Source organism: Pseudopipra pipra, chromosome 1, assembly GCF_036250125.1.
Source record: "Pseudopipra pipra isolate bDixPip1 chromosome 1, bDixPip1.hap1, whole genome shotgun sequence".
Taxonomy (NCBI): Eukaryota; Metazoa; Chordata; class Aves; order Passeriformes; family Pipridae; genus Pseudopipra; species Pseudopipra pipra.
In genome coordinates this window covers 143,801,935-143,946,113 of record NC_087549.1, presented here as the reverse complement: position 1 = coordinate 143,946,113, position 144,179 = coordinate 143,801,935, and the positions used below count along the sequence as shown (strand labels likewise).

Sequence of the window (144,179 nt, the reverse complement as noted above, 5' to 3'; positions counted from 1 at the left end):
AGACTTTCTCTCAATGGAGAGTCATGAAGTGTGGACTGGCTGTGAAATTCCCCAAGTCTCATTGTTAAGTCATGGCCAGAGATATTCCATTCACTGCCAGGAAACCCACTAATGAAATTCTGTGAATTAAATAAAAAGATCACCCCAGTCTGACACTGTCAGGCATGCAGTGTACAAACAATTGTCCATTTCATGAAATGGAAATGTAAACCAAAACAAAAACTGAGCTGGGCATTAAAAAACTTCTGCAAATTACTGCAAATTGAGGTGTCTAATTTGTAGGAAGGGTGGAGAGTATTTTCCAGCAGCTGGTTAGAGTAAAATGAAACCATTCAGTGCTACTCTGAACACAAAAAGTGAAAGCTGGGAATTGAACATCATGATTTTGCACAGTGAAAAATGAAGTCTATTAGGCAACTGGAACAATCTAAAGCACAAGAAATTAGAAAATTCAGTATAAAAAATATTTTAGCTATGTACGTATAGGAAGACTGCATATATCTGTGTCACACTACTGACACTGCTTTCAAATCCTATGGTAAATAGATTAAATATTTATTATACAGCCACAAGTTTTTTCTACTCAGAAGTGTTTAAAAAAAATGCTAACCTTTCAAGTTTGTTTGTTGATTTTCTTTTATCAACAAGGTATGACTTCACAATTTTTAAGGTCTCACTTTCCTCTGTAATTAAAAAAAAAAAAACAGTCACTATAAAAGTTTGGTTTAAAAAACTTCAACTACTGCCATTCTCAGATCTTCTGGAAAATTACTTATTTTTTTTTCTGTACAGTAAATGAATGCAATTAATATTTACACATCAGTTTAGAATATCTTGCAATTATATATTCACCATTGAAAATATCCTCCTGAATTCTGATAACATCAAGAATTAAAATAAACATATCACATTTTATCTTTGATTATGAGATGGGTAAATACGCTACTTTATGTTGTGAAATATTCTGGGACTTGTGAAAAATTGTATCTGTAGCTAACCATGAAAATCATAAAGCTTTAAAAATATCTAATAGTTAAATGTTATTTCAAATACCTCTTCTAAAAAACATGAACTCCTTTGTGTTCAAAAATTTAAACTAATTGAAAGCATGTTTCTTATACATTTCTATTTAGAAATAAAAGTTTCATACTTTCATGTTTCTAGGTTGTGTGAAAAGTTAGATATAGCTTTCTAAAACTAGACCTTATAAAATGTCTTTGCAATGATGATGTGTTTTCCTATAAGTACCCTGTTTAAAAAAAAAAAGAAATGAAGATTCAAACTTGTGTTTGTCACTGCAAGTCAGGACAGAGCTCCTTATTACTGAAAATCTAAATAATTGAGTGACTTATAAATATCTTCTAAATGTCCATTTCTGGGAACTGAAAAGAAAATGGCTTCATTCTCTTCACATGTTTTCTCCTCTTCCCACTCATTTTGCACTGAAGTTAAGCTTTACTAAAGTAAACTGCAAAGTGTGCAATATACGTAGCAATTTAAAAATTATCTTCTACAATTTGGCCATCTGAAAATAATTAAAAACATTAATGTTTATGAAATTTCTCATTAATTTAATTCAGGCCTTTTACAAAATCAATGGATTGAGGTAGTCCAAAACTCTACATTAACAATTCCAAAACTACCTTTGTCCATTTATCACAGTGTGAAGAAGCTGTTTTATTATACCAACGTACCTACCTTGTGTGCATCAATCCTTCATTTAAGCATACCTGCACAAGTGCTATAAGCCTAAAACATTTTTTTACAAATGAGGTTTGCACCCCCTGGATTATGAGGCTGCATTACATTAAGCAGATGAGAGTTCTGGTCTTAGGTCTCTTACAACAGATTGCAGGTTTATTTGCTGGACTTTACTTAAATATGGGTGACTTGCTATGAATTTTTAAAGAAATGAGTAGCCTTATGTTTTCCCAAAAAACAAAATGAAGACGCTTAGTCTCTGGAGACTTCCAATTACACCGTAGAACAGCAAAAATGAGGCATTTGTTTTTTTACCACACACTCAGCTACTTTGTCAAATTTTCAGATAAGAATGAAAAAATAAAGCAAAAGTCATTGAGAAACCATCTCAGATGTGTCCATACTCATGTTATATTTTTACAGACTTAAAAATCCTCATTTCTGGAGAGGTACTTGAGAACCAAGGACATTAAATTTTCACTGAAAAAAACCCTTCTCATTTTAGATTGTATTATTCATTCTTCCTGATTGACCCCCTCTCTTTTTAAATCCTAAAGTTTTACATGCAATAATTAGTAAGAAACTACCAGCTTCTGAAAGGCTGCAAGTCCTCTGATCATTTCTAATTTCATTCAGAAGTCATGTAATGAAATTTTCTTGCAGGTAGTTGGTGAAATCTTGTGAATAATGGAGTTTTTCCAAGTTATAGGCTAATGCATATTGACCATCTATTACAGTGCACATTACATATATATTTGGAAGGGGGGAAAAAGTAGCTATAACAGTAGGCAGTAATGGCTGCTCTATAGAAAGGATTATTTTGGAACAATTCCAAAAATAATTGAATTCATATTAGATTCCTGAATTATACACTTATGTTCAAAATTTCAGTTCTGAAAGCCTTAGAGATGCCTGAATTTAATAGAACTTCAGCTTTTTTAAGTCATTTATTCCATCCATGGAATGTTCTTCCCCTGTGCGCTACTGAGCCCAACCAGCACCTATCTCATGTTTAAGCATGGAGTGGATCCAGTGTCTGACAATCTGAAAGGAGCCATTCTGGTACTTTATGAAGACAAAATGAATCAGCTCTCTAGAGAGAAGTCGATGAAGTTTGCTTTTAAAGCATATCTGGGGAAGAACAGTAGTGCCTATTGCCCACTGTGTAATAAATGAAACTTATTCTTGGACTGGAAGGCTGTGGCAGCTCTCACATCGCCTGTACTGCCTTAGTAAGCAGTTGAGGAAGGCACAAGACTTAACCAAACATAGCAGATAACACAAGCTGGATGGCTATTATGTTCATCCCTTGTTGGTACAGGGTACCCTAATCTTCAGGTTATACTTTATTCTAAACTGAGGGACATCACCCACATTTCTGGCTGTTCCTCTGTAAATATACTTTTTTTTTTTGGAATAGAGATATCAAGTTAACACAATGGTCAGCAGTTCTACTTGGATGAGGGTGAGGTTCTGTTATAGCCTCTCCAACAGTTTATTCTAGGTTAATATCTGAGCATCTCTACTGTCTAACCAACACAGGTCCTGGGTTGACGTACTATGGGGTAATGTTTAGGAACACCAAGCCTTTCTAGCATTTGGAAAGGGAGCCCTTTGATGGAGGACACTGCCTTAGGTCTTCTAATCCATCAACTAACTCACATCCCACAGGGATATGTGATGGCCTAGAACACGATAACCCAGCACACCACCTGCCAACCCCATTGTCCTGTGCCCTACATACAATATGCCTCTGAAGGGCCTGTACTGCATGGGCACAGAGCATCTCATTCATAATAAAACTACAATGAATGAGATGTCAATTAACATGAACATGTCAGCCAGCCAGCACCCAAAACAAACAATTAATAAATCTTCACTCTCCTCTCCATGTGGACATGGTAGTCTCAGAAGATGTCCGTGACCAGCACCAGCAAGCACCAACACAATACCAGGGTACTGATGATGAGCAAGAGAAGACAAAAAAGACAAACAATGCCTGGCTGTGTAGGCCCTTTATGTTTTTATCCTACACTGTAAAGCAAAATAATTGCTCTTTCCCAAAACATTTGCCCCTGTATTCAATCACTCAATCATAGAGCAGTTGAGATTGGAAGGGAATCCCAGGAGGTCACCTGGTCAGTAAGCAGCAGACACTACCCATCTCAAAGAAGAACCAAAAAATTTCCTTTTCAGCTCAGTTTCTCAGTGGACTTATGTTTCAGATCTGTTTTATGGCATCTGACTTTTCCAGGTACCCTTTCTGGAACCTTTGTGCCCAGCTCAGGAGCCTAGACTCCACATTAGGAAATATGTAAAGATAATGAATATTATGAGGCTTAAGAAGTTTGCAGAGATTTGAAAATCGGTAGAGTTTTGCTATAATTACGTTTCCTTCTTATTTTATTTTATTTCTGTTTCTGTTACTTTATTGGCCTTTCTATTCTTTCATTAATGCTTTCCCAAAGCAGGAATTTCATCTGTCAATCACAAAACACAAGGTTTTCTGATGAGAATTTTTATACTCCTGTATGTCAGTAAAGGCTTTTTGTGCATCTTATCGTAACTGTCAGTCATTTATGCTTTCAGCATAGAAATACTTTGGTTTTAATTGCATTTACCTTTAATAAGTGAGAAATTATGCAACTGGATGGGAATTAAACAGTTAATTGATCAGGATCTTAATTTTAAATTTCGAATGATGAACTGTCACAATTTACCTAATAGCTGAACTGTATAGCTAATTAGCAGATTTTCCAGAAATATTTTTGTATTATTTTCTGACAGAGTTAATTAATAAAAATTAAATGCTAGCAAGACTTACATTCATGCGTATAGAAACAGTTTAACAAAAGATGCGAGGTTAATGCAAAGTATAAGATGTATGGCCATGATTTTTAAAATAATTGATTTTTTTTTATATATTTTGAATATTAATATCATGATTTTCAGAGACTGAGTGATCAGCACTTCCAGGAAGCCAGGCCTTTTGCTAGTGCCTTGGTCTGGATGCCAAAATAATGACAACTATAATGCTTCATATTACAATACTGGTAAAAGAGATTATGTAAACCACAAAGTTCTTCCAAACACAAACTCCGGAATAGTCAGCACATAGAGACTGGTCATTGCATTGCACATTGAAAACTGTACACTGAAAGAAATTAATGAGAATTCCAAAACAGATGTATAAATTTCAGGAATGGAAAGCAGTGATTATTAAATGCTATGGAAGGAAATGATACCAAAAGTGGCAATGATTAACTATTCTCAAATGACGTTCAGGCCCCATCAGAATGTTTAACCAGAATGTTTGTACAAGTATAATTATTTTAATTAGTGATGTGGTTGTGAGAACATCTGAAAAAGAGGTAGCTTTGTTTTACTGTCGTTTTCTGGCTTTTGGATCACAATTCAATCTAGCTGAGTTAATACTTTCTGAAGAATGTTTACTCTGGCTCACATCTTATGAAAAAAAATATGCAGAAACTTCTAAAATCATCACGTCCACCTTCCAGCACTGGCACACATTGGATTGCATTATACTTCTCATGAAGTTATAAAGGTTGTGTGTTAATACAAAATATAATTTAGCACTACTCCAATTAAAAAATTGTATCAGAATCTAAGAGGTTGGGAACTTTCCGAATGACAATTAAATATTGGTATGTTTCAAATGGTCCCTCTATAGTGGATTATCTCTCAAAACAGCTGTGCTAAGTATCCTGCAAGGCCTGGCCCTGGTGAAATCAGGAAGCCATCACTCCTCTGCACTACTTCTTGAAATGCAGGGAGGTTCCTTCAGCTTCCTACAAATATGAAAGCACAAGATCTTCGGGGTGACGTCTTCAGGCCATGTTGTCCATAATTGTCACTCTCCAAAACCTACCCCTACCACCTACTGATGCTACATACTCAGAGGTTCAGAACTCAAACAATACCTTTCGAAATAAAAAAAACCACATTGGTATGCAATCCAAATTTAATCATGTTTTCTTTTCTTCTAAAATGTAGCATGCTAAAATGAGAGAATACTGACAGTGAAATAAAAAGGAACTAAGACCCCATAATCATAATTTGATATTAAGTCACCATTGGTATTCTATCAATACCATTGGTATTTGATATTAAGTCACCATTGGTATTCTGTACTCTCCCATGTCTAATGTCCTAACAGTCACAAACACTACAACCTATTACAAAACTTCATTTAAATTAAGAAGTGAGACAATTAAATAGTGAAGGGTTTTTTAAGCAACCCAAATTTCTTACCCATGAAGCATCAGGTACCTACGCCAGTCACAAAATACTAGTATTCTCTCCCCTTTCTGGTAAATATTTTAGTTTTCGTTCTAAGCTATGATGAATTTGCAGGACAACTGCCTTGTGGAAACCAAAAAGAAAAATGTATATTGTGGAAACATGGTTTACATCATGCTGCAGCCTTCTCGACTAAGAATGGTGTGAATGGTTAAATTATGACAGGAAAGAGTGAAAGCAAATTTTTTTTTGAGAGCTATGATGCAATCATTTCATTTATAGGACTTTACCTTGAAATTTCAAGTAGTGAGGTTAGATGTTTAATTTCCAAGATTTTTGGATTCCTTTTCCTGAAGAGCAGGAAATTACTTTCTCTGAGACGTCACTTTCACTTTCTGCAGGTTTCTCATAGCCAGTCACACCTTTGCAAATAAAGCCAAAAAAAAAAGGGTGGGGTGGAGCAGAAACACCTCTCCCACACACAGACTCAAACAGAATGGGATCTTCTAGCACAAGGAATTTTTATAGTTCCATAAAAATACTGAAAGTATTCAATTACCTCATTTTGAGAAAATGGGCTGCTGTTCCTCAGTCAAACCAGAAGAAAGAGGCCAAAACACATTTCATTTTTTGTGTTTTTCTTCAAGAGAACATATTTGAATTCCTAACTCACACAAATTATTACAAAGACTAACAGAAGGGAACTGGAGGCTCTCAATATGGTTATTTGATCAGTCTTCTGAGAAAGAACCTCCACCAGCAAACACAAAATAAAGAAATCTTTTGAAAGCTGATGTGTTTTAGCTGCAGCCACACTGCACTCCTTCCCTGAATACACTCTCCGAAGTGGTCCAACAAAATTTTATCATAGATACAATAAAATTATTGAAAGAATACTTACAATTTAGTTACAAGACACTACCCTGTACTCTTGATCTCTCAAGAAGCCACACTGAGGAGAGGAAGAAATGAGAAGGTAAAGATAAGGAAGGTAGGCAACATTCATGCAACTCTTCTCCTCCCCCAAAATGCTTCTCTGAATTTTTCCTATTGAAAGTCCATTGATGATGTAGTATATAACACATATTTTATAATTTCGATGTCGAATCATGTAAATTTTCACTCAACACATCTGAATATATATATAAATCCCTGAGATGTAGATCCACATCTGTAGTATCAAGTTAGGTAGTCAGGTGGCTCACACTGAAAGGTGTGATCACAGTGAAATAGGCAATGAAGCCTGAAAATGTTCCAACTTCCAGCAAGGATGTCCACTTCGTCCTATTACTAGTGCCCTGTATTCAGTCCTGACACAGCATTATCCTAAGACAGCAGTACCTTCAATTTTACCCTGCCCTACTGTTTCATGTATTTTACAGTAAATATTCAAGTCCTGTATAAAGAATCTACTGCTGAAAAGATGTTCATGAGACATCTCCAATAAGGCCTGTTTTACCACACACACGTAACTACTTATTCGCAGACAAGTAGCAAAAATTGCCCTTAATTCCAGATGTTAAGTTTCTTATTACAATTCCTGAAGATTTATGAATGGCACATAGAGAATTATCATCCACTAGCATTAGTAAAGTAAAATTATTCAGGATGGGCAGGTGTTCATTAAAGGGGCAAACTGATAAAATGTTACAAATGAAAGATGCAAATATGATTTTAATGAGCTTTCCAAAAGCTGGATGTTGGGTATCTAAGGACTTTTAAAATTACAAGCCAATCCATATAAAAAGAGCTTTAAAAATGTGGTGCAAAACCCCTTCTGTCTGCAATGCAGTGCTTAACATTTGGCCAAACTATCACCGAGAAACTTTAGACAGTAAGATGAAGGAGCTCTGACAGGTATGAGATAACAAGAACAATACAGTTGGATAGTAGACCTACTTTGAGTGGTTTAAAATCCCCAGGGAGAAAACTTAATGAAAAGTTTTGATATTACTTGTGGAATTAAAATATGTGTCTATATACATGTGTGACGTACATATATGTGTGTTCATATGAGCTTGTGCTTTTACAATTGAAAGTAAATAAAATAATTATAGAACTATAAATTTAGAAGTTCACATAGAATGAGTACCATTAAACCTTACTGTTCAATATTACTTACACAAGTATAAATTACGTGAAGTTACATGAAATTCTACATTCATATTTTAAATACAGAAGACAATGCTGTTCATATTTAAAAACTGTGCTTTGTCACCTGCACCTGAATAGTTACAAAATGTTAACAATAAAGTTACACTAAAATCGAGTAAAATTAAAAAATAACATTTTGTTCTACAGACTTCAGCCATTTAGTTTTTATCTGTTTAAATAAAAACTTCAAAACATGAATATGACACCTATATCTAGCCTCTCTATTGCCTGGAAATCAACACACCTGAAAGGATGGAATACTGAAAGAAGTTAGTTTCATTCTGCATCATCTACTGAGAGGAGGTGGTCAAAGATTTTTAGAAGTGGAAGAAGAGTATTTAAAAGGGACTCAGCAGACAGAATGGTACCCCAGGAGTCCTACAGAAGTGCACAACCAGGAGCTGAGTACTGTCCACAAGGTAGGCTTCTTTGGTTTTCATTACTGATATTTCTAGATGAAATTAATTAACTCATTTCATTTTTTCCTTTTTGCTTTACTACTGTAACACAAAATGAGAAAACAAAATCTGACTAAAATACAACCTTACATTTAGGAGCAACTGCTTTAAATCATGTTACGAGTTATAGGTAACAAGGTTACAGGTTACTACACAGCAAACTCCTGGGGGAAAAAAATCTAACTTTAATTCATTATTAGTAGGCAATAGTTTACATTTAGTCAAATTTCCTACAGCAAATAATGCCAGTTTTCTGGACACTGTATATGTTTATCCATATAGAAACGTAAGAGAAAGTATTTCAGAAAAACAGAATAGGATTTTAAAAAAGAAAAACATACATGCAATCCTTTCCATATTATATGAATAATACAAAAAAGGTTTTCTTATAGAATTTTTTTCTCTTTATACATTGGATAAATGTATTCAATTTTTAAATGTCCCACCATAAAATCAGAACTCTTAGGCCTATCACAGTACATTAGTAAATACAGAGCGTAAGTTAACAAGCAGAAGCAAATGATCGGGTACCCTTGTGTGACTTAACAAAACTGTAAAACCATCCTGATTCTATTAAGCCTTCTGTCTTCTTCTTCTAGTTCCAGAACTAGACAATGTATTGCCCCAGGAGCTGCTTCTTCCTCTTAACTGTCTGCCTTATTGCTGCATCCCTTGGTAACCACCAACGCAACAGCCACCGACGGTGCTTCGAAAGTGTGCAGTGGAGTGAGCTTTTACAGGAGATTGAGGAGCTGGTAAGTCCAAGTGTAAAACACTGTCACAATCTATAGACGTCATTTTCCACCTTTCTTCAGTTTAGGTGTAAGGAATTCTCAAATGTGTAGTAACTGCCTGTTACTACCCCTGTGTACAGGGTTTTTTTACATAATTAAAAAGTTATGAGTCAGATGCCCCTTCTCTACAAAGCCCAAAATCTTAAATTTAGGCTTTTTAATTCACACTCATCCCATTGAATATATGACATTTGTGTGTCTTGCCAAGAAGAGCTCCATATCCTCCCCAGAGCACTCATATATTTTAGAGGACAGAGTCATCCGGGATTCCCACTAATTGGCACCATCTGAAACTATAACACTGTAATGTCCTTTACCGTAACATAATCCCATTGAAAGGAAAGGACATCCACAGTTTGGTACAAATACTCTCTGAAGGTGTTTTTGAAATCTGCTATATGGAAAGCATGTTTCCTTTCCCAATTTGGCTTCTTTTGGGGCCTGCTCTTTCCTCAGCACAGTACACACAGAGATCCCTGGAAAATTTGAGAAAAGGTAAAACAGGTAACAAGCAGCTATTTTTTTCCATTTTAGATAGACTTGGGAACATACAAGCAAATGAATCCTCTACACACAAACTCATGAGATACAGTGTCCTCTGTTGATGTAGTCACTTGAACATTGTTTGTTAAGAAGCCAATCGAAAAGTGACTCTAGTATGAATTGTTTCCATAGTAAACTTCACATGCTTAAAGTTTCTACACTGATGTTTTCTTTAAGAACAAGAGAGGTTTTTCTTTGGAGTGTGAGGAAGTGAGCAACGAGGATTTGTGTTTCCCCGAGCAGATGCTGAAAACAGTAAGTAGAAAAATATATGAAATTGGTAATATCTCATTGTAGCAGCTCTACCTCACACAGCCCATGCACCTTGTCATGAGATTTCTACACTAGAATTATGCCATACTATAGTACAGGTTTAAATGATAAATCTGACTGTCGACTTTTCAGTATAAGTTCTTTTCCCTGACAGGCTATTTATTGAAATCACCGTTTTTTATCTTTTCCTATTATTTAAGTCACGATGCCACTTTTACAAGAATAAAGGCTATGTGTTTTCTTGTTAGTCCTGCTGTTCAAAGGGGAAAATTAGTTGGAATCAGTCTGGTAGCCCGGGAACTACAAGAACAGCATAACAATCTCAGTTTCAGTCAGAAGCAGATGCCATAAAGGCAGGGCAGGGGTAATTTTATGTACTGCTCAGCACATACATGCACTTCGTGTGCACAGTTCACTTTCAGTCCAGGTCTGCAATGCCACAAAATAAGAAGGTACTCGTTGAGAGTGTGGTACTGCACCCCAGCAACTCATTTAGCTCGCTTCCAGCTCATCTCTTCAAGGGAGGTTCTAAAACGCACCCAGGGAACAGAAGGGACAGACGACAATATCGGCCTCTCTTGTACTTCCTCTTCTCTGAGGTAGAGGGAGCTCCCCTTCATCAGATATGGAGTGTGCTGGGAGGAAAGACTTGCACAGTCTCTTGTCCTGGCTCTGAATTCAAAAGATCTGCATTTGACTCTTGGCTTTTTATTGACTATTAGCTACACATTGCACATATCTAAGCATATAAATGCAGCCCAAAAATGAAAGATACATTTACATTACAAAATAAGGGTCCACCTAATGAAAGCAACTTGAAAAGTCTGGAATTGAAGCAATTTATGAGTTGCAACTGGAAATTGAACACACAATTCCCGATTTTCAAAGAAATACTGTCTTTGCAATGCATATTACTAGCTATAATTTTTTCTACTAAAAGAATTAGAAAAGCACAAAAACGTGGTGAAAATTGTCTAAGAACTTATGATAACCAGACTCAGGTAGCTGAAAAATTAACTGACATTTAAGCACAAACTTCAGAAACCAAATTTCTCTATACTTATTTTTGGTCATCACAGGTTAAATATGATACTGCAGCCATTGTTCATATAGTGCATGAAATTGCTGAGTTTTTCAAGAGAGCAGACACTCCTTTTCAAGATAAGAACACTTTTCTAAGAGGAATGTATGAGGCTTATGCTCAGCTCAAGACTTGTGTAAGTATAATTTTTTTTATTTACACTGTATGATATTCAAGTCAGATATTCATGGTGAATAAAACTGATAATATGTATGCTGAAAATGCAGTAGAAAACCTGAAAGACTACATTTTCAAATAGTGATACCTAAACATCTTTCTGCAAGTAATTACAGGCATCTTTCAGGACTTTTACTGACCTCTATGACACAGGCAATTTTAAATTCCCTCATTTTATTTATGAGCTTATTTTGAGAAGCGATGCCTAAAAAGCCAGTACTGAACTTGCTTCTTCCTAAAGATTGCACTAGTTCTACACAGAAATACTTATTCTCACTCAATATGAATTTCATGTGCTTTTCTTTAAGTACTTATGACTCCTGTCAAGACAAGTTAACATAAAGAATTACATGCAAACTGTAGGCAAAACATTTCAGGAAAATATTAGATTTGCATTCAGCCTATTTCAGCTGAGTAAACTACTTAAACATATGCACAAATAGTTAATTCAGTTGGGGTCAGCTTAAGAACTACTTACAGAGGACAAAGCCTCAGATTTACTGTAGCTTCCCTAATGCCTGTGCCAGGCACCAGATTTGCTAAGAAACCTGCAGGAGAACAAACTTGGATATATAAATGTAGAGCCTACTGTACCCTTCTGTGTTGCTGGGGAGGGAACCCGCTGCACTGTTCTATAGGGGAGGGAGTTTTCCATGACTGGACATTTGCCTGAGCAGGAGCATCATATAAGCACTGAACTAAAAAACCCACGCTGCTGCTTCTGACTAGGCCAGGCCCCAGGACTAGATATGTACAAGAGTGGGCAATAACTAGTTCTTAATATTTAAATATATATATATATACACATGACAGGTATATGCACATCAATAATTCTTTTTTTTTTACTGATTGAACATAATCCCATTGGTACACCCATAACATCTCATGTCAATGACCACCAGGTATTCTGAAATCCATTTCCTTCAAAGACAGCATACATAAACAAGACCAGTATTTGTCACAAAACAAAAAAATCCATAAACCCTTACCTTGCTTTGAACATTGATATATGCATTTCCTGATCTCTCTGTAAACACAGCAAGAGTGTGCTACACTACCTTTAGCATTAACACATTCAGCAGGATTGCATATGGCAGCATAATTACAATGCTCTCAGTCAAGGACTGTATCTATCACAGGGCAGTGTTTGAACTTCTATTTACTGTTCAAACTAACAGTTTCTTTTCCATTAAAATAACAGCTGAAGCCCAGACTTAACATTATCCACGAATCTATAGTGAAAGAGTGCTTCGAAAAAATGGATAAATTTGTGGCCAAGGTAAGTAGGCTGTTTCTTTACTTTCAGCTCAGTTTTAGGGATTTTAAAGATAAAGAGCAGCTTCTTATAGAAGCAGTCCCACTGCTGATCAGAGCTGTATGAATCCGTGAGATTGTGCCACATTACCTCACACTGCAGATTTTCACTCACACAAAATCTTTTGGTCCACATCCATTTCAGGGTCAATGTATCATTTAAAAAAAAAATAAATAAATCTAATTCAGCACCATAACCCTTTGGCATATAAAGTCTGTGCCTTTTTAGAAAAACTTAACCTCACATGGTTCAGGACTAGCCATGCATCTGATGATGGAAAAGCAATGATCATCACATATACCAAAGAACATTTGTATTTTAGCTAGACTTCCTAAAATTAATCTTTTTTCTTTAATTTAAATAAATTATTACATACTTGTTCTCAATTCACATTTTGTTTCCCATAATATTGGATGTTATTTTTTATGAAACAGTTAATAAACACCTCTTAATAACCTTTTCTTCAGTCAAATGACCACTGCGTTTGGCAAGAGATCCATGCACTGTCCAGAGAGATACTCCAAAGAATTGAAAACTACTCCTTCAAGAGAAGAGCAACACATTAGCAAAGTCAGTTTCCATCCCTTCAAGGATCTACTATCATGTCAAGATCTAAAAATTAAAGGAAGACGCAGACAGTTTGCATTTAGGACTATAAATAAGTTAATTTATTTTTGTCAAGATATTTTTCTAAACTACTATAAAAACTTAAGCCTTAATAAAAATGAAGCAAAAGAGTATGCCAATGTTTGTGTTTATTTGTTTTACAAAAAAAAAAGGAAACATTTTTCATAAAATAGGTATCATAGCTATGGCCCTCCAAATCTTGTTTTCGAGCTGAGTACATTCATCAAGTTATGGGAATACAAACCTCTGACAGTCTAATGCTTTTCCAATGTCCATCTCACACCACTCATTTGCACTCTTGCACTTTTACCACTGCAGCTACAAGGTTCCCTGGCCTTTCATGTGTGAAAAGTTATGCCCGTTTCCACAATTCCACACTGCCAGGCCTCCACGGCCATTCAGGAATTCCGAGTTTCAGTTTGGTCATCCAGATGTAAATATTATATATGCATATGTGTTTTTAAAAAAAAACCAACAAAACAAACAAACAAAAATCTCTACATCCTATGGTACAGACAAGACTCCAAACAGCAAAACACCTTTAAATGCTTACATGGTATCTAATAGGCACTGGCAGCACTGCATACTGGCACATTTTTCCAAACAGCTCACTGATTATCTGAAAGCCTGTAAAAGAAGATAACTTCTATGAAACTGACAGTTTTGAAGGAGAGAAACGAGGGATACAGCAAATGAACAGTGTTTTATAACATCTTTTAGTGGTCAGATAAGCCTTACTCCCATGGTTCTTGATTTCTAGGCACTGGTTTTCAACCTGTCTCTTCAGGGAAACACAGATGTTATAACAAATCTTTTGAAAAAGATTCTAATATTCATACTTAATTTAGATGGCTTAAGAATAAAAAGAGTAAAAATATTCGTAATACCATTCGTGTGTCAATTTCTTACCATTCTTGAACATTGGACATCAGTTTTGTTTGGGTTTTTTTTTAAATGTGGTTTGAGTCTTTACAGCCAGCCTAGCACCTCACTGCAGTATGACATTCCCAAATCCAAATGATTCCCTTAGCTCTCCTTTCAAAAAATGGCTTCGGGGAAAAAAAACCCAAACAAAACCTTTATGTTTTACAAAGAAAAATAAGAGTAACCACTTAACCAATATTAACCCTTTTAGTTCTATCCCTTTCTCACCACGTTTAACAACAAACACAGCTGTGTTGTTTCATGGCACATTCATTATACTGCCTCATTCATGCATCATCTGAATTGGAAACTGTTCACTCAGCTGAGACCTGATCAGTGTGCAGAGAGTGCAGACAGTCTTCCAGCTGTAAAAAATAATCCCTTGAAGTTGCACAGTAATCAGTACAATAATCAAAGATCTTCAATGAATAAATTCAACTAAGGCAAATGATAAATTAAAATAATGAACAGAATTCCCATGTCTTTGAACCAAGGAAGTGCTTTTGCACCCACTGCACTGCACTCTAAGGCAGATATTGGTATATATTAGTGCAGTTTGGATATGGATCTGACCTTTCTATCATAACCAGTACAGTGCCAGTTTATCTATACTGATAGCATTAAATATCTAAAAAGAAAATAATAATTAAAAAGGTAATTACCATTGCCTTTCCAATGTGTTCCCTTGAATATAGTTCCATTTAAAATATATGCATATTTATTCCTTAACATGTAGACATCTGTAAACTGAGTTTTGGTAGGATTATTATGCTAATACATCTGTCTAAGTATTTATTTTAATAATAGTTGTAACCTATTTTAATCAGATTGGAAAGTACACCAATTATTTAAAGTATTCAATGCAGAAAATATAAGCAGACAAAAACAACTTTGCAAAAATAAAGGAGTGAAGAGATGCACTGGACTTTCAAGCGACAGCTAGTGACTCATTTGATGAATGCATCATTTTTACAGTGTCTATCCCAACCTCTTGCCATAGAGGAAGACTGAATAGTACTAGGAAGTTTTTAAGTGTCTAGCAGTGATACTGTGCATTTCAAATAGAAGCCAAGGACAGAAATTTTAATTCCTGCTGGAAAACTTGGCAACCTTCTTATATGTTCAATGAATAAAACAATCTGTGCTCTCTTCACAGGAATATATTTTTCTGTGTATTCACAGATATGTGGGCAAAGCAATATTAAAGAAAAATATATTACACTGAGACATCTCTTATCTTCTGTCTGGGGGATAACAATCACAAATCATGGCCACAATCCACTCTGTATGCCAGACAGCAACAAAAAATTTGGACTAGCAGGTATAAGGCCTCCGTTAGGGACCATTCCAAGGACATCTCTCTCCAGCACAGGGTAGTACAAAAATACCTTAGCAAGGTTTAAAACACTTGGCTATAACATGATAAAAACTGAGGCCAGAGCTCATAGTATCAGTTCTTGACTTAGGCTGTGAAGCAGCCTTGATTTTATACAAGAAAAATGCAACATGAGTCAAAAAATACCAGTGCATACATAGCTCACTATCATGAGCAGTTTATTCAAATTTTTTTTTTCCTGAAAAACTGTATTAGAATTGCTAAAAGTCTCTATGCTTTGGGAAAAAAGGACAGAGGTTATTCAGCATCTTCTAAAACACTAGTTGTTTATTGAGAAGAAAAGAGGAAGGCTGGAAGGGAATTATTTTTAAAAGCACGAGAAATAAAAACATGAAAAAAATGTTGATGTTAAACACCCTACACTTTTTCTCAGAAAGTTGTAGATACATGATTAAATATACATTGTCTTATTTATCATATTTTTGGGAAGTATTTCAACATGAAAGTTGAAATACACTATGAAACAGAACCTTTTGGAATAGATTTATTTCTTTCCTCCATTTGAAGTCACTAGGATGCACAAGTTGAAAAATACAACTATTTTAGTCCAGCAAATATGACTTTATCTGCCAAGAGGAATTTGTAATAACAAAATTTAAGAGTAGTTTCTTGTACCAGTTGAGTATTCGTACAGAAAATTTCACCTTAAAATTATCTGTGTAAAACCTCATTCCTGAGCAGTAGCCTTGATAATTACAAGATGTGTGTATATCCTCAGATGTAGCAAATACAATCTTTTAATTAAAGACCATTTTTCAAGGGACAATACTGTCATACCACATTGTATTAAATACCATTTTTACTGAGACCAGATTTATTAATGAGTCTCTAATTCCAAGCTGTGGAAGAGACAAGAGAGTGGTCACTCTTTCCAACATACATGCAGATCCATGATGACTTTGGAGGTTTGCATGACTGCATTCTTATTTCCATAGGCTTTTCCTAATATTACACAATGTAATTTGATTTTAAAATCTTCCCCAGTCTGTATCAGATAACTAATACCACATTAAAAGTCTGGTGGTACCCTCCTTATAGCCTGAACTAATTAATTTAATGAAGCACATAACATAACTTGGCTTGTGGCTCAGATTCAGTGCATATATGTTAGTGTATCCAATATGGTAAGTGCCTGTAGCTGTCCTTGACCCAGCTATTACTCAGGATAAAAGAACCTGGTGGCAAGCACATGTGAAAATGGAGATATTTATGTTATTAGCATACGACAAACCAAATATACACTAGTCATTTAAAGTCTGAAGTTTCAAAACATTCCATTTGCACAGAGGTATCTCAACAGGGACACGGAAGAGCAGCATGATACAAAGTCGTGAATGGGAGAATTCTGCTTACTGGTGATTTTATCCATCTATGGCAACTGAGCTGTTCAGGCAACACAGGAAAATAGTAGTGCATCAGCTTAACATGAACTTACAGCCGAAAACAAGAAGAAATGAGTGCCACAAATCAGCTTCTAGACTTTAATGAGAATACATGGCTTTCAGTTTAATCAGAGCTAACCACAACATAGGAAGAAAGCAGCCCCACATTGACATTTTATGTGATCTTCACTCTGAGACATAAGAGAAAAAACCTTGCTACAGCAAGGCCTGTTGCACGCTGGGGAAGCTATTTGTAGCTAATAAGAAAAAAATACCTGCCCTGAATTATACTCCAGAGAATTCTCTTTCTTCTCTGATCATAATAGAGAGCTTTCCACTTAGCTTAAGCCTGTATGAGTCAAGAGTCCACACTGAGTATAAAAACCCTAACACTTTATGGTGCTTTGATGAAGGGATAATTTTGTATTGTTTTATTGGACTTTGTCAACAACACAGTCTTCATGTGACAACCTTATTGCTGTAATCATCCTAAGCCTAGATGTTTAGTTTGATTTAGACAATTCTAAAATATTTATAGAAAAAGATGTTAAGGATTTTATAACAGCCATGTTGCTTCTTCCAATTTACTTTTACTACTTCATCCACTGTGATGATACAACATTACTAAATTTCCACTTCTTGAAAGTCCAGTATAAGTTAATAGCCCCATTGTCTGTAGCTCCTTTCGAATATCAAAATGTTTCTTTCTAATAGAAATTGTTCACAGACAACACTCTTTTTGACAAATGGAACAGCAGTTCTGCAATAAAGAGGTTGCACTTTATGATAAAAGCTCTTTTTCTTTCCTATTGCGTTTTTATATTGTTTTTATATCCTCTCCATCTTACTTCCTGCTTCACACACATTTTCCCTGCACGTGCTACAACTGAACATTAGAAAAACCCAGAAATGTCTTGCTGAGATACCAAATCCTTTCCGAAGTAAGGCTTTCCTTGCAGCATGAAGGCCTGAAAATATTTCTGTCATCAATGATCTGAGTTTATAAGACACTGACCAGTTTACCTGCAACCCCAGCTTTCTCCTCTAGAGGGGCAGGTCTAACACAGATCATCATGTTTGACTTTTGTCCAGCACAGCGGATTCACGATTGCCATGGACACTTGGCTCCCAGTGTCTCTACTGATAAAATTACACAGACAAGACTTCAAAAACTGTCTGGACACAAAATCCTGTGCAAAGTGCTCTAGGATGACCCTGCTTGAGCAGAGAGGCTGGACCAGATGACCCCACAGGTGGTCCCTTCCAATGTTACCCATTCTGTGATTCTGTGACTTCCCTCTCTTGTCACAGAGCTCTTAATGTTGTTGGATAGAGCAAATTATTACCTCAGATACTGCTCTTGATATCTAAGCACAGTCCATCTTTTTGTTTTGTGGATCACTTCTGCCTCTTAAGAAACAATGTAGATAATCCAGGTAAAACTGCCAGTGAATATTATACATTGCAGATAAATAATGAAAATACTAATTATTTACATTCCTAATATAAGCAATAGACTGTTCTAAGTTTCTAGTAAGTTAAAATTCAAATATGGCCCTGTGAATGTGAAGAGAGGGAGAAGTTTAATTGTGTTCAATGTATTTATTTTTTAAATGGCTAGATCTAGCTCCAAAACATGAATTATTAATAAAACCAAAACACTATACCACTTCAACTAAACTGTCATATGGTACTTTCTTACAAGTGAATTCTTTATTTCTTGTCAAAGAAATTTTCTTATTAAACTCTCCTGTCCTAGAGAAAACTAAATGAAACCTTTATTTTTAAGTACAATATCTATGTGGAAAAATTATTCAAAGTTATTTTGAAAACTACTTCAAGACTGCCTCATATCTGATATCTCATGCAAATGAAGTTTAACTTGAAGGCGTAACCCACAGCAGAGCGGAAACTGTGCTGCAAACATGACCATGTGAACTCATCACAAGGCTGGGAAGGTTGTAAAACTGAATTAGTTCCATGATAAAGGGACAGAACACAAATCTCCTCCCACATGCCCTTTTAATGGGATCCTTGTGCTGGACACGTGCTTGGCAGCCTTTCCCTCCAACGCCCATAATACATCTTTCCTGTTAAGTACAGTTATCACTATTTCTCCACGTGTTTGCCAACTGACTGACAGCTGCTTGAGGGTGCCAAGGAAGGGACTGCTGCTCCAGACTTGGCTCCATAGCACCAGACCTACTCTACAAGTTATATTCAGTTTCATTTTCAGTACTGCCCTAACTCCATAGCAAAATCCTACCCCTCGGTGACATCATCTACAGCAGCATGGACTGTGGCCTCCTGCACAGATTTCAGGAGCATTCTGGCCCTGAAAACTGCAAAGGAAATGCCTGCAATATCAGTTATTTTGGCCTCTTCATGTATCTAACAATTCTTCTATCTAAACAACTAGGTACCCCCTTGTGTTTGACTCTCTGCAAGCTATGAACTGTTTCCTGCCTGCTCATTAATCACAATCCTGCACTGACTCATGCTGCTCACCCTGACAGCCACACAGTGAAGATTTCCTCTCAGGATTCCAAGTTCCTAAAACTACACTGGTTCTTTCTTAAAACAAAATTATTTTCAGAGCAGCTGTAACCAGGTTGGTAGGGTAGCCATGCTTGTAACCTCTGCCAGATGTTTTGAGCCTGTTACAGTGTTCCCTTCCATGGGATTCTATACCATACTCCAAAGAACAGTCACATCCTACACTGGGGCACAGGGGAAGAGGTCAGTCACATGGATCTTCTGATTCCCTGAGGGAAAAAAGTTGAAGAGAACTTTACTGTAACACTTGTGAAAGCAATGTGAGACCTGTGCCAACCTTCCTTGGCACTTAGACACAAAGAATTTTGGAAACAAGAAGAAAACAATTGTTTACCGGCCCAAATAAAAGAAAAATTGTTCTGAAATGTATGCCTTCAATCATCTGCTTATTTGCAACTGCACTTAGAGATAAATACTTGCCTTCTAATCCATTCAGCTAAGAAGTTATTACACACATTCATCCCCAGTAATTTACAAAATTGAGTAATAGTTACAGAATCATAGCATAATTTATGTTGAAAGGGACCTCACAAGATCTAAATTCAACCTCCTGCTCAAAGAAGGGTAAACACTGAATCCCAGGCTTTGTCCAGTCAGGTCTTGCAAACTGCCACAGTAGAACTTGTAAGAAAAGCAAATATTCTTCATATCAGTTCACATTCTTTTGTGATTCCTGACAAATTGCTTTTATTGGTGGCAATATGAAGGTTAAGAAGGCATTAAAATGTTCTTCCTAGCAGACATTTTCTCTGCTATATCTGTTCCTGTCTTACTTATCCTTATGTGATTGGTTTTATTCTGTGTTCTGCTTATTTAACTTTCAGTTATCCACCCTAGTCTGGTCCTACATATTGGAAGGGATCAGAGTTTCCTGAGGTAATAACTTGCTTGATTTATATGGTACACGTGTGACCCTCAAGGACTTGTGGATCCCAAGCTAAGGACAGTAACATTGCAGCAGAATTCTTTCAGGAATGGGATGGGAATTCCTTTCCTGCTCAGCTACCTAGCAAAATGGAAGCACTTTGCCACAGGTGTCTGATTGGGTTTGGTGAACACAACCTTGTGCCACTAAAATGGAATGAAGCTTCACAGGAGCAGACCATCAACCTGGAATTCAGCTGATCCCTTTCTTGCCCAACAAAAATTATTTCCCAAACTCCCAATGACCCCTCCTATTCCTGTCTACTCCTTTAGAATCCACTCCAGCATGTCACAAAACTGAGCTGTTGCTGTAAGCTAACTTGTCCTTTTGGTTTGGAGAGTAAAATTTAATTTGATTGAGTTCTGAACTCAAAAAAGCAATAATGAATAGTAAATATCCTGACAGATAACCTCTTGTATCATGTTAATTAAGGAGTTAATTTTTCATCTATCTAGAATATTCATTTTCCTTTGCAGTAAGAAGGATTTTCTTTTTAATTACTCCACTCAGTTGCAGTTATTGTACCTGCTCTTTCAGCAGTTGTTTAGTTGTTTGTTTTTTTTAAAGTGCAACTATTTAATACACAATATTGAGATTCTACAGACAAGATACTGTGTGGGGCATTTGGTCTCAGCAGCAAATAGAAGCATTCAAGGTCAAGGAAACACTGCCTTTCTGGAAGGGAAATGATAAGCCTAAGATCATTGACTGTAAATATTAAACATTAAACATGCTCCAACTATGCTTGATCCCAACAATCACCTTTCAATTTACTCACAATATCCTGATTATTTTCACATAATGATCTTAATGGTATTACTTAAAAAGGATTTTGGTCACTTGCAAAAACAATCAAAGAAAATTTTTCTTCATTAGAATTCTAAGAAGTTCCAAGGAATTATAATGCAAGTAAAGAAAAAGCAAGAAGCCATATATTTAATATAGTCTTGGCACTAGTTCAAACTCTTAAATTTTATACTCCATAGAAGTTTACAACATCATTAATTTCATAAATAAAAACAAAACTAACCTGTTTTGGATTTTTTCCTCAGCTCTATTTCATAGTTTAAATATGTTTCTTAAATTCTCAGCTGTGCCTGTCAAAGTATCTCTAAACTGTAGGTTCTGGCATATGCAGCATGGGGTTTTTTGCTTGACTTTCTTTGTTTTGTTTTGAGGGGTTTTTGTGCTACAGAATGAGAGATTAGACTTTTTCCGGTGTCACTCTGTGCATCGGATGCATACATGTGCATTTTCCCCAGAAATCAATATTAAATACATCTTTGCTAACTAATTAAATTTCACTGACAAGGAGAAACGAGATATTAGTAATTCCCCTTCCAGAAAGAAAAGAGACCACATTGCATAAGGCATCCAGACTGGCTTCTTGCAAATTAAAATTACTCCAACAGTCATTAAAGGTTATTTTTTTAATTCCATAAATAGAAACATTACATATTTTTCATTATCAGTTACGATACCAAATCAGTGTCATATAAATATTGAGAAGCAAGAATATGAAAATTGTACCAGTTAACTACTATACTAAAACTAACAAGAGTGAAAAAACTCCTGACACTCTTATCTTCAGTGTTAGGAAGAAAGAGGTGGGAAGGACGTTGAAAGTAGTGAAAGCAAGGAGGAGAAAAGGAAAATAGATGATAGGAAAACACATGAAAGAAAGAAAAGTAAGGTTGGAGTGGGGAGGAGAGAAGAAAGCAAGCAAGCAGATGCTAGGAAATGAGGTACTGACCTACCAGGGTGCAGTATAAGTAAAAATAAATACGTCCTCTTAAAGAAAAAACTTTGCTCTTATACATTATTCATGACACTGTAACAGAATAAAACAACACACATATACACAAAAAAAAGTAAAGACTGCTTCTTGAAGTGCAAATTATTTAGACCAAATACCTAACTTTATTGCTTTCTCTAAGTACTTGCAATCTCTCATAGCCTGATGGATGCTAACACAGAAGTTTAACAATTACCCCACAATCTGCTCTATTACCAAAATGGCATATCTAGTCTCATCAGTCCTTCAAAGAACTTTGTGGCACTGTACTCCTCAGACAGTTTGTGGAAGAGATGAAGATGTCCTGTATACATTCCATTTAGAGTAGTTATGCTCTCCCTTCACCTCACAATCCCCCAAATCAATGTCTCCATTAGATTCAGGCAATTTTGAATCCTCTTTCAGCCAAAAGACACCACACTGAATAACAAGAGCCTCTGAAGGACTGGGGTCACAGTAGGCACAATAAAAAGTGCAGTCATATATCACTCTGTCCACCTGAGCAGTCTATCACTAATGGCTGCCTGAGGTCTCCACAACCACGCAGATTATTTTAAGAGTTGCTGGAGCTTCCATTTCCAGGCAAGCCACAAAGCTGCCAAGAAAGCATGCACAATCTCTATTGCCAAGAGTGAAATCTATCCTCAAAGGGAAAAGAATCCCAGGAGAAATATATATCAAATTCATTGCTTAGTAGTACAAATAAAAGCAACATAAATTCTATAACTTATGCAAAACCATTTGGTAAGTAGGAAGCTGAGTATTTACACTGCAATGCAGAGCAAGTCCATCTATTTAACTCATGTGTATTAAAAATATATAAAGATTGCAAATCATAAACCACAGTTTCAATCAGTTTAATTTAAGAAAAACTAAAATTCTCCAGTATCACGAGATCTGTTGCATATCTAGGGGAATTCCTGCATATTTAGGGGAACTGCTGCACATATAAATATTTGGGAAACTGCATTTTTAATTCATCATATCAATAATCATGTAACTACGTTTATATTACCTTAACTATAATGCCGTGTTAATTCTGGATTATAAAATTCTAGTCTTCATGGAAGGGAATGACCATTGTGATGTTTGCAGAAAATCAGAGCTTGCATTTAGAAATGAAGTTACACTTACCAAACCAATTGAATTAGATCAGATCATTACTAAAGTTACCATTTTTTAAAATGTAGTTAAGAGTACATAAATATAAGCAGAAAAACATTTCTGTAATTTTCTGGTTGTTTTTCTTTTCCACATAAAAATTATTTCCAAAGTCATAAAACAGGGGAAGAGACTACTGGTTCCTTAAGGAGCCCTAAGTCACACAAATCATACACATTCTTTATCTCTCCTAATTCTTTCAGAATTTTCTCCCTTCCAGTTACCTCCATCAGTTCTGCTGAAGGAAGAAAATAGACAAAGCTTCAGGTCAAATTGTCCATTTGGCCCCAATCCACATAAGCACTTAGTTGATGTGTCCTGTATTCATGCCTTTTTGGAAACAAATGGCTAAACACTATTCCAATCATACTCAGCTGAGGAATATGATATCACAAATCTTCAGAGAACTTCTTAGTATCACCCACGCTTCAACAGAAATGACCTCCATGTAAAATTCCACAGTGCATATCTTTTATATACATAGCCAAACAATGACAGCACATGACTAGAAAGACATGACACACGTGACTCTATGAGGTAAGTTTTGCCCATGTGCAGTGAAACTTTCCTCCACAATGTGTCCCATCAGTCATGAGGACATTTTTCTGGACCAGGACACTCCAACACTCCTGCTGAAGCTATTGCAAGGATTCACTAAAACAGAAGTACCGTACAAAGGATAGTATCATCTATAATCAATTAGTTAGGGCACTCATCTACAAGTTTTGCATTCTAGACAATGTTCTAAGATTATTTTTCATATTTTTACACTAAGCACTAAACAAACATAATTCACATCCCATAAATAGTACCGATTCTCCTTGATATCCTAAAATCATTTACACTACTGAAGAGAAAGCTGCAGAAGTGCCACTTTCTGAGAATGCCATCAGTAGCCTATATCCTTTTAATACAGATTATGAACACCTATACATGGCCCTACCCATTTCCCAACGAGACATACACCTTTTGGCTCGCTTGTATGGTGCGATGGTTTTGGCTGGGGTAGAACTAATTTTCTTCACAGTGCCCAGTATAGGGCTGTGTTTTGGACTTGAGCTGAACACAGGGTTGATAATACAGAGATGTTTTTGTTATTGCTGAGCAGGGCTTATACAGAGCCAAGGCGTTTTCTGCTTTTCGTACAGCCACACCGGGGATGAAGTTGGGGGTGCATGGGAGGTTGGGAGGAGACACAGCCAGGACAGGTGACCACAGCTGACCAAAGGGATATTCCAGACCATATGGCATCATGCTTCATATATAAAGCTGGGGGAAGGAGGAGGAAGGGAAGGTTTGGAGTGATGGTGTTTGTCTTTCCAAGTCACTGTTCCCTGCTCTTCTGGGGATGCCTGAACACCTGCCTGCCAGTGGGAAGCAGTGAATGAATTCCTTGTTTTGCTTTGCTTGTGTGTGCAGTTTTTTGCTTTCCCTATTAAACTGCCTTTATCTCAACCCACGAGTTTCCCAGCTTTTATGCTTCCAGTTCTCTCTCTGATCCTACTGGTGGGGGAGTGAGTGAGAGGCTGTGTGGGCCTTGGTTCTGGCTGCCGACAGTCTCAAGCTCACAAATTGTCCTGTGGTACCAAACAATGGCTCACTGTGGAAGTTTTCTAGGTGAGAAAGGCTTATGTATTCTTCTCCCCCAAACCAGGAGAAGTACTTTAGTCAATTGTATGACTCATTAATCATTTAATTAGCATGTTTCCTTTAATCAAATCATTAGTCAGGGTTTTTTCCTGTTTCTGAGGGATTTTTTCAAACCTCTGAGCAATTATGATGACATGTATGACTAGCATGGCTCAATTTTTCCAAAGAGAGTATATCTGACATGACATATCTTTTATAGTAACATACATCCTTTTTGATCTGCAATAATTTTGGGTGGTGTTTAGCTCAGTCATGAATTTTTCTACTCAATAAAACATGAAGAGCACACTTTTAAATTAAGAAGTGGATTCCATGTCACATCAAATAACAGTAAGATGCATATTAAGGAGCTTAGAACTTGGTTTTTTTTTTTCCCAAGAATAAAAGTTTGAAAGTTAGAGACCCTAGAAACACACAGCATGTTAGTAGTATTTGTTTGATGGTAGCACTGAGCAGTGAATTTAGCAGCTGGCAGCAGGAAGAAATAAAAACAATGCCACATAATGACCCCGCTGAGCACAAATTTAAAATTTTAGTATGTGTCATTTAAGAAATCATACATGAATTTACCAGAGAAGAAATAACTATCAAGCCTAAAGACCACAGGACATATTTTCCATATAATTACTTATTGAACATTTTCCATAAAACCCCGGAGGCTTCAAAGCTACTGTGAGCTGAACAATAGCTTTTGGTTTTGAAGCTATGTTACAACATTCCCATTCAAAATGTTTTGGCTAGGAATTAATTTCCTACTGATTTATTATATTTTACATTTAGATTCTAAGATAAAAACACAATGGAGGAAATAACTTCTAGAAAAATACTGCTAAATCATTGCATTTTTAAATTTTAATTAGGAACAATAATAGTTAAGTAAACATAGCAATTACATTTGTGCTTTTCAATTACAGAAGGCCATTCAAGTACCATTAAAAAATCTTGTAATTTTATTTCAGTGGGAATTTACTCAATGCCTTAGATTTGTACCTAAACTGTCAACTGCAGAGTCAGGTACAGCAAATTCAAAGCAACAGCCGTTTGACGTTCAAGAAAAGGTTGTACTTCATGTTCAATATATGATTTTCCTTCATGATGAATATAGTGATGTTTTATCAACCCTCACTGAAAAAAAGACAAAACATCCTCTCTAGATGACATGTACAGCCAGGGAATATTGTAGCACGAGGAGTATGGGAGCATTATGGAAGAAAGCAGTCAGCTCTCTTAAAGAAATCACTGTCACCATCTGCCCAGAAATGATAGCTCAATGACTTACTCGTTCCTTCTTTTCATGCTGATCTGTGCATTCTATAACTAACCTGTTAAATTTTAAAATGCCAGGATTTCTGTAAATCCTTCCATCTCAATTTTTGTTCTCTGCCTGGTTTTTAATAATATTAAAAAGTTGAATATACAGAAGTTATTTGTTGTTATGATTCACAAGTGTCATGAAAAAAACAACAGCTGGGCAGAAGAGACAGTTCCTCTAAGTGCCTCAGACAAACCTGGAAGTGTGGGCTTATGTATCACCAGATGCCAGAGAATCCACACATGTAAGAAAGGTCTAGCTGTAGAAAATAGCTAATTTCAGTTGGCTGGAAATTCATTCATTCAGCCCTATTATTCCTGCAATAATCTCATTTTCTTTGGGCATAACTTGTTCTTCCCAGTTTAACCTAATTTCAATGGAAAATGCTGTGCCAAATGTAGTAGTGGTATTACAGTTTCACAGTTCAAAGGCAGCACAGTGGCACAGTAAGTGGAGGTGGGTAGCAATCCAAAGTATTTTAAAGGGTCAATCAGGATTTTTTAGTTAGTGATAAGATTCAAAGATAGGCAGATAGGCTTTATCTATATGGCACAGGGAACAAACAGGCAATGGGAAAAGGATACATCAGAGCACCTGCAATGGGCAGTATCAGAGAATAGTCAAAACACATGGGTCCCCTCCCTACTCCATGTAAACCGATTCTATTTAGTGTTACAGTAATGGGACAATTATAGCACCTAATGTAGCATGCAAATTACCTGCTGAGGTTTTATTCAGATACACAGTTTCTTTTTATCAGTTTGCATATCTCGAAAGAGCCTATTCTCTTAGTGTCAGCATGATTTATACATGTGTACCTAGCTCCATTGCAAGGATAACCCACAAGGCAAAGTAAGAATGTTTTCCCCAACAATCTTCAACACTTAAGCCAGGCAGTCACTCCTTTTAAGATTATAGGCAATTGTATTGCTGCTAGATATTTATGTATGTTAAGACAGCCTCAGGAACAAGCAGTTCCATATCCTTTCCTCTCCTCCCACCTCTTCTTTAATGACCTGACACAGCCAAAACACAATTATTCCCCAAGAGCTCTGCTGAAGAACAAGGAGCAGCTATAATAAATGATGAAGACAGTGAAATCAGAGGCAGATTCCTAGTTATACAACAGTGATAAAATACATCACTTTTAAGTTTATGATGTACCATTAAGCAATTGGAGAAAAAAAATACTTTTGGAAAATAAGCATGAAGGTTGTATTTGGAAGCAAGAGGGACAAGTCTACTTCCAGATAAAGTGTGAATGCTTTGGCTGATGCAAATAGCCAACTTTAAAAAATGGTGAAATATCTGCACCAAACCAAACAGAAGAAATAAAAATCTTCCTCCAAGTGCTGCTGAGATGACAATGGTCATTGGTCAATGACCTTAAAGTAGTCATAATAGTTTCTATTAGCAAAAGACATTCCTATTGATTTACAGGTTTGGATCAAGTCCCAGATCACCCAAAGGCCTTAATTTAGCTTTTGTAGACTTACTCTCCAAGAAACTAACATGACTCCAACTCAAACAAGAACCCTTAGAACACAGTGTGACTCCGTGGATATTTACATACTTCTATAACAAAAGTTCACCTTCCTTATAATCTGTGACTCAGAGCTCTCTTCGGATTCAGGAAAGGTTACAGTAAATTCCCTGTAAAATCACTATTGTTCGTGATATGCAAATGATTTGGCAATAGGTCTTTTCTGTTGTCAAATCACACTCATTTTAGCCTCTGTAGATTTGCAAACGTGAGCTGCCCACACTTTAGGTATAGACGTCAATTTGTAGATATGGCTTCTTCAAACATTTATTGAGTAATTTTGACTCAAAGTACTCAAATGACTGTACTACCACGTTGGTCTGTGGGAAAGACGACAGGATGAGCACGTGTATTTTTACAATGTAAGTTGTCTATGATGTGATGAAGATGTTGAATAAAACCAATAATTATTACAGCAATTAAAATATAAAACTTGAGTCAGCATTTTGATGCAGTTCCAGACTCTCTCCCTAAACTGCTTTATAATTTTGGGCAAGTAACTTAGCCCGATTCTGCAAATACTTTTACTTACGCTAAGTGCCACAAAGAACTGTATACAGGATAAGGTAGCTTTATTTGCTTAAATTACCAAAACTGGGAGCTTAAACTGTTTCTCTGACCATACACACTGCTATGATCAACAGAATTATTCTGTTGTACCCTAGTGAGGTGCTGCAATACAGTGAGTTTAAGAGAACACTGTTCTAGGAGTATTAAGCACTTCCCAAGAAATGCAACCAGTGTCTAATGGGAGAACAAGGAAGGCAGAAAGACTGGGATTCCTACTTAGAGTAATTTCTCCCAAGTGCTTTGCCTGTTGCTCTCTTAGCCTCAATCTCTAAGCTGTAAATACTCACTGAAATAAATTCCTTTTCATACTGGCTCCTGAACTTCTATTACGGCAGAAGTGAGATGCCTCAGCAGGGAGACACACCTGAGGAGGGATGAGAAATAAAAAGAGAATGAGCAGAGCTCCGGACCAGTGAGTTTCCCTGCCTGCCGAGGGCCGGGCCCTGTGATACGGCCCCTTGCCAGACGCCAGCAGGATCGACTCTGCCTATTGTGCATTCCCAGTGGGAGCCGCGCTCCGTGCTCCCCGCCGGAGGCTTCCGAGCAGGCGTGCGGAGGAGGCAGAGCCGCCTCAGAGGCTTCAGGCGTCGAGGAGCCGACACGCTGGAGGCGGATTTCCCCCTGGAACCTGCGCTGACGGCAGCCCCAGCACGGCCGCGACCGCCAGGGCGCTCCCGCCGAAGGGGCTGCCCAGGGTTCCCGCGGGCGCGGCGGGGACACACGGCGCTCCTCAGCCGCTACTGCGGGCGGGATGAGCCAACTCCGGCCGAAACAGCTCCCTCCCCCGCGCTGCAGCCCTGCTGAGGCGCCAGCCACGTTCCCGCATCGCCCCCACCTGAGGCGCCGGGGGGCAGGGAAGGGGGAGAGCAGGAGGGAGGGAAGGCGGCGCTGCCACCCCCGCCTCGCTGAGGCGCCGCCGCCGCCCCCTCCCACCTGCCCGCGCCCTCCGAACGCCACCGCCCCGCCCCGCCGCGCTCGAGGCCGCAGCTCGGCCGCTCATTGGCCGCCGGGCCTGTCAATCACCGCGCTCGCTCAGGGCCGGCGGAGGGCGGGGCTGCGCGGCGCTGTCAGCGGCGCGCGGGGAGGGAGCGGCGCCGGGGCACAGGCGGGGGGCGGTGGCGGCGTGAGGAGCTGCCGGGCTGTTGATCCGCTCCAAGCTCTGCTCGGCTTTTTCTTTTTTTTTTTTTTTTTTTTTTTTTTTCCCCCCGAGCATTTTTACACAGCCGCTCGCTCACCGCAGTTCTTCTGCGGAGGTACACTTATCGGTAGCTGCACACCTAGCACGGGCTGCTCGGTCTCTTTCCCCGCAGAGCCCGAGCGCCCGGTCCAGCGGAGCGCGGCCAGACCCCCGCGGCCAGGGGCTCCCTCAGCCACCGCGCTCTGCCTCGCCCGCCCCTGCAGCGCCATGGATCACCAGCCCAAGTTCTTCGAGAACCTCTCGGGCACCGGGAAGGCCATCGGGGTGCTGACCAGCGGCGGCGATGCCCAAGGTAGCGGCTCACACCGTTCGCTCCGGGAGCAGGGGGAGGATGAGGGGAAGGAGAACGCGGGGGAGCTGCGGGCATGGCGGGGAGTGGGGCAGTGGAAGGAGAGGATGAGGAGCCCCTCGGGGGCGGTGTGAGAGGGACAGGAGGGAAGGAAGGGCCTCCCCGGCTGGCAGGACGCCCATGCGGGAGGCCGGGGGTGCCGTCGCAGCGTGGGCTGCCCCGGGGCTGGCGGCGGGAACCCACAGTGCAGCACATGGAGTGGAGAGAGGGCTCCGGGAGGGCGCCACGCGGGATTGCCGTGCTTCTCGGCTTCCTCTTACCCTGCTGGCCTTCGAGCCGGCTCTCCTACTAAGAGCATTTAAAAGATAAATAATAATTCTGTGCGGCCTGGGTGCCTGAGCTGCAAACATCCCCTCAACCATTCCTCCTCCCTTGCTGTCTCGTCACGTTTCCTCTCAGCCAGCCTAGGCAGGGGAGAGGGTAGAAACACTGCAGTAACTTTTACCACCAAGATGTCTCGTCCCCTCGGGAGGTGGTGGGGAGAGGAGGGTGAGGAGGGATGGCTGATGCGAGCGGGGGAGGAGGAGGTCGTGCCGCTCTGCACGGCGGGTGGGAGGGAGGCTGCGCTGCTGGGGCTCTGCCAGCCCTCGCCTCATCTGCTTTTCGCTTCCTTCTGGCACCGGGAACACGTCTATGTGCCTACCCGTGGTTTAGAACGCTCAGATGGCAGTTTACTCTGCCCCTCTCAGGAGTACGTAAGGAGTCTCACCTCCTTAAATCTCTTCAGCGTAGAGGGAGTCGTAGCTACTACAGGACAGGGCGAACAAAAGACCTACAGACATTGAGAGGGAAGGGGAAGAAAACAGGCTTCATCGCAATATACCTAGTCAAAAATTTAGGTTTTTCTACACTTTCGTTTCCCCTTTTCTACCAGAAAACCTCCTTAATAGTTCGAAGTTTCAGTTAATTAAAGTTTCAAACGGGAAATGCGCCGTGCGATTCCAGAGGACTCTTGCTTGCGTGTGCCAGGAGAATTGTTCAGTGATGATTGTTTTTAGCTCCTTCCCTAAAATTATGGTTATTTTACTTTTTTTTTTCCCCCGGGAGTATCTCGAAACTACTTTCTCTTAAGAGAAAAAGCGGCACTCATCTGCATTTGTGAAGAGAATGGTGGGTGGGGGTCTCCTTTCTGCTTGGGCTTGGTGGTCTAGTGACCAGTCTCTCGCCAGCTTTTACACGAGCTGTCGGGACCAGCCCGCAGCCCCGGCCAGGGAATCCTGCTCGGCTGCCCCGGCGGCAGCAGCAGCCTCTCCTCTCGTCTCCTCTCCTTTTCCCCTCGCTCCACGGTGCGTCCATGTGGCAGTAGCTCGCATGGACCAGTGTCTCCGCGCTCCCTCCCACCGCCGGTGTGTACGTGATCCGCTGCGAGTCGCTGCAGATTCCGCCTCTTTGCGTCATCTGGGCTGGGAGAAGCATCCTCCCTCCCCCTGCCCGCAGAATAACGGGGAGCCCCCGGGTTTACCTGGGATTATCCGAAACTCTAATCGGGATGAAAGGGATTTGGTGCCATCGGAGAGGAGAACGTTGCAGTTCTGGAGGAAAAGCAAATTGATGCGTTTAAAAGGCTTCTTTTTTGCCCCTGGGTGGGGTTACACTTGTTCAAGTTTTATGCACGGTTTGCTCTCAGTGACATCACTTACGCTGCTAAATGATTCTAGGAGGGACTGGGAATCGGGGCATCTCTGTCTTAATGATCTGGTCACCAAATCGCCATTTTAATTTAAAAGTGTGGCAGGGCACTGCCTCAAGCAGCAGTAGCATGTTCAGCAAGAGGCTGAGCCCTTCAACTTGCTTCCGCGTGGCTGGAGATTATATAATGCAGCAGCAGATGCATCTCCTTTTATAAAGTACTAATCTGCACTTGCCACTATGTGAATTAAGGCATTTAAAGGACTCGCACAATCCACATCTAGACTTTATTATCTGGCAGATTGCCACTGAAGCATATTTACAGGGAGAGTTCCAAAGTAACAGGCTGGGAAAGTTGCTGTCTGAGGAGTGGGGTTGTCACAAAGACCAAACAAAGTACACTGGGTGCCTTCCAAGCTGGTTTGTCGGCAGCATTGTTGTCCTAACTTAGAAGAACAAGGAAATAAAAACCCTAACATTTTAGAACTTGATAATTTCTGCTGAATCACACAGCACAGTTGAGGACCATAACCCTATGTAACCTACCTATCTTGGTAACAGCATAGATGTCTAAAACATGCAACCTCAAGTCAGTTTGCAGACTAGATTAGGAGTTAAACAAGGGACAGAATGAGTCATGCCCTGTCAAGGTCATTTGTCCTCTGTAGGACAGAGTGTAAACCTGTGAGAGAGGTTAAGTCCTGAAGTATAACGCAGAAGGAAATATGCTGCTATTACTGATGTTTCAAAATAGTATGTTCAAGCAAAATGTAGGTGAAGCAAAGCTACTAACTCTGAAGTAGGCAAAAAAGTTTTAATATTAAAAACGAGTTCCAGTCTCCTGTTTTGTTTTGGATTTGTTAGACACTAGAAATCAGAGTATCTAATCCAAACTAAACTCACAAACAGTTGAGTGGAAAAAACACCCATTATTGTTGCAGTAAACACATAATCTTCATATCAATAGGTGCCATGATTTAGATTGGGCTGTAAATCTTAGTGCAGATTAAAATATACATGAAATTATTTTAAAATAGAAGTTACTGCCTTTGCTGTTATTGTACTTCTTAATTTAGAAGTAGCATTATGTAAATTACACAAGCCATTCTATTTGTAGGGCTTGTTAAGTTTTCAATTACTTCCCCCCATTTGTGCTATTTTCTTGAAAGTTTTTTTTTTTCCCTTTTCTACCTGTAGAATGTTAAAGACTATAGAATGTATACGTGTTATACCGGGACTCTTATGGTTTAGTCATTATTCTTTTGTTTGGTGGAGTTAATTTATCAGTGAAAAAAGACTGGTATTTTGTACACCTAATGTGTATAAGTACTAAACTTGATAGTCCATCACTTTAGCTTGCTAGCTGTTAAATTGTGAACTAAAATACTTCCCACCATAATTATGAGTGCCTTGAGAGGCAAAGAAGTTTTGACAATTGATTCTCTATAAATATTGGGTTGGTTTTCTGGACTATTTCTAAATTGTAGTGGTTGCAGCTCAGAAAAGTGGTTTAGTAGATGGGTTTTAAGTCACGCTTTTGTTTTCCCTTTGTGGGATTTTCTGGCCATGGTCTGCTTCAGGTCATGAAGTACACTGCTTGTACTTCATGTGGGTTACCAGTGGCTGCCACAGACAATTTTGGCCACCGTAGGTCACTTATGTTCCACAACCTCCAAACAGGTGCTTATTCTGGGACTGTGGTAGGTACAGCTTCACAACAGGAAGAGTCATCTGGGAGCTGCTGGATAAAGGTGATTGTGCACTGCTGGGGAAGGATGTGTGTGTGGCTGCTGAGCTGCTGCCCAGTTTACTGGCTCTGGATTATTGTCTTTGAATATGACCATGTTATTTTTGAGATAAGCTCAAAAGATTCAGTGTTGTGGAAGACAGCATAAGTGAGGGACATAATGGTCGGGAATATCATAGCCCATCCTGCTGAAGTAACGTTTGAGGCATTACAGGGTTCCCAACATTTCAAGGCATATTTAGTATAGTGGTGTAGGTGTATGGCTCTTGTCCTGGTAACTTAGATTGGAAGAAGAAATCTTACCACTGAAAAAATAAAAAAGCTCAACTCACTCAGCAAATACTGGGTTTAGAAAAGCTTAAAAAGAACCCTATAGCCTCTTGGATTCTGGACTTTTGGAGTACCATAGACCATGACTGTGGAAGCAAAGACCTACGTATTTCTGCTCTTGAAGCATTACAGGCTTCCGAGGAACATGATGAGACATATTTAACGTGGTAGCACAGATGTACTGATCTTATCCCGGTGGCAAAATGTCTTTTTTCATCATAGGCCACTGAACTAGTACAATAAAATAAATAAGTTTTTGGGTTTTTTTAAGGCAGAAACAAACAAACCCAAACAAACAACCCACACTCCTCTTATGTTGTCCAAATTACAGAGTTTTATTTATTAACACTTAGGTGATTTGAACATATTCACAAGGAATTTTTGAATTCTGGCCCCCCCCAAAGGCACCCAGCTAAGAATAGTGCATACATATAGACATATGTATGAAATCCATTTGTATGTGTCCATAGATACAATATTACAAATAGTATTTGTGTGTAAAATTAGAAATGTAGTTATTAATGAATGAGTGTAACTATTTCAATGTATTTAATATTTCTGAGGAACTGCTACTATAATTAGTGGATTCTGTGATTGAAACTGGTCTCTTAAGATTTTTATTTTAGTTTTTAAGAAGGAAATAAATATGTGTTGTCTAGATGTTTTGCTGTTGTATGTGTTTGTGCACTAGAATGTTCTGATCTAATACAGCATTACTGTTCAGAAAAATTGTATAGTATTTTCTTCAGGTATCTAGAATAATTACTGTGATTATATGCAATAAAATCTGTGATGTCATGTCATTATATGCAATAAAATCTGTGATGTAATTAAAAGTAAATAGAACAAACCCAAATTGTTTTCTTCAAGCTTTGTTCAGTTCTTGTACTTGACTGATTTTCTTTTGATGATTATAGGCTCTTACATGCTTACTGACATAGCCATTTACATATTTGAATAAAGCCTTTTTTTTTGATAATGTTTAGACATTTTCCTTGGTGTTTTTTGCTATATAGTCTTGTAAGTCTGAATCTTTATTCAGTGCTTAATAAACATATGTGCTAAGTCATTAAGCCTGTGTTAAAGCCAATGTTTATCTTTAAAATTGGTGGTACTTAAGTATTTTTTGATGCTTGTCCAAGATGCATAGTTTTGATTTTTCTTTTGTATGGTTTGTATTACAGTTATTTATTTAAAGGCATGTCTAGCTGACTAAAGTGGGGCAAGCTGGGCTTAAACACAAAACAGTGCAGAACCTCCTCTGTTGTAGTGGTGCATATGTACGTGGAGCAGGATGTAGGCACAGGAGAGGAATGCTCTTTTGGAGGCAGAGATAATTTAAGGACTTCTGCAGTACTGTTTGTAACCCTGCTATGAAAACTAACTCTTCTTTTTTTTTAAAGACAATTGAATAGGCAATATCAAAGACAGTAAATTATCAATTTTTAAGTTATTCAGATGTTATGTAAAGCCCTGTAAGTAGTTACAGTTTACTTAATCTTTGCTGAGTCCAAAAGAGCAAAATGAATCTTTTCGTCTTTCCAAGGCTTCAATGCACAAACAAGTGGTAATTCAGAAAGATTTTAAATAATTCTTATGTTATAAAAAAACCATACTGGTTTTACTCGTGGCTTTCTTTTGAGGCTGCTATTCTAATCCTGTATGTTTATCAGGCTGCATTTATTATTCAGGACTAAATCCATGGTTAACTCAGTAAATCTCTTTTTGAGTAATAAACATATAATTACATTTCATAGTTATTATGGTAATTCATAAATACTGTTGTAAGACTCCACAAATTATCAAATATGGCAACGTTTTATTAGACAAGTTCTGCAGAGGCTTTATGAAATTTTGTGTATTTGCAGACTTCAATTACTGCAACCAGTGTATTTAGATTTAGGCAGCCAAACTGTAGCAAGCTAAAGCTTCAATGTGTTAACTGTATTTTGTAGGTATCAAATTATGACATGCTTTAGTCTTCAGCCATTCTGAAATCTAAGCCACTTGCTTAGGAGCCTACCAGGAGACACCCAAGTCCTTTTTCTGTATAAGGAGATAAAATACAGATCACCAAATAATAATAAAATGTATGTTGTATAAACTTAAAATGTTACAGTGGTGGTACTGGGAAGATGCTTTCTGTCAGTAATCTGTGGGGCTTTTTTTTCCTGGGCTTTTGCCCTTTCTTGCAGCAGGTAAATTGTGAATTTTACCCATTTTTCATTCAAGAAACATGGAAACTGGAAGGTATTCACTAAGAAAGTATGTGGCTGTATTATGAATATATATGTAGCAAATACATATAGGTACATATATAAAAATATATAATATATATATATATATAAACCCTCCATAAACAAACCAAACCAAACAACAGCAACCCTCCTCCAAAAAAAAACCCCAAAAAGCCAAACTCCAAAAAAAATTTCCCTGCCAAGCAATGACAACAAAAAAGCCTCCCACACAACATGTGCACTAATAGAAGCAAGCTGTGGCTTTGGTGAAAGGAGTACTTTGTGCTGACGTCTTCCCTGTTTGTGGAAAATGGCAGTGCTGTGGTGGACTGTCGGTTTGGTCAAGTTAAAGGTCTTTGTCTCCATTTTTCAGGGGACATGGTGTGTGAAGGGGGTGGGGGTATTAATTTTGTTATGAAAACTGTTTCCCTGAGGAGATAACTCTGCCCTGTGTAGTGATATGTTTCATCTGAGATTTAGCATGCTAACTTTCTTTTCAGTACAGGCTGTCAGATGAGATTCTCTGCTTTTCTTTGGCATCATCCAGTTCTTCGTCTAAAGCTGTGCTTTTAGCTGTCTTGGCATTTGAGAACTTTTTCCAGCTCTGCCGCAAGGCTGACTCTGGCTGAAAGAATTCTTGCTGCTATTTCCTAATACAGAATTGATTTAAAAACACTGTTACTTGTTGCTCTTATCTTACGTTGAAGTGACATTACAGAAACAGCAAAAGCAACTTTTTGATTTTGGCAAAGTTAATGTTTTTAGTTTCACATTGGTTACCTTCAGGGACTTCCCCGTGTGTTCTTAAGGAATTAATCTTAGGGAAAACCTCTGCCTCATTCTTTATTTAGACAGGCTGACTATTACAGCTCAGTATTTTTTCTACTAATGGTAGATACTATAGGATACTTTGTGGCTTGCTGTGTTGTGGGTTTATATATTCTAGGTACCGGCTTTTTTATTTCCAGAGAAGTGAACACTTAACGTCTATATGAAACATCAGAGCTGACCTGCTGCTTTGCTATTTTGTTATATTTAGTGCATCAGATTTGGAGAATTGGTGCCCAGTGCTTTGGATTGTCATGTGTCTTGAATCCCTTTTCAACTGATGTGCCAAGGCTGTTTCTTTGTCTTCATGCTTTGCATAATCTCTTGTGTCTGTTATAGTTGTATGGAAGCAATTAGTGTATTACTTTTCAAAAGTTCCTGAATAATGGGTAAGGTAATGCAGTATCTGAAGGGATGAGTCATAACAGAAATTCATTTCACCCATGCAGGGACACCAGTGGAACTTCCAGTGTTACTCGTGAGGTTGTGTTTGACCATGGGACTTTAATGGAAGATTTACAGGAGTAGAATTGTCAGATGTCTGTGAGCAGGGAATTACAACTTTAGCTTGCAATTCTGGAAGCAAAGTAGCATTTAGACACTTTCTATCAAATGAGCCTATGTTGCATTTTTTATGTTAATTTACTGCTATTTCTGTCTTTTTAAATGAGCATCTGTCCAGGTCAACTTTGACTCTGTTCCCAGCAAAATATTGTATGTATATAACACCTGTGTTACTTTGGAAATCTCAGAAAAAAGAACTGTTACAGTATAATTTCTCATTTCAAGAAGCTAAGTTTTAACTAGCTGAATGTTTTGCATTTCAGATAGAAAACTAATCATTATTGTGAAATTAATTTGCCTTCTTATTTAGTAGCTGTTACTTTTACAATGCTGTTTTACAGTCAGCAGCAATTTAATCTCTGATTAACACACATACTGGCATCCACATAATTATTGTAACAAAGACTAGGTCTGAACCCTTCGTGCTCATGGGCTGATTGCACTGTCATTAGGCAAATTTCTGTTTTAATAGATGCTGGTCATTTTCTCTAGGAAAGAATTAATGTTGCCTTTGTTTTTAAGACAATATTTGTAGCATACAGAAAATATTGGATGACCTATAACAATGTTTTTGCTTTTTCTTCCCAGGTATGAATGCTGCTGTGCGCGCAGTAGTACGCATGGGAATCTATGTAAAAGCCAAAGTCTATTTTGTTTATGAGGTTAGTTTTTTGATTTATTCATTCTGTATTTTGTCCTCTGACTGCACTTGAGTTTTTGTGGAAACGTCATGGAGATTAGTTTAAATTTAAAAAAATCTAGATGCCATTCCCTTTCATCATATGTTTTATTTAGTATTTTTTATTTTTGTGGAAATTTACTTTTCACAAGGTGTTCTGAAAATATGTAATTTAAAAGTAATTTTTTAAATGTATGGAATTCTTCATGTGCTACCAGAAGCTTGAAAATACTGAGAAAACCAGAGATGGTTGTCACCCAGCAGTGAGCTGTGTATCTGTGCACTTGTTAGATGTTTGACTCCATTTATTGTACTTTATAAATACTTCCCTAAACCCGTTTGAACTACTGATTTTTAACCTTTGCCTTTCCTCAGTCTATTTTCCCAGTGTATGATAAGGATGTGTCATCACCCTCATTTCACAGACTGTACAACTTGGTTTTGATCAAGAGTACTGTCAGGCTGATGCCATCTGTCCTGGCTAATAGGTGGAAAGTTGTTACTAAAAAAAGTCAACCAACAAAAAACCAACCAAACGAAAAAACCATCAAAAACCTGACCATTAGTGGTGTGTCCAGACATCAGAATTTTTTGGTTGAAGCTTGTGACTATGTGTGTGTAAAGATTGTTACTTCTGTAACAATTATGTGATACGAAAAAATCATGAGACAAGTTTAATGTAAATGTGTAGGTAATACTTATGTGTATGTTTTACTGGAAGACTATGTTAGAGTTCTGTATAAAGGATACTTTCAGTTTTTATATAATTTGCTGTAAATATATTTAGTAAGAAGTCATTCTGTTCCCACTGGAATTCCTGTACAAATCCTTAGTAGTTTGAGATTATTACAAATCATAATAAAAAGTTGATATGGGGGAAAACTTGATAGACAATATTCCCAGTAAACTGTAATTTTAATGTTTAATATAAAAATAAGGAGTACCAGAATTCATAGAAGTGCTAGGAAAATACTTTGGTTTTAGTTTTGTGCGTGCCAGATATACAATTTATCTTTTAAAAGTAGCTACTTGCCCATTTTTTTCCATGTCTGCTTATTCCTATGGCTCATTTACTAATGAGATGCAAAGCATATTGAAATGCAAATAAGCAGAGGACTGTGCTCCAAAATTCTTTTGTACTACAGTGCTACACTAAGTTGCTCTGAACATTTAGTGTGTGCTAATTACATGGCCAATCTCTGGAATTCCCTCAGTGTTCAGCTGTTTTGCATCTGAAGTGGGTCAGATACTTGTCTGGAAGTAAGGAGGGGTTTTTGGCCATCTGTAGGCCAGAACTTGGATTTGAATTTATTTTAAATTAGGTTTGACTCAAGAATTACCACCTCTTTTCAACTTTTAAAAATTTTTTTGTATCACAGAGTGTATTCAATGATAAATTTCTAGAGAAATTTGAATATTTGTTTTTTCTGAACTTAGCAAAATAGTTATCATGTTCCTCTCTGAAGTGTTAGAGCTTGCCAGAGTGAAGTCACAGATATTTCTGAATGAAAAGCAATTGTAAAAATCAGGTCAGTGTTGGGAGTTTTGAGTTACCATTATATATTGTCATTCCATCTTCAATGTAACAGTGTGGTCTGGGACAAAAATGCACATTTCACTGTAAGTATGGGCTCTGAAAAAGATCTTTGCTTTTAGATTAGTCCATTCAGTTCTACATTTTGGGAAGTACCCAATGCTAAGCTTTATTCTTCTCTGACTTTGTGGTAATTGAAATATGAAGTCAGTTTTCTTTCACAATACATCCAAGTACTTCAGAGAAACACAGCTACAAGCTTGGAAATGAAACAGCTATTTAATTTCACACGGTTGAAATAGGAAACAGATGAAGGTGACAAGTGTAGTAGAAGGTAAAAATCTTAGGGTGAGACTTGTCACTAATGTTCCCTGTTATAAGCCTTTGAATGATGTATACAGAGATGTATTTTTGTGTATACTTGAAGTTATGTCATACTTTCGTTAAGGTGTTTCTTCTAAATTACAGTTTATCGAATGCAGACGAGTGTGTTAAGCAAAGAGAATAGTATATTTTTGGCCTACATTTTGAGTACACATTTTAACTAAGCACACTTAGGTCAGGGGAAAGTGATAGTTGTATTGAAGTTGCTCTGAAAAAGTGAAGGAAAACCTGAAGTGACAATATCCAAAAGGAGAAAAAAGTTTTCTTATTTAGATCCAGAAATTCAGTTAAAGGTCTCAGACTTTTCAAGCTTACTTTGCTGTAGTCGTCATACACTCTGTAAAACCGTCTTCTACAGGTGTGGCCAAAACTAGCTCCTTATTCTAAGTAAAACAGTAACTTTGTTTTCCTTCAGTTTCCTAATTCCATTTTGCTTCATTTCATGATGAGACAGTACCAAGATAAATAAAATTGATAATGATTTAGGTATGTCATTTGGTAGCCTTTTTTAAGTTGGTTTTACTAAAACCTAAAGAAAGAAACATTACGTATTGGAATTCATGGGCTATTTGGACATACTTCAATTCCCAAAAGAAAAAAAAAACCAAACCAACTTACGTGAAAATTAAGACTATAAAATAATTTATATAAAAATATAATTTGTTGTATACCATTTATATAATTAATATAAAACCCTGTAAATTTATAGCTATAAAATACAGTGAATTAAGGTGTTTTTTAAAAAATCTTAATTAATTAAAATTAACACATTTCAAAATTTTGCTGTTAATTTGTGGAAGAAATGCTTACTCTATCCAGTTGCCATACTTTTATGTGTTATACATATTATCATCTTAAAGTATTTAATTTTAGTATATAAACAGTTTGTAGTCACTCTTCTTGACTAGCATCACATTGTTTCTAAAATCTGCCCCAGTCTGAAGTAAAATTTGAATACTCATGGTTTAATTTCACTCATGCTATGAAAATCTTGGAGATGGAAGTATGTGTAGAGTTCCAGGCTGCTCTAGGAGGCTAGTTGACTTTTTTTTTTCACTAATCAAAAACTATTAAAGTCAGTTTGGGGGTTTTTTGTTGTTGTTGTTTTTAATTGAGAATGGGAAGAAAAAATGATACCTCTCATTTCTGGCAACTCGTTTTAGAAACTGAGGTCTTAAATATTTTTACAAATAACCTGCCCTTTTTCCAGGATTGAAGCACATAGTTCCCACTGGATGCGTGCTCTTACTACTAAGCTATGGAGCTTTTAGATTCTTCATCTTGATTAAGAGTCTTTTTCTCCAGAGGCCAGCATTGGAAATGCAATGGTACGGCAGTCACGGATTTCTGTGAGGAAAACTTCATGTCTTTTATGTGGTGGTCTGTGCACTCAGTGACACTGGTATTTTACGTTGTCAAGCAGTAGCTTAAAAATCTCAGTAAGTAAACTCAAATAACTTAAAGCCCCAAATGTCTCACATGTAATGTATCAGAAGGTGGCTTGTTGTTTTTCAAAAGCTCTTGTCTTGAGAGCGTAGACTGGAAGCAAGGTTTGCTGTCCCTGCTACTCTCTCCAGGAGTTGCAGTGTGTATGTATGTACCTGGTGAACATTTGACCCACAGAGATTTCCTCATGTTCATCTCTGAATGTTCAGATTTTGGATAAAGGAAGGACAAAACATAAAATGGGGCACATCTTCAGATACTGCTTTCTGTACTTTTGACAATTTATTTTTTCCATTCTTGCCCCCTAGTTTAGTATCTTAGTACCCAAGCTGCTATTTTTAGCATCTAGGTAAGGATTTATTATTTTTTTTTAGTGTAAATTGACAGATTCCCACCCTCTTTTTATTAAGGTCTGTATTCACATCTGCCAGTAACTTTCAGTAACCGTACAACTGTAACAGTGTTGAACTATTTCTTAACCTAATGCAAGTTAAATTCCACCTTTAAAATGGATTGTCCAGCCCACCAGTGTTGTAATAACTAAGGTGATAAATGGAATCATGATCATTATTAATACTTCAACTATAATTAGTCATCCTTTTTTTTTCTCTTTAGATTTTCTTGAAAGCTGTTTTAATTCTATAGGTTAATAGCATGGAAAACAACATGGAAATTCTAACTACATTGTTAGAGGTAGCTTACAGATACTCCTCAGCAAACAACTGAATTAGGAAAAGCTAATATAACAGTTCAAATAGATCAGGATTCCAAAGGCTCCCCATCCTTACCTTGTAAGGGGAGGAATTGTTAATGCATCCCCAGTTCTCAGTTGTGTACACAGATATGGATTCCTGATCAAAATGCATGAATTCTTTCTACTTTAAATATGCATGTTACAGGAATTGGTCATAGCTCCTCCTTAGCCTAGCTATAAGATGTTTCAAATCTTACAGGCAGTTTCCAATAGTAGTTCACCCATTGGCTTTTTTCTGTTTTAGATTCAGTAATATGTGAATTGAGGATTTTAATCCATGAGTCTCATGATATGCATTATATTGCAGTTTCTGGGGTGCATGTCTTTTGTTTTTCCTCTCAAGTTAGCTTGTTCAGCTTAGTTCAGCTTACTAGAGTCAGTGTTACGAACTGAGTTAAGGTACACCACCACACTACTCTTTCAGGTTTTGTTGCTTATGGATCTTTGTGTTGTTGTAGTTGTCAATAGCAATAAAATTGGAAAAGCTTTCACTCTATTAATGAATGATATAAGGAACGTTGGATTCTTTGCTTTTAAAAAAGGGAAACTAGCAAAACTGTGATGAGTGAACTCTAGGAATTTATGAGCCTTCATCAAGCTCAGTGGAGCCACTGTAATGTTTCTTCTCTGTGGTGACCAGTGACAGAACCCGAGGGAATGGCATGAAGTCGTGTCAGGGGAGGTTTAGATTGGGTATTACAAAGAGCTTCTTCACCCAGAGGGTAGTTGGGTGCTGCAACAGGCTCCCCAGGGAAGCAGCCGCAGCACTAAGCCTGACAGGGTTCAAGAAGCGTTTTAGCAATACCCTCAGGGACACGGTGTGACTCTTGGTCCTGTGCAGGGCCAGGAATCAGACTCAATGATCCTAGTGAGTCCCTTCCAACTCAGCATGTTCTGTAATTCTTTCTGAAGATCTTTGCACTTTATCTGAGAAAGAATTTTTTTTAAGTTGATGTGTAAATTAAGCATTATTCCTTTTCCAACTTGCCCTAATTTTGAAGAAATTGTGTTGATGATGTCTTAGCTTCAAGTCACTATGTGTATACCTGAGCATCCAGGACAGTATGTCCTGTATGTAGGGGCCTACAAGGAAGCTGGAGAGAGATGCTTCATCAAGAGCCATAGTGATAGAAAAAGGAGTAATACGTGCAAACTGAAAGTGAGGAAATTTAGGTTAGATATAGGAAAAAATTCTTTGCTGTCAGAGTGGTGAGTCACTGCCACAGGTTGCCCAGGGAAGCTGTGGATGCCTCATCCCTGGAAGTGTTCAAGGCCAGGTTGGATGGGCCACTGAGCATTGTAACAAGATGATTTTTAAGGTCCCTTCCAACCCAAGCCATCCAATGTTTATGCATTAGATACATGTCAAAGTTAGCTGGAGAGAGTACATAATACTGAAAAGGTCTGTTGGATGATAGAAATTAGAGACAGGTAGTTTTCCATCTGGATGTTTCCTTGCTCTTACTTGATCATCTTATATGTAAGTTAATCAGTCAAGTCTCACTGAGCAGTAACTTTTCTGCTTTCTGCTTGGAATCTGTACTAGAATCCTCGAAAGCTTGAGTAACTTGTACTTTTACTATGCCCAGGTTATCTTTATGTTTTTATCCTCTCCTGATAGTAAGGACTCAAAGTTTGACATAGTATTCATATAACGTATATGGCTTTTTAAGCCTCTGTAGGCTTAGTACATTTCACAGCTTACTGAATAAAATCTGCATATACTCTAAATCATGCCAAAGTAAATGTCTCTAATTTATAATGTCAGCTTTGCTGTCTTCTGAACTCCCTTCTTTTTCTAGTTCTACCTGATTTTTTTTTTGAGAACCCTAAAGGTAAATATGTACAGTTTTGCAAAAACTGCATATTAAAAAAATGGTAACTAGTTGTTCCTTGGCATGGGGAATATCTACGTGTGATCTAAAAGTGGAGACATAAACATTGTCATGGTTATTTTTGTTTAGTGGTTTTTTGTTTCTTTCTTTAACCTAGAGTATTTTCCCCCTTGGATTTAAATAAATGTTAGAAGCTGAATGGTAATTTCAGTTTTATTCTGGTGTCTCTGTCAATTAGGATTTTCCAGGTTAGAACTTTGCTGTGTTTTCTTATTTTTTTTTTCTAAATCAGTGTTCACAATATCACCTAATGGAAAAGACTCTACAATTGTCATTCTGCTAGTATTTATGTAGACAGGTATGACAAAACCCTTCAGCTGCACATTGGATAGGTTTCCTTCTTTCTAATAAGTGTAGTTCTTTCCATAGTACAGCATGCAGTGGTTTCTGAAGACCATTTAAGTTAAGATATTAAGAATTTCTTAAATGTATCACTAAAAATTGTAATTTCTTCTATTAAATTTCTTTATTTATTATGGAACTGCCTCAAAAAAAAAGATTATGTGACTTGATTTCTTTTATGAAAAAATTTTGGTTATTACTCTTTATTTTGTTTTGCTTATACCAACTTGGGGGGAAAAATATACAATGTGTTACAAAGGTAGATTCCTAAGATCACAACCTCAGGCTGAGGTTCTGTTTTTAAGAAACGTATTTTATAATGTGTTTCAAAATTATTTGTGTGTTTTTTTTAAAGTTACTATTTATTCCTAAGAAAGGAGTAACACATTGACATTCTAGTTTAATAGCTGTTTAATCTGTGTAAAGTATTACCTTATCTTCAAGTTGTCTTTGGAACTGGTCTTTTAGGAAAAGCTTTGCCTTTTTCCCCCATTAAAAAAAGCAGTGATACCTGCTTGAATGTTGTTTCATTTAAATTGAGTATTTTTTTTATTCAGTGTTTTTAATTACTTTAAGTTGCATTGAAATTCACAAGGTGAGTATTACTGCAGTGGAAATTTTATGCCGTTTTTAAGTCAGATTTCTGAAATCCTTCTCTTTCAGGGTTACCAGGGAATGGTTGATGGAGGTGATAATATTGTAGAAGTTTCATGGGAAAGCGTTTCAAGTATCCTGCAAGTGGTAAGTGTTAAGGGGTGGGAGTGGGACACAAACCCTCTTTATTTAAACAAAAGAATCAAAATTTTAGACCCAGCCAGCCACTGTAATTATGTATTTAAACTCTGATGACTGAGTGGCCAGCATGTACCACTTTCAGTAGAGCCTGATTTCTACAGTATGGATGTCTGATACTCTAAAGATCTCGGTGTGGTCTTGTATTTGGTGCACAGAAATAATCTTGAAAACCTTTGTCCTAGATTTTCAACATCACATGTCATTAGCCTCCTAAAGCCATATTGAGAAGTCTATATTTAATAAAAAAGGCATTATAGGGCCAAAACATGAAACAACTGTGTTTTGTAAGGCAAATATTTTCTTACGAAACCCTGTTGGCTTTCTGTGTAAGTGGATTTGGAATTACAGTAATGGATGTAATTACAGTGCAGTTCTGCAGAGCTCAGGTAATACCAGTGACTTTGTACATTTTTATTACAACGTTTCTGCAGTGTGGCCTTTTGGATCTCCTCAGCTTTTGCTCAGCATGGTAATGTTGTTACCTCTTCCAGAGCAGGTGCTATGTTTGGCGAAGAGGCCTTACTGCTTGCCAGGCTTTCTGAAAACTACCTCCAGGTGAAGCGTGGGTTTCTTTGGAGCTTTCTGTAAAGCTAATAAACATAAAAGAGTTAGCAGAGACTTTTTTTTTTTTTTTAAACCAGTGCCCTGGAATACTGTGAGATATTTTGTCCACTGTATTTTTTCCTTTTTTTTTTTTTTCCCCATGTCTGTCTTGCAGAATCTGTAAATATCAAGTTGAAAGGGACCCATAAGGGTCATTGAGTCCTAAATCTGAACAATATGACCAAGAGCATCTTCCAGGTGCATCTTATGGTTAAGAGAAAATTGAGTTACCCTGGCTGAGCCACACTGGAGTATATGCAGGAGCAGGATTTAGGCATATCCTGTACATGTATATAGGATAGATAGTATTAACAAAAACATCTGAGCTTGGTGGCTAGTAATTCAACAGACCAGCAGTGAAGCTGAGGATGTACCTTACAGAATGTGTTTAGTTGTTTTGACTGGAAAGGTTTATCAGCCCAACATATATTTCTGTTTAATCAGAACAAGTAGTACATCGTTTCAAATATATAATTTCTTTTCCACTTAGACCTATGTTTTTTCTAAGTTTGAAAATACCTAGTTTAGATGTGTTTTTTAGTCCTGATTTCTTTTTAAGAACATCTTCATTTTGTATACATCTAATTTTTTGTCTGGAGGAAGCTGAACTGCTTCTATTCCATTTTTTTTTCTCCCACTGGCAGCTGTGCAACATAGATGGCAAATTAGTGCCTAAGACTGGCTTGAAAGCTGAATCATATATTGATAGGGCAGATCATATCAGTACAATGTCTGCAGATTTGAAGCTCAAATTTAGATTGGCATGACTGATTTATTATAAGTTAAAGTGAAGGAAATGTTTATGCAAAAGTGAGCTAACCATCTCCGGATTTGTTTGCAGGAAAGAAAAAGTTTTTGCAGTCTTAATTGATATTACTTTTTAGTGTGACAATAAATAAGGCAAAAATTAAACTTCTTGAGTGACTGAACAACATAAACACAGAAGATGTGTAAACAGTGTGTTTTCAGCAAGATGCCCAGGAATTTTGTGAAGTGACAGGGCACTTCAGTCATTTTTGAAAATAATAACTAGCATTTCTGAAGGAAGTTCTTTGAATCATATTAATAAACGCAGCAGATAATTATAAATCAGAAAATTTAGCATTAGTCTGATCTATAAGGCATTAAAGGCAGTTCTTTCTGTAATTCAGTGGAATGACGATAAATGCTAATTTTGAATTTTAGGAATGTATTTTTTCTCTTACTGTAATATATTTCATGATATTGGGGGGAAAATGTCACACTAAGGCAAATTCATCTAAATACTTAGCTACTTAGTATATTACTCTCACTAATGTCATTACATATAAGTAACAATTACCCTATTTATTGTAATGCTACTGAAATTAATCCCAAATCATTTAACATTTTCCTTCTGGAGTAGGTGTTTATCAGTAATTTTTTAGTGTTTTTTTCATTTTTCCCCTGTGTATCTGTTCTCGAGAACATAAATTCCCGCAGGTTTGTTAATTCTTTGTTCATCATCACTTTTTACTCAGAATTAAAGATGGATGTTATGCCCCAACATTCGTCGTTAATCCATCTTAAAAATATACAGTAATATACTGGACTATAAACTAAAGCTGCTGTACTTCCTTTTCCTAGGGAGGTACAGTTATTGGCAGTGCACGCTGCAAGTCCTTCCGTACCCATGAGGGCCGCCTGCAGGCAGCCTACAACCTGGTGCAGAGGGGCATCACTAATCTCTGTGTGATCGGGGGGGACGGCAGCTTAACCGGCGCCAACCTGTTCCGGGAGGAGTGGAGTGGACTTCTGGAAGAACTGGCACAGAACGGTAAGTTTGCCTTTAAGACCCTTTAGGCTTCCAGTCCGACCTGCAGGGAAGTTATGCACCCTAAACTATAAATCCAGAAACTGTATCCAGAGAGTACTTCTAAAGTTCAAAAGTCAAATACATTCATTCTAGGAAACTGTATGATATTCTTCATAAAATAAGTTTTTGATTTCCGTACATCCTCTCATGCATATCATAAAGGTTCGAAAAAGACAAATAAGTTACTGGGCAAGAGTCTGTGTGCCTTTTTTCCTCTATTATGAGTCATTTTCAGGATCTGAGCTTTGAACCTTCTGCTTGAAAAGCCGTATGCCCTCATATCCAAACTGGGATGGTAATTCCTTTCCTGCAACAAGCTACACGTTTGGCTGTTATAAAATTATAATGTCACTATTTTTTTAAGATCAGAACATTATGTGGCTGTTGATGAAAGTACATCCAGCCCAGTAGTTGTCTTTGACAGCATCTAAGAGAATGCATAGGGAAGAGTAAAAGAGTAAAATAATGCTGTGTTGATATTACATGTTATTCATAATATGTAAATACTCTGATAGGTTCCATCCATTTCAGCCTTCAGGACTTCCTGAACCAGATGCTATTAGCAGTCCTTAATGAATTTCTCTTCCATAAATGTATACAGTCTACTTGAAAGCATACAGAGTTTTGCCAAAAGCATTGTGTAGCAAGGAGTTCTACAGCTTCACTGAATAATGAAGATTGGGAAGAATCTTCTTCTGTTTATTTTGATCCTGCTGGCTTCTAGTATCGTTTGATGGCCTGTAATTTTTGTATTAGAGCAAACAGTGAACGATCAATCCTTCTTCCTCTCTGCATGCCACTTGAGATTTTACAGCTGTCTTATTTTCCCTTCATCATCTCTTTTTCTAGATGGAAGAGTCCTAGTTTGCTTATTTGTTCCCTGTATGTAAGTTCTATACCTTTGATCATCTTTGTTGCCCTTCTCTGAACCTTTTCCAGTTCTACCATGTTTTGAGGTGTGGAGGACCACAACTGCACCCAGTATTCAAGATGAGGGCAAACCATGGATCTGCACAGTAGTATAATGATCTTTGTTTTGTTCTCTATTCTCTTCCTAATATTTTCTAATATTTTGATTTTTTTTTGACTGCTATTGAGCATTGAAGCTGATTTATTAATGAAAACAGCATTATTATATTATGCTGGAAATAGCATTATTTTGTTTGAAATGTTAGGGTACATTTTTCATGTGTCTTAGTTTACATTTATCTGTAATGAATTCCATCTGATACTTTACTGCACATTGTGTCTTGCTAGTCTTCTTCATTCCTTCTCAGACACTCCATACTTTTAGAACCCAAATGATTCAGTTTAATCAGTAAACTTTGGCACCTTGCTGCTCATTCCCTTTTCTAGGTTATTGCTGAGTGTGTTGAACAGTGCAGATCCCTGTAGAACTCCATTGGTTACCTTGCTCAGATACAAGAACTTGCATTTACCATGGCCCTCTCTCTCTTATTTTTTCCCCTCTGTTTCACATTATTTACTCGATGAGAATACTTCTCTCTTATATGGTGACTATTTAGTTTCCTCAAAATCCTTTGGCAAAAGACCTTGTCAATGGCTTTTTGGAAATCTGAGTACAATGTATAAACCATATAGCCCTTATTCATGTATTAAGTCACCTTTGGAACTCTAGAAAAGGTTTGTAATGCATGGTATACATTCATAAAATACATTTTGATGCTTCTTCACAATGCTGTGTTTATCTTCATGGACATTAGTTATATTTTTCATTATGGTTTCTACTGTTTTTCTCTAATATAGACATTAAACACACTGATACATAGTTTATGAATCCTATATTAAAAATTTGGTATTATATTTACTACCATCCCATCCACAGATACTAAGGTAGTTTTACGTGCTTAAGCAGCTAAGGTACTTCATCCTTGAGATCCTTTAGAACTCGTGGATGATGCAGCATTTTCACTGGTGTCTTGGGAGACACAGCTAAGACTTAGAAGCTTTTCTGTTCTGTTTGCTTATTAATAATGAAATCAAGAGCCTTTCAGTGTTGCAGAAGAGAAATCTTCAAAAGTTTGATGCTGGTTTTTAATTGTTTACATATGCCCATAATCACATCCACTTTGCATCCTTTTACTTCTTCATTGCATATTATACACTGAGACCACAATTTGAATAATACTGTGTAAAGTCAAAACCATCAATTTTAAGGTTAGTTACAAAACTTGATAATTTGCTAACGCTTTGAGATGGACTGAAAAGCTCTTATTTCCTTCCTTACTGTAAGGAGTTCTGTGCAGGATTGTTTTGTTTGGATGTTTGATTGGCTTTTGTTTGTAGTTTCGACTAACCTTGTTACCTAAAATATCTAAACATAATTTAATGTTTGGATATGTTTAATTTACAAAAGTAGAGCACCCAAGCAATATGTCTAATGAATTTTTTTTAATAGTTTTACAGCTCTTTCTCTGGATACTTCTTTACAGGAAAGATTGATGCAGAGGCTGTTAAGAAATATGCTTACCTTAACATTGTGGGAATGGTTGGATCCATAGACAATGATTTCTGTGGCACTGATATGACCATAGGTACTGACTCAGCTTTGCACAGAATAATTGAAGTTGTTGATGCCATCATGACCACTGCTCAAAGGTAAATTGTGCATATTATAGAGATTGATAACAAATATACAGTTGTTCATGCTTCAAATCAAAGTTTGCTATTGCTGTACAATAGTGAAGGATTTAAGTTAATTTTAAAGAGAGATTAGGTAAGTGGGATTTGTGAGAATAAAAGTTCTTCTTGACTTCATCTTTCAAATGTCTTGGTTTCTCTCTGTCTTTGTTTTTTCATCATTGCTGTTGCGGCAGCACTTTAAGCATGTGACTGTAGAGACTACATCAGCTTTAGTGTCACACTTTGGTTTTTAGTATGTTTCTAGTCTTTCATAGTCTATTAGAAAAGATCCAGGCACACTTTGAATAGTACAAAATAGCATGTTTGTATATAAGCTTTGTTTCAGTAAAATTAAAGCAATTAAATTAGTAATTTTTTTTAATACAGGTATATCATTGCAGTTCTTAACTATGGATCTTCATCATTTACATTTTCAGTAAATGTTCACATCTCCTAGCTGCCCATACATGTTTTTGAAAAAAGTAGTAGTGAAAAGAAATAATGCATTGGAAGATACGTAATTTTAAATACATTGTTAGTGTGACCTTCTGTTTTGCTAATGAATTCTGTGTTTGGTTAGCATGGTAAACACAGGCTGTTTCTTGATATCAGGTTCAGTTAATTTGCTTTCTTATTTTTACAGCCATCAGAGGACATTTGTTCTGGAGGTTATGGGAAGACACTGTGGGTATGTGTTGTCTTCAGCATTTTGTGTCTTGTACAGGTATAATTATGAAAGGTCGAGAAATATGAACCATAAATATCTAATCATTTGTTCTGTTTATTAGGTATCTAGCTCTGGTTAGTGCCTTAGCCTGTGGTGCAGATTGGGTATTTATTCCTGAATACCCACCAGAAGAAGGCTGGGAAGATACAATGTGTGTTAAGCTTTCAGAGGTAATCAATTAATATGTTCGAGATTCCCTGATGACTTTGCAGATGTTTATTTGAAAGTAGTGATTAAAAAATATGATCAGGACTTTCAGGAAGTCTTCATTTTTTGTGTCGTGCAAAGTTCTCCATGATCTTGAACATAAGAACTGCATTCTGCAATTTTTTGGAGGAAATATATGACCTGCTCTGGGGATTACATAAAACTTCCTATGTAAGCACTGTGTGTACCTTTCCTCAGTAATTTGATGTAAAATATTTGAACTTCATCAGTAAAAAAACCTGTATGAAAATAAAATGTATGAGAACACTTCAAATATTAATGGTCAAATATAAGAAGTATTTCCTCGAATCCTAGAAGCTTAATGTAAAGCAATTGATTATAAAATTGTGCTGTAAATCCTTTTTTTGTTTTTTTTTTTTTCTTTTAATTACATGGTTGTGCTTTTATTATAGAATCGTGCACGAAAGAAAAGGCTGAATATTATTATTGTAGCTGAAGGAGCTATTGATTGCCACAACAAACCTATAACATCAGAGAAGGTTAAGGATGTAAGTGTCAGCATCCCTATGATACACACTTCTGTTCTGTTCATAAGATGGAGCTTGCTGTTAACAATAACATTTCCATAAAGTAAATCTGTTCCTGTAAGGTAGCTCATTACACAGTTGTATTTTTATATTTGTGCTTTGTATTCTGAATCCAAGTCCTCTTAAAGAGAGTCTTTTTTAGAGGCTATTAATTAGAAACTTTTCTCCTTGTAATGTAACATAGCAGTTCAAAAGCACCTGATTCATGGGTGCCTTAATTGATAGAGAATTGGAATTCAGCTCAAATCAGTCTTGTAAATCCTATTTCACTCTGTATGTCTTGTAAAAGTATAATACTGGTCTGTCTCACAGTGAAGTTATACTATGTGCTTTGGACAAAGTCTTATCACTTCTAAATGGTTGCTTTGCTAAAAATCTCATTTGTGTCTAGAAAAAACTTTAAAGCTGAAGTTATTCTGCTCTTTTTATGAAGGGTCCCTTAAGAATTTGTAAAATAGTCATTGGCAGAAAGGAGCTGTGACACTTTGGGTTTACCTGGGGTTTATCTGTCCTGTGAATATGAAGTTTTGTTTTCCATAGCTGTCAGTTTGGGACAAATCTTTGACTTCATTCAGAATTGCTGTTTTATGAATTAAAATTTAGCACCAAGTGGTGTTAAATGTACATAGCAGCAGATTACTGTGCATTTATAGAAGAAACATTACTTTCTTGCTACAAATTTCAACCAGTTAATACATTAAAAAACTACGAATACCAGGAATAGAAGATTGTGTAACTTGCAAAATTTTTTTCTACTTTATACTATTCTGTGCTTATCCCTAACCTTACATGCTCACTAAAGATATATTAATAAAGCATATCTTTTGCTGACTTTAGCTTTGATATGTAACAGAGAAAATGGAACAAAAGTGACTGAAAGAAATAGTTTTATTATCATACCTTTTACTGTCAGATAAGGTTAAAAGTCATCCTCACTGAACTTTTACTCAGAATCTTTTGGGACATGTAATCTTGCACATAAATTCACATGAAGTGAATAGAACACTGCAATTGAACTTACTTCAAGTATTAGAATATTTAGACCTTTTGTAACTGTGCAGAATGAAGCCATTGTAACTGTAGTTAAATCATTACATCTAAGCCACTGTTTTGCCATTATAAAATGTTCCTTTAAATTAGGAACCTGGAGTTTAGGTTAGGAATAAACTAAAAAAATTCCTGTAATATTTTCATTATTGTTGACATACTAATGTATAGTATATGTATAATTTTATTATTGCAATGGCACATTGTGTGTAAAATAATGATGGTGATAAACCCACTGTATTTTGAAATTCTTTGCAGCTCGTGGTTCAGCGGCTTGGTTTTGACACCCGAGTTACTATCTTGGGTCACGTGCAAAGAGGCGGAACCCCTTCAGCTTTTGACAGAATTCTGGTGAGTGTTCCTAAAGTGACTACTCATGGCACCACATAGTACAATGACATTTTGATTATTTATTTGGGATGTGGTGGTTCTTTACCTGATAAACTTCACACCTCCAATTATTATCTCACAGTAACTGTCTGAATAGCTCAAATTTACAGTACTGAATCACTTTGTGTAGAGGAATCTATATTAGGATTAAAATGCAAAGCTGTAAAAACAATCATCCGTACTAAATGGTACTGAACAGCCCACAACATTCTCATCTTGCCAAGGAGTAACTGGTTTCAGCTCGATTCAATGAGAAATCAGGACCATTTCTGTGACTGGAAGCCTTGTGCTTTTTGCTTGCTTGAACACTCAAACATTATCTGTTTCCAGGCAAGTCGTATGGGTGTGGAAGCTGTGCTTGCCCTCCTAGAAGCTACTCCAGCTACCCCTGCCTGTGTCGTGTCCCTGTCTGGAAACCAGGCTGTCCGTCTGCCTCTGATGGAGTGTGTGCAGATGGTGAGTTTATGGTGGCAAAAAGCCAATTTATAGTTGTTCATTTACTACAGCAGACTCCTGTGTACAATAATTGTCTGTTTCGTTAGGACACTAATGGGAATGTGTGCAGCACTTTTCTGCATTTGGGAATAAGTAATGAAGGTCACGTATGTTCTCTGTGTGTTATTACTTATTTCCAAACTACTAAGGAACAAAAAATAAATTTTGTTTCAGATCTTCTCATTATATTGGTATAACAAATTCTTCAGATGCTTGCATTGATTTACGCGTCATACCCAAGTCATGTTTCTGCACTAAAACTGCTCAGCTTAAACTGAAAAAAAGAAAATGCAAAACAGATACATTGATTTTTTTTTTTTTTTTTTTTTTTTTGTCCCAGGAAGGCTTTAGGTGTTTCTTTCTACTTTCTTCTTTTCCTGTACACTGTAATTTTTGCTGCAATAGAAAGTAGCTCATAAATTGGGGAAATATCAGTATTTTTTCACTATGGAAATATATTAATATATGGGAATATATTAAATAATCAACTTCTTGTGTTTTTTAAACATACTGATTAATCAACTTGTTTTTCCAAGACTCAAGAAGTCCAGAAAGCCATGGATGAGGGAAGATTTCTTGAGGCTGTGAGGCTTCGTGGAAAGTATGGCGAATGGCTTATATCAATTTATTTGCTTTAGAAAAGCTAAACTGCTTTGCTGTTCTGCTGGAATGTGCCATTTTATTTTAAATATTTTACTATCAATATGATTTTATGTGTTTTGAGAATAAGAGAGGAGACAGAAGAAGAGTTGCCTAAATAGAATAATTGAAATTTTTGTTTACATATAAATGTGCAAAACAAAGAAAACTGTAGTTCACTGCTGTATCAGACTAGTGACTGATAGTAGGCTGACTAGTCACAAAGTAAAGAGCTTCTGTGCTGTATGAGCTGACTGGTAGCAACCACACGTTTGTTTATTCGAGGTTTTGAGGCCAATCCTATGAGCTTGTTTGTAAGTAGCTGGTAGTTTTCCATCAGTGATGTTAGAGGGAGGTGTTCTTCACTCCTGTCAGGAGAGCGCTTTCTGTTTCAAGTAATTTGATAGCAAAATGCTTTATCCCCAATCCAGAAAACTAATTTGCTAGCTATGTAGTTATTTTATATTTTATTGCTGTTATCTTACAGGATTGAGTATTTTTCTGTGTTCTCTCATTTCCACTTTTTACTGTGCTTTGCATTTGTAATAACAGTGGTATTAATATTTCACCAAGTGTTTCTTTAAAAGAACTATGAGTTGAAAATTTTACTATTTCATTTGCTTATCTTACTTACTAATTTATTTAGGAGCTTTGAAAACAACCTAAACACTTACAAATTACTGGCGCACAAAATACCAGATGCCGAGCTTCCAAAGGTAAGGGAGGTTTTTTGAGTGTGCAATGCATGTCTGCTTTTGGGGTATCCTAACAATTAGTGGTTTTTTTCTGCTCTGCCCCTCATCCTACCTTAATACTCCCTTTAGTTTATAAAATTAGTTAAATATTATAGAATAAAGTTGTGTGTTGCAAGCATCTTTCTCTCTAATAATAAGTATCATTTTTTCAAAGTGAAATACCACTGTAAGTAGAAAATTTCTGTGTAGACAGTTTCTTTCTGTCTTGTATGTTGGGCCCCAATTGTTACAGTGTCTGGTCCTGATAGTTACTGTTTTGCCCTCTGTTCCTCACCATGGAGAGAAGGAAGGGAGATGTAATCATGATTAAGACTCTAAAAATCCTGAGATAAAGGAAGATTCAATATTAAAAGAATTCTAACCTAACCCTTCCTTTTGAAGGGCAAAATCACTTGAGCAAGGGCAAGTCCAGGAATTCATGGGATAGAATATTGAAGACAGATGAATCACCTTTATCTGATCTAATAAGTCACTGTGCATAATACAGTAGTGGACATTTAGTTCTTTTCTTTTTAGCTCCTAAGTTTTGTGTAAGAATAAATTTCAATTTACTAGGAAGCAGACACTAAATTTTGTGTGCAAACAAATTTTAGATGGGATTTTTTTTTTCATTAAACGTTTATTGAATAATTCTGGGTTTGATCATTGTTGGTGACTGTGTTACCTCACTGGTTAATTCCTCTTTTAGTTGTGTTTTGTGACCATTTGTTACTTTATTTTTGTAATTATGTTGCTGTTACATTTTTTAGATTTTTTTCCAATTAAATAATTGAGTAATGATTACTAATATCTTCTCAATATTATTAAGGATAAAAATGGCATTGAAAATATAATAATGACCTAAGACTGACCTTCAAAAGATCAAGGAATTGAGGATTTTTTTGGTGGATATTTAACATTTTCTTTGCCAGATCAGGTGTTTGAATGGTGATTTTTTTTGATTTACCAATGCAAATTCAGGACTATTAGCTTTCGGGGTTTTTATTTTGTTTTAAAATACTTTGGCCATACCTTCTTGTGATGTAGGCTCATGTAATTATTAACTACTTGGATCTGACCACACTAAGCAAATTTGTGCTTCAGTAAAAGAGGTTGAATGAGAATTAAAAAGCAGATGAAATGTGCATGTCACAGGAATTGAGGAAAAAGCTGAACTGATGTGATCAGTAGAGCCAGCTGAATGCTCTGCTTCAGCAGCGCTTCTGCACGAGTTTGGCTGCTTCTGTTTCCTTTGCATTTTTCGATTATTCTTTGATTGTACCAGAACTAAAAAAGAAACCATGTATATTTTGTTTTGGGTCTCTTTTTCTGTCGGTTTGTTTGGGGGTGACAAGGGAGTGGTGTTAGTTTTTTATTTGCTTGTTTTGGTTTTTATCAGGAGAAATTCCCTGATCATTACTTGACACCTATTCTGTTATTTTTGTTTTGTATTCCCATCTTCCAGGATAGAGCTAATTAACTTCTAGCTCTGCCAAAGCACCAAATTACTACGGTTTTGTCATATCAATAGTTGTAAATGATTTAGGGCCGTCCTTCTGATCTAAACCATGATGGATTTTAATATATTATGTGCAGGTTGTCAAGTTTTCTTGCATTTTGCTTACATGGTTTGTTGTCATTTAAATTCTCTTTGCTAAATTTATGCAGAGTGGTTAAACTTTCCCAAAGTTCAGGCATGTAGAGTTTTAATTCTTTACTTTTATTTTGCTCTTGGTATTAATTTCAAAGGTGTAAAGATTAAACAAAACTAATAAGTAGCAGTCCTTCATTATTTGGTTATGGATTATATCTGTTGTAAATCAACACTTCCTGAAGTCAGTGAAACTGTATTGATTTATACTGCTGACAGTTTCTTAATCAAAGAGAGTGGCCTGTGATTTATCTGAAAATGAGAATTCCGTTTCAAGGAATGTATGATATACAGAAGATCTACATTTCATGCTTTGCAGTTAAAATTTAATCCACAGATGCTGATTAGCATTTTACACCCAGTTGCACTCTGGCTTTATGTACCAAAATATTTATTATTTCATGTTACATTTTAAATAGAACTTTCTCTCTTACGCTGCTTTTGGTTTAAATTGCAACTGTATTTTTTTTTGATTTTTCAGACTTTTCAGTTCAAGTAGCTGCTTACCTGGGATACTCATTAAACTTGGGGGGGCACTATATAAGCAGTTATTTTGAGTCATTATAAAATACTTTACAGATTGCCATCATCTGAGAATGTATGGTACTGTGAAAGATGCTGAGTGCTCCTGTTTCCTACTAAATTATCAGCTGCTTGAAAAACCTGGCTAATAGCTTAATTTGAAAAGTTGTCTGTTCTGCTCTGCATGTTACTGATGATTCACATAAATGGTGTGGTGCTGGAATCAGCTCCTACTCTTTTTTTTTTTTTTTTTTTTTTTTTGGTGTTCAGGGCTTTTTCCTAAAAAAAAATATTACTGCTTTAATAACTTGAAGCTGGTTGAATAACACTGGCCACGCTGGATGGAACTCTGAGTGACTTGGTGTAGTGAAAGGTGCCCGTGGCAGGGTGGTTGGAACTGGATGATCTTTATGGTCCTTCCAACCCGAACCATTCTACGATCCTGTTTCTTGAACATAGCTGAGCTAGAATATAAAAACCTGAATAACTTGCAAACAAAATGAAAACACGATAAAGCCTTACTTAAGAACAAATATTCTTTTCTTTTAGAACTGTTTGTCTCTGATATTCTACAAGTGGGGAAATACATGTCTGTATCTTCTAGTTAACTTTAATCTTCAATGGGTTTAGGGGCTTTGAAATTTCCTTTTCTGCATTCCAGTATTTGGCAACTGTGTATGATGTACAAATTAACCATGATGTAGAAATTAAAAGTGCTTATTAAGTATTATTTTTATCTTTCAGACTAATTTTAATGTGGCAGTTTTAAATGTTGGTGCCCCTGCAGCTGGAATGAATGCCGCAGTGAGGGCTGCAGTGAGAGTTGGCATAACTGAAGGCCACAAAATGTTTGCTGTCATTGATGGATTTGAAGGTTTTGCTAAAGGAAAGGTCAGTATCACATGTGCATTAGCTAGTTATGTGTACCACATCCCACATCATCACCTTTGTTTGTTCTTAGGAGGCATGTTCTGTCATAAGTGCTGTGAGAACTGCTTCTGTAGGTTCTTTAATTTCATAAAGATATATAAGACCCAAATTGTAACTATATTTCTCAACTATTCGAGTCTATAGTCATTTATGCTGAATATTACTAATCACATGCTGCAGAGGTACAAAATTAGTTCAGATGAATCCTGTGTTCAAATTTTGGTCAATGTCGAGCATATTGTAGGATTTCCACAGAATAATTTCTGATTCTGAACAGTGAGTTGTTTTATCTGTGTTCCTTTACTATAAGAAACTTTGCAATGGAGCTTGTTGAGGGAGGAGGCTTCCCCCCCGCCCCCAGATGAGTTAGATTCTTCTATTCTTGTTTTAAATGTTAAGCATCAGTTGGTATACTGAAGAGAAACTGAATACAAGGCTAATGATGTCTATGCCTAGCTGGAGCCACAGATCCCAAAACTAACTTCAAACACCTAGTTTTAGGGTTTTGTGTTTCACATTCAATAGGAGAGGATGTGAAAATAAGATCAAGATATCAAACAAGGAGGCAGAGTTCACCATAGTCTGAAGGAAGAAAGAACAAATTGAATGGAAAGGGGTTCAAGAGAAATTAAGTTAACCTCTTGATGCTGTTTTCTTTCTTTGCTGCTCAGTTTTAGTGATGTCTGTGCCAAAAAACTTGTTCCAGCAGTCTTACAAGAAGTAGTACCTGGTGTTGGCTGCAGATCAAGAGAAGTAACTGGATAATTACTTAACAGAATCTCCTTTGTTATTTCTATTCAAAGATAAAGGAAATCAGCTGGGGAGATGTTGGAGGCTGGACTGGTCAAGGAGGATCAATTCTTGGTACAAAACGGTAACAAAAATATTTTTCCAATTGATATGATGAACTCTAGTGTTTTGGGGAATTTTAGAATCATTGTATTCCAGCTTGGGTATCTTTATGGTACTGAACCAACTCTGAAGAGAATGAAAATGGGAGTTGGAACCTCAACTTAAAACTTTCCTGGGGTCCTTACACTTTAAAGGATTGTAAACCTAGAATTTCTTTACAGCTGACATGATTCCTTAGTGGTTGTCTGGAAGAGTTATTTGTATGAATAAATATTTTAAAAAAAAAATATTGTGTTGCCTGCTCAGTTTATGATTTCAGCTTAATAATTAGTTCATATTGCTGCAGAGTCTGTAAATTTTTATTTTTCTTTTGGTTTGATGATTTTTAGTACTCTTCCGGCAAAATATTTGGAGAAGATTGCTGAGCAGATGCGCACGAACAGCATTAATGCCCTTATGGTTATTGGTGGATTTGAGGTACACTGAAATATCTTATTATGTCTAAGTAGAGTAGAACTCCTGCCAAAATGAATAGACTGTTTCAGTTTTTACCCAGTCCTCATGTAAAATGCATTTGGTTACAACTGTAATTGATATACAACATAAATAGTGTTTAGGATCAGAAGTATTGTGAATCAGTGATTCTTTGGAAAGCTGACAGTCGAAACAGTGACTAGAACTGCTAAATGCATAAATAAGGTGAGCTTGCATTATATTATTTGTGCATTAAAATACAATAAACCAGTGACTTCTATAGTGCAAGTTCCAGTCTGTATTGTATCAATACGTGGAACATACTTGCAGAAGTTCTTGACTTTTAGTAGTAATTGCACTATGGTTCCTTATTTAGCCACTCTTCTCACATAGTGCATTTCAAAATCTGTAATTGATCTAGAGAAGTATGTTCTCTTTTTTTTTTCTGTATTTTGTGTTTGCTTTGTTTTACAAACATAGTGAATTTTTGAAATCTTGATTCAGGAAAGTATTTTGCCAACTCTTAGCAGAGAAGAACATGCTCATTGCTTCTAGATAAGGAATGAATCATCATTTTTGTCCAAGCTGTTAGCCATGACCCTCACTCAGGAATATTAAAATTTTTAAATGAGGAGGAACAGTAACTGTGCAAATGAGGCGTAACAGTAACTGAAGCTTGGGGAACTAGTTTGTGTTGTAAACTAGTTACATGTAAACTTTGTTACATGTAAGTTATATATTCTCTTGAAGATGAATATTTATTGTTTGTTTTCAAATGTATACCCATTTTTAATGCTCTCTTTTTTGTGTCTGTGTTAGATTTTAGTAGTTCCTTAGTGCTCTGACTTGCTGAAGTGTGCTGTGGTAGAAATGGCTCCCTGTGTGGCCCTTCCCATTTTGTCACTCCAACTCTGCCCTTTATTCACCCTAATTTTTCACCCAATGCCTGTACCCAACAGGCTTACCTCGGACTTCTGGAATTGTCAGCTGCCCGGGAGAAATATGATGAATTCTGTGTTCCAATGATTATGGTTCCTGCAACTGTATCCAACAATGTACCGGGTTCAGATTTCAGCATTGGTGCAGATACTGCTCTGAACACTATAACTGATGTAAGTCTGCTCTGGTGTGTGCACTACTAACAAAGCAGTTCTGTTTAAAACTGATTCAATTGGCTAGAACTGGATATTTTTGTAGACCAGAACTTTGGAAATGTAATCTGGAAAATTACAGTTAGTTGATACAGCCACATTCATGACACCTGTTTAAAAAAGAGGAAGTCCAGGATCCCAAATACTTCTGTTAGATTTCCCTGAAACTACAATGACCTGTAAATTTTTGAACTACAAAATAAGATAACATCTGCCTGTTGTGTACTAAAGCTGAGACTTGATGATTTGGTGCACTGTAGAGGGGAAAATATCCCCACCCATTGTACATAAGAGTGTCAGTATACCCAGCTGCAACAAACACTGAGGGAATATTGCTCTGTTCAGAAAGAGATCCTTAGTTATGTAATGTCTTTATTCCTCAAAGAGAATATGTAAGGTCCATATTTCTCTAAAAATAGGAATTACATTTATTCTACTAATAGTAGATGTAATAAAAATGTGTTATCAAGTACCTTTTAAAAAATCAAATCCAGTAATACAATATAAATTAAAAATTGCATTATTAATCTATTATGAAGGAAAACTTCTTTACTTTGAATGTGACAGAGTGCTGGAGAAATCTTCATAGAGAGGATGTGGAGTCTCCTTCTCTGGAGATATTGTCAACCCACCTGTGTAATCTGCTTTAGCAGTGGGGTTGGACTAGATGATCTCCAGAGGTTCCTTCCAACCCCAGCCATTCTGTGGTTCTCTGGTTCTCTAATACTGAACTCAGTTGGGCAGAAAGCATAGTCAGCTGGACAAAAAGAGTTTCAAGTTGCTTTTGAAAATTAAATGACAATTCTTCTATCATTTAGCTGTATTTGAAAATTTTAATCATGATGGTATTTCCAGAAATTTGAAGGATTCTTCAAATCCTGCCGACTTCAAAAGCATTACCATAATTTTGACTGTTTTGTTTTTTTTTTACTATGCCAACATAAATAATTATATCTTTAGCAAAAGAAACCTTTCAATTAGGAAATACCAGTTTCCTTAACTGTTGACTTAAGATTGTAAGCTAACCAAAATTTATTGAACATATTCTTTATAGACAACTTAGGTTAGAAATGTTGATGTTGTTTCCAGTTCTGGTAAATAAAAATATCTCTCCAAAATGACTGATCACAGACTAAGGTGAGTAAAATGATTGTGCAAAACATCTGCTTTCCTTCTTCTCTTACCTTCATAAGCTTTGTTAACTTAACTGATTTCTTTTTATAGGTTATTTCATGTAGAGGGGTATATTGTACTCAGTCTCTCTCTCTTTGTTACTTTAGTTTGCTTTATATTTAGGTTTCTAGATATCATTTGCCTTCATTAGATAAAATGTCATTATTTCCATATTTTCAATGCAGTAGTTGAAAACTTTTCATAATTATATTTTTTTGCTAATAGCTTCAGTCTTGGTTTTTTTGCATTTTATTTTGCTTAGATTTTTCTCAGAAATAAATACAAAAAATACTGGTTCTGCAAGATTTAGATTCAGTGGAGTGGAAAATTAAATTATTAAATTTGGGTGTTTTTGTGGGAAGTAGCAGACTTTTGCATTGGGGAAACATTTCTGCTTGGTATCTTTGCAGCTCCGATTGTTTGAACGTGGTTCACTGAAACTGCCAATGAGAAAAATCTATTCAGTAATTCCTGTGTCATGCTCAGATCAGGTTCAGTAGGAACTGAGCCCCGTGTTAAATGCGACCGATAGGCTCGATACACATCACACAATTGACTGTGGTAAACCAAAGTAGGAGATGGATAATTGACATTAGATCTAGTTTGTATATAGTTTTTTATTCTTATTACCACTGTTAGGTCAATAAATGCATCATAGTTTTTGATGTTCTCAGAGTAGTAGTACTCCTTCTGAACACCAAAATGTCATCACACTTAACTTTTCTGTGGTACTGTTCGTTCTTGTAAGATCTTGACAACTTGTAGTTAAGGTAAGTACAGTTGTAGTGGGTAATAAGGGCTTGTTGGTGTTTGGCATTATTAGACACCTGTCAGCTGTTTATAACTTGTCAAGGCATATAAATGGTACCTCAAGGCTTGTATGTATATATTTAGGCATACCAGATAAATTTTTGAGGATGGCAGAATAAGAACACGAACTTTGAGTTTTCTGTGAAATGGGGTATCACTAAAATAACTACCACAATAAAAATACCTATATTTTCAACTTTATGTTACTAATTCAGTGAAATGAGTAGAATATTGTTTCAGATAGCAGACCTCAGGAATGTGACAACCAAGAAATGTTAGGTTTTTTCTTACAGAACTGCGAAAGATGGAAATTTCTTGTCAGATGCAAGTTGGATTACTTAATAGCGATCAAAAAGAGACCTTAGCAATACATTTTGCAGGTGGAACTGAAAAGCACCAACCTAGTCTGTAATTAATTAAGCAGAATGAATTAAAAGTTAGACTCTTGCAGCAAGTGACCATGGAAAGGATAAAAATTTAATTTGAAAACAAAACCTACTGATAGGCTAGAGGAAATTGATGGAAAAAGGGATAAACCACAACAAGGTATGGAATAAAATTCATTTGATTTAGAAGATGTAGAAATAAATGGGGGAATGAAAAAGGTATTTGCTAGAGAAAAATGGAACCTGAAAAAAGAAGAGGCTAAAACTTTATGTGTTTCTTTGACAACCTGTCTTTTCCTGTCATCAAAGGGAAGGGGGTACAGACTGATGAATTGCTTTTGTGGAAAAAAAAATAGCAAACAGCCCCTGAGGAGCAATGAAAGCTACAGTTAGATTGCCTTAAGGTGGTCTCCACACGTTTCCCTTGGAAAGCACAGACTCCTGTGTCCTCCCAGTATATGTGGCTCCACATTACTCTGAACTAGGAAGCTGAAGATGAGCCTGCCCAAGCTAGTTACTTTTTCATCTGTTTCAGCTGTTCAAACAAGCTGATGAAACAAGCAACAGCTGATGAGGAGCAAGGGCAGTAACTCCAGTCCCTTCCAGGGCGGTTTGCATTTAGATACAGTCAGCAAACCAAAGTCCTTGCTTGACTGCACATATTTTTATAAAAGCATCCTTGGTTACAACAATAACCTTTTAGTAACATAAATTTAATAAAAGAGTGGGAAATGATTAAACCACTTTATTAATATTATCCCTCTATGATCTTACTGTAGTAATTCTGTACAAAAAATAGTTATCTAGGAGTTATTAAAACCATTGATCACTTGCTTACCCTTTATAATTAAGTGACCCTACATTGAAAGCATTTTCATATTTTGCTGCAGTGATGTTGTTGCATACAGTCATCTAATGCTCATGCTTGGTGAAGGTACAGTCTTTGGATATGTTGGCTGAAATCACTTGCATCAAATAAAATGTCAGTATTTAATGCAAGTAAAACATATCTTAACTGCATCTTAACATATCATAAATTCAGACTAACCAATTATGTTAGCTATTCCCCCAAAGCTCCCTTCGACTTGGTTTTCCAGAAGTCTCAGTATAACACCTTCTAGAGAAACTCATGTTTTGCAGATCTACATGCGGTTTTACCAAATCACTGTGAGTTTATTTTTTTGGTAGAAATGAAAATTCACAGCAGCCTGACTGAGTTGAGTTGGACCAGGCAGTTACAGAAAAGTCATCAGTGAGGTCTCATCTACTCAAAAAACCAAAATCCCCACATTTGTTGTTGCTGTGACTATATGGCTTCTCAGCTCTATGGGTCTGAAAGTTCAATATTTTAGGCTGTGTTTCTGCCTTAAACTGGAGGTACATCCTAGCACTGAGCTTCACTGAAAGTTGCATTTACAAGACATGCAAGAAGAGATAGATTTCAGGAAGTCAGTTAGCACTTATGCACCAACAGCCAAACATAACCTTTCCTCTCACTGAACAGGATCTGCTCTATCTATGACAAAAGCCTAGAGAGCAGAACTCTCATAGGTGAATTTTTTTCCCATTATTTTCTTCTAAGTTATTGCTTAAATCAGTCACTGTATAGATATGCCTGGACATACCTTGATAGTTAGCTAATTTTGATCTGCAATAGTTTGCTTCTCTGAACTGATTTGAGAAATTGAGAAAATGAGACTTCTGTGAACATTGGTCCTTTCAGGGAGAAAGATGAAGAGAAAGTAGTGTACTATGTAATCAGGCTTTCTTGTGGAGAGTCATTACATAGTCAGTTTGAAAAACTGTCACACATCATGAGATGCTGATTAGATTAGAAATAATTGGAATAATTTAACTAAAAAAAATTTATTTACTGACTTAAAACAGCTGCAAAATCTTAACCTTTATTTTGACATGATTATTTAGTTTGTAGAGTCTTTCAAAGGACCTACAGCTACTTTTCAAAGAATCCTTGAACTATACTTGCAAACTTTATTAACTCATCCATGTGCACATGTTTCTGGATTTTTCTGGGCCTATATCCAGTTTATGTGCATAAAGGCAGATGTGTGATGTTGATAGAATCCTTGAAGACATGGGCAAACTTTTTTCCTTTTTTCTTGGTGGAAATAGATGTGTGTCTTGATAGGATAACATAGTTTTTTAAAAAAGCATCTTTCTTTAAGCATTTCTTTCAAATGGCAAGGGTTTTTACTGGTTAATTTTTCTGAGCTCCTTAACACGTATCAAACGTGGTTCTTCATGTGCTTTTTTGTGGAATTGTTTCCAGTCTGGCCTTATGCCATCCTTTTCTGCCCAGCTGCTTCAGACCTCTCTGCAGTGCACACTTCACGTTCAGTCTGTGCTAACTTGTACTAATCCTCTGCGTTTCTTGAAAGAGCATTGTGCCAATGCAACCCCAGTGCACTGTTGTGGTATGAACAGGATATTTTCCCCCTCCCCAAATAATCTCACCAATTGTATTTGCTCGGGCCAATGGACAGCCACGTTTACCATCACATGCCAGGAGTCATTAGCAGAGCAATCCAAAGACAAAGAATGTGTCACTCACACTTGTACCACTGCTTCAGGCCTATGAAAGTTGTCTGCAGCTCCAGGAGGCACGTTCCCGCTTTGAGGAGTTTAGCGTTCCTATCTGTGTGTTGCCTGCTACTATTAGCAACAATGTGCCCGGCACAGACTTTAGCATTGGTGCCGACACTGCCTTGAATGCTATTGTGGAGGTAAGACTGCATATCTTTTGAAAGTTATGATGATAAAAATGCATAAGAGGAGGGTACTTAAAGACCTTGAAATGTCTAGTTTTCTAAAGTAACTCAGTAACAGTATTTTTTTATGGTTTATATTTAAGAGGTTTTCCAAGACTGATTAAAGATTAACCTTATAAGAAGTATTATATTGTGTATTTAACTTTTGGGTACTCTATTCTGTTCTTCAAGACTGCTGCATTAGTGCTTAGGGTATTTGCTTTTACTGAGAATAAAATATTTTGCTTGCTTTGAATTCATTTTTATCTTATGTATTACTTAGGTAAAAAAAGAGAGCACATTTTATAAATAAACATCCCATTTATTGCATGAACTACTGACCAAGCTCAGTGCAGTAGAGCATTTTAAGTACATGATTAACACTAAACACATGAATAATCCCATAGACTCCATCAGGCTTAACATATATAAGTGCATGTAAATGCATGCATAGCCTAAGCAGTTAAGTCTGTCACTGATGTTTGACTAAACAGTGAAAGGCCAGAACTTGCTATGAGTGAGTTTTTCATTTCAGTCAAAACAATCAGTTTTCTGGTTTTAGCTTTTTCCCTTGGGTACAACCAACTGCTCTATGAGCTCTCTCAGTTGTTCACTTATCCTGTTGACTCTGCTGGTGACACAGCAAAGGGAACTGAGTTGAGGTCTAATTCAAGCAAATGAGTAAATCTGTGAACAACTCTGGATTTTATCAAACCCCTCATTAGCAATCTGTATAACTAATTATGAAGTAATTGGCCAAGAAAGTCAGTCTAGAGATTCCAGGGGGTTGAGAAATGCAGGTTTGTTTTCCTCCGCTAATGCAGTGTTGCTTCTTTATGTACAGTGAAAAAAGTCCAGTAGATAACTGGAGGAGCTATGTCAGAATACAGGATGGCCTGGTCCTTGGGAGCTGCAGGACAGCATCCCTGGGGTGAAGTTGTCCTAAGGTGTAGTGAGGGCACATCGTAGCAATACATCTGTAGGCAGGACATAGGTATTTTTACTTCTCCATTAGCTGCTCTCCCTTAGCCTGACATTTATAGAAGTAGGTAAGTCTGCTAATAGTGACTTCTAATAGTGATGCACCTTTAAAAGTGAAAGCATTAAAACACAGTGGGGCAACAAATGATTCCATATAATGCTGCTTCCTCTTATTGAATTTTTTATTATTAATTGCAATTTGTACAGCTTTCAATAAAGCTCTCAGTAAAAAAAAAAAGGTGTCTAATTTTATTGTGGTTAGTTTATTATTCGTTATAGTAACAACGGAACACTGTTGGTGAAGTTTTGAATATCAGGATTTTTCATTAAGCTGGATCAGTTCATATGAAAGCTCAACTAACAATGGAATTCCAAAGAGTGCTCCAAAAAGAGTCCACTTTCCTTCATGTTTAAGATGTCTGAAACCTGCACCAAGCACTTGAGGTTTGGCCTTTCCAGCCTGTAGAGTAGTATATGAATTAATGGTTTGTTAAAATCCATCTGTGCCATTTTTGTATTTGGGTGTTTCTATCACAGTCATTCTGAGAAAGCAGGAATAGTAGAAAGTTTCTACTCTGTCTTTTGTACAGTCAAGAATAAAAACCCTTCTAAGTAGATTTCAAGTGGTTAGTCCCATAAGCAACTAATGATTTACATCCTTGCTTAGAACCTGGAGATTCTCAAAAGGCAGAAAATTACACTCTACTACCAGCAGCTGGAAAACTTTTTTAGAAATGTTAGGGTTATGTTTTAAGTCTTAAGACTTTAAATGCTTTAAGTCTCTCAAAATGGTGGAAATCTTCACAAGTTTTTATTTACTTAGGGTCTGAAGCCAAGATTTCTTTTTTTTTATAACATAAGCTAAACATGCAGTACCTATCCAGTTTCTGGCAGCTTTTTAAAAGTGAGTTAACACTGGTTCAATTTTGCAGTATTCTGCAAAAATTCTCGTGAAGCAGTATCTGGAATGGGAAAGTAAAGTGCCTGAGCACATTGTAAAATCCTAGACAGGTAAAAAAAAGTGTTGTTTTGAAAAACTGATAGTAGGCTTCTGTGACATAGTTTGTTATGGAGATACTTTCTGCTTAGGATAACAGAATAACAATTTGTATTCTCAATAAATTCATGTGAATTCTGCATCTGTGTGCATCTATGCAAATATAAAAATGAAATATGTATAAATGAAATTACATGTGTATCTTTTGCTAGGTGGACCTAAATAAAGACATACACTGGTCTTAGGCTTTCAGTGCATTAAACTGTATTATGTTAGAAGTTCTAGGGTTTGTTTATTGTTTTAAATTTTCTCAAGTATCAATCAATTATGTGTTCTGTGGTCTGTTAGGTATGTTTTTAAAGATCATATTGCTCACAATCTGAATTTCAGCTTGAAGTGGTATTTTCAGTTAGCTGAATGGATGCCCTGGTTTTAAAACTGAGAAACAAATACCTCAAATCTTACAGCATCTACAGTTACTCATTCAGAAAATCAGTAAGGCATGGGGATTTTTAAACGTTACCGTAATTCAAGTTTCAAGATGACAAACTTCCCAGGTACTTCTGTTTCCATGTTTTACTAAACAGAACTGGTGTTGGGGCAGTACATCAGTTTCACAAAATCCTTCCTGTCACAAAGCATGGTACATCCTATTTATTTATTTCTAAGACAAGGAAATAGGATATTTTTATTTCTCTCACTTGCTTTTTGAAAGGAGGATACATTAATTGACAACTTTAAAATTACTTGGAATGACAGAAAAATTCATTACAGGAGGTGATTTTGTCAAATAGATTTTTGAATATTATTAAAACCTAGAGGTGTATCATAACCTATTTCCTAGTTTCTGCATTTTCATAAGTTTCCTAGGTCTTGCCACACCGGAGATTGTTACTTTCCAAGTCTCTTAGGCAGCTCTAATAAATATTGGTTTTAATTGGTTTCATGTAAGCAACTGATCTTGTAGAGAACATTCCTTATGCTGGTCAGAGTAAGGTGCAAATGGAGATTGCAGTCTTCTTATAGTATGTACCTATTAGTAAAAAAGCAAAAACATTTTAAAACATGCACCAGTAGTGCTTGAAATAAAGATACTTGTGTGGATATTGTTACTGAAAAGTAACAATGCTCAGGACTTACAAAGTTGTAGCTGTTCGGTATGGTTGGGAATGCAATGAATTTTAACATAAAAGAAATAAACTTCAGTGCTGAATAGAGTTAAAGAAGAGAAATTTAGTCATACCAGAATTTATTAAAAAGCTCCATTATATCTATTTGTATCTGTGTTAAAAAACAGATACACAACTGTTAATTCTATTTACAAGCCAAAATGAGTTCTTGTTTTAGTATTTGCAGGAAGAAAATAAATGAGAGTTGATAGTAAAGAAACATTTTATTTTGACACTGGTGTTCAGGGTATGGTTTATAAGAAAGACTTTATTTGGTAATTATTATAGTTAAATGAGTTACGCTGTTTTGGAATTTTTAAATATTTTTTTTCTAAATGCTTTAATTATTTTTTTTCCCAGTAAGTGACGCAAAGTTGCATGACATACAAACGCATTAAAAAATCAAGCTTTTTTTTAATGTATACTTAGAATATCTTGTCTCTGAGCAGACGTGTGACCGGATCAAACAGTCGGCCAGTGGCACCAAGCGCCGCGTGTTCATCATCGAGACCATGGGTGGTTATTGCGGTTACCTGGCCAACATGGGGGCCCTGGCAGCAGGAGCTGATGCTGCTTATATCTTTGAAGAACAGTTTGATATTCGAGAGCTCCAGGTATACAGCAAAAAAAAAAATTTTGCTCATTTTTAAGTATATCCTAAAGTTGTTGTACATCATAATATGTGTTCGTGAAGTAAACGGCTCGTTTAAGGAAAAAAACAGTTTATATTGTGTCTAAAAGCTGTGCTTGTCATGCCGGTTCTTATGCCATAACATAAAGGAACATAGTATTGACACCAAGTTCAGTAAGGACAAAAATAATTGTGTCAGCCATTGAACTCTGCTAGATGAATTGTTTCATTTTTACTCTTTTGATTGGAATGCAGATGAAATGAACAGACTTAGGTAGTTTTAAAATAAAACCAAAAATAGAGCTAAAATAAAAAAAATATATTCTTTCATTATGGTAGAATTGTGTTAGAAGGCTGTTCAGGTCAGGAACTGACCAGTTTGTCAGGTTTGTTAGGTACTGACTGTTACCACAGCTATTCAGAGCATGTCTGGAAGTGTTACTAAAATAAAGACCTCAGGCTTTAAGGATTACAGATTAGGGTGTGTTACATACACAAGCTGACATGGAACTTATCTCCTGTGAGGACTTCAGACTTGTGCAGTAGTTGGTGAGAGCTGTGGTCATGGACAAATTCAAAGGTAAACCAATAGAAATTTCCTGAAAGGCACAGACATGTGAAATGAACCATAATTATCCCCACTCATTTTTTCAGTGGCATGTACTCATCATATCCTATAGGGGAATACCAGCACAGCAGGGTATCCATAACAGGACTGTTGGCAGGACTGGGAGTAAGGCCCCAGCTATGGTCTTCTGTGACAGTTTCTGTATTTTTACATATATCAAGCTTGATGCTGTACCAGTATAGCATATAAAACCACCTTTTTTATTAAAATCAGTTACTTGTTGTATAGAGGAAGATGTTAGTTCTAGCCCAAGATGAATAGTCATATACAGCATGTTATCCTGGATCTCCAAAATTTTCGATTATTTGAATTTACACATAATGCTTTATGTGAAATACTCGACAGAAGTTCTCAAGAAACGTAGGCTCATAAAAGTTGTTTAAAAGTTCTGTATGGCTCTTTGAAAATACTTTTGTTGGTTTTAGGCTAATGTGGAACACTTGACTGAAAAAATGAAAACCAGTATCCAGCGTGGTCTAGTGCTGAGGTAGGTAAAAGTAATTGTAATAGATGGCATCAGTGATGCTGAGCATTTCCAGAGAGGTTGGCTGCTTGGCCACTTGGAATAACACTCCCAAGTTTGTACTCTTTGGTTATTCCTTTAGCATGTGATTTTTACTAAAGCTGTTGCTCCAGAAGGCAACTGTGGAAGCTTAAGTCCAAAACTTACTTCTTTCTGTGTAAATATATTTGCTCTGTAGTCTAATTAATTTTATCCTGTTTCCAGTCTGTTTTCTCATCGGGTTTGTCTTTTATTCTAGATTCTTTCTTGCTACAGGTAGTGTGTACTGTAAATGTGTACACATAAAATATGGCTTTTACTGTAAAAATGCTGCTTAGATTTTAAGAGATAATGTAGAATAAAATACCTTTCAGAAATGAAAATATTTAAAACATATTATCATGTTTTAAAATCCTACCTCTGTAGGCAGCCTGTAGCTTCTCTTCCTTGAGCATTTATTTTCAGTTTGCCAAATAGTGGAGGGATAAAAATTAATACCACCATAACCTGTATGAGAGTACCATTATATTTGTTCAGGTTCTACTAGTTAAATGATTGGGGTGAAAAGTATCCTACATTTACAATATTAGTAAGGAATAGCCTAAAGGTGCTATTCATTATCCATGTTTTGATAAAGGGCAAAATGATGACACTGGATGTTGATGACTTTTAGTGCAGTTTTTCCTCTGTGTAATGAATTTGTCAGACTTAAAACAGTTATTTTTCACTGCTGGATTCCAAGTGACCTGCCAGTGATGTAAGTGCAGTAACAGTAATGCAGACTGCAAAATTATGAGCAAGTTACAGGGAAGTGAGCATGGAATACTTCCTTGGTCACCTTCCTAGTTCCTTCCTGGTTACAAACTGGTTTCCAGGAAGGCCTAGACTGAAACCATCACACAGGATTACTCATATCAAGAAAATGGGAAAAACGCTTGTCATTCAATAGCTGTAGAAGCATCCAGTACTTCATAGTAAATTTGCTAAGTGTACGTGGCCTTAATTGTTACAGAAATGAGAACTGCAATGAGAACTACACAACTGACTTCATTTATCAGCTGTATTCTGAGGAAGGAAAAGGAGTGTTTGACTGTCGAAAAAATGTATTGGGCCACATGCAGCAGGTAAGTATAATCTTAAAGTTGCACACAAGACTAACTTTGTATGGACAAAGAACATACACTGTTCAAGCATTTCAAAGAAGTCTGACTCAGGATTAAAGAAAAAAAGCGTGGATTTCTGTTTGTAGGTAACTCAGAAGTACTGGGGGTTTTTTTAGCATTAGATTTTATTGCAATCCCTGTTTAAAAATCTAGGGAAAATATGCATAAGATTCTTAATGATTTTCATATTTATTCCTTAAGTAACAACTCCATTTTTTTTTTTATTATTGTAATACATTCTTGTATAACACACTTATCTGCCCATGCATAATGTATCTGCCTTCTGAGCCCTGGAAGAGATGGGATTTCATTAGGGAAATCTGTGCAGATGGATATTATTGTGGAAGAGAGTAGTGGGGCACTCCTTTGGCCTCTGTACTACATTTCTTTATCTCACAGTGCAGCTTGTTATTGGGAAGAAAGGGAGTTTCTGATTTGGCTACACTTACCACCAAGGCTGAGGTGGAGGAAGGGGCCAACAGTGCCCTCCATTCATCTGAGATGTAGCACTGATTCCATGAGAATTCTACAGGTGCTGAACACAAATTTTTTTAAATGCCCTAAATTGATTTCTGTGCTGGGGTTTTTGACTTACTTGTTTTGCTAAGTGGGGGAAATGAAAATAAGAGACAGAACAGGTCATTAGCAGAGACGACTGATAAAACAGACACAGATCCTGCTTTGATAACTAACCCTCACTTAAACTTTCACACAGGGTGGAGCACCTTCGCCGTTTGATAGAAATTTTGGGACAAAAATTTCAGCAAAAGCTATGCAGTGGATCTCCAAAAAACTGAAAGAAACCTACCGGAAAGGTGCAGAAATGTTTGGTGCAATCCCTTTGTTACTGTATTTGATTGTCTGTCAGTATATAAGACTACTCCACTATGCAAACAGACTAATGTTTATTAGTCAACATATTTCTTGCCCTCTTGATGTTTTTATTATTCAGTAGTGCCTTGCTGTGCTTCCTGCTGTACGAAGATTTCCACCTGAGTGAGGTCAATAATTCAGATAGCTATTATATCATCTTTCTTAAAAAAATGCTAGTGTGATTGCAGGTTTTCATGAGTGAAGGAACTGATGCTTATATAGTTACATGTGTTCTTCCTTTTTGTTTCATGCTGCCTTTATGGGAGACAGAACCAGGTAATGTGCCTTCTTTGGGAGTTTTTGTAAAGCACTATTTCCTACAATCTAAAACTGGATGCTAAAAATCAGTCTTATTGTTGCTTAATTGCACTGTGATTTTGTTGGTAATTACCAAAGCTAAGCTAAAAAAGTGAAAATCTAACCCTATTAAAGCACTAATTGATGATCATTCTATTAAGTAATCAGTAGCTGAAATAAAGCTACTGTAAGCTTCTGATTCAGTTTAATTACAGAAAAATGGTATTTGCCCTTGTACATGTGAGAAAGATCCTGAATTACTTCATTCCTTTTAGGAAAAGTATTTGCCAATACCGAGGACTCAGTGTGTTTGCTGGGAATGCGCAGACGCAACCTTGTGTTCCAGCCCGTGGCTGAGCTCAAGAGTGAAACAGACTTTGTGTATGTATACCCTGCTTACATGTTAAACACCTTGGCACAGCCTTCCCTTCTCCACTGCAAACAAACACTCCCCTGCAGTGCTCACAGTTTGCCCCGCCTCTCACTGCTTGGGCTTGGGCTTGTCTTTGGCCACCGATTCACTCTGATTTGTTCTCTGGTCTTTTCCCTTCATGCTTTCTCCTCATCCTCCTTATACTTGCAAGTCTCTCATTGTGAATTCTGGGACTCTGCTGCCTTTTTAAACAACTTTAACAACTTTTTTGTAATTGCTCTAATGCCTGGAATTACTTCTGGTTCAGTTCAGTGCAGCAGCATTTTTGTGCCAAATTCAGTATTCTGACCTTGATTCTCCTTATTTTGGGTCAGTGTTTACATCCCACCATAAAGGTCAATGTCTGATCCTGTTTATAAGGAAGGTGTTTGCCTTACCCCCCGAGTATATCAATCAGTGACCTCCCTGTTTTCCCCACCAGGCACAGGATTCCCAAGGAGCAGTGGTGGCTGAAGCTGCGACCACTGATGAAGATCCTGGCCAAGTACAAGACTAGTTATGATGTGTCAGACTCAGGCCAGCTGGAGCATGTGGCCATGCTCCCCAAGGAAGCAGTGCCCGCACCCATCTAAACACATCACATTTAGATCGTTGTCATAGATCCACATTGTGAGTAACAATGCTTTAGAATCGTTACAGCTTTGTTTTGTAACATTTAAATTATTGTTCCAGCACTTTATGTGAAACAAGACGTTCAGCTGTCACACAGATTTTGTCCTGTATGTGTGTTATGTTTGAGACGAACCCTTGCATCTAATGGAAGAGCACCAGTTACTGATACTGCCCCTTAACAAAGCAAGTGCAACACCGTTCTATGCACTCTGTAAGTTACTCATCTACTGCACTTTGTTTCAGAGTACTTACACCCCAAAACTAAGTGTAGATGGCTAGCTTTGTGTTGAGTTACAGGATGTGCTTAATGTTCCTGAAGTGAAATAAAGTACTGTTGCAAACATCACGTGTGATGTGTCACAAATTGTGTTCACCTGCTTTTAAACAGGGAATGACACTTGGTGGAGGATTCTCTATACACACCAGTGAAGGAAAAAAAACCCTGCCCTTTTTGCTTGCACAGGAATGATAAAGCTATGTCTTGGGGATGGGAGCAGGGAGAAGAAGCTCTAACAACTTGAAGCAAGGTTACACCCTTCTGAATCTCATATTTTGTTTTCTCAGAGCTTCCTCAAGACTAGTAAAAAAACCCACCAATAATGATCAAAAAGAGTAATGTGATTTTTGAAATTAGGCTGCCAAACAGCCAAAACTGTTTCCTCATGCCAGCTTATATTAACTGGACCTTGACAAGAAGTTAAATACTAAACCATGTCATACCAAAATGACTGAATGCTGCCCAAATTTGCAAACTAAATAGACTGTCCCTTGATTCATTAGGGATTCGCCCACAGCACTGCAGTTCACCCACACTCAGCTCAACAAAAGGTGGAATGTACTGTCACAGACTCCTTTGGCTGTAGGTGGCTTATGCAAAGGAAGCTGGAATTACCACACAACAGAATGAAATCTGTCAGTATGAGAGACAGTTCTTTATATATCCAACAGCAGACATGATTTCAAACACCATTTAAAACTAGAGTTTTACATATACAAAAATATTTCCTTTATATATAGTATTCATATGCAATTGGAGGAGTGAGGCTTCAGTAAAAGATTAAGGTCTGTCTTTGCCATGCAGAGCATGTAATTCTTACTCTTAAATACTGTATGGTTAGAAAAATTTTCACATCGTTATTTCAAGGGCAGCTTCTAACTGGTTTGGTGAACACTTAAAAACAGCAATGAACCTTTCAGTGTTACCATAGCACTATTAAAAGTTACTAAAAAAACCCCTAATGATGTAGTCACACAGATTGACTTGTTTTGTGTTAGCAGGGATATTCAGCAGCAAGTCATCGTTTGACCCATGAGGGATCTTTGGTGATATCCGCATTCTCTGGGCCCAGTACAGCTTGACCACGAGTGCTCTTCCCAGCTGCGAGATACCTGCAAAAAAACCCCATAAACAAGTGAGAAGCTGGTGCATTCAGTTATCCATAGCTCTGCTCTCCAAGTTAAAAATATTTTCATCTCAGGAAAAAGTCTTCTTTGATGTGTACGACTTGTTAGTGTTTACTCTACTCTGCAGTAGTGGAATTCTTATGTCTACAGTGCAATTCAGAAGTCAGATACAAAATGCTACAACTTGAGTAGAACCAGCTCATATAGTGAGTGTACTAACACTCCAGTTAGTTTCTGGACCTCTCAAAAGAAAAACAATCTCCCACAAATTCAGAATGTAGGAGGGAGTTACATCTGCTACAGTGCAGAATATAAAAAGCAGGATATAATTAACATGTCTCTTTCTAGGTTACAAAAGAAAATAGTGAAAGTAGTATGAAGGGCCAAGGGGAGAAATCCAATATGTTAAGTATGACAACTTTCACAGACTTCTTAGAAATCAGGTTTTTGTTCTATTTTTCAAGTAAACATCTTCCTAAATTGAGCACAGGCTTACTTGTTTGATACATCAACCAGGTTATCACTGTTGACAGCAAAGAGTTGTTCTCTGTGTGACTGCTTCATTTCATCTGAAATCCCATACAAGAATTGACCCATTCCTAGGGAAAAGAAAACAAAACCCCACATTGCACTGTAATCTCAGTCACAGCCAAGTGCAGGAATGAGTGCAAACTACAACAGTAACACGTGCTGGAAAGGAACAGAGACTACTATCAGGCCATTATTCTGAGACAGTATCTAACTGAGTCAAGAATCAAAGGTTAGAATTGGGCTGAGGTAGTAAGAGTTTCCTATTTAGTAAAAAAAAAAAATAAAAAAAAATTCATAATCTATTCTGGCAAGTGATTTGTCAAAAATCTGAACATAATGGTGGTCTAGCAAAGTTCGGGCAATTCATTATGAAGTGTCTTGGTACTTTCTGAGTAGCTGCAAGCTGCATTTCATAAAGCTGCTATTTTTAGAACTCTTAAAATTTGCAATCAATTGTGATATATGTGCAACATGAAGGTCTGATCACCTTTTTGTACTACACACAGAAATCTGCATACAAATGTTTTAATGCTCTTGTTGGAATACTTGCCTACAGTATTTAAATATAAATACTATGGCTCCTTGAACAACAAGAGAACTCCAAAATAATCACAGAAAAGCTTTCTGTCAGGCAAATAAGCATAGGGGGAAGGTGGCTTGGAAGGACTTCTGTCAACAATTCCAAGCTCCTGCCCAAGGCAGGGCTGACTTCCCAGCCAGGTAAGGTTGTTCAAGTCCTTGTGCAGGGCCCGGTGACTGAAATGAAGTAACAGCATGAAGGGACACTCATTCTCTCTGCATCAGTTCCCAGGCCTATGGAACAGAGCTCTCCATTCAGTGTTCACTGAGTTTGCCATCGCTCTGTTAAGATCTGTGTTCAAATGCCAAAGAATGTTCGTCATCCCTCACTAACACCAACACCCAATGTGCAGGCACTGCACTCGTGTGCACCTAACACTGGTTGATTGCCCAGACCAAAACCAGATTCTGTCAGATAAAAGTCAGCTTCACTGGAACTTTTCTTGTTTAGTAAGTTAGTATTATTAATACGAGCATATTTTAAAATAATACTAATCTTAACCCTGTATACTCTTTACGTATAATAGGAAAGGAATGTATTCTAACTTGGCAAGTTTTGGATTGAAATTCAGATGAGAATGCAGGAGGGAGGGAAAAGTAAGGAAAGTAAAGCAACATGTCAGTAAGCTGAAAAGATGTCAAGATATTACCAAGGCATCATGAGTGTGTAAATATATAAAGAAGATAACATCCTCTACCCCAGCAGACAGATATGCTTTAACTTCTTCAGAAAACATGCACAAAGGGCTAGTGACAGTCACGGTCAATATGCCTGCCTGTGTCACAAAAATAATCCTTCAGCTTTCCTTGAATCAGAGGACAGCATTTCTTTTTATTCGTTTGCATTTCATGTCCTTTCCAAACCTAAAGTTGTTTTCCTCAATCTCCCTCCACCTCCAGCTGTATGCACCTGACATCAAGGAGCAGTAGGAATGAAAAGTTCAGCAGAGAGCCTGCATGCATGTGGTATGTCTGAAAAGAAGCAACAGAAACTGTCTGCTTCATTGAAACTGCAGTTAGCTTACATCTCCCAAGTACAAATTTTATCATCTGACACAGTTTAGCAAACTAAGTATTTTCTTCCCCTTAAACTTAAAAAAATAAATATACACTGGCAGCACTGGGAGGCTGGTGAGAATATACCTTTATCCGAAGGAGCTATCGGTGCATCCACAGCAGCAAACACTGCCAGCTTAGCTTCATCAATGTCTTGTTGTGTGAATTCTCCAGATTTGGCCCATTCGACTGCTTTTTCAAATGTTTTCAAAGTGGCTAACGAATTTGGATCTCTAAGAAGAAAAAGAAAACTTAAAATCAATTACTTCAGTCTTACAAAATGAAAAACCAAAATGGCTGTGTTCTCATTCATAATTTACTATGCATCACACACAGGGGAAAAATAAATTATAAACTTCCTTTTTATATACAAGAGCGGTTTTGGGGTTACTTGGGTTTTGATTTTTTCCCCAGAAGGAACTAGTGTTATAAACCAGGCAGATTTAGAGTTTGAGATACATGGGTGCAGTTAAGTTGCCTAAAAGTTCCAAGACAGTGTGCAGAGAACTGCTCTAATAACAGAGGGTCAGCTAAGCCAGCACTGTTCACAGGGCACTATCAATTTGCTGCAGCAGCTCAGAAAGCACATCTGCCATTACTACCCACACCAGTAATATTTACGATATGCCGTATCTTCTCTAAGCTGCTTTTCCTGCTACACCTGTTTTTGCTCTCTGTAAAACAGGTGCCACAGGTTAACAACTACTGGCAAGTAAAGGACTACTGCCAGGACAAGTCCTACCACGCTGAAGCTTCACAGAGAGGCAAAGCTGCTCAAACTTCAGTTAGGAATCCTGACCAAGCACTGTGCTAGGCTGCCTTTAGGCCAGGAAAACTATTTAAGCCCGGACTCCAGCCACGTGACATTTCTAGTGGGGTTTACAACTACTTTTTAACACTTCCAGTTCAAATTCCATCTGAAAGTGCTTTGGTGAGCCCAATGCAAGGTAATTGCTCTGGACTGACAAAAAAGAGAAGAAAAGGAGAAGGCAGTTCTAGCTCATCACCAGCAATGCCTCCTGCTAAACCTCCAGTGATTCCAGCCAGTCACTGAGGGATACTGCATAACCTTATGGAACATGATCATCCTACTTCTTGGTCTCAAATTTAGAATAGTCTTAAATTCCCCTTTTTAGGGCCTCCTCCACCCAGGACGAAACAAGGAAAAGCCAGTTTTACATAAATCTGGTACCAAGACAGTAAATATCAAAGTACAGAGACTCAACAGTGGTTGCTACCAGCAGAGGTAAATTAGGCTTTCCCAAGGACACCAACCACTGAAAGCAAGGAAGAGTTTATTAAGCAATTAATCTAACTTCATCAGCACTGAATCACTTCCTTGTTATTTCATTCCTTTTATTTCACTTCATCTTGAAAGAGAGCTACAATTAAGTTGAAAATAAGATACAGCCAAGTGCAGTCAGTGGTCCCCTCAGCCATGAACAGGAAAGAACAAACCCACTGTTACCTGTAGGAGTAGAAAGTGAATATGCCATTGTGACTAAGTTTAGCACCTCCACCATAAGCCCCCCCTTTCTCTCTGATTTCCGTGTGTAGGAATTTAGCTGTCATCAACCGAGCGAGGATTCGAAGGCTGGAATAAGAGAAAGAGCAACAGCAAAGATGTTCAGTGAATTGGACAACAGTAATATCCTCAACTTCCTCTAAAGCTCACCAGGATTCCCATTTGCAATTCACTGCTTCTTGTAATTTGCAACAGTAACAACAGCAATACTCAATATCTAATAATAGCTGAATAATGTGACATCACTGTAAGAGTGGCACTGCTTTGGATCATTCCTTAACTATTTCTATTTATTTCACTTTAATGAAATATGAGAGTAGCATTCTAAGCTTTATTACGTGCCATAGGATTGTCAACTTAGAACACATCCAAGTAGGCAGGGCTGTTTATTCCAAGTTAGCAGACAGCACCTCCCAATACTTTACCTCAGCATTTATAGGGCATCTCCAACCCAGCCATGCATCAGTTGCTTCGTACAGATTTTGTAACAAATGCACTGCCAATCATTTTCTATCAACGCTCCTTTTTCTGCAGTCAGCCCAACACTTTCCATTTGGCTTTGTACTATGCAGCACACAGAGAAGTTCCCTGATGTTCTGCTTCCCACCTTGCATAGTCTGGAGCCGTGTAGGGAACTGTCCGAACACATTCCCCAATGTAGTTCACTGGGAAGGGAAGTACAAAATGGGTCTTCATCTGGCATGGTTTGAAAGTAGGATCCTAAGAGAAGGATGGATTATTGTCACCGTTAGCAGATGATGCAATTTATATAATTTATATAATGTAACTAATTGAGAACTGTGGCAAAATTTCCCTAGTTCTCAAAAAAGTCAAACATACAGACACACAAATGCTAAAGCTGCCATTTATCTCACAGTGCAACCAGTGACATTTCGCTTGTGCCCATATCCAGTACACAGAATTGCCTTGGGAAACTGAAGTACAGGGACACCATCCACCAGCTACCCATCCTCACACCCCAGCTTCTCAGTTCTGCAGATCTTCTGTCTCTGCCAAGGAGTTCGGACTTGGCCATGGATTTACTTCTATTGAAAGAAGTGTTCATAACTCTCCACTTCTATGTCATGTATGTACATAATCACAACATCGTATTTCAATCCATCTAATAAATTCTAGACATTGAAAACAGGTTCTGAAACTGTAACCCACAAAAACCTCCCTACTATTTATGACAGCAGCTGCAATATGAACTTCTACTCAAACACCCCCTGCAATAAATTCAATTCTTCCTTACCACCCCACTTCAAAAATTCCAGTCCTCTCCATGTCTCCAGGTGTCTGTAAAATTTGCTTCTTTCCCTCTTTCACAGATACACTTGTTGGTATACTCACTTGAGCATGAATAGACCCTCACACATCTCCAGTAGTTTTAATCCAACCATTTCATTATTCCCCCACCCTTTCTTAACTTCAGAGACCCCATTCCCAGCCCCTCACACAACTCTGGCTGGCTGGCCAAGCAGAGCAGTGTATTTACAGCACTGGTCAGCAGGCAAAACCGTGGGCTGAGCTCTCCCTGCCCCCTTCTCAAAGGAGAGCTCAGGGTATGCCAAGCTGCTTTTCTGTCCTGTAGCCAAATACAGATTTTCATTTTCACTTAATAGTCACTAATGCTCTTCTGTCAGGTGTCATTCACATTCAGAATCATTTAGGGAGGAGACAAAGGAAAGGAAGGGACTAATTGGATGTGATTAAGAAGTCTGATGGCTAGTTTAAGGGAACAATCCAGTCAGAGGACTGTGGAACTGAGGGGCACATTGTGTTTCAGTGCTGTGCCTCTGTAACAGCTTAAGATGGACCATAAGTATCAGTAACAGCCCGGTAATACCAATATCCCCAAGTAGTAATGTACTTACATTAACTAATTTCCTTGTCATCTGCAAACCAGTAACCATTTCACTTCCCACAGGTTTCACTTCTGAAGATTTCTACAAAAGACCCAGTCCTCATATTAAAAGATAATTTAACGATTTATACCAAAAATACAACAAATGCAATCCCTTCCACTCAAACCTCTTTAAAACAATCATCAAACTGTGCCTTCACAAACATAAGCAAGATACTCAATTACTTCTTCGTATTTTCTAAGCAAAAGCCAAATGAATTTCCTTCCAAGAGTAATTTGGCACTGAGAGATACCAAGACAGAGATTAAATGAGGCCCATAAAGTTTCAGACTATCATTTCACTCATGGGTAGGGAACTTATTCCAGTCTCATCAGAAATTAAGACAAATCTGCATATTGACAGAGCAGATCCTTTGTCAACTCTACTGAATCAAGCACTTTTTGTGCCAACTGTCCTGAACACCCTGATAACGAAACAAATTCCTATGCAACTGAGGAACTGCACATCATGCCCTATTTGCTTTTGGCCAACACTTCTAGTAAAGCTCAGCTAAAAAAGAAATTAGTTTTATGCAACAGGGAAAGGAAGAAATTCTTTTTCCACATCCCACGCCAAGGCAGTAACCTCAGGGTAAGGCTTAACAGCTGATCTACAGGATTTCTATTGTCTACTTTATTGCAGTGAAGACAGTCTGTGTGGCAAAACACAGAGCAGCTGATCACAGAGCTGACTCTTGCAACTTTCTTCAGACATCTTTGTATGGACTTAGTATCTGAGTTAAAACAATCTTCTCCTGATTGCACAGTGGTCATGACGCGATCAAGTGAACTGTATTTGATGCCTTAGTCACACATGATGTAATTTCTCACCTCAATCACATGGGGACGAACAGGTTTTCTCTCTTTTTTACTCCTAGCTATGCCCTTTAAAAATTTCTCTACTTCTTTAGATGCTTCTGGTATCTGCTGAGGTGCTGCATTCACTGAACATCTGTCAATAATACATATCAAGTTTTTAAATATGGTTTTGTGTTTTCAGACAGTCTTTTATTATTTTACCACCTTGTCTTTCTAAACATTTTCTATCATATCATCATAATGTTAGATCAGTGCTCTCTGGTAATCTTAACACAGAAAAAGGCAAAATATGCATAATCCAGCATCTGATGTAGAAAAGAAAAAAAGTCACAGTCCAATTGTTTTTCTTTTGCTTGACCTAAAACACCTTTAGAACCAAAGTTGAGCAGTAGCAGTAAAACCACTTCTGTGCACAAGACAGGACTACCTCAGTTTTGCAAATATAAATGTCTCTGAAAGAAATTAATGCCCTCTGTATCTTATCTTTACAGGCAGCCCTACCATGGTTTTGAACAGTATAGATATTTATATAATTTCACTTAGCATTTCATGCTTTCCAAAACAAAACTCTGCAACTTAGGTCACTTCAAACAGACCCAATTTTGGAACTAATGCATCTGACACTAAACACCATAGCGTGTTCACTTTTTACTAATGTCTTTACATTTTCCAACATATGTATAAAGCAGATTTCAGAATGTCACTACTTTCTTTTCAGGAGAAAAAAAAATCCAAACCATACTGTATTAAACTGTTCCAATACAATATAACAGTATTTGTATAATGAGCACCTTTAAGGGGAAAACAAAAAGGCAGAATTTTGAGTATTTCTGTAAAATCCCACAGGCCACTTACAAACTCTGGGTACAACAGTTACATATGAAAAATTGCATAAAATGAGCTACCATAGCTACTATAGTTGCCATTCTGTAAGCAGGGAGAATTTAAATTAACAACATTCTTATAGTTTTTCCACAGACCTTGTTTCAAAGTACGCAATGAGAGGCACTGAGAAATGCACATTCACAGACCATGGCCTCTCTTAACCAAAATGCCCCTTTTCTTTTTTGCTGGAGCTCACCTGATGTTGTCACTATTTAACAAATACTTCTTAATGCGTGGTAGTTTGCGCAGTATTGGTTTAATATCGGACATTTCTGCAATTCTCTTCATCAACTTCACCTGTGTGGGAAGGGAAGGCAGAAATATTACAGATTAAGTCAAAGAAAGAATTAGCAAAACCCCAGCACTGCAATTCCAGAGTTGAGGATTTGGGCCTCACTGAAGGATATTATCAACTTTTCACCTGATCCATCCCACTGAACATTTCCTGCAGTTCTCCAGAAGGGGTAAGGTTTTTGCTGGCTCTAATAGAAGCATATAAATGCCCACAATCTGGAATGCCATTTGACAGCTCCTGGGCAGTCTTCTTAACTAGCACTCTGAAATGTTCTTCCTCGTCAAATCTTGGGCTGAAAAAGAATAGAAGCAGGTCTCATGCAAAAGGACACCAATGGAATTTCTTATACTGAATAATTCATCATCCCAAGTTCAACAAAGAGCTTTTAAACTGTTGGTTGTCCATTTAATTCACTCTATAGTCATGCACTTGATGCAATACTTAGGTTTAGAAAGACACTAAAGATTTAGTTATGAAAGAAATCCCAAAGTAGGATCTCTAAGAAGAGGAGAATGGTTGGGGGAAGAGTGTAAAAGAGAACCCCAAAACACATGCAAACCCACAAACAAACAAAACCCAATGTACTGTACTTGTTAAATATTTCACTCCATAAATGCATCATGTCTGGCAGATTTCTATCCAAGCACAGAGATGAAAAGAGCACACCCTGAAGGAAAAAATAAAAAACAAAACACACAAAAAACCCTTCACACAAGACAACCAAAGCAATGGCCTGAGAAATACACAATAACATTTTATGAAAGTGATGTAATGATGCCAACCTAATGCTAACATCACAAAATCACTCTAATGCAGGCTGTGCTACTAAATTAGAGCAAACATGAAATATGACTGTTGTTCTCACAAAGCAAGCCTCTCAGCTCCTGCTCCTACACTCCTCAATTCCTCCTTCTTAACAGTCAGCAGCAGTTCAGAAAAAAAATTTCTCTTTTTTTTTGCATAAAGAACAAGTAAAACTGTTCTGGGGTGCACCTTCCAGCAAAGGAGTCCCCCTAATTCAACTCCAGGTTCCATGGGGAACAGACCACAGAGCAGATCCCCTGCAAGTTTGAAAGAATCTTAAGATATATTGCTAGAACTGTTATACCCACCACAGGCTCTAATGATCCTGCAAACATTGACATGTTAACAGCACCCTCTGTGTACAACACTACACCATTCTGTCCTCTACCCTCTGCTTCCAAAATGTTTTGCAGCACTCGAAAACATGGCAACAGATGCTAGTGAAGCACTGCCTTAGACAGGATACCCACGTCAAGCACTCCCCTTCAGACAAAATACTGCTACTGTAACTGTCTGATTTATATCTTATACAAAAAGGCACAAGTCCTTTTATACACTAAGTTTTCAGTGCACATCAGCTGACCCTCTACCTGGAAGCCCTGACTGACCCTTACCTACCCAGCTGTTATTGCAAGTGTAACACCTGCAGGTTTATGATTAATTTACCTGTTCATACACATCTAGGTGTGAATCATCTGGAATGATGTGTGGGCTGACAGACATCCCACCTGTTTTCAGTTCTATTTGCTGGGCCTGTTCCCTGTAATCAAGGGCTCCACATCCCATCCTGTGAAAAACGAGAGACATTTGTTTCATTTTCAGTGTATGCCAAAACAAGGATCCATACAGCATTTGCAAAGTACTGTTTAGGACAACACTAATTTAGCAACTAAACAATCTGGGGCATTATCAAGCAAACATAGTACTTCACGCCTTACAAAAGCTTCACATCCAGCTTTTCAATGAAAGCATCCTGTTAATTTAAAATGGTGTATTAAAAAGTGTGCTTTATGTGCAGGCTTCCATATGGAACTACATTAATAATATCACATAAGCTGTTATCACCAAAAAAAGAACATATTCCTCCCAGACCAGGTCACTTGTTCTGCTCTGTGGTCCTCTTTCCCTTGTGGGTCACTGTTCCTGTGGCCACATAGTGAAATCAGACCAGAAGTCTACTCAAGCGAAAACTTCAATTTCTGCTACGCTATTTTTCATTTACAAGGATTTTCCAAGCATTCAGGGAATGCTTGTGTTGACACTGGGCAACAAGGCAATGCAGAGAGTGATGGAAAAGGGAAAATGAGTTGGCAGCTCTTTGGAGAAAAGACCACTTTCAGCAGGAAACCAACTTATCAGTATTTCCCTTCTACAGTAAGAACAGATGCTGAAATTATTAAAGGCAGTATTATTTTGGCAAGCTGTATTACAGCCTGTTGCTTCAGCTTCTAAGGAAGTAAGCCTCTCACTTAGTAATGACGTTGCAGAAGAGGGGCACGTAAGGTTTGAGCTCCTCGGGAAGTGTGTTCAAGCTGGAAACAGCTCGGAAATAAACCACCCCGTTGGTGGGCTGAGCACAGTACTGGACAGGAACTTCATCAGCTAGGGATAAAAAAAAAAACCAAAAGCAAAGAATATCAACAGCTTCCTACTATAAACACACAAAAGCAAAACAATTTCTTACAAGAACTTCCCATTAAGGATAATTTTCTGTTGGCATTTCAGAGCCACCACTGGTTTAAATTTTGCACATTATACTGAACACTGGACTGAAAGATTTTATTGTGTCTGTCCATGGTACATTAGAATTTTTGCCAAATCAGGTCTTTTTTAGCATCAAAATTATACAGTCTTGACACTTGGTCATTTGTGCAGGAAAGTGTCTGTCAGAAATATACTACAGAACAGTATTTACCTCCAAGATGCTGATAGAACTGTAACAATATTGAGATATACCATTTTCTATCATTCCATGGGGTAAGCATTGGCAAAGTAAGGAGGCACTTTCACTGAAGTTATGCAGAATGACAATTATGTCTTTTTTCCAATGGCTCCTGTATGTCACATTCTGTAAATAACGGAGCAGGGAGGGAGTGCAACAAGGAAGGCTCAATGCACCAGCTGCCAATAGTGCTGCACCCTGGGTAAGTCTTTGGAAAGTCAGAAGATTGCTCAAGAGCACTGAACATGCCACTCAGAGATTCCTCTGATTGCAGGGCAACTGGGGAGTACACCCAGAGCAAGGAGCTGGCATCAGGAGCACTCCCACCAGATCCTGGGAAGGGCAGGAGGCTGTTCCAGTCAAGAACAGCCCCACATTGCCCCTCAGAGGCCATGGCCACACTGCAGATCCACTGCAATCTGTCTGATCAGAGGTGGAAGGGAAAGGACCATAACTGTGGACAGCAAAGTGAGTCCCTCTGCTTTGCAAGGAGCAACAGCTGGGCAAGCAGGCAGGTAACAACCCAACAGTGCTGCTCTTTTGAGCACGAAATAATGGTGACACCAACCTGTGAGTGTTGTCTCCAGCACAGTAAATGGGATTTTGGGCTCGATGTCAGACACTTTTAAAGCTGGGAGACAAGAGGTATCCTGAGGTTTGCTTTGAAGAGCAATTAATTCCAAACCTAGTAAGGAGAGAGTATCAGCTTGTCATTCTCAGCTTTTAGTGAAAGTGCTGTCAAAGCTTAAAACCTACTGAGGTGATAAAGATCAGAAAAATGGAACTCTGAAGTTTGGAATCTTCTATCTGCAATTCTTTCAAATATTTTACTGAAACAAATTCTGCAATTATCATGTAACAACAGCAAGCAGAACACTCTTTGTAAATTATCTTTCCAATTCCCTCTCCATATCCTGTTTACAGCAACATGCAATTTAATCCCTGAAGAAGAGACACCTGCCAGTCTGCCCTGTCACCCAACTCTAAACTCTGACCCAGACCTGGCAGGTAAGAAGCTTCTTTCTAACCCATTCCCCCCAGTTCTTACTCAAGTGCTCTGATGCAGGTAACTTCTTGTGATTAATTACACATTTCAGCCTTTCAGATTCTAGCTGGTCACTGTTAAGTACTCTTCAATTTATCTTTGTAAGCAGAAAGTCTCCTCTGATTTTGTGCTCCCCTGTCTCCTGTCTCACACCAAAGCTTCAGAAGATTAACACCACATTCTTGGAGGATTTCTATGACTAGATCACTATATCACTGCCTTCACAAAATCAGATTACCGTCCAGGGTTTCCAAGTTTAAGTTATTATCCAGAAGAAGTTAAACACGACATTACTTTTATAGTTGGCTTGATAGGTAGGAAATGTAAGAAATAAAATTACAAAATACAGGTTTTATAGGTGCATGGAACAGACCTCATGCTCATAAACAGCGTCAAGGTACATGATGGTATGTATGTATCTGAAGGGAGGGTGTCAAGATGGAGCCAGGCACTTTTCAGTGGTGCCAGGCAATAGGACAGGAGGCAACAGGCAGAAACTGATCTACAGAAAGTTCCTCCTGAATATAAGGAAGAACTTCTTTACTGGGGGGGTGATTGTGCATTGGAACAGGTTGCTCAGAGAGGTTGGGGAGTCTCTCTCACTAGAGACATTCCAGAACAACGTGGACACAATCTTGTGCCATGTCCTCTGGGATGACCCTGCTCGAGCATAGAGGTTGGACCTCTGTGGTCCCTTCCGACCTGAACTACCTGAATTCTGTGAATTCATCTCCCATTTAGTGCAAGTTAACATGAGAAAGAACAAGCAAGTTGGTATTTTAAAATAATTTCCTTTTTTCTGCCCTAACAGAGACATTGATCATTCTATTTTTGAGTGTTAAAACTACTAGAATATACCAATAATACACTGTAGTGTAAGCACTGCAGTGTACAGCCCCGTAATACATATACCCAAACTTCCAACAAAAAAACCCATCCCTTTCAGAGCAAATGCTGAAGTGTCCCTGAGAATTTAAAATGTTCTACAGAACATCAGCTAAAAAACTGTGGTTTTAAGCAGTTAGAGAAATAAAAATGTGAAAAGCAAGTTAACCTTTTTCAAAAATTTGGGTTTTTTCTTCTTCAGAAAGTGCATTGACCTTTTTTTCCAGCTTTTCTGCTTCCATTTTAGCTTGTTTATCATGGTAGTCTTCCTCTGGACTCATTGACAGAGTCAATCTGTGCGGATTATCCTGCAGAAACATATCCCAAAACAAAGCATTATTAATTCTGAGGGCAGCTTCCTTGCCTCAGATTATTGCTTCATCAGCAGTAAATAAAAGCAGCCTGTGCATCATTTGGCTTGCATGTTATCAACAGCATCACACACACAGAGTCTGAACTCTCGATTTCATCCAGAACAATCTGCTGCACAGGTGGGGAGCAGAGGCAGCTCACCACAACAACATGCATGAACACCCTTCTGTGAAATTTCAGCACAGACTCAGAATCTCTCAACGGCACACAGGACTCATTAATTTAATTACATCAAGGTTAAACAACTGTATGTAACACCACAGAGCAGCATGCCACAAATTTTATCTGGAGAGTACTCTAAGACGGGGAATTTCATTAAAAGCAGGAAGGTTTCATTAAATACCTCCTTCAACCTGCCCAAGCTTGAATGCACAGACATCCCATATGATATAATATATAATGATATGCATGCCTTATCCTGCTCAGAAATGGTTTACATCAGCCTTGCTGCCACAGAACTCCAGGCATAATGCAAATGTCACAACTGCTGCTGAATTCTTCTTCAGTTATACCAGACTGTGGAATTCTAATATCAAAATTACTCAAGCAGCTTCCATTTGCCATAATACTGGGAGGCCAGTCAAAAGACAGTGACCTCAAAAACTGCCCATTTCAATGTAGGAGTCAAACAGCAACATCTGTCCCTGACAGACACTGCCAATAATCTGGGACAATGTAATTGGATTCTGTTCTTTATCTCCCCCACGCCTCTGTGAAAAGACTACAGAAACCCAACTGAGTATGGAGTTGAAGAGGGAAATGTAAAATTAACCAGCTATATTAAAATGGACAGAACAAATGGCATTCTCTCCCTTGCTCCCTGTCTGCTTTATTAACTTCCTCGTACAAGGCAGAACAGTGCATAATCTTCTGACAGAAGAACATCCAACTATTCTCATCATTTCCTACTGAGTCGTGTTTTTGCCTCAGCCCCCTCAGCAGAACTGTAAAGGACATTCACAAAAATACTGCACCTACAAAAGCCAAAATTTAACAGCTCCCTACTGCCTCCAGACACTAACAATGCCTTTAGGAAAATTGATTTCAATTAAGGCCACTGTCTCTTGTTGCCTTTGAGTGTATGAGAGCCAACATTTACACCAATCAGATTACTTACTGGTAATTACTTATAACACATCTGCCTTTCAACACAATTTAAACAAGTTGACTGGGGGGGGGGGAAATCACAAACAAAACCCCACCCTACCAACAAAACAACAAAAACACCAAAACAAAAATCAAAACAAACAACAACACTCTCCCCCAACTACAACAAAACAAAACCAAACCACTTCTGCATTACTATCAGTGAATTTTTTTCATTTCTGGCATTAGCTAATTAAGGGCTTCAGAACTATTCAGTGCTGTAATGCCTTTATAGATTTTATTTCTGCAAGAACTCCAGAAGAACATATGGACAGGAAAACATGAAAAGAGCAGAAAGTAATTGGCACTGACAGCAAAATTCAGACAGCAGTTCAGTAAACATGAGGAGCACCAAAATAATCTTATTTGTAATCAAATCTTTTTCATGGAAGAAGAGACACACATTGCTATGTCACTATTAAGGAACATATAACTAGGTCTGTAGTTCTCTCAACTTCTCAGCAGGAAACACCCATGTGCCCTTCTGTAGCATCAGGTATCACAGTCTGGTAAAACATTAGCATTTTATCAGTGTTCTATTAAGTGTGGTTCCAAATGTCCAACCAGATAACATTTTTTTCCATTTTGAAAAGCTTTCATTTAACCATCTGAAATTAACATGCTTCATTCCAAGTGCTGCTGTTCAATCTACACCTAGAAAGAGGCAACATGGTGACAAAAAAACAGCCTTCAGTTTAATTTTAAATGCAAAATTCTGATTTAAAAATTAATACTGAAGATAACTTTCCATAAGTTTGACTACCTTAAAATATGTTTTAACTTTCTCCTGAAGAAATGTGGGATTTTCTTTAAGACACTGCCTGAACCGAGAGACTTGATCTGCAATCTTCAGAAGCTCCACTGGATCCCCATCTTGATTCCAGCACGAGGCTATATGCTGAATGGAAAAGAATAATTGGGTAAGCAGGACAATCCATCTGCATTTCTCTAACTAACAGCCCCTGTGTTCCAAAACCACTTTACCATTTATATTTGAATAACAGACATATAATGAGTACTTCTAACATTTTTGGAGAGCGGATAAAAAGCTGAAATCCTTGTTCATATTAAGGGACAATTCCATCATCATCTGTCCCCTGTTCTCTCCATTCTTGCCTCTAATTTTATCATACAAAACCACTGTCTAATTATTATCTTTTTTTTTCTTTTTGCAAAGGTGTCTATATCTGTATTCTGAAAATATATCATAATATTCTTTCCTCCCTCATATTTAAAATAAATTAACTTTTCAGCTCAAGAAAGCAGGAAAAAAGAAACAGGTGGTAGGGACAAAGTAGTATATATATATACACACTACAGTCTATCCATTTATTGTATCCATCAGATGAAATGATTTATAATAAGGTAACTCAAACATGTAATGGGACTTTGGAGAAAGAAGACACTAAATAATCAGAAATATCCCCAGGATATTTCTTTTGGAAAGTTTTTATTCTAGTTTTATTTTCTAATTTGAGACTATTAAGTTTGCTTGAGTTGCTATTGAAAGTTCTTCAAATACACCACAGAGCAAGATACCAAAAGCTTCTGTATTTCTACTCTGTATGAATAGGGAAATAACAAAAAAAAAGGAAAATATAAAAAACCCCAAGAGATATGAAAGAAAAAGCCTTTACTAGAAGCATATAGAGAACAAATCCATTGTTAACTGTCAAAACCACCTTCTCTTTTCTTACTTGTTTAATTACAAGCAAGTATCATAAGCCTTCAGCCTTTTTCAGTACTAACTATTTTTATCTATTCTGTGGAAATTCCCTAATGATTTAAAGAATAGTATTCTTTCAGAATATGCTTGAGTTAGTTCTCTTGAAACAAAAGAAGTCACTCTACTTGAGGCTTCTGCAGGGTCATTACAACAATTCAGTGCTGGTTCCCAGTAGGCAACCTAAAAGTTTAACCAAATATTTAAGAGCATTGCCCAAATGTTTTTTGAGCACTGAGAGGCTTGGGGCCATGACCACTTCCTTGGTGTCACAGTTTATCCCTGGCTGGCAGCCTCACTCAGCCACTTACTCACTGCCAGCACAGCAGGATGAAGGAGGAGAATCAGAGGGGTGAAAGTGAGGAAACTTGTGGGTTGAGATAAACACAGTTTAAGAGGAACTGCAAAAGCTGTGCGTGAGCAGAGCAAAACGTGGAATTCATTCCCTGCTTCCCCTGGGCAGGCCAGGTGTTATGCTCTCTCCAGGACAGCAGGGCTCCATCACATGTAATGGTGACTTGGTAAGACAAAATGCATCACTCCAAACATCCCCTGCTTTTTTCTTTCCCCAGCTGTTGTTGCTGAGCTTGGTGTCACATGGTGTGGGACAGCCCTTGGGTCAGCTGGGGGCAGCTGTCCCAGCTGTGTCCCCTCCCAGCTCCTTGCCCATTGACAGACTCCTCACTGGTGGAGTGGAGTGAGAAGCAGAGAAGGCCTGGACACTGTGTCAGTATAATGAAAACAACCCTGTGTCATCAGCAGTATTCAGCACAAACCCAAAACACAGCCCCATACCAGCTACTGAGAAGAGATCTAACTCTATCCCCAGCCAAAACCAGTACACTTGCCTGTTCCAGCACTTTACCACCCTCACTCTGAAGAGCTTTTTCCTGAATTGATGTCACCTATCTTGACTTTCCTAACACCTTTGACAGTCCCACACACCATCCTTAGTTGCTAGATTGGAGAGACACGAGTTTGATGGGTGGACTATTTGATGGATAAGGAATCAGCTGTAGGACCACATGCAAGCAGCTGCACTCCAATACTCAACATCCAAAGGGAGATCAGTAACAAGTGTTGTGTGTTCCTGAGGGGTCTGTACTGGTTCTGATACTATTTAACACCTTTATTAACAATATACAGCCAGTGGCACTGAGAGCATGCTCAGCAGGTTTGCAGATGACCCTAAGCTATGTGGAGCAGTCGACACACTGGAGGGAAGGGATGCCACCCAGAGAAACCTGGACAGGCTTGAGGTGTGGACCCACATGAACCTCATGAAGTTCAACAAGTGCAAGGTCCTGAACCTGGGCTGGGGCAATGACTAGTAATCAGTACACACTGGGTGATGAATGGTTTGAAAGTAGACCTGCAGAGAGTGGCCTGGGGATGAGAAACTGGAAATGAGACCAGAGTGTGTGCTCACAGCCCAGAGAGCCAATAGTACCCTGACCTGCATCACAAGCAGTGTGACCAGCAGCTTGAAGGAGGTGACTCTGCCTCTCTACTTCACTCCCTCTACACCCCATTCAGCTCTGGGGCCTGCAGGACAACATAGACACTGATCTGTTAAAGTAGATCCACAGGAGGCACTCAAAAATTATCAGAGGGCTGGAACACCTCTGCTACAAAGAAAGGCTGACAGACTTAGGGTTGTTCAGCCTGGAGAAGAGGAGGCTTTGGAGAAACCTTACCATCGCCTTTCAATATTTGAAGGGGGTTTATATGAAGAAGTTTCAATAGCAACTCAAGCCAGGAATTGAATTAGTGTACATTTTCACTTGTGAATCTTGAAATTAAGTTACAGCAGTACAATCCTAAATTCCATAGAAAAATACAGTCTTCCTATTTGGCTTTTAAAAACATACAAGGCATCCAGCCAAAACATACAGTTCCCAGAGCCAGTATGGCATGCCCCTCACAGAAGTAATTAGTGCTACTGCAATCAAAGCTACTATTCAGGCAGAGACAACAGGCTCACTGCCCAATTAAGTCATACAGTGAGGAGTCCAGAGGTAGTTTCATGGCTACTGAAAGAAAAGATGCCCACGAGATGACAAAGCCCCTAAGTAAAAAGTTTTACACACCAAGAGCCTACAAAATGATCCCATATTTTATAAAGATATAGGCAGTAGAGTTTTTTATTCTTAAAAAAACCACACACACAGACTTACAGATGTCAGGGCAAGTCCAAAACTTGTAGACTGATGCTTCAGCTGGATTTCGATTTTGTGAAGTAGAGCTTCAATCCTATCTTCCTCAAATCCTTTCCTTTGGGAAGGGATGATGAGAGAAGGAAATCATATCCATTAACACTAATCACTTTAAATGAAGGTATGAAAATGAATTATATCATCGATAAAGGAAGCATTACAACATAATGTCTTCCCCATTGAATTGAAATTGGTATGAAATAATATTAACATGTTGTGTCATTTAGTGAAACTGCACTAATATCATTAAACTCCTGAAGATTACACTGATAAAAAAAGCTACAATAGAGGAAGTAGCAGATACAAGTTTTAAGAGTATTGAACAATATTACTGGTTCTTTGATGTGTTTATTGTAATGTAACTGAATTTTTAAGGCATGTTATTTTTTATATATATATCTGTATTATTATATGCCTACATATTATTATAGTAATACCTAAAAGACTAAAAACTAACAATATTCTCAAAAATTGAACATTACTCACGCAATAACTTCATCAACTGTTCTAGCAATTATCTGTTTCACAGTTTCAATGTCTCTTTCAGCAATACCCTGTAGACCCACACTGAAATAAGTTTCTCTTGTTGAGCCATTAAACCTAGAATAAAACATATCCAACTCAGTGACAAGTACTAGAACTTAAGTGTTAAATCTGCCAACAAAGGCAGAAGAAGGAGAAAAAAAACCACTCATAATTTCCACATACACACACAAGACTTTAAAGCTAGATAGAAAGAAAACTAATTATCAAAGAGTCAAGAAATGGAACTTAAAAGCATGTTTTGTTCAATTTCAGTAGTAGTAGCCACTGTTAAGAAAACACATGGCAATGGTATTAGAGACAAAAAAACAGTTACAAGAGAAAAGCTGGTATTTGCTGTTCATCTTCCCATTCATTTGTAACTTCTTTCAGGTAAAGAAGTCTCACTTTTTGAGGTGAAAATTTCAGCTGCATATATTACCAAACACATATATTCTACTTAAGCAGGTGAGTGGAATGGTACTTTTAAAGCAGCATTTGTAAAGTAAGTGGTCGAATTGAAGTGTTCCATGAACACCTAGCAGTTCAAACCAAAGCCAGTACACAAAATGTAATAGGTGCTCATCAGCTCATATACAACCAGCATTCCACATCTAAAAAGCACAGAAGGAATTCACTGGTAGGCTCAGGCATTGAATTTTTCAACAGTGATCTCTAGACTCAAACATTTTCTTCTAGATTGATTCATCAGCACAGTCACTGATGTGACTGTAATTTTAAGCGAATTAAAGCCAGCTCACTGTACAGTTCAACCCTGTATCAACAGAGTCAGCCTGGAAAAGGCTCAGCTGACCAGAAATACGAACTAGTCAAAGTACACTTCAGTGTCTAAAGATGGATTTCTATTGCCATGCTCTGGAATATTAAGATATCTGCATGGCACTGGCATGCATGACACAGGACTTGCAGGAAGCCAATGACTTCACATAGAGACTGGCAGAGTAAGACATTAAAATCACAGTGAGCACAGTAAGGTTTCCTACTCAACCCTCTGAGACAGTCAGTGCACTGAGGCATGATTTTTGTCATCCTCAAGTCTAAAAATCAGTCAGATGGATCATGCCTGGAAAGTGCTTCTTTCTTTGTGCATACAATAAAGGCAAAATACGACGAGCAGCTGGCCCTGTGGTTCAGTGAAGACTATCCACCCACCCTCAGGCTGCAGCACGAAGACACTCAGAAGACTGCAGGAGCTACAGTTTGAGTAAGTGTTGCCTCAAATACCCATTTGTACTGAGGGGATGGCAAGCTGATGGTACCTAATTGCACAAAGGTACATTTGTGACAGACCTACCCACTATTAAATCACAGAATTGAAGCAAAAAAAGCGACATGGTACAGAGAAGAGCCACCAAACTCTTCTGAGTAACACTAACTGTCCAGGATGAAAAACTTCAGTAAATTAGGGCACTGAAGGTATATCATGCTTTATACCATCTATCCGTTTTTGTTGGTCATAAGCTTTAAACAATACAACTTAGTTTAAACAAATTTAGCATCTATCAAATTATTTTGATGAGCTAAAAATTACACTTGAGAATGGTTTACAGTTCCCCAGAAGAAATTCTTAATATGTTTCAATATTAAAATAAGATTATTCTGGTATAAACTGCCTGTATGAGAGAAGAGTTCTCCCAACTTAATACCGGGTTTTAACTTTTCTAATACTGCTTATAGTGATGAAATGTAAAGTGTAACACTTACCCAACATCAGGACAAAAATCTGTACCAACACCAGACTCAATTAAGGCTTTGTAAAAAGGAGAATTCGGCCCATCAACCAACAGTGAAGACAGCAGGCTTAGTGTGAACGTTTCAAAAGTGTCTGTAATACTAAAGAAAAATTAACAGTTCTTAAAAACCATCAAGTTACAAGTGTGTGACACCCAGCAAGCACCAAGTCCATTTCAGAACTACTTTTACAAAACAATGTAGAGGGAGTCAGAGAGAAATAACTGTCAGTTATGAACACTGCCCCAGACCTTAGGGAACTAAGAGAGCTCTGCACCTTTCACTTCTTATAACTACCAGTAAAGCAAGTTAAACTGGGCTGCGAGGGGAGATAAGTTAGTAACAGGTCATACAGAAAAACTTGGAAATGACAGGAAATTGAAAGGAAGACAGTGTTACCAAATATCTCACTCACTGAACAGTTGTGTAAAATGCCTGATTTTCCTTGTGTCTATCTGCTAAAGACAAATTTTGCTTAGCAATTAAATTCTATTTACTAAAGCAGGATTTGTCTGACTTTCCCATGGCATTACTTCCCCTAAAGATGATGTTTATCAAGGGGACTGGGGACATGAAACATACCTACATCTTGCTTAAAGTCCCCAAATGAGCCTTTGATTCAGAATTTAATTTTTATACACTTACTCTGTTAACAAGTAGCTGACACTGACAGTTGTCTGCTTGGAAGGATCAGCAGCAAATGAGTCTAAGCCACATGTTACACTGTGTTCTCTCTGGAAAGTAAAATAAATGATACAAACTAAACTTAAGAGCAGAAGTTACAAACAAAAAATGACTGCTTGCATCTTCATAGCATCTTCTTTCTAAAGATTTAAAATAATTTCACAGATACTCACGGGTAAGTTTAATATTCATGAGCAAATATACAAACACAGGATATCTTGAAAAATGTGAGTGGTATCTCAGTTTGTAAAAGTGGACAATAGAGAAGAGGTTGAAGAAAATCTGGCCATAATTAACATTCTGAGCTGGCTTTCAAACACACGCTAAAACTTTCCGGACAAGTCAGGGAGGAAAAGGAGGAGGGGGGAGGGAGAGAACGGAAAAAAATATTTTTGGCACCAATGTTTGGAGGGTTGGGTACCATCAGAAGGAGTATTTCCTGACACTATGTATCAATATTTCTATCAGTAGCACCAGTGCTTCAGATGATGAGGGCCTTGCAAACCGGAAATAATAAACAACTGCATGCAATCATTACTGAAACTCAAAATAAACATAGTTTGTCCCCAGTACCACCAAAAATAAAAATACTTCAGCTCATTTACGCAGTTCTAAACAAAAGAGTAACTCCAGAGGTTGGGCTGAGATATTAACCTGGTATATTCAGTTTCTGCAATTCCAAGACTGGATGTGTACTGTTTCTTTTTATTTAATTGTTTGTGGGGTTTTGTTTTGTTTGGGGTTTGGTTTGATTTTTTTACTTACAGGTTTTTCCCAGAGCTTCTGTTTTGGGATGTCAGTTTTTGATTCAATTCTTTCAAATTTTACCAATGCTTCCTCATGTATTTGCTTCAAATGTTGCTCCAGTGGAAAATTACCATAAGTGAAAAACCTGCATTTCAAATAAAAGATTGGGATTAAGCATCAGATTTCACATGAAATTTAGAATATACTCTGTATGTCATGTGTTTTCCAATAATTCAGTTACATCTTGAGAGGGGTATTACAAACAATGTCTCAAAGTTAAGACCCACCAATTTGGAACATACATAAAAATCACAGACCTCTTGGTAAAATTCCACATTTTTCAGCTGGGTTTTATGCTTTGGAGGCCTCAAAATGCCTTATGATTTTTCTTATGTTCAGTTTTTTTATTTTTAAATTTGTTCTATTGCAGCAATACACAAAGATACAAGAAAAAATATTAGTAACTGAAGCCAGAAACCCAGTGCACTCAAGTTTCAGAGGACAAAGTTCATACAGTCCTCACACATAAAATATAAAATACAATGATCCATGCCTATGATCTATAAAACACAGCTGGGTTCCTTGGGTCAGTCTACCAAACACATTCCCATACCTACAAGACTTCAGGGAACTATATGAGCACGAGGCATGTCTCAGGTAAATCTTATCCCTCAATTAAAAAATCTACAGTACAGTAGAATACTTCAGATGATGAGAAAAACAATGGCTGGTAAATTCACTATCACGACACAAGCTGATGTTCCTTAAGTGAATTAATCAGAGTAACAGATTGAGAACAAAATTAGTACAGAAGAAATAATTATTTCCCTCCATGTAACTTTCAAATTGACTTTTAGCTTAAATACCTTATTAGCAGCAACCAAATTCCACTACAGTAATATGCGATCTGGGAGCAAATTAACAGCTATTCATTTGTAACTTCTAACTTAATCTGTGTTGACTTCAAAGAGGACAGGAACCCCTAGATTCATCTATGCTACCTGTATCATAACTCCTTAACATTATTGCTAAATATGTATTATTGTGCTCCTTTCCCCCCAACCCATGTGAGTTCAGGGTGAAACATCTGTAAACAAAAACCCCCAAAACAAATCCTCATGATCAAGGCAGCAGAAACACCCTTGAAAATTACCCATCTCTCTTTCCTGCCTCAAATCCAACCTCATTGCTCTTCCTACATAAAATTCCTTGCTTCAATGCTGTCCTAGCTGCTGTAGGGCACAGGTTATCCATGTTCCTGGCCATGTGGATGGAAACACTGTACTGGTGGTCTTCCCCTCACAGAAATATTAACAAAGTGCTAAATCACTACGTAACCTAGAAAGTTAGTCCCAATTTCAGATACCTGGAATTGCTTGGATGATAATGTGTGGCATGGAACTGTTTAAGCTGCTCCCATGTAAGATCAGGAATACATAATGGATCTCCACCAGATACTACACCATAAGTGTGATCAGGAAGGATTTTGTTCTGCACGTGCTGTGCAAATATCCTCTCATTATCTGTCTTAAGAGGAAAACACCACATTTCAGTGAAAGTCATCAAAACACATTTTAAAGATAAAAGGTGCTCAATAACAAGGCCTCAGAGCTCCAGCTTACTCAAGAACTCCCTCCTCACATAAGCATTTAGTTCTGCAGTCCCACATACGTTAATAAAACGTTATCGTGTGAACGTAAGAGAAAATTCTACAATGAAATACATTAACAAGGTGCTGTTTTATATGTAAAAAACCTCTGACAGGCTAACTTTAAAAAAAAAAACCACGCCTATGCAACAGACTGTCGACTTTAGTAAATTTTCAAGAGGAATGAGAATCTCTGGTGCAATAATGCACCACGTGTAAGATCTTAAACCAAACATTCACAAAACTTACAAATGCCCCTTTCATTTCATTAAAAACAACTCCTTTGAAGACTAGAGGTGTCTGAGGATCAGCTGGGTTCTCATGTTCTAACCTCCAACCTTCTTGCCTGAAAAATTAAAAACAGAAGTGTTAGGACTTTGAAGGTTTTGTTGATACTTGGGGGCTCTTTTTATACTTTAAGGTTTGCACCATAAAGTGCAGTTTCAAGCTGTCTTACCAGAAATCTAATTGCCGTAGACATGGAAAGAATGCTGCATCCAAGTACACAGACAGGAGATTCTGAAAGTCCTTGGGATTTTGTGTTGAAAATGGGTAGAGTGTGTAATCACTAGCTGCATATAAATAAACATAAAAAAGATCAGCATTTTAGAAAGTCTAAGATGCATTTTACCATCATTTATTTTTAACTTTTCATCCATATAAATAACTGGAAGAAACAGTAAGTATGAAATGTATTCTTGCCGAGGAATACATGGACTTTTAAAATTGCAGCTATTTTACCACAAGAGCTTTGCTTTAGCCATAGATACATATCAAGAATTAAATGTATTGCTGTATACTACAAAGCTCCAGCTCTACTGGGACTTTGTAACTGTCAAATGAACAAGATCTATTTTGTTGTCTTGCCTTGTTAGTTTTTCAGTATCTCACTCAAAACATTCACACCTAATAAAAATGGCTCCCCAAAGTGAAATTAAGGAGAGCCAACAGACAGCCATAATGCAATAAAACCTCATGCATTTTAAGTGGCATTATTCACTTTTGGCTTACCTGTGAATGCATTCATAAAAGTGGACAGTGACCTGTTTAACATTTTAAAGAATGGATCTCTGCAAGGATACTTCTGAGAACCACATAACACCGTGTGCTCAAGAATATGTGGGACCCCAGTGCTGTCCATTGGAGTGGTTCGGAATTGTACACTGCAAGACAGAGAGCACAGAGTGGAATGCACTCATTTGTGAGGAGAAGTCCACCCAACTCCTACCTACAGCTGTGATTTATGGGAACATCATTACTGGCTGACAGCTAGTGTGACACACATCAGGATGCAGAGTTATTGAGTTCTTCAGACTCTTGAGTGCTCAGCCACCTCTTTCAGAGGGTGTATAACCTCTGCACTTCTATTTCTGGAGGTAGTACAGAAGCTCTTAGCACACGAGTAAACACATTTATTTTTACCGAAAAGGCTCAGAAAAAAAAAACAACAAACCTTTGTGGAAGGTAATGGTTGCATTATTTCTGCCTTTGGAAGTTTTCAAGGCCCACCTGCATAAATGTCTGAGGAACTGCACCTGAATTAAATACTGACCCTGTTTTGAGCAGCAGACTGAACAACAGACTTCACGACATCTGTTCCAACCTGAAAAACTCTAAGAAGACCCACAAACCAAGTACTACCCTCTCTGTTCTTACAGAAAAATCCAGTCATGAAGCTAGATTACAATTCAAAAACCACAGGGTGATGCTGAGATTGAATGTGTTATACACATATTAATGTTTACCTGAACAGATTATTGGAGTCCTCCCGAGCCACATGTAAATACCTGGCTCCTGTACCATCATGACTAAGCTTCACTGCAGTCAGGAACAGCTCAGGAACAGCTGTCACCTGCATTGGAACAAAACATTTGTATTGCAGTGTGACTGAAACTGGGTCAAACTGATCATGGATGACATAAGAACGTTCAATTTGTTGATCCCATATATAATACTGTCTTATAAAGAATTAAATAAATTTTTATTCCTATGGTGTGACAGGAAAAAGGCATTATGCAAATGAAAAATAAAATTAATAACCTAATTAAAGTAAACTACAACCAAAGAACCATACTCTTATGGTATAGATAGAAATTCAAACAGAAATAAAAAGAAAATGCATATATTCAAATATCAGTGGCTAGGGCAGTAAAAGAAAAACCAAGGAACCCTGTTCTACCACTAGCTCTGTCACTGGTAATCACTTCTCGAAAACAACCTTTACTTTCTGCTTTTTTTTCAAAAAAGCGAAAAGAAATTCAACATATTATTTCCCTCACAGGTTCTCAACAAAGGTGTTAAAACTAGCTTAGAAGAGAAAATATTGCTTGAATGCGTTTCATAAAACAGCACACAATGCAGTTCAGCTATCAGTCAGGACTTTTAGGAGGACACACTGAATGGTCACACCTGCAGCAGACACACAAGCTCGCAGGGTGCATTATTTACTCTAGAATTACCTCCCTGTTCTTGCTATCTCGCGTTGGCCTCTTTAGCCACCAGCGCGCCTGTAGCAAATGTGGGTAGAGTCCTTCCCAAATCTTCGTTCGCGAAACCTAGCCACGATAATCTCCCTATAGGAACATGTGTTAATGATACCTAAAGAATCTGACTGCAGAAAGGAAGCTACAAGTAACTCCTGCATCATTTTTCTGACTGATCACCCAAAGCATCCTTGTAAGTCTTCAGTGTGCAGTGGCCTCACGTAGGTGCCTTCCAACCACGGGGAAGCTGATGTACACAAACGCAGAGGAACCTCAAACGGCGGGCGACGCTCACCTGCTTCACCGTGAACCCGTGGATGTGCTCGCCCACCCTGTACTCCAGCGCCCTCTCATTCGCGGGAACGCTCTTCCACCTCCACGACTTCCGACTCAGGGACCTGAAACAACACAATTCCCTTTAAACAAACGCGCTACAGCCGCGAGCGGCACCGTCCCTCAAGCCCGGGGTCCCGCCGGCCTCCAGCGAGGCGCTGCCCGTCCTGGGGCCGAGCGGGGCCCGGGGCAGCGCAGGGCGGGCGTTCCCCGCGCGGTGCCGGGCACGGGGCCCCCGCTGCCCCCGCTCCCTCACCGGCCGCGGCCCAGCAGCCCCCGGTAGCGGCTCCACATGGCTGCGGGGATGGGCGGCGGGACCGACGGGCCGGGCCGCACAAGCCGGCACGGTACAGCCCGGCACAGCCCGGCACAGCGCAGCACAACTGGGACCGGGACCGGCGCAGGCGCCGCCGCCCCGCCCGCATTGGCGGCCCCGGGAGCTCCGCCCGCCCTACCCGGGCGGGGCCGCGCCGGGTCCGCCAGCCCTGCACGGAGAGGCCCTGGGGGAGGGGGGATTTTGTAAAGGGGTGTATTTGCCATTTTGACAAGGATTGGCATTGGGTGGGAGGAATAATCTCTTGGAAATGTCTTTGCCTTGTTCAGGAAGTTCTTGGGAAAATCGAAAGCGCCGTTGGTTGTGAGAGACCTTTGAGCAGCGCGTGTTGTTTGCTTTTCCTAATTTAAAAAGCAAACCAACCAAAACAAAACAAACATAACAGCACAATATCCGAGATCAGTGTGTTCCAAGGGTGCATCGCTCTCTTACCCTTGTCTTGCCAGTGCATCGATATGTTCCTGCAAAGACTTGGTGAGGAAATGGGCAAAGTGGGGAACTAAACCTGGCTGTGACAGTCACAGAACCAGCTAAGTTGGAAAAGACCTCTGAGATCATCGAGTCCAACCGTGGGGCTGTGACTGTGTGTGCAGAGCCCCGTCAGCCACACAAGGTCCCGCACAGGGACCTGCACAGTCCAGGTAAGCTCAGAGGCATCAATGCTGCTCTCCCAGTCGATGTAAGAGGGATGTGCTTGTATATGGCTAGGCTTTTATTCCTCCTGTTTTGCAAATGAATAGGATTTTGAGGCAGTAACTTGAAATTTGATTTCACGTCGAACGTTCGTGAGGTTGCCCAGAAGGACAGCACTTGTGAAGTATGGCCACCAAATTACCAATCCCTCGTTCCTGAAGAACCCCTAAGAGCCCCATTATCTATATGGACACAAGAAGCCTGATGCCAAAAGAGACTACGTGGGATTTTAAACAAAATCACAGTAAATGACAGGTTCTCGGCACGTCTCATGCCTTTTGTCCTCAATTCTTTGGCTCTGATGTTAACTAAAAAAAAATTGGAATGTAAGGCATCCTGGGAATTTTTGTCTCCACCATTTCTGACCTTTTTCTCCCCTTCTCTGTCTGGCATGCAGTTGCCTTCCTCCTGCTGCTGCTTCCATCAGTTCCATTAGGGATTTTGTCACCTTCACTGCCCTCCTGCCCTCCATGTCCCTGCTGCTGGGCTCACTGCCCTATGGCATATCTGCTACCTCCCTGCGAACCACATGGCTCCGGATTGCTCCAGCACCCTTCATTTTCTCTGGTTGCCTCATTTGTGTGTTCCATGTAATTTTCCTATTTCATTAATTTTTAAATTAAATTTTAAAAAAAAGCCAATAACTTTAAAGTCTAGATGTTGTGCATTAACCTATATAGCCTGTCATCTATCTTCATTACATATCTTTCTCATTCTTTTTTAAGGCTAGTGAAAAGATCCAGTAACTCATGTAAAGCTTAGATCCTGGGTACTAGCAAATGCAATTTGTTTGCTCCCTGTTTTCATTATACCTGCTTTCCTCCCTGCCTTCCACCATTTCACCTCCTCTGTTTGTCCTTTTTTTCTGTATTTGTTTCAGGTTAGGTTCAAGTCATACCACTTTGATAGGACCTGCTTCCAGTATGTTTCTTTTCAGTATATGTTTCCAGAAACTACGTTTCTAACACCAGGAAGAACCACTCATGGTTCTTCTATATTTTCTCAAGCTAAAAATAAACCATGCCATAAACATATAATGAACAATGTTCTCCAAAGAGTAAACATATTAAAAAAAGTGTTTCTGAGCCTTATGTAGAACCATGAATTTACACCGCATGGTTCAATTTTCGAATATTTCTGAATGTTTTCATATGCTTATGGTTTATTATTAGTCACTAGGTTAACTTGCAGCAATTTTTATGTTAAAGGCTATACTGCTGTTTCTGTTGATTTTTCAGTTCCATACTTTTACTAACAGTTTCCTAATCTGACCATAAGCTTCTGTCTCTTTTTACAGATTTCTTGTCATCAATATTTAGTTTGCTTCATGGTTTATAACATTCATCTTAATGGAACATCAGGCTGGCATTCTGCAGCAAACATTTATTTATTTTTAGTTGATGTTTATATTGGAAGGATGATTTTCTGGCTGTCTGTTTTCATATCACTGACATAGCGTTTGACAGGCAACCTTTCACAAACTTAACCAATCTGAGCAGACAGAGTTTCAAAATACATCAAACATCATTCCTAAACTTAATCACAAGATGGAAGTCTTTTATACTATACCTTGATCAATTTTAAAATATTTTTTTTCCTTCTGCTATTGTCTTGGATGTGTTTTGTACATCAAAGCTTTTCTTCTGTGAAACAGAACAGAAACTGATATGGTACACTACTTTTTTTTTTTTTCATTTTCCTGTTTTGTAAGATTTCTGCATAACAGATATAAAATTATCTTGGTTGACTTGTCTTGATAAATGACATGAAACCATTTGGATTACCATGACCAGATTTTGCTTTCAGTTATTTAGCAACAAATTCTGTGTAACTGCAATTGATTCAAGTGAGCTTTTCCAATGGTGAAAATGAAATGACAATTTCATTCTCAGCATTTGAATAAAGAGATATTTTTACTTAGTGTTTTCCTTGAAAAGATTTTGTTTTTAATCACAAGTTTATTTAATTAGATATTTGGTCTAAGGAGTCCCATGCCCGCAGAAGCTGTTTCTTTCAAAAAAATCAGCTGAACCTTTTCAAGAATTGGAATGCTATTTTGTGTTTAACTAAGCAGTTCAATTCTTTATCCTCTGCAACAGAGGTTGGTCCCTGCTACTTGATAAGACAGACTTGACAAGTGTATCTTATCTTCATGGACAATGAGGCCCAAATTTTGCTAAGTTAAAATCTCTGAAAAATACTTGGCAGATGCTTGTTACAGCAGCAAAACTATATTTGCTATGGTGTCTCCTACCAAGCATGGTACCTTTCTGTCCCCAAATTCCGAAGTGCAAAGCCCCGGGATTAAGTTGGAGCGTTGTGTAAGGTGACGGCAGCCTAACCCAGTAAAGTCTTTTTCCAGTTGCCTTTTAGAAGAGGTTTTTGAGCAAACTTTCTCTGTAATTTTTCTAGATTTCGTTTCAGGACTAGGTTATTCACTCCAAAAGCGTGAGAGCGAATTAATGTTTATATGATTTGAACCATCAGGGGGTGGTATAGCCGGGGCCTGTACTCTAATAGCCAGAGCAGCAATTCTTTACTAATCATCTACTTTTCCTTGTTTGAATGCTTGTTCAAAGCTGTGTACTCAGCTGGGTGTATTCTGACATGTTGAATTAGCAGTGACAGTAAAAATGCCAAATTTGCATCTATGACTACTTTATGTATCAGAAGTTTGTTATGTGAAGAGATAGGTGTTTATACAAGTTGTCCCATGATCAGCAGGTATAACAAATATTGTTTCTTGTTGGCTACATCCATTACATTGAAATAAAGCCATTCCCCATTACCTTTGCATTCCCATATTGCAATGTTCTCAAGAGCCTCTCATCCCTACTATGATTTCTAATTTCCTGTGCTAACAGTGTAAAATCATATAGAACCACTTAGTTTGGAAAAGACCTTTAAGATTTTTGAGTCCAACCGTTAACCTAAGACTGCCAAGTCCATCACTAAACCATGTCCCAAGCAGCACATCTACACATCTTTTAAATTCCTCCAGGGCTGGTGACTCAACCAGTTCCCTGTTCCAATGATTGACAATTGTTTCCATGAAGACATTTTTCCTAATATCCAACCTAAACCTCCCCTGGCACAGCTTAAGGCCGTTTCCTCTTGTCTTGTCTCTTGTTATCTGGGAGAAGAGACCCACCCCCACCTTGCTACAACCTCGTTTCAGGTAGTTGTAGAGAGATAGGGTCTCCCCTGAGCTTCCTTTTCTCCAGGCTAAACACCCCCACTATCCCTTGGCTACAGACCTTTCACCAGCTGAACTGAGGGGCCCAGAACTGAACACAGGATTCAAGGTGCAGCCTCAGCAGTGCCAAGTACAGGGGAATGGTAGCTTCCCTAGTCCTGCTGGCCACACTATTTCTAATACCACCCATGATGCCATTGGCCTTCTTGGCCACCTGAACACTATATAGGCCACCTGGGCAATCATATGCTGTAGTTGATTTGGAGTGATGCATGGGCAGATTGCTCAGCAAGCTGAACATATAATGTATAGACTCTTCCTGCTTTTCCCTCTTCTGAGCACTTCAGCTTTTCTGCTGCTCATCTGTCTCTTTTAGCAAAACGTGGAATTTAATATCCCTGGGACTTCTGCTCTCATCAGGTTCCATTGCAATTAGTTGGCAGAGGAGAGGGGAACTCAATGATAGACAAGCAAAGCATGAGCTGCACGTCTAATTTTCTTAGCAAACCAAGATGTACAAATGATATCAAGTTAAGTAATCAAAACATTCTCCAGTTCACTGACTGTTTCTGAGAAAAGCAAAGCAGTGTAATATTTTAAATTGTACTTGGGTTTAGATTTTGTACTGGCTCTTACACAGCTGTTTAAAATGCAGCACAAAATGCAACTTGACTTACACTTTATTGTTGCAGATAAATACTAAACAGAAACCATCTGTATCTTCTACTGTTAATATCTACATGGTGCTGTAGTTGGCCAACTCTTATAATCACATTCTAGACACGAGACACAATTTTAAGTCTTGTTAAATGTCTTTTTCATGTCATCATTTTGTATCATTGAAGTTAAACTTTAAAATGCAGGTCATTGTTCTGAAGACTCAGAGTCAAAACACTTCAGAAATATTGAAGACTGTGCATAATTTCTTAATTTGCTCAACAACCTTGTTTTCCGTTAATCTTTAAGTCTCATGGTCAAACAATCTCTGCTAACTTACATATGGTGCAGTCAGTCATACTGAAGTAAATAGCATTTCATGAAGCAAACACCAGTGCAGTATTGCCCCGTGGCTTTTTTATTTTATGGTGCTTTCTCCATATCTGTAGTTGTAATGGCAGCCATCTGGAAAGGGAAGTGCAAGTACTGCCACCACCAGAAAACCATCCTGCTGACAGGCAGCTGCAGCTTCTGTAGTCCTTGCATTTCAGCCAGCACAAACTCATTCCTGTAAATCTCCTGGGAGATTTACCTAAGTAAGGTTGCAGAACTGAGCTGGGGTTTTTATCATGCGTATTTCATTTTTACTTACAGTTTTCAGGACATATAACTCACTCTCCTTTGAATAATCCATAAAGTCTTCAAATAGGCAATGTGACCTAATCTGCTGAATGATCTCATGCTTTTGTCAGATGTAAAATATTATCCAAAGTGAATGAAATAAGATGGTTTGAAGTTTTGAAAAGATGTCTCTGGAATGTATGAACATATTTGTTTCATCTTCCACATGTAACCCAAATAAAGAGGCTATTATGATGTATTCCACATAGTATACAGTTCATTATGTTCAGCAACATGTCTCTCCCTTCGTGTATTAAAGCAAAGTATTCTCTTTCATCTCTGTTCCTCATAAAGACCTGCCACCTTTTACTGCTTAATAATTGAAGGCAACCTACTACAGAAGCTTAGTGTTGGATGACTGCCTGCACCAACAGTATGAAAAAGAATCAAGTTAGTATTTTTGATGGCTTTAGTAGTTATTAAAACTGAAGATTGTATGTCATGGCTCTGGGAATCTTTTAACTCTGCCACTGACTTACAAAAAGAAATCCTGGCCTTGCTAAGATGAATGGTGACTTCTGCATCACTATAATCTCTAGTCATCAAGTCTCTCACTGTTTCTCAAAGGAATCATGAGTTAAGATTGCTATTCTTATCTGCTTTACAGATAATAGAATTACATTATTAATCAATAGGACTCAGTAACAATATTAATTTCTTTGTCAGAATCGTGTAGCACCTATGTGTTGACATATATGGGTGAAACTTCTTCTGGAGTTCCTGTAAAGTTGGCACACTTTTAACCGATATGCAAATTTATTTTTATATATTTGAAATTCAAATATGTGTTGATCTTAATCCTTCAGTATGAATTTCAAAACAAGGTAATTTTTCTGAAATATTTATTTTGCATAAATGGATTTCCTGAACAAATGGATCTAGTTTGAACAAAGACTTCTCAGTCCCCTTTGTTGTGGTTTTTTTGCATTTTGACATTTTTTTTTTAATGTTAGTTTTCTTGGCAACTTAACTAATTCAGAAGTGAATCTTTCACAAGATCAGCACATTCTCTAAAGCTTGTTTTTGCTTATTTTAACCAAAACCATATCAAAAACAGTGTAAAGAGCACTCATGATATTAGCATTGTAGCTGCAGTCTCCTGCATTGTTAAAACAAACAAACAAATAAACAAACAAGCAGTATGTCATTGTGGATTGCATCCATATGTATGTGGAATGTATATGTCGCTCAGAGTTTTATCTATTTGGAAGGTCATCTCCCATGTCTTTCACAAACAAATGGAGAATGAAGAGGATGTGAAAAAAATGCTGATCAAATCAAGGACCACTCTGCAAATGGGGTCAGCACTGCAAGGTTTCGGTTATGGGTTTGTCCTTTGATTTTATCAGGGGAAACGACGGCTAGAACTGGACTGCACTAGGGTATGGGGTACGTAGTCACAAATAGAAAAAAATCCAGCTGTGAGGCTATGATAAAAGAGAATTAAAAAGAAATTGGAAGGCTAATTAAAAATCTGTAGCTCTGAATATTGAATCCTTGAAACCTCCAAACACTCTCAATAAAATATATATAGTATTTTTCATTTTACCCTTTCTATATACTTCACATTTCTGTACTTAGCAAAACTGAAAAAGGCATTCTGTTTCTGGAGCATCAAATACCATTTTCCAATTTGCCCTATATGTTTAATAAAAACCTTAAGGCCAGGCAGCATGTAAGTGTCAGAAGACTGTCTCTAGAGTGACAGCTAAGCACAAAAGTGAACATGATAATAACTTTGACTTATTCAACTCTTAAACATAACTTAGGGTGCATTCAGATGAGGCAATGTCTAACCTTGGCACACAGAAGCGCTGCTATGGGCCAAAGCTTTTGCCCTCTTGCAGTTTGTGTGCCATTATTATGATAAGCTTTTCTATTGTGATTAACTCAAGCACATGCAGTTTGCCATTCAAAACAGAACCAGCAGAGCTTTCAATAAATGGAATAATGTATACCCTGAATGTCAGATACAACATCAACCATTAGAAAAATCACCATACATGCAAAAATCATTGAATATACAAGCCCCAGGCCTGCTTACAGATACCTTTCTTTCAATAGTTGTATTGATAATCAAGCTCACCTAACTCACAGTTTGCCTTCAGATAACTGTGTTTGGCTAAAATAAACTATTTAACTGTGTGTTATGTAGTGTATCAAGCATCTATGTATATATCATAGACATGTAAACAATTTAAAAAATAGCAAAAATGCAAAGAATACATCCAGCTTGAGATTATAGATTCTGCTGTTCTTATGTTGGCCCCAAACCTTCTTCTTGTACATCAACAGTTTTCAGAGGGAGATTTGATGTAATTAACTCACAAGAAGAACTGCATTTATTTGCAAAACTAAACTGTTACAGTTTCTGACCCAGCTTAACACATTGTTCAAAAATAGAAGATATTAAATACAGCTAAGAAATCAAATATATTTTCAAAAGTAACAATTTTGCACAAATAGGTTTTGAAATAATATCTCATGGGTAGGCTTGTTTTGAGAGAAGATTAATTGGAGAATTACATAATGTTGTTAGTAAGCAATTAAAATTCAACAGAGCCTTAAAATTTACACCTTAGGGAATGCTGGTCAAATTTACACATCTTTCAAAAATAAAAGTACAAACTGCTTCCGAAGTGCCATTACATGCCATGCATATTTAAGAGTTTTCTGTTACATGATCCATTTAGCATTGCTCAAACAATCTTGGGAATACTCTTTTAGTTTGGTGACTTTGGAACTATAAAAAAATTCTTTGTCCTCCATGACCAAACAGGTTTTGTTACAGCCAAACCATTCCTTGGATGGTAATTTTGCTTTCTTCACACATATTAATGGCTCATTTTTTAAGGAATTGCTATTGGCAATGGAGAATTTTAGGTTTGCATGATGGTAGGTGTTGGATCAGTGAAAAGTTAAAAAACTCTCTCATCTTCCACACCTCTGCTGTGGAGACAGTACAAGGAAAACTACAGCATGTGATGGAAAGCTGTTGGACATTTGTGCCACCTGTAGGGAAATTAAAGCTGGCCAGGGAAAAGGTAAGGGGAGGTAAACTGAGACTATGCCATGGGGAGTTTTAGGTGAGATTGAGGATCAGTGCAGAGTTAATGCTCAAGGGATGGTACCGGAAAGTGACACCTGCTCCAATTTGTTCCATGAAAGTCACAGTCTGCAAGTTTATACCTCCAGAAACTCTAGAATCATCTTACAGACAGCTTAAGTGTCTAGATCAATAGTAGTTTTTGCTGTGACAGTTTCATGGTTTCACCCCAGGCAGTAACTAAGCCCCACACAGCTGCTCGCACACACACCCCCCAGTGGGATGGAGGAGAGAACTGGAAGGGTAAAAGTGAGGAAACGCATGGGTTAAAGTAAAGACAATTTAATAGAGGAGGCAAAAGCTGCGTGCACAAGCAAAGCAGAACAAGGAATTCATTCTCTGCTTCCCATGGACAGGCAGGCTTTCAGTCACTCCCAGGAAAGCAGGATTCCATCATATCTAATGGTGACTTGGCTTGACAAACTCCATTGCTCTGAACGTCCCTCTCACCACCTTCCTCCCCTGGCTTTGTACACTGAGCATGACACCATATGGTGTAGGACATCCCTGGGGTCACTTGGTGTCAGCTGGCCCAGCTGTGTCCCCTCCCAGTTTACTCTACGCCCTCAGCCCTCACTGCTGGGGTGGTGTGAGAAGCAGAAAAGGCCTTGTATGTAAGCAGTGCTTGTCAATAGCTAAAACACTGGTGTGTGATCAACACTGTGTCCAGCTCAAATTCAAAGCACAGCCCCATACTAGCTACTAGGAAGAAAATTAAGACTGCTCCAGCAAAAACCAGCACAGACAGCTTCTGGGACTGCACACCACCCCTCCAGCCCAGCACCCCTGCAGCCCAGGAATTTTGGTCGCCTGAACCATTTCACACCTTTCATGAGCTGCAATAAAGGATCTGTGAGCTCAAGAGAGCCAGGGCTGGCTGTTGGTCACCAGGTCTCCGGACGGTGAGGGCTCCCTCCCATATTTTAAAATCTCCTGGAAGCAGGATTGAGTCCTGTTTTACAGTGTTGCTTCTACTCCAGTCTTATTTAAAGCTGATGTTATCACCCTTTCTTATGGCAAAGCCTTGGCTTAACCCCTGCTTTCTTGTCAGTCACCCTGCTGGTTTTAGCTTCCCTGCTTTTGCTGCTCCAATTGCATTATCGATTGGGCTGCCTCCAGAAGGAGCTTTCAGTTGACACAGTTGGCATTGAGACAAGCCGAGCACTTAGAGCTCATTAGGTGGGTGGGATTAGATTCAAAAGCTCAAATCTGACGCTGCAGCAAAGTGATAAAACTCCTCCAATGCTATTCACAATCTCCTCTGAAAATTGAAGGCATTTCTTGCATGTGCAATTTATGATTTTCTTTTTAAATGATCCTGTTTGAGATGTGGATTTCCACTGAAATTATGCAAAATTTATAATACGTGGTCTAGGCTGGATTTTCATTGTTTACTTTTCTAGAAAACTGGCCATGCCATGACAGAGCTTTGCAATGTGATTATTTTAACTTAAAACTAAAAGCAAAATCTAGTGGGTTTGCAAATGGAACCAAAAAGAAGTGTACTTTAAGGTGCCATAAAGGCACTGCCATCACTGAAAAATCAAGCTGGAGGTATTTCATAATAGGAGCAAAAATGGATAGTCTTTCCTAAACCAAGAAGAACAAGATCAACTTTTTCACAGCATAGTGGAAATAAGGCCATGTTTGTGTGATGCAAGACAACACTGTGTTCCAGATGCCAACTTCCAGTTGTTTGGTATGGCTAAAGGGCAAAGCACATTCCCATGCAGAAATACTTGGTGCAGATATACTCAATGAATACTTGTGAAAAAAGGAGCTGTGACTATAGCATGCAAAAGTCATGAAAAGATGAAGCATCCTATGTGCACTTATGGCTTTAAACAGCACACAGTGAATAAAATCACAATACTGAGTGTCCTGAGGATTATTAGGAATATAAGTTTACAGTTATCTGTTATCAGGAGTAAATAACACTGTGGAAAAAATAATGTGTGATCAAAGAAGGGGTTCATTAATTAAAAATAAGTTAACAATCTTCAGTCTTGTATTTTCTGTGTGCTTAGTTTTGTATACCAGATAAAGGCTCTTAACTTAGTTTTGTGAAATAAAATGCAAAGATTGGTATGTAATGACTATTTCTCTAAAGGAGACAGGACCTATGAGAAATGCCATACTTGGCAGCCTGGGCAAGAGATAATCCAGGAGGAAGATAACTGAATTATGAAGAAACAACCTGAAGAGTCAAAGCCAAGACTACAGAGGCTCTGTAAAACTTCTTGGCTGTTACAGCTCCAAGGGGAACCACAAACAAGAAAAGAATGGAAGCCTCTCAACTTCAGATGTAAGAAAACAAAGTTTGAGCACTCACTGACCGGTGAATACTGCCCCGTGCAAAACATCATTCTTTAATTAAAACTCTTCCTGTATGCCAAGGGAGATGGCACTGTGTGGTTTTGCTGCCAGCTAACTTTAACAAATAGATTGCAAGATTCTCTATATACAATATTTTCTTAAAGAACTGGAAGACTGTGGTTGAAAGGAATTAATGTTTCTGCCCTTTGCACCCTTGAACAGAGGGAACACTAATTGTCCATGAAGAAACAGCCAGCTAGGTTTTCCCATGGCCACTTAAGCTGTTGCACATCTGCACAGAATTGTTATAATTTACAGCTAAAAATATATACGTATGTAAACTATGTATTTATTAATTGTAGTTGTGTTTAAAGGCCATGATTAAAGATCAAAATCTTCTTGCACAAAGGACTTCAGATGAAAATGAAAGGACAGTTTTTGTCCCCAGACTGGCTGAGGGAAAGCCAATTAAAATACTTCCCCATCATGAACTATGATTAAACAATGCCTCGAAAAAAATGTAATGAAAACATTATCCATCATTTTCAATTGCAGTTTTCCAATTAAATCAGGGCACAACCTATTTTACAATTAGCATGCAATGATGTCTGTCCGTAGTGGTAAATAAATGTCAGTTTGACTTTGGGATGATGACAGCTTTTATTTTTTAAAATGTTCATGCATGCACGTGTTTGGAACTAGGCTGATACCAAATATGTCCAACTGGAATATACATCCCACTCACTGATGGAATCTAGTTAGGGGTGTTTTCTGTGGGCGAAGTTCAATACAAAGGAAATGGAAAAGGGGCCAATATTGTAAGGATTTTTGAGCTGCACAAAAAATGCTCCATATGTTAGCAACTGAAATCACAAGGCAGAGTGCTGAATGACACAGGGTGGCAGCACAGATTAAGAATACTGCCTTCTGCTCATGGAAAGAATAATAAATCCCATGTCCTCCATGCAGAAATTTGTGATTTTTATTGGGGCTATTTTGTTCCTGCCTTATTGTCACCACATGATTGTTTTCCTTAAAGGTTGTTCACCTCAGGTTGGATTGAAGTCAAGGTAATCTACTCTGGCTTGGTTTAGTACTAAATGAAGTCATTACTGGGTGAAGAAACAAGCTCCTGGAGAATGCTTGTTCCTGAGTGGGTAAAAAGCTCCTGGAGAATGCTTGTTCCTGAGTGGGTAAAGTTAGATGTTCCAGGTGGAACCCTGACATTGTTGAAATCAAATGAGTGTTTTGTTATGGACTTTATGGGGACCTGGGTTTCAATGCTAGGCTAGGATTTTCAGGACATTGAAAGAAAGGACAATGAGATTCAGGCATTTAAATAATTTAGTCACTTAGGTTTGAAGACAGTGTTGCAGAGGAGGGCTCTAACTTGAAAATTCTAATCCCAAATCCACATTCAGTCACTTGCCTCACTGACCTGGTTCATATGGGTTTTTCATGTTTGCACTCCCTGTTGATTTAATACACATACGTTGAGGAAGTGTTTGATATTACATCTTGGCAACACTATTCCTGGAATTCCTGTACTTTGAAGGGGTTCAGTTTGCAAATTTAATATGTTGTTTTAATGTCCATGTATTCCTGTAGTGTAGTGATATCCACAAGATGAAATGAAACTATAATCTCCAGCAGAAGTAAACGTAATATTAATTTCTCCATAGCTAATATGCAGAAATTTGGGTTAATTTCTGTACTCATATCAGCTGCTTTGTGCATCTGGGTTTCCATCCCATAAAGACATATGCAGCTTCTTAACTTTAGGAATGCTAGTTTTTCAATTACAATCACATGAAATTACTTCCGTGTTTAAAGTGCATGTTAGCAGAATCAAGGACATTAAGCAATACACTGTGAGATAGTGAGCATTCTCTAAATTCTGTGACTCAGTGGAATGTAATAAATGAATAACGCCCTTGCATTTTCGAGTCACAATGTCAGCTTTACTCTAATTTAATCCACTGTATTTATTATCTCAGGAACAAAAATCTCATTTGTTAGTAATCTTGAAAAATAATTTTTTTTCTTCCATTTGCTTAGTCATTTGCTCTTCTTTAATGTGCTTTCAGCTCTTGTCCATCCTGAAAAACTCTGTAGTAACTGGAGATACAATGAAATTATGACATCTCAGGAGAAAAGAGACTGAAATCTGAACAAATAAGAAAAGAAAGGATTTTTAGCCACTGTTCATAACTCTTTTCACTCATTTTGAGTGACATCTACTGAGCAGGAGTGTCTACTAAACATTATATGAGAAAATGGATTTTACTTTTTTGTATAGCTAACACTGAAAGTAGGTGCTTTTTTGCGCATTTGATTTCGTCTTCTGAATTAAAAACCAAAACACTTCACCCATCCTTTAAATGCTGCAGTGAAGATAAAGGTCAAGTGCTTTATCTTCATATAAAGATGATTACAATAATCTCCTTATGTATTCCCTTCAAAAAGCTGACTTTTCAGTGCCCTCCATGTCTTTCGTGCAGTCCTTCTTTGCTTCTGGACATACTTGTTTCATTCCCATTTACTGGGAGTGCATATAAGAACATTGTTTTGGTCCAAGTGACTGCACATTGCACCCACTATCATTAGATACAGTGAAGATAATAAAGGAAAAAGAAGTTAGCTATGAGCAGGAAGAATTCTGTGACGGGTTGAGGCAATCTGTGTCAATGTCAAAAGGAGGAAGGGCATTTGCACGGCATTTGTTATGCAGCTCTAAACGCTTTCTTGAATATACATTCTGAGCACATAGTCCCTATGATAGAGGTTGTAAGGGGAGTTTTAACTTTTATTCCTCAGGGCTTCATCCTGCAACGTGGTGTTGAAAGGCTGCAACTCCTTCTGAAATCATGAAAGTGGTGGGAAAATATTAGCTGATTTAAATTCTTGTAGACCCATTGAAGTATTTCTCCTTGTTTCGATAACAGTTTACCCCAGCAAAAATCCTAGTCCTTAGAAGACAAATTTTGACAATGCTAGAAGTTGTTCATTTTTTACAGGATCAGATCAGCAAATATCAGCAGCACCATGAAACATATTCCCAAGGGACAGCTGGGATTTCATACATCTTGAGCATCTGTCAGAATTCTGGTGCTAAGAAAGCAAGAATAATTCAAAGAGGCAGAAAAACCTGAGCAGTAACTACTTTGTTACTAATATTAAGGTGGCATCTGATATTTGAAGGTCTAATCCTGTCATATTCTGATGATCTCAGATTAGAAAGTAAATGAATTTTTAAAATAGCCAACATGGCCAGGGATAATTACAACCAAATTGTCCTCAGTATTTTTTTAAAGAATCATTAAGATAGTAAAGATCATTAAAAAGATTGCCCAAAATAGCCCCAGCTATATTATCTCACCTGCAAGTAAAAGTACCCCAAGATGATTCTATCAGCACATCAGAGCACTGAGAATTTCTATGGAGATGTGAGGTGTAATGGATAATCTGACAAATGTAACTATTATGGTTTGAGCACATCACCAAAATAGCTCCCTGCCTTCTGGAAAGTAACAGTACGTTTTAGAATAGCTCAGACTCAATTCATATTGATCCACATAAAGAATAATGACCAACCACACTGTTTCAGTAGAATTAATCCAATCTCTTTCCCTACTTCCCTTGTTGAACCCTCAAGAGAGAATTATAGATTTCTTATACTGTTATGCTCATTCACTTACTATGTGGCAATGACCTACTTTCCGTTTAACACAGTGAACACAGGACTCTGACTGTATGAACATAGAGCATTAGGCTTATGCATATAGAGTTGTGATTGTCAGAGATAGAATCTGACATCCAATGAGTCTTTGATCTTGAAAGGAAATGGTGCTTATTTGCATCTAAGTGCTTGCAAGCAATTGCAGGTAATCCAAATGCAGAATCAAAGCCAGAGAAGCTTTTTTTGAGTAATTCACATTTTAAAATTCTACGCAAAAAGCAGTTTGGGTTTGATTTGCTCAGAGAGGCATGGGCACTAAATTTGCACAAGTTTACAATAGAGTTTTCTTTCCAACTCCCTGTGACCTTGCCTTTGGTCATTGCAAAAGAAATGTTTATTAATGGAGCATAAAGTGATATTTATTTGTTCCTTGTAAGTCTCTTACTTGAGAAGGGTGCAACCCGAGGGGATGTTGATATTGATTATTATAAAAAACAAAGAGTATGTTTCCTCAAATGCTACAAGCTTGCACATGCACAGGAGAGAATGGAAAGCCAGGTAATGAATAGTAGAAAGTTTTGGCTCAAAGGCTTGTGAAGTACATGTAAACATACCTCAGGATTGTGGGCACATAAGTAGTGTGAGTGACACATGGAACACTGGGCTTCATGGCATGACTGCTTTGGTACTGGGCAAAGCTGTAATACTCCTGCATGTTTTGTGCCAAGAAGAAAATTGATTTGCTTGAAATGTGGAAAATTAGATGATCCCACTCTCAAAGAGATATGTCCTTCATGTGAAGGCAGGAAGGATCCAAAAATCAAAAAAGGATTGGGAGATTTGAAAAGTCCACTAGAATAGAAGAAAACTTCAACTGCAAAAATTCTCTGCAGGTGTAATTTTCACTGGTGGTTTTGATTTGTTTTGTTTTATGGCAGCCTGGCTTTTTACAGAAAGGCCGTTTTAAAATAAAGCTCAGCATTTTGCTCAGAAGTACTGGGCTATATTTTGTGACATTTATAGGACTTTCAGGTTTTGTCTAATTTAGATTCCTCAAAAGGAATGCAGACTTTGGTGCATGCAGGTTTTGACTGAATTCATATTGCAAGGCAGGTTTTCATATTTTTCTTTTCAGTCAGCATTCCTCCAGTGCCTTCCCAAGATTCCTGATGGAGCTGGGTGTTGCTCACTACAGATAAAGTTATCAGGCTGGCTCTAGGTGAGTAATTAGGACTTATCTGCATGAGAACATTTAGCCAAAAGGCAGAGTTTAGCTGTTTGTCCAAGTGTGCATGTGCTAGTTTTTCTATTGTTATACTCTTGTGAAACATGGATGCATGGATATATAGATATATAAATATATATATCAGAAGTTCCTTTATTTTCCAGTTTTATTCTTCTTCTATTTTCTTTGTTTGAGAAAAGTAACATTTTCATCTACAAAAAAATAAAGGAACTATGAAATGAAAAAAAAACCTTCACTTTTTTTTTAATGTAGTCTAGTGATAAAATATCAAGAAAAATGTACATCTTTACAATTTCTGGAATATTTTAAAAATTAATTGTATTTTCTTTAAATTGTTCCCTTTTTTATATTCCAAAAAAATGAAGTTTTCTCTTGAAAATGAGAAAACCTCCATAATAAATGAAAAGCAAGATGCTACAAGACATTTTCAGTGACAGATCCTTAGATTTACTTTTAATGTAGCATATATGACAACATATTTTTAAAAGTTCAGAGCTATGCCTCCATAGCTGCTATTTGCCCTGTGTTATTTGACAATCAAATCTTTTACAGTGCATCAAAGAACAGGATCACTAGTCATTTCTGACATACCAAGTTTCAGATGCAGGTTTACCTGTCTTTTTTAGAGCTCTTTCTGGGGGCAAAAGCACTCATATCACTACTTTTCATAATTCAGAAGCAGCATGGCTTTTCACCTTCTCATAATTCAAAGTACCTAACCAACTTTACTCATGCTATAAAAGTTAATTAGCAGCTATTATAACATTCCTTTTACTTTCTGACAAGCTGTGTCTGTGTGTGTATGTATATATATATATAATTATAGTTTTACATCCTCATTCAGTGCATTGCATCATCTGAACCTGCATGGTAAATGAGAATTACTGTCTCTATATTTTCGAGCTATATTAATGTTCGAAGTCACGTCGAAGTGTCCTTCGTATAAAGAAGTTTAATCCTAGAGTAATTAGGTTCTTCTTTCATCTTCTCTCACAAGATGGAAAAGGGAAAAAAAAAATCCAAACCACTAAAAACATACAGTCGTAGAATAAGTCTTTCCATGATGACTGTAAGCCAACAGATAGACCGCAAACTTTTCGAAGCAGTCAGAAGAAATCCTTTCATGTGGTCTGGATCTCAGAAACCATGTTTGCAAATGTCATGTATGAAATGAGTTATGTTGGTAGTAAGGCTGCTCCACTCCAGCAGCTCCACTCACAGTGCCTTCTGGGTTGATTGAAAACAATCAGCTGGAAAGACCTGCGTACACAGGGAAATGACACAAGTGGCCCTTACTAAGATATGTAATTTTCCTCTTATTATGCTAATTAAAGAAAATTGCCTTCAATAGTACTAAATGATATATCTATATTGGTTCAATTTAACTAATGTTCCATAGCTGCATAGGCAATCCATGAAAGCAAATAATAAGATATGCAGCTAGAATTTATGGAGAGTGTTCAAGGAACTCTCTAAAAGGAGGGCTGAGGTTTACTGTTTCCACACTACAGATCCTGCTTTATGCTGTTCAAGAGATTTTCTACATTCTTTTTCTGATTTTATAATATGACATTTTATAATTTCTGACTCTCCTGATAAATCTAATTTGATGAAGACAATATTACAAAGTGAAAAATGCTATCTGTCTCCTTTGACAAAGAGAAAGCCCATATTTTTTGTCAGAATTATGTAATTTTTTTTCCAAAGAACGAGAACAAATAAAACAAAAAATCTCTTTTTGTCCCAAGCTACTGAAGATTCATTAGGTATCTTTTAAGTTAACATTAATAGAATTTCAGTCTAAGCTGCCTTAACCCTGATTTAAAGTGAGTAAAATAAGTTATGATGCAACTACATTGTGCAATGTGGAAAATATAATGGCTGTTGTCAGAACCATAGTTTTGTGTTCCCTGATTCATTTCCAAACTGTCATTATATCTTTGGGGTATACTTTCATGTAATTTCCATTTGTTTTAGGAGACTAGAGAGCAGAGCAAAATGTATGGTTATTGAAGTGTCCCAGTTTATTTTGAGCATAGAATTATTCTTTAAATAAAATGTAACTTTATTGACTGCAATGATGACAGTTTATTTTTCGGTGGCAACTATGAGAAATCAACATTTTCCAAATGCTACTGTAAAACTATCATTTTTTTTCTCTAAATGTGGGGGATCATGATCTTATATAAAAAAGGGTGCAGAACTTTAGGTTTGTTAATGCTATTTGGTGACTTGATAACTACTATGGTGTAATTTGACTGTATGGTTGTGTTAAGTATAGATGTGTTAGGTTTGGCAACCACAAAGCTTATACCATTGGAGAGAGGATCCATTTCTTTATGTCATGTTAATATTTTTCTAGCACTGTGTGCAGGAGCCTTAAAACACGCCCACCACCAGCTAATGAGTTACAGCCATACAGTAATGACACTATTTTTCTAACAGTCCCAGAACAAGTGCCAAGAAAAGTTAAAGTTAGGCTTTAACCTGTGAACTTAAACCCATGTGGGAAGTGGAAGGACTCCTGGCAATTCCAGCTTGGGAGCGCACCCCGTCACCTACAGCAGCAGAAGGACCTTGCACACTCTTCAACACTTGGAAAAAGATTCAATTTCCAAACCTCTTAAATCTTAACTTGTTCTGCTTGGATTGCCAACAAGTCACCCAGAAAGTGCCAGTTACAAAGTGGTTTCCTGTTCAAGGAATGAGGTGCAAGGTGTCAATGAATTTCATAATCAGCCCCTGAGAGGTTACACTTTGATTAGGTTTTAACCAGTAATCAAAGTTGAAAGATTCTGCCCAGTTGCAGGTTTCCTAAATCGTTAAAACTCCCACCTCTGGGCAAAACTTATCATCCTCAGCTCATATTTTAAGTTAAATGGATATTTAGAAACTTAATTTAAAGCAAAGTGACAGCAGGATGAATGAATTAATTTACTTTGTAGCATTGGCAGAAAAATGGAAACTGGACAAAGTAAAATATTTCAGCTTTGCTGGCAAAAGACTCCAAAAGGAAGACAAGTAGTTGGCTTTTCAGAAGTGCATGTAAACTGTACATTGGGTTGCAGTCAGGTCACCTTGTTTTTCAAGTAGTAAGGTTTTTTTTAAAAGATCTATTTCTCAGAAGTATCTGAAATTCACTCTGTCTTCTGTTTGTACTCTCATTGAAGTTTTATCTGTCTATATTTTTTTCTGGGTTGTTTTTTTGTTTGGGGTTTGTTGTTGTTGGGTTGTGGTTTTTTTGGTTGCATTTGATTTTGTTTGTGGTTTTTGTGACCATATGAGCTATGCACCTCACAGGATTTAATTTTACACTTAGGGCACTCATATTAGGATTTTTTTCAGAATTTTCAAAATACAATATCAGAATACAGAATTAAAATTCTTCAAGGTTAGCCTTGGAGAACCATAAATTTTGAAGAAACTGTGTCACTTGCCACTCCCTGACTGTCATTCATACACCAAATCTATAGATTGTGATTTTCTTTTTCCTCCAGTGCAACGTTAAAACCTTTTAGAAATTGGTGATGGACCAACAGCTTCTCTTTTCTGCTCTATTACTTAGAAGCAGAAGAGAGAAGAGAGGGCAGATAAGCCGAATATCAGAACCAAGGAGATTGCTGGCAAATTACCTAAACTTGGAGAAGTGGAAGATCAAGGCATGTTTCAGATGCACAGTAAAAAGGAAAGGACTGGAAGGCAGACAATGGGGAAACAACTCACATGTTCAGCAGAGCTTCCAAGATCGGCTTAGATGGCAGTGAGCTTTTGGCATACAGAGGGATAAGTATGGGCTGAAGGCCCAACTTTGGATCCCAAGAGTTGATCCAAACTGCTATTACAAATATACATCCTGTTCAGTCAGCTCTACATGCTGATAGTAGATGCCACTATCTTTTGGGAGTAAATCAGCGTGCTATTCTCCGATGTCTTTGGCATGCTTAGCCCCACCTCTGTCTGATCCCATCAGGCTGCCTGCGGGAAATGTTTTGCACCACGTGTGTTCATGCTTTCCCCTTTTGCAGCACACTGGGCATCCAGATGATCTCATGCATTGCGTGTTCACTGTGTGAACAGGTGACTCTGGGTCTGGTGTTGGGTTGAGGCCGTGCTCACCTGACCATACAGATGGCTAAGGAAGGAGGGAGGAGAGGAGGCACAAATGGCAGCCACTGAAATGATGTGTTGCTTGGGAGGGCAAGCTAAGCACTGGGGACAGTTCTGCAAAGCCTCAAAAGGGAGTGTGTTTGCATGTGTATTTGTCTGGGGCAAATCTTGGTCTTTGCATATGGTGACCCCCTGTAAGGCACAAACAGACCTGTGGGTCTGCCCAGGGCCGTGAGTGTGCAGCATTCCCAACTACAAATTGAAGGGAATCTGTCAGAGGAAAAATTGCAGTCACTAGATATAGCATAGTAATACCATTTATTCATAATCTGTCCAGTTGATTCTACTCCTCATATTGTAAATTTTGCCAGAAATCAAACCACTTTGATGAGAGAAAAAAACAAAGTATAGGGAAACTAAATGCAAGGCAGCAAAGATTTGCAAGAGGTCATTTTATGTTGAGAGATGTAAATGATCTTACAGTGACTTCTAGGTAAAATTGTGCAAGCTTATAGATGTTTCCCTCAGAAGGCATCTATCTATCTCTTACAAAATCTATTTATAAAATTTCTTATGTTACCTTTCTTGAACTTCATTTGGTGTAAAAACTCTCTCTGATAATACCATGAAGACTAAGAGATATCAAGAGAGAAAAACCTGAGCTCTTTAGTGAGATGATAGGAATTTATTATTCACAGCTGCATACACACGATTTTGAGTTCTAACAGCCAGCAATTAGTTTAAACAGTAATACCACCAAGGGAAGCATAACTTAGTTAAAATTTACATTTAAATGAGATCATTTGGAGAAATCAAATGCAGAACAATCTGTTATTTTTATATAACATTTCATAGTAGATTTTCTTAGCAAGGTATTCCTCACAATATAGTTTTATTACTTGCTGGTCGAAAATTACTGTGATACATTTGTACGTGTAGGGAAAAAAACAGTCTCACTTACCATTTGTTCATTAACAACCTGATGCAGAAAATTATCTCTGCTCAGGAAAGCATATTAACCACATTTAACTTAACACTCATGCTTGGCCCTGCTGAAAGCTAAGCACGTACTTAAGTGTTTTTCTGAACATGAATTGAAATTCTAAATACATTTGCTTGCTCTCTTCAATCATCTGCTCAGCTTACAGTGATGGAAACGGTTTCTGTTATGAAGCTCTTTGAATTTGTCAGCTATTTTAAATGCTTGTAACCAGTTAAAAAACAATTATACATCACCCTGTGTTAAGACATTGTGGAGACTTTTACTCTAGAGAGGAAACTCTTGGGATTTAATTGTGAATTTTGAAATAAGAACAAAATGATAATTGGATCTTCCTTCTTCTGGGAAGCTCCTTTATTTCAGTTTTTTTTTTTTTTAAATCTGAATTTTTGGCCATTATTACAGTTAAAACCTTCCACAGAATTAAAAGTTTCTAAATAGAGATTATTGACACTCCCAAGTGAAAATAAGTCCATTCAGTTTTGTTTTGATGTTAAGCATTAAGCTGCATCTGCCAATGAAGGGAGAGTATTTCATAGGGTTTCAGAAATATTTTTTTCCAATTTCCCTCCATCGCTGGACTTTCTGTCTGGATTTAAAACATGGAATGTGTAATTTTTAAGGACTCTGGAGTGTTACAGGCTTTCCTCTACTATGAAACAAAATTTCCAGCTATTAGCTTAAATAGGATCCAGACAAGGAGCAGGGGAAAATTTTAGGGGCATAGCACTCTGGAAAAATACCTTGCAAAGAGATTAGCAGAGTAGGACTCTTAACTCCAAACTCCCTGGAGAGCTCTGCCATCCAGCCTGGGGAAATACACAGGTTTCTGTGCTGGGAGGTGATTCCTGGAGTGCCTGTGTAATCCTTTGCTGGAGCTGGCAGGTAGCAGGTGCAGCCTTCAGGCAGCGTGCAAAGGCATCTACAGGAATGTAGCTTGTGGAGTTTATAATCAAAAATATAGTCAGCCAGGACTGTATCTCCTACTGGAAGGGTTGCAAGAGTGTGCATGTATCCATGAGCCACTTTTCTGCTAAATAAACTGAGTAACTCTATGACAGAGTAGACCAGAAGCCTGTAATGGATGACTTCATTATGCATTCAGCACCTAGAATGATCAAGTGTTTCATATAGGACACAGAGTAAGATGGGTCCATGACAGAAAACATTTATATAAAGACTTGATGGAACAAGTAATAATGAAAAACAGTTACATGTGCAGAATAAGAAGGTCTAGAACACAGAGGTAGCTGCACTGAATTTATATTAATAGTGAAGAGCTCTGTGTTCTATTAATAATAGAAGAATCTACTCTTTCATTTCTTATTTTTATCACTATTATTTCTTATTTCCCCCCTTTTGTGTTCCATTGACTTACTGAGTGGTTTTTAATACATCAGTGGTGTGGCATTTTCTGACTAAAAGCTAAACTGGGCGCTTTGAGCTTTCTTCGCACCACTAGACAATGCTAATAAAACCTCTCTTGAAAAGCATGAGGTAAACCTATTTTGAGATGGGTAGTTGGATGGGGATCAATAAGGCCTGTGCCAGCAAAAAAGTTAAAAAACATAAAAGCGAATGGTCTAGGCCAAAAATGATGTAACTTAATGAAAACTTGGCCATCCTCAAACCCGAAACCCAGACTCATCACTCATTCCTGATCACTGCTGCAAGCTCCAGTGTAATAAAACAGAGTTTTAAACAGTCTCATTTTGACATGTTTATGCATTTGTGATGCACTCTTGTCTCCATCTGAAAACGACCCTCTGGCAATGTCAGCAGACAGAGAGACCAGGAGTGGGATAGGCATGGAGGCACTTGTCCCTAATGGTCATCTGTCTGCCTGGTCAAGAGGGAGCAGGGCATTAGAAGGAGCCAGCTCTTGTACCGCTTGTGCTGGCCTCCTGTGTACCCAGCTGTGCCACTTACAGAAAACACTAAAATTCATGGTTAAAAATGTCCCTCTGAGGAATTCTAGCAGCTGACAGCAAAGCTCGAAGTGATATTGTTTGTTCAATTGAGAAATTTCTTTTAATTATCAAGTCAGTCTTCATTACAACCTCATAAATGTTTGGTTTCAATATTTGTTTTCTTTCATTTGGACAGGTCCTTGTGTACAACCACAGCTTTTCTCTCTTCGTTGTAGGCAGAATGACAACTTGTCAGGTTTCATTGTAACAGTTGCCAGCAATTTTAGCTCAGAATTAGCAGAAACCTGAATTTGAATAACTTCTCAGGCTTTAGCATTTCCTTTGTGCAGCACAGACACGTGCAACCAGGATGTCGGGCTGAGTGCAGTTACGTGTGATAAATATTTGGTTACCTGTCTTGATCAGTTGATACCAAATGAGCAAACTCCTGTTGTGAAAATGCTGCAGAATGGGTGATTCATTCTGTTCTGGGGCAGCAGCTTCCTGGCTTTAGTGGGCTTTGGCTCAGACCCTGAGTTTCCAGCAGACTTTCAGATATCCCTCCTGCTGAGAATCTGGATGAGTTAAATTAGAATTAACTCCTTGTTATGAGGGAATTTTACTGCAGGTTGTTCACGTGAAAGAAAAAATCATCTGTAACGGCTACACAAGTACTGCCTCTTTAGAGTCAAGCTTTCTTTGTTATGTCATATGTGCAAAACAATAAGGCCTTCTGCTATGTGGTTGCATCTGGCAAGCCCCTTGCCGGTGGATCCAAACAGGACCTGAATTTTCAGTTCCCAAATCTGCAAGAAAGGATACCTCTTCCTCTCTCCTGTACTTAAGTATATTCACAGAATCACAGAATATGCTGAGTTGGAAGGGACCCCCCTGCACCTGGTGTGACCATCCCTGAGAACCACACCATGTGCCTTAGAGTATCATCCAAATGCTGCTTGACAGAACCTGGCTTTGAGAGGAAACTGATCTTTGCAGGATATGCATATGCTATTTCCTTGCACAAGCAGAAGTATTTGGCCTTATAAGAACAATGAATAAGGTAAATATAGGCTTGATCTGTAATTTCAAGAATTCAAACCCATCAAAGTTGACATGATACAAAGGTACATTTGAAACGTTGCACTTGATTTCGATAACATGACTGTTGTAAAGAAAAAATAAGACTGTCTGTCTCTAGAACAGGACTTGAATTTTTCAGCATTTTAAAAGCAAATTAAAACGGAAACTGCAGGAGAAATCGCTTTTACGGTACATCCCATTTTGAAGAACTTTTAAAAATAACAATATCCTGTTGTAATATTTATAAAACAAAATGAAACAAACTATTTTCAGTTGTTTAAGTGGAGAAGAAAATTTATGCACCTGCTCGACTCTTAAAAATTGCCAAAATTTTGCTTTCTGTTCTGTAATGGAAAGAATAATTTTCAGGCCTTATTTGGAAATCTTCAGAATTTGTATATTGTTTACTTTTTATTTTCCTTTTAGTACTCTCACTTCTGAGATATTCTACAATTATGGAGTGAAACTCAGTATGCATTACATTAAACCAGCTGAAAGCTGGACAATAAATGGCGAGGACATTCCATTGCAGTGCAGGAAGGTATCAGTTTTACGTCATTCTTTGGTAGCAGTTGTAAGTAGTTGGTCCTATCTCCATTGCCATTGAGCATGAAAAGATTATGTTTGTTTTTTCGCAGTCAAAGCTGTTGTAGTGCAGATGCTGGATAGATACTGCTGACTAATCCAACTGTGCTGACTGTGGTGCAGGTGAACAGAGCAGAAGAGAGAAGATTTTTCCTTCTCTAGGAAATGATGCCCTGACTTCAGCAGGTTCTATGAGTATTGATGCCCAGGTCAAGGAGGGGATGCCCAAATTACTCATAAGTGAGCAGGGACAGCAGAAGCCATTGATCTGTCCTTTGGTTTAGACAAGGTGGTGAGTAAACGCAAATGTGGTCTTTACCTGTCTTGTTTAAGGGAACTTTCCTCCTCCTGAACTCTCACAGAGTTTTGTGGAACACCCAGGATCAATGCCAGGCTGTGTACTCACAGTAGTTGCCGAGCTCATTTGTGCTTCAGCAAATACGAACCTGGTGCACAGTCTGACACAGTGTGCTGCTGAGTGGGGATGGGAACTGAGATTCAATCACGGGAGATTATGTTTCTCACTCCTGGTTTTGCTTTCTATCTATTTGAAGTGTAAAATAAACTGGACATGTTCATAAAAAGTTTCAGCAAATGCTTGTTATATCTTGGGTCTCATTTTCTGTGTGTGTTGATCAAATACAGACAGATGGAAGCTGGTGGTGATTTAAGACACTCATGTGGCCAAGGATTGTGCTGTAAACCATATTATAATCCATGTTTCATATGGAAGCTGAAATTCTAGACTGAATTACAGTTTTACTGTTCAAATACAGTGCATTCACTGTCATTTATAACTTAAAAGGACAACTGCAGAGTAAGAAAATAAATAAATATGTGGGGTTACTTGTAGGAAAGCAGAATATTTATCTGTTTCAGCTCGAAAAGGTGTCTCTGGATGTGATTTAAGAGGGAAATGATTGCAATAAATCAAATGAAGCAGGGGCCTAGATTAAAGATGAGAAAGCTAACATAGCCAAGATAAATGCATTTGAGTAAAGTTACTTATTTGTGATATTTGCAAGATGGGGTTCAGCAGCTGGTGTAAGAACCATCCTTAATTTTTCTGCTAACAGAATAGGTTTATAAGGACCGTGTTTCTTGCTCTATAACACCATGAACACTGTATTTTAACTAGAATTCTTTCATATTCTATCTCTTCTATTAAAAGAGTCTGGCAAATAAATTTCAATGTCCAGATCGTGCTGAGGTGTATCATGAACTGGCAAATATTTGTATCCACAATTATAAGTCAATCATTTCATTCACCCATGGCCATAAACTTATAATGCCCTCAGATAAGTCAAACATATTGTATGGACATGTGTACATTTATATATTTATATCTCTGTATGTGAATAAGTGGGTTTGTGTATTTATCTGTATTTATATTTATAATTAAAAAAGTATTCATTTTGAAGCTATTAATTTTATTTTCTGAGGCCTTTGTCTCAAGCAAAACATTTTGTTACTAATATTTTCTATCCTTGGTCTCATTGGAGAGGTCATTTTTAAAGAAACCCCACAAACACAAATGTTTATAATTTTATTTTTTGTAAACTTTGGCCATTTTATCTAAGTATTTTAAAAATATTTCATTTTTCATCTTTGTTCATACAATGAATAGAGCAGTGGAGAAACTCATAACAGAAATTGAAAACACTGGGATAAAAAAGACGAATAAGGGAATGTGATAAAAAAATGCTAAATAACAAAAAGTGTAGAAGAGGCAGATCAGGAGCATCTGTTTTCCCTGTCTCATAACACAGGAATATGGGGACTTTTATGAAATTAAAAGATGGTAAATTCAAAACAGATAAAAAGAAATACGTTGTTGCACAGAGCAGGTAAATATTAAAAACTTCTTGCAAAGAATGCTGTTAAGGCTGAAAACTGAGTAAGATTAAAGGGTAGCTGGATGTTTATATAGTTCCAAGAATATACTCATTTACAATACTGGATGATAATATAAATTCTGAAAGATTTAATAAGCTTCATGCCACAGGTCTGTTACGTTCTTTATCTGTCATAGCTGTGAACTCTGTCTGGCAGGCATCATGTTTCTTAAATGTTGTGTGATCACCTAAGTTTGGTGATTCCCTGGGAAAGGGCTGCAAGTGAGGCTGATGCTCCTACAAGAAGAAGTAGCCTTTTCTTATAGTATTGGTATTCACTTTCTTTGTATTCCTTGGAGGATTTAGTATAGAAATGTAAAGTTTTGTACAGAACTATGTAAAGAACTCATTGACTGAGACTCTCTACACCCAATGTTTCTTCCTCACTACCAAGGAGCTGGGTGGGCAGTAAACTGGAACTTCCAAGGGCTGAGCCTTCCCTAGTCTCTATTTCCAGGGAGGTGATTATAGAAGCTATAACCCGACTCATGATTATGAGCCTTGTGGTGCAGCTGAGATCTTTGGGACTTGTGGGCAACAGAAGGATAGATTTACTTAGGCATCTTTGAAGGAGGAAGAGTGAAATGTAGAGAGTAAACTGGGATAGAACACAGAATTATTCTGAAATGCACAGATCATGAATCATATATTTTCAAGGATATGACTCAATTAGAAAATCCAGCCTCTGTGTATTAAAACAAAAAAAAAAATCAAGGAGCATGGTTTATGGATTTATAAAATTATAAACATTTAACAGTGGGAGGAAATTGAGGTTTGGATTTGCAAAGAAGTACAGAGGGATTAGTCAGATCCTGTTCATTTTAATTAACAGGTGAATTATTTCCCTCTCTCATCAGCACTAAGACTTAGATGACATAAATGGACAGTCTATACTATTCCAGGCCTGGCAGAGTTCCCCTTGCCTCTGGGTACTTGGTTGACTGCTGAGCTTGGGCCTCACATGCTTGGCTCAGATGCAGCAAGCATCTTGGATGGGATTCATGTAACTAGCTGTAAGCATCTACCTTGGACATAAACAGTATGGGTATTGACAAGTAGAGGACATAAGGCCTAGCTCCTCAGTCCTTCTGCTCCTGTACTCATTGGCCTTTTTGACAGACATCTTTGGCAAGTGTGCATTGTCTCCTAATTCTCCACTAGGAACAAGCACCATTCCCAAACCAGTCATTCATAACTTTTGCTCGGAGCAATGAAACACTTCAAAGCATTTTCTTGCCTTATTGCTCTGCATTTTCTTTAAGCTTTTGAACAACAGGTGGAGAGACCTTCAGGACCTCTTGAATCGCTTCTAAATACGTCTCTTCTTCACATTGTAGTTCTCTTCCTCTTTGTTCCTTTCTCTTTACTAAACACGGAACTACAAATTTCTCTTCCTCAAAAATTTTTCATTTTCATTTTCCCTTTTCCCTGTTTTCTTCCCCCCTTGCCCTTCCCTTTCCTCTGCCCTTCCTTTTCCCTTCCCAATTGGCTTACAACTTGCTTGGTTACAGTGATTTCCTAAGCAGTCCATAGCACCACTTGTTCATCTTAGCCAAGACTTCAGATTTGAAACATTAGCGCATCCTGGTCTGCAGGCACTGCCTTGTCCCAAAGTGTTTATTACAAACAGATGATAATTAAGATTCAGATGATGATTAAGGTTTAATGACCATTCATTATTATCCATGTGCCAGATGCAAAATTTACTTCCAGTGGAGTGAAGTCAATATAGAGTGAAAGGCAGCAGGGATGGTAAACAAGCATCACATTTATCATGACATAGTGAAAAATCCCTGGTATCAAGTTGTACTTAGTGAGGTACTTCAAACACACAGTTGGTCATGGTTCACATTACAGGTATGGATTAGTTGTCATTTATAACTCCCTTGTTTGACTAACCTGCAAGCAAACAAGTTCAGGTCTGACATTATACACAGAATAATTATTATTTAAAACCTTGAATTGGTTCTCTGTGTTCATGATTTTTCTCAACTTTCCTTGATTTTGAAAAGCCGTTGATGTCTGTCAAAGAGACACAACTCAAAAATACAAGTTGAGAACCTAGCAAAAACCTTCTTCACTTTTAAACTGGTGGTTATCCTACAGAAAGACATATATCTAATAAAAAAATTAATCTTCAAACCATTTGTTTCTCCCCCACTAATATGCAGAATCTTAAGGATATGCAGATCCTTTCTGAGCCTCTCAGTTCCATTTCTGGGATTTAAGTGGACAGCTTCCCCTAATTATTCAAATAAATTAACTCCTTGTTTAACTAGTTCTTGGAGATCAAATCTCCAGAGAGAATTTCAACTGTGGAGTTTTGGGGCTCCAATAAATTATGTCCTTTAGGACTGTGGGAAATTCTGTACCAGAGACAGTGGAATCAGCCTACTTCAGTGTATATTTTGTGAAATCTAAATCCAAGAACGATACCCCAAATGCTAAGAGCATTTGTCCTACAAATCAAATGAAAGTACTGACTGCAAAAAAGAAGTGACTGCAGCCTGAGAGAAAATGGGAAAAATCATATGAAACTGAATAATCCAGCACCAAGGAACACAAGAGAGATGGAAATGTTTGTAAAAAAAAAAAAATTGACATTTGCAGGAGAATAAATGTTTACATGGGTGCTGAGTGCTTGCTTAAATCACTGCAAGAATTCCTTTTCCATAGCATCTAGAACCAACAACCTGAATTAAAAGGAAAAATTAAAAGGCGTGTTTGGTTTCTGAAAATGTCTGTCCTGGGAATACATACCTTGTCTACAAATGTGACAATAAATTTAAAGTAAAATGGTAATAAGCATAAGAATAATTATGTTCTTGTGAATGACCTCTTCATTTTGAACCCTACATGTACTCCTGGATTTAGTTGCAGTCTCCTATCTTACAGCTATAGATGCTAGAAGCTCAGATGCACTTAGCAGCGGATTAGTTAGAAGATATTTACGCTTTTTCTAACATGAAAAAATTTCCTATCATAATGAGGTCAAGGGGCTTTGGAGTGGAAAAACTCACCCTTTTTTCTCTGAATGAGGAGCTAAGAACATAACTATGACTTTAATAGAGTATAAATCTTCAACAAGGAAATGTTTTTTGTATAACCGTCACATGCCTTCTGGTTTATTCCAGTCTGTCTTATATGATTTCATTGAAATGAGTCAGTTCCAACTTACTGTAGTTTTCCTCAGGTATTTTACAGCAATGAGGCTATTTCTTGCTCATTAGCATGCAATTGCTATGCTATAAACGATGATAAAGGTACTATAATAATTATTCCAATTTACAAGCTTGGGTTCACGTTAATGAATATTTTAAAATAGTCAGAGAATGAGATAACATTTGGTTATCATCCAGACATTCTCTTACCCTTCAGAATATGGCCAAATGTTGTATACTGGTCATGAGTCAGAAACAAAAGGTATTTTTATAGCTTATCTTAATCTTTACATAGTATTTCTCTTTTTAGTAGCAATCTATATGTTTTTTAGTTTGATTTTTAAAGGCAAATATGTACGTCTGAGTAATGATTGTAAAAATACTCAGAAAGACATTACCTTTCTTCTTTGTAAGTGGAAAATGTGTGAGGGTTTAGTCAGGGCCTCAGATGAGCTGACCTAGGAAATGGTGACTTACTGGGCTGTGGATCATGCTTAATGGAAAAGTTTCAAGTCTGAGGAAATTTGGCAGTGGGAGGCAGACAGAGTTTTATGGTGATGATCAAACATGGCAGAGGTTCTGGTGCTTGTAAATTCCAGTCACATTATCTCCTCCTGAAAAATGATGACTTGTTTTGACAGTGTGTTGCTAAATACATGCCCCCTAAATTAGGAGCCTGAGCTCTGGAGGAATGAATACGGGATGGGGATTTGAGGAATGTTTAAGTCCAAACTCTGCTACTGACCTGTTCTGTAGCCAGAGGCAAGGTCGTCAATTCTCAGCCTCAATTTCTCCCTTGCAAATGTTCTTTACTTATCTCAACTAAACATTTATAATGGATAATAAAAATTGTCTCATAGCAGGGCATTGCAAGAATAGCTTCAGTGTTCTTTCACTGTTCAAAAAGAAACATTTAGTATCAAATAGTCCTTTACTCCTGGCTTCTCTGAGGTCAGTTTCTGTTTAATCATGTACTTACAAACTAAAGGCAGTAATCTTTTTTTTTTTTTGTATTTGCATACCAAATCTTTAACTGCAGTTAAATAGTTAAACACCTTGTTGAATGTATAAAGATGTATAAAGTGCCCAACTATGATTTGTGATTTATCCGTCATTCCCATTGTATCAAATTCTATCTTCTTCTGTATTTTTCAAAGGTTCTAGGAGATTTCTGGGTCAGATCCTCATCTGGTTTCAACTGTCATAGTTCTGATGAAGTCAGTGACAGTGTCTTTTAGATCAGACCTGTAGGACCCGAGGATGACAGCAGCCAACTACATCAAACTGTCACGCTTCACACCACTCCGTATCAAAGCTAAATGCAAATGCTGCTCTTGCACATGATACAGTGCACAGGAGTCAATCAAATCCAGCCAATTTACATCAGCAGATTAGCTTGTCTGATTCATATAATCAAACACCAAACACTCACAAAAACCTCCAAGAAATTAAAAAAAAAATATGTGTGGGACAGTGATGCAACAGAGCAGATGCACAGGCTGGCCCTGCGTGTGGCTGCAGTGGAGAAAGAGGGATGCCTGGGGTTTAGCTCTATTGCTGTCACTGATTTATTGAGTGACCTTGGAAATGTCTTTGTGCCTTACTGACCATCTCTAGCACCACTTAAATACCTTGCCAGCTTAATTGCTGCTTCTAAAGTGTTGTAAGACCCTTTGGTAAAAGACATCATGTCTGTTTAATGTCACACTGTTTTTATTTGAAACCCAGAAACGTTCAGAATATGAAATGCTGACTGTAACGCTGTTCAAAACCATATGTCTTATTTCAATAATTCACTGTAAGTTCCTAGGGGAAATGCTATGCAATAAAATCCCATGTTACCCTTCCTCAGATACTGTAGTTATAAGTTATCCTAGACGTCTGTAGATTTGAATCCCGGGGCTTGTCTCAAATTCCAGCTGCTTTTGTAATTTATAAATTACGGATCTCCTCCAACTCCCACTGAAATCAAAGGAATGACTTCCACTGATTTTACAGGATACTGGAACTGGCCTAAAAAGAATATTGAGAACCACAGCCATTACAAGGCATTCATGCAGCACCATTGTGTTTCACAACTGAGCAGAGATGCACAATCAGTCCTGAGATGGTGATACTTGGTTTTAAATGGCAATTAATTTTTTTTTTTTTTTTTTGGTGTAGGAGGGCTAAAGGCAGAGTGAAATAAAATTATCTACACTATGTTGTGTGAGAAGCACAATTAATTTTCATATGGAACAATGCACATGCATGTGATGGTGTAATTTGGCTGGTTATGATAGGAAACCTTCAGGTCTCAATGACTAATTTGTTACAATGAGTCAGTACTAATGTGGATCCAATTTTTTAGTTAAAGTACAAAGAAACCTAATCAGCTTCTCACAAAGTGCCCCTGTCAAATGTCAGAGTGAAATTCTGCTTTTTACAGTATGTTTTATTTATACTTGGGGGCATGTTCCTAATTACAGTCGAGGGAGTAATTTGTAGAGGGTATGCAATTTGAAAAATAAAGCTTTTCTTTCTGTTGACAGAAATATTTGCAAGTGGATGATGATGTCCTCCAGTGTCTGTTCTGAAGTTCACTTGGTGAATGTCTCTTCCAGGTACTTCCAGGCTTTGTCTGGGGGTGCCCTGAATGGAAATGTTACCTAGTTATCAGCAGTGCAGCTGATAATGCTTAGTTTCTGTCCAGTGACAAAATGCTCAAGGACACACACTCTCTCCATTCACGTGGTACAACTGCTACCCCTAGATGATCATGATGGTACAAGGAGATGGCACAAAGCCACCTCTAACTCCTTATGTCTTTTGAGTTTAGTGTTCTGGTACATTAGATGTCAAAGCTATTTTGGACTCCAAAATAAATGATATCTTTGCCTAGTGACCCCTCATTAAGGGTCTTGCTTCATACTGGAAGAATGAGAGGAAAAATTTGGCTGTGGCACACACCAAGGTGAAACTTGTGCAAGATGGCATAATTTGAAAATTTTCAAATTTATGGAACTTATCTCTTTGTATCCTTTAATTTTGTCTAGTTTCATTCTTCCAGAAAAATGGTATGTTTAGCTGCTCCATGCTATGGCTGAGCTGTTTCTAAGAGCTTAGTTCTGTCACATTTGCCTAAACAATTACAATAAACACCATTATTAATCACCGCTTTATAAAGCATTCCTTAAACAATAAAAAGAGTCTATAAAATTCTAATTTGTTTTATTTGCATTATTTTGTCCTTCCTCAGTGCCTGAATTTCTTACTTGCTCTGTGGGAATTGCACCTACCAGGTTCCAGAAAACACAGTGACCCTGTGCTTTGCTGTTCAGGTTCACGTCCAGCATAGGCTGACAAAGGACAGATAATCAGTCATAACAGTGTTTCTCTTTGCCATCCTTAAGGTATAAAAGGGTTTTAAGGAAGACAAAAGTGGTCCCCAGAGGATACTTTATGAGAGGTTGGGCACAAAGTCTTACAGCATGACTGAGAACTTTGTGGAAATTTTAGGGTGTCTCAGGAACATTGCTGAACACTGAATAATGCAACTCCTCTGTGCCCTTTGGGCATCAAAGAAAATAAATCTATCTTCTATTAAGAGCTGGGCAGACTCTTGTACTCTTGCCCCTACATTTGGGCAGTGAAAATAAAGCTGCAGTCTATGACTATGCTGTCCCCTTGCCAAAAGTTGCAGAGATCCATCTTAAGGAATGTGCAACCAGGTCCTTAGACAAAGAAACCCAGTACATCCATTGAAAGCACTGGATCTATCCAGGTATTGGACATTCTGGCACAAAGTGCAGAGCCCTAATCTTGCTTCTGATTACTCTAGTTGCTGATTTATTAAATCAGAGGTTATTTTAGGCAAATCCATCTTGTAATCCCAGATCTGTCAGAAGGCTCCTCTCTGAAAGAAGCAGAGGCTAGAGGTAAGTGCTACTTAAGACTACTGGTAGGAGTAATTTCCTTTTTAATATCATATTATAAATCAGGTGCCTGCTATGCCTCAGCAACATAAAAGCTGGAGTAATCAAATTTAAAATAGGATGAAAGCAAAACATGTTACTTAGCTCTGTCACATGCTGTTTCTATACTATATACAATGGAAGCAGGCATTGAAAGTAGAAGTACACGACATTAAATTTTATTTAACATTTGCCTGCAGTGGATTTTCATTTAGTAATCTAGAGATAGACTCCTACCCATTCATGCATATGGCTCTTATTTACAGTGCTGGGAGTGACATGAATCCCTGTGTAAGAGAACATATTTTTCCAAACAGAACTGTAGAAGTGATGCTTTTGGTTGCTTAGAGATAACAACAGCAACAGATAGTCCCAGACTTTGCCCACTGGCTTTTTTTCAGATTGTCTGTGATTTTATTTATTTATTTAATATTTTTTTATTTATTTATATTGGGGTTTTTGCACATAGAGAAGACAGCAGAGCAGTAGGAACTTGAGTTCCAGGGGACCCCCGTTCGTAGGTGCTGGGCTGGCTGCAGCAGCGTTCCACTAGGTGACAGTATGGTCCTCGGAATCCGTGCTGTGAAATGATGGGAGGTATTGAACCTTGTTAGGACTGAAATCATCATGTGAAGAAAAATGTCCCCCCGTATAATCACTAGGAAAACTGCATACAAATTGCATTGTCTTTTCAGGAAAAGAAGAAAAAAAAATCCCCTGTGAGTTTAAAATGTGATAAAAATAGAACTTGAATATGTACGAGGAACATGCTGATTATTGTGTCCTCACCATGGAAGAACCAGGCAGTTAACTGAGTTTAAGAACTGAATCACATTAGAAAAGAACATTAAAAATCCCCCAGTATTTCCCTTTTTTTTTTTTTTTTAAGGGTAAGGTGTTTGAAATTAAGGGGGAGGGGTGGGGGAAAATCCTTCCACCTTTCCTGGTGGAAGAAGCAGAAAATCAAACAAAACGTAAATACAGATGGCTACAGGAGAGATACACCCAACTGCTGTCCTGCAAAATGGGTGAACTAACAGAAGGGTAAGAAAGGGTATTGGGGAGGTGCATGTTCTTAAACATTTCCCTTCCATACAGAGAAAGGAGATGTGAAATTAGCCTGCCATTCAGCACAGTTCTCCATTCTTCTTCTTCGAATCAGAAGGAAGCTGGGATTCAAAATGAGCAAGCTGATCATGCAAACTCACTTAGGAGGAAGCAATGTGATGTGCTTGAGGATTAAGGTATAGGAAAATAAAACACTGTGATTCCAAATCTGGAAGGCATTTTCACACTGATGTCTTGCTGGAGATGAGCTGTGCTCTTGCTTTCAGCAAGACCACATGGCGTGTTTCCACTAAATGCACTGAAACACCTGACTGAATTAGAGTGAGTGACAGAAGTAAGGTAACAGGACTGAGAGGACATTCTCCAACCTCCGGAAGCTTATGGATCCTCTGGAACCCATTCATCATCTGAATGAAACACTCAGTGTCATAATCCTGCCTTTCTTTACATTAGTCTGAAGGGTGATTTTCTCTAAGGTGATTTAATAGTATTACTAATATTTCAAATCATCCTGTGGCTTCACCAACATCAGCGTTTTTTCATCAGTAAATTTAGTCACAGCTTTTTATGCTGTTTTTTTTTTTCTTCCCTTTTTTTGGCTGCTGACATGAGTATTCTGGGTATGGATGCAATATTTGGGAAGTTGTGTGTGTGCAGTGTGATTGCTGATATCAAGCGTGCTTCCCAAAAGCACCAGATGCGGTTCTAAATCAAGCTGAGCCTCCAGGCTTTGGGAAGTGGCTGATATCACAGAGCCTCAGGAAGACTGTAAAGAAGGATGTTGCCAAATGGCACACATCCAATTAGCTTCCTCTGTGGCATATATAGGAGAATTAGGGGAGACTTGTGGATATGAGAGACTTGTAGATGTGGATTCTTTGTAGGTTTTTTTTTTCTTCTTTTTCTTTTCCCTTTTTTTTTTCTTTTTTGTACCCAAGGAAGTGTACAACAAACCATATGTTCTGGTTTAGTCATATGTTCTGATAGCCATCATGCCTCAAATTTCATAGTGTTGACTCTAGGTAATAGTGGTGTTACATTCTTAAGAATCAAAGGCACAATATAATTAGGAGAGGTATTATTTTGTGTTTAGCAGAGCACTAAATTAATGATATATGGGCATGATTCCACTGGTGCACATCCCTGTTACTATGGCAACAATATTATGTCATGTGAGTCTGTCCTTGGTGTTACTTAGAGCAGCAAAGCTTCAGCAAGCTCTTCATTTATTTCAGAGACCTAAATAGCCGCCTTCCCTGTGTGTGGAATGAAATCGGTTTTATTAAAGCTACAAATGTTATGTATTCCATTAATTGCTTCTCTTATGTTATCCTGTTAATTCACTTTACTTACATGGAGCATTAGCATTAACATAAAACAGATAATTAGTGAACTGCAAATGACTAATACACCCATATTGTGCAAATTCCTCTTTTCATATTCAAAGCACTACCATGTGCTTCAACTTCTTCAACCCCAACCATTAACCTCAAGGGTTTGCAGACCAAAAAAGGAGATGGAGTCAGTCCAAGAGGAAACATTCCCAGCTCCAGAAGCACTATCTGCTGATTCACAAAGAAAGAATTTCAGAAATCCAGCCTCTCTCCTTCCCTCATCGCTTCCCCTCCCAGCTTCTAAATGAAAAGAAGAAACAGTTTTTAGAAATATTCCTGCTCGGGGCACATGGTGTCAGGTTCTGTTTTCCTGCTCAGAAACCAAAGTTCTTTGATCAGGATCACTGCGACTGCTGTCAGTCTGACAGGGAATTGCAGTGTAAGACTGTACCCAGATTAGATTCCGATCATTTTGATTTATTGTTCTGTGTTTCCAAACGTACTCTAATTTGCAACAGTAACCTCTGAAATGTCTGGATCAGTGTCAGAGCACAGCCCCTTTCTCCCAGGTTCAGGAATTGCCTTGGCGGGTGCGGGGCAGCAGCCGGCAGATGGCAGCTGCCCGCTGCCGCTCCACATCATGCATTTTTCATCAAATATGGGAAAGTGAACCAAAGGTACATCGACTGTGTGTGCGCTGGGGGGAGGAGGAGAGGAAATGTTTTGCAAGTCAAAATCTACAATTAAAGGAAAATACCTTTTTTCTTTTTTTTCTTCCTAACCTAGATGTGTTAATCAGATTTGTTCTATTATCAGTCACGTTTGTAGGAAGAAATGCTGAATCTTGTTTAAAACAAAATTAATCCCTTCCCCCACTACGAGCTTTGGATACTTTAGAGAAATACTGTATCTCAAAAGTACCAGCTGGTCAATCAATTTGTCTTGACATTTACAGCTGGGGAGTTCATCTATTAATGAGAGGTATCATATACCAAAAGACGATTAATGTATCAATATACAGACTGTACATAAAGCCATATTACTCCTCCTCCTAAGAAAATAGAATAGAGATACAACATAAAAACTATAATATATTTTTTTTAATTATCCACTGTGTGTTAATTCCTGGAAATACAGGGCAAGGTTCTCACCCTGTGTAAATCAGAGTATCTCTGATGAAGGCAGCTGGAATGACATTGATTTAGATCAACAGAAAATGTGACTCACAGGCTTATCTGCAGTTTTTCTTACTGTTACATCTCTCTCCCTGGAGTCCTTTGCTTTTCAAAAAACTCAGTGTCGCCCGCTGCTAAAATGGATCATAAAAGGCAGAATAAGGTAAATAAAGAGATTCTTTATGTGCCTTAAAGAGTGACATTTATAATTTCTGAAAAGATCTGTTGCCTTTCTTAGCCATTTCCCCATTTTGGGTCACTGCAAAAGGTTAGCACCTTCTGTGCAGGGAGGTTTCTGCATGTCACAGAGCTGTCCTTCATCATAGAAAACTGGAGACAGACTATCATTGTGAATAAATGCTTGTTTTGCCTTTGTCCTTTCACTTTGCCCGACTCAGGTACAATAATGATGGTCAAAAACCCCAGGTACACAAACCAACATTATTCTGAGAGAGGCCCACTTACCCCTCCCCCATCCCTTCTTATCCTTTAGTCATCCTTCAGCCTGATTTGATACTTGCTAAGGTCAATGGGAAAATGCTATTGTCTTATGGCTGAAAACCAGGATCTAAAAGAATGTTTTGTCCCAGCTCCTTTTCCTTCTTTCCTACCACCATGTCCTCTGGTGTTCCATGATAATAACCACTGAGACAATCTCCATTTTACTATTGACTATCTCTTATTCCTCAGACATTAATTTAAACCAAGGAAGAAGAGTACTTACATGAAGAATGTACAGCTGGGTACAGTAGCCGTGCCACATAATGTAAGCTTAATTCATACAAATTGTCCCATTGATTTTATTTTGGTTACTCAAGCTTTTGCAGTCCAGGCTTTCCACTGCTAATGTAATAAGGGCTGTATGGCAAATAAACCTTTGTGCTTCAACCTCCTTTCTTCTTTCAAATCTCCTTTTAAAACTTTTCTGAGCCTGAAGTCCATTAAATGCCCCCTGACAGAAACTAATGTCACATTGGTTCCATCTTTCCATTCCCATTTGCCTGATAGAAAGTGAAATATGTGTTCTGGCTGTGTACACAGCATGAAAGGACCATGCTGTTAGTAAACAAATAGAAAAGAGGTCTATATTCCTATCCCACATTTATTTTTTTACCTCTCCAAATAAAATAACTTGATATGTGATATGGTAAAAGTGTTAAAGGGCAAATTACCCGTCCCATAGGTAATTCTATGAAAAAAGAATAAACAGCAATAACAAACATTCATGTTCCCTTGAGCAAGCCTCCTAAAATTAAATTCTTAGCATGTCTGCCTTTCTGCTTTCCTCTTCTCATTCAGGAAAGTTAAATATTGTATTATTTAGTTAAATCATTTTAGTTAGGTGATTACTGCAGGCTACATAGGTTAGATGGTTATGAGTTTCCTTTTGTAGATTTGCTGTTCCTTTTTAGTCACTACTGACAATTTCCCCACTACCACAGGGCACATTCTCATTGGAAGGTTGGTTGTGCAGTGGATTTTATTAATGGTCTTAATCTGCTATCGTGTCAGTCAATGCATTTGCCAAGTGGTGTCACAAGGGTTGACTGAATCTTACACTGAATATGAAAGTGAGAAATGTGTGTGTGAGGTAACCACTCCCCATTAAGACTGTTTTTTTGGAGAGAAATATTAGGAAATTCACACAATATAAATTCTCTTTGACTATTTTAATCTGTGAACTTTGAGAGCCTCTTTCAGTCAATATTTTTGTTGATAAACCATTTCCCATAAATTTTATAATCCTTGTTTTAAACGTAACCGAAGACAGAAAAGGCCTACTCCAGCAGAAAAGGTACTTTGTTTGACAAAAATTTAACAGGGGAGAGACTTTAAAAATTAATGAGATACCTAATTTAGCATTAGTTGACTAATAGCTTTTAAAATACCCTTTATACAATTTCCTAGAGAGCTCATATGAAATCAGAATATTTGGACTTAGAATTCCTCAGGGCCAAGGCAGTTCTTAGTTTAGAGATCATCCTGTGCTGATTTTTCTATTTAAATAAAACATAAATCCTGACTGTTAAGAGGGAAAGTGCTAGTCAGATTATATTCTTGTGCCTCACTAACACTGTATGCAGCCTGATTTTCTCATGTATATAATTGTATTGACTTCAAGGTTTGACTTCAAAGGGCAAAGAGAACTACCTCTTTTTAAAAGGTAGGACATGGGACAGGTAATTCTAGGGCAGGCCAAGGTGATTTTTGGAAGCCAAAATGAAGAATATTTGAGGCTATAAAGCAAATTCTGAAGAGGAGGGTGTCTACCTCTGCAAAGCTGTGCTTGGCTAGGAAGTTCCTAACATACATCCTCATAAAGGTTTTGCCACAAAAGATAGATTGCCTCAATTTCCTCAAAGGAATTGTATTTCATCCAAAATATCTTGTCAAATTCTTTGATAAAATAGGCTACTTCTTATGTAACTCCAAAAAAAGCAGTGAGTCACAAATGAATTGGAGCATTTTAGACTGGAGGTGGGAGCTGTTTATGTGTCTTTCAGCTGGGGAGATTTACTGTAGAAGGGGCTAGACATAAGTAAAAAAAAGGAAATTGGAATTGGAGCAGAGAATAATATCAACTCCCCTGTTGTGAAAACAGATCATAAGTATTTGAAACCAGTATTATAAATTTTTTAAGTCCGGAAAGTTCCTGATTTGGGGGACTGGGACCTTTCTCATCTAAGTGAAAGCACAATTATTTTATGTTCAGTCAGTTGTTGACATCTACTGAAAAAGAGAGGATGCAATATAACTGTGGACATAGTTGCTTCAGTAGGGACACCTGTTTTTGTATGAACTGATCACAAATTTACCTCTGAGTGGCCACTATAACAATAACAAAAAATCACTTGTCAGAAAGTATTAACTCTCATTGCTGGATGCAGCAGGGTCCTCAAGATATTTTTAAGCAATCTAGTCACTTAGTGTTTTATTGTTCTTCATAATAATTTAAATTCCATTGGTTTTGAGTCCTTATTATTCCTTTGCCAGAGAGTCTCCCTTGCTGCTCTGCCAAAGACTCAAGAGGTTTCTGGACCATTGTACAGCAGGCATGACAGAAGGTTAATAATAAAAATAACCCGCCTTGGCAAAACATCAAATTAGATGAAAGGAACCTCCTAATTCCATGCATTTGCCAAGTAACCTGGCGTAGAACCAGGATGAATAGTTACAACTTGTATTAGTGTTTCTTGAAAAAAATATCTCAGCTGAAAATTCAGAGCTGCTTTGAGGCTTGAGAAGACTTATCTAGGATTTACAATCCATTTCAAAAGGGAAATGAATAGATGATGAATGAACAGAATTAAAACAGCAAATCCAGGACACTGTTGAGTTTACCAAATCCTTCTTCCTTGCACCACAAGTTGTAGTGAATGCTCAAGTAGATGTTCCTCCACCATCCCTTTCAAAGCCTAGAACAAAGGTCAAGTTTTTTTTGCCTCCTGTTGGCACTGGTGTTAGCAGTCACAGTACAATAATAATATCAGAGAGGTCTGAACCAGAGCCTGAGTCTCCAATACCTCTCACACCTGACAGTATTCACATTTGATTATTATTTATTTATTTGTTTTGCCCATAGGGTGGTTGGGAACTGGAACATGCTCCCCAGGGAAGTGGTGACAGCACCAAGCCTGACAGAGTTCAAGAAGTATTTGGACAATGCTCTCAGGCACAGGGTGATTCTTGGGGTTGTCCCATGCAGGGTCAGGGTCAGGTTGTCCTGTGAGGATCCTTGTGAGTCTCTTTCAACTCAGGATATTCTATGATTCTCCGATTTTATGTTGGGTTTCCTTAGAAGCCAGAGAATGATCACTCACAATCTGCAAGGTTTCCAGGCTCAGGCCACCCAGCATTTCCTATAGAGATTCTAAGTAGAAATATTCAGTGGCCACACTTTAGGCAACCTCAGTATTTGTATAAATTATAGAAGCCTTTGAAGGCTATCAGTGGCTTATTATGCTGCCCATCACCTAAACAATCTTTCCTACACGGTCCTACATCAGGGTTTATAAAGACAACAGTTTCTGGTAGTTTTAGGGTTTTCCCTAAACACTTTATCAGAGAAGGAAGAGAAGATGACCTTAGATACTGTGTGTTTGGAATCTCTCTTGAAGAATTTCTCCAGTATTGTGTGAAAAGCTGAGTGTCAGTTTTACTTAGTTCTGCCTAATACCTCTAAAATTAGGTCAGTGGGTGGTAGTTTCTTCCCATTTTTCACTGAAAATCATTCAACTTTTAGCCAGAGAATAGATAAGTTAAGGAGAATATAATACAGTGCAAAGCAGCAGCACTGACATTGGTTGGCAAAGGACACACATCTTGACTAAGACCATGGGAATACACAGCCACCTTCATCATATAATCTACTCTGGCTAAGCAGAACAAGGGAAGATGCTGACAGTGGTCACACAACTTGCAGGAAAGCTTCTAAAAACTAGTGGTGGATTATTAACAGACTGTTTTCTTTCATGCTCCAGACCTGGGGTCAGTGATACAGGCCTGGGATGGGATTGGGTAAATCATGGGAAAGGACAAATTATACCTGTCAAATTTGTTAGTCTTCTACAATGGGGGTATGATGTTGGCGCTCAAGGGAAAAATGACTGATGTCATCTACCTGGACCCAGCAGAGCATTTGACACTGTCCCACATGACATCCTTGACTTTAAACTAGAAAGACATTGATTTGATGGATGGACCACTCAGTGGATAGGGAATTGGCTGGATGGTTGCAGTCAAAGGGTTGGGGTCACAAAGGCTCAAGAGCAGTGACGAGTGACGTTCCTCAGAGGTCAGGATTGAGACCAGCATTTTTTAACATCTTTGTTGGCAACATGGACAGTGGGATTGAGTGCATTCTCAGCAGTTTTGCTGATGACACCAAGCTGTGTGATGTGACTGACACACTGGAGAGAAGGGGTGCCATCCAGAGGGACCTGGACAGTCTTGAGAGGTGGGGATGTGCAAACCTCCTGAAGTACAACAAGGCCAAGGTCAAAGTTCTGAACCTGGGTCACGGCAATCCCAAGCACAGATACAGGCTGGGCAGAGAACGGATTGAGACTAGACCTTGGGAGAAGGACTTGAGGTTATTGAGAGAAGGACTTGGGGTGAACAAGAACCTCAACATAACCTGGTAAGATGCAATTGCAGCCAAGAAAGCCAAATGTGTCCTGGGCTGTGTCAAAAAAAGTATGGTTAATAGGTTGTAGGAGGTGAACGATTCTCCCCACCTATTTTCTCCTACCTGCAGTACTGTGCACAGTTCTAGTGTTCCCAACATAAGAAGGAGATGGACCTATGAAGACAGGCTGAGAGAGTTGGGATTGTTCAGCCTGGAGAAGAGAAGGCTGTGGGGAGACCTTGTGCCACTTTCCAATACCTAAGGGAACTACAAGAGCCTGTAGAGATAGGACAAAAGGATAATGTCTTCAAAATGAAAGAGGGTAGGGTTGGATTAGATTAGATATGCAGAAGAAATTTGTTACTGTAAGGGTGGTGAGGCACTAGCACTGGTTG

The 144,179-nt window shown here is 37.9% G+C and overlaps 2 protein-coding genes across 4 annotated transcripts; one reads left to right on the top strand and one right to left on the bottom strand.

Moving 5' to 3' along the window:
• Window positions 1–29,698: 29,698 nt before the first annotated feature.
• On the top strand, window positions 29,699–74,521 carry PFKP (phosphofructokinase, platelet). 3 transcript variants are annotated; one of them, XM_064637596.1, is made up of 23 exons: window positions 29,803–30,087; window positions 38,068–38,141; window positions 45,177–45,254; window positions 47,517–47,706; window positions 50,199–50,364; window positions 51,032–51,076; window positions 51,177–51,285; window positions 51,736–51,831; window positions 53,176–53,268; window positions 53,638–53,763; window positions 54,339–54,403; window positions 55,088–55,157; window positions 58,093–58,239; window positions 59,082–59,152; window positions 59,520–59,607; window positions 60,564–60,716; window positions 65,716–65,868; window positions 69,489–69,653; window positions 70,724–70,785; window positions 71,813–71,924; window positions 72,679–72,778; window positions 73,409–73,514; window positions 73,988–74,521. In XM_064637596.1, the coding sequence occupies exons 1-23, from the start codon at window positions 30,003–30,005 to the stop codon at window positions 74,136–74,138; spliced, it is 2,505 nt and encodes an 834-aa protein (XP_064493666.1). In that variant the 5' UTR covers window positions 29,803–30,002; the 3' UTR covers window positions 74,139–74,521. The 3 variants fall into 3 exon arrangements, with proteins under 3 accessions (XP_064493659.1, XP_064493666.1, XP_064493649.1); XM_064637589.1 differs by lacking the exon at window positions 60,564–60,716 and having other exon boundaries at window positions 29,699–30,087; XM_064637579.1 differs by lacking the exon at window positions 65,716–65,868 and having other exon boundaries at window positions 29,806–30,087.
• Window positions 74,522–75,089: 568 nt separating this feature from the next.
• On the bottom strand, window positions 75,090–101,891 carry PITRM1 (pitrilysin metallopeptidase 1). Its single transcript, XM_064637605.1, has 27 exons — window positions 101,737–101,891; window positions 101,443–101,545; window positions 100,410–100,516; window positions 99,676–99,827; window positions 99,122–99,236; window positions 98,914–99,010; window positions 98,383–98,543; window positions 97,035–97,161; window positions 96,231–96,319; window positions 95,559–95,687; window positions 93,798–93,911; window positions 93,273–93,369; window positions 90,136–90,270; window positions 88,024–88,162; window positions 86,493–86,609; window positions 85,452–85,584; window positions 84,649–84,769; window positions 83,769–83,845; window positions 83,305–83,470; window positions 83,080–83,180; window positions 82,011–82,131; window positions 81,151–81,222; window positions 79,881–79,993; window positions 79,217–79,342; window positions 77,836–77,981; window positions 76,079–76,181; window positions 75,090–75,567 (listed from the first exon to the last, which is right to left on the bottom strand). The coding sequence occupies exons 1-27, from the start codon at window positions 101,772–101,774 to the stop codon at window positions 75,474–75,476; spliced, it is 3,093 nt and encodes a 1,030-aa protein (XP_064493675.1). The 5' UTR covers window positions 101,775–101,891; the 3' UTR covers window positions 75,090–75,473.
• Between the last annotated feature and the right edge of the window lie 42,288 nt (window positions 101,892–144,179).

Bases quoted from the DNA above. Each gene is read 5' to 3' on its own strand.
- PITRM1 (XM_064637605.1), bottom strand. From the start codon at position 101,774: ATGTGGAGCCGCTACCGGGGGCTGCTGGGCCGCGGCCG. The intron at 95,688-96,230 runs GTAAGTGTATAA...ATTTTTCTTTAG, and splicing joins GTCAGCTACTTGTTAACAGA to TATTACAGACACTTTTGAAA. The intron at 93,912-95,558 runs GTAAGTGTTACA...GTTTTATTCTAG, and splicing joins GATTTTTGTCCTGATGTTGG to GTTTAATGGCTCAACAAGAG.
- PFKP (XM_064637596.1), top strand. From the start codon at position 30,003: ATGGATCACCAGCCCAAGTTCTTCGAGAACCTCTCGGGCACCGGGAAG. The intron at 38,142-45,176 runs GTTAGTTTTTTG...CTTCTCTTTCAG, and splicing joins AAGTCTATTTTGTTTATGAG to GGTTACCAGGGAATGGTTGA. The intron at 59,608-60,563 runs GTACACTGAAAT...TGTACCCAACAG, and splicing joins TGGTTATTGGTGGATTTGAG to GCTTACCTCGGACTTCTGGA.